This window comes from Adiantum capillus-veneris, chromosome 12 (genome assembly GCF_014529385.1).
Source record: "Adiantum capillus-veneris isolate H3 chromosome 12, ASM1452938v2, whole genome shotgun sequence".
Lineage (NCBI taxonomy): Eukaryota > Viridiplantae > Streptophyta > Polypodiopsida > Polypodiales > Pteridaceae > Adiantum > Adiantum capillus-veneris.
This window is the reverse complement of record NC_140942.1, coordinates 152,220,953-152,365,131: the sequence shown is the minus strand read 5'-3', so window position 1 is coordinate 152,365,131 and position 144,179 is coordinate 152,220,953. Positions and strand designations below refer to the sequence as shown.

At 42.7% G+C, this 144,179-nt stretch overlaps 1 long non-coding RNA gene and 2 pseudogenes across 1 annotated transcript; 1 reads left to right on the top strand and 2 right to left on the bottom strand.

Annotated features, from left to right (window-relative positions):
- Positions 1–39,427: 39,427 nt before the first annotated feature.
- On the bottom strand, positions 39,428–42,193 carry LOC147446694 (uncharacterized; annotated as a pseudogene).
- Positions 42,194–98,102: 55,909 nt separating this feature from the next.
- Positions 98,103–118,644, top strand: LOC147446693 (uncharacterized; annotated as a pseudogene).
- An 8,180-nt stretch (positions 118,645–126,824) lies between these two features.
- LOC147446692 (uncharacterized) lies at positions 126,825–128,248 on the bottom strand. The gene is made up of 2 exons (XR_015189902.1): positions 127,813–128,248; positions 126,825–127,241 (listed from the first exon to the last, which is right to left on the bottom strand). It is a non-coding gene; the product is annotated as an uncharacterized LOC147446692 (long non-coding RNA).
- Positions 128,249–144,179: the final 15,931 nt, after the last annotated feature.

Genomic DNA, 144,179 nt, shown 5'->3' with positions numbered 1-144,179 from the left:
GGCTTCCCTCTCTCATGAGACGCAGCCGTGTGTAGCTGCCCTTGTGTCGACGTCTCACTTGGACTCTCCAATGCGCCCATATGTGGCCGCCCTTGAGAAGACAAGTCCATCTTGAAATCAGCCATTGAATTTGGCCACTACCCATCAGTCATTGGCTTCCGACCAGCGGCCACTGACCAACCGACTGGCCGTTTCTCGGCCACTTTCCTACCGTTGTCCGGCCATAATATTTCGACGTGAAAATTTTGGTTTCTCCTATCCAGCCATAATATTCCGGCTCAAGACTGGCGTGAAAATTTTGGTTCCCAGTGAGTGAATTTTCTTCACGCATGATGGCTTCTTCTCATAACGAGGGCCTTACAAATGGACGTTTTTAATAGAAAAAATTACAAGGGTAAATCAGGCTCCATACTTAACAATCTCCCACTTCAAGACTGATCTCGACACCAAACCTGTGACTGCTTTCATCCTGGCTTATTATTTTTGGATGCTAACTGAAGATGAGAAGAAGCTCAACTTCTCCTTGTTGACCACCTTTGTAAACATGTCTGTAGGATTTTCACTTGTATGCACCTTTCCTAGCTTTAGTTGTTCTTCTTCCAAAATTGTGCGTATGAAGTGATATCTCACCTCAATGTGCTTTGTCCTTGAATGAAAGGCTGAGTTCCTTGCAAGATGGATAGCGCTTTGGCTATCACTGTACAAGACACAATTGTCTTGTTTGAATCCAAACTCTTCTAAAAATCTATGAAGCCACATAATTTCTTTGCTTGCCTCTGTCATTGCTACATACTCTACTTCTGTGGTAGAAAGTGAGACCACTTTCTGCAGCTTTGAAGCCCAGCTTACTGCTCTGCCCAGGGATTTAATATTTCCATAATTACGAAAACTTTTGTGTGATCACAATAAGACATTTACATGATTACACTAAAAATGATCATAAAGAATCTGGTTAAGGGCAACCTGGAAACCCACTAAACTCCCATCGGGCTTTTCCATTTTCCCTGCGGCCCGTTGAGAATACTAAAAATCCAGGTGGGCCCGCATAATTATATATATACGGACCCGATCGGGCCCGCTGGGTGTTATTTCATTGCTTCATCTTCTGAGAGAGAGAGATAGAGAGGGAGAGAGGGGGGGGGGAGCGTCGTGTGGAAGTGTGCTCTGCATCGCAGTGCACGACAGTAGCTGAGTACCTGACCACACGGTCTGGGTATGTGTTATGTGTGTGTACGCATTGTGTGGTAGCGTGCCTTTTGTCGTATTGCACGGTAGTCATAAGGTACCTTACCACACAATGGGAGTGTGTGCGTAAGCTGTTCTACGAAGCAGTGATTACCACGGGGGCATCACCTCGCTGACGCGGGGAAGATGGTGTCCTTGTGGTAAGTATTGGCTTAATGTCTGGGTACTATGTCAATAACGCGGTGAATTTAGTATCCTTATGGTAAGTCAACTTCCCTTCCCCTTTCCCAAAAAACATATGGGCATCGGTCGGTAACGCGACTATATGATGTTCTTATGCAAGCCATTATTTCTCCTTAGATTCAGGCGGCACTCAATCGGTAACGCGGTTAATAGAGTGTCGTTTGTTAGTGTTAAGAAATAAGACATAGCTAAATAGATATTTGAGTAGATTACTTAATGGAGAGAGATAGATTTCACACACAAGAGATTATAGAGTATAGAGAGAGAGAGAGTACACACGATATACGTGGTTCACCCAATCTGGGCTACGTCCACGGGAAAGCAGCTACTCAATGGCTTTAGCACTTCAAAAGAAGAAGTAGTTTACAAAGGGATTAAACCCTTAATAGAGCTCCCGCCTTGCTTCACTCTCACCACCTCACACTCACCTTGTTGCATCAACTTCACACTATGAAATGTGTGTAGAAATGGCCTCCTTTTATAAGCCAAAAGGGCTACCCTCTCTTATGAGAGGCAGCCATGTGTAGACGCCCTTGTGCGAATAAGTCCAAATCGGACCCTCCAATCCGCCCATGTGTGGTCCCCCTTGAGAAGACAAGTCCGCTTTTGAATTCGGCCACCGGCCATTGACTTCCGACCACTGGCCACTGGCCATTGACTACCGGCCAACCAACCGGTTGTTTTCCGACCACTTTCCGGCCGCCGTCCGGCCATAATGTTCCGGCGAAAAGGAATATTCTGGCGAGGGAAAAAAAAGTCTCGGAGGCCTCCACCCCCGAGGCCCCTAAAGTTGCCCCTGATTCTTGGCCGTGAAAATTTTGGTTTTCGGTGAGTGATTTTCCTTCACGCACGATGGCTTCTCCTCATAATGGGGGCTTTACAAATGTGCGCTTTTACCACAGAAAATTACAAGGGTAAATCAGGCTCCATACTAACAATCTCCCACTTGGAGATTGATCTCCAAACCAAACCTGTGACTGCTTTCCATTCTGGCTTCTTATCCTTGAATGCCAATTGAAGATGAGCAAAATCTCAACTTCTCCTTGTTGACCACCTTTGTAAACATGTCTGCAGGATTTTCACTTGTATGCACCTTTCCTAGCTTTAGTTGTCCCTCTTCCAAAAGAGTGCGTATGAAGTGATATCTCACCTCAATGTGCTTTGACCTTGAATGAAAGGCTGAGTTCTTTGCAAGATGGATAGCGCTTTGGCTATCACTGTACAAGACACAATTGTCTTGTTTGAATCCAAGCTCTTCTAAGAATCTATGAAGCCACAGAATTTCTTTGCTTGCCTCCGTCATTGCTACATACTCTACTTCCGTGGTAGAAAGTGAAACCACTTTCTGCAGCTTTGAAGCCCAGCTTACTGCTGTGTCTCCAACCATGAACACATAGCTAGTAGTGCTCCTTTGAGTATCTTTGTCACCTTCCATATCTGCATCATCATACCCTTCTAGAAAAATATCAGTTCCTCCAAAATACAAAGCATTTGTTGTTGTCCCTTTTAGATACCTAAGTATCCACTTCACAGCTTGCCAATGCTCTTTACCTGGGTTTTCCATGAACCTACTCACAACTCCCACTGCATGTGCAATGTCTGGCCTTGTCCAGACCATAGCATACATTAGAGAACCTACCGCTGCAGCATATGGAACTTTAGACATATAGGCTATCTCCTCTTGTGTCTTTGGACACATATCCTTTGTTAGTTTAAAATGACCAGCCAAAGGTGTAGAAACTGGTTTTGCATTTTGCATTGCAAACCTTTCTAGTACCTTCTTGATGTAATCTTCTTGAGATAGCTTTATTGTCTTCTTCGTCCTATCCCTTGATATTTTCATACCAAGTATCCTCTTTGCAACACCTAAATCTTTCATTGAAAAAGATTTAGACAGCTCCTCTTTTAGGTCTTTGATGTCCTACATGTTAGCACTTGCAATCAGCATGTCATCAACATACAACATTAGGATGATGAACTTCCCATCTCCCAAATTCTTCGTGTAGACGCAGTGATCCGAGTTGCATCTTGTGAATCCATGATCCAACATCCATTGATCAAACTTCAAGTACCATTGTCTTGATGCTTGCTTTAAACCATACAAGCTCTTCTTTAATCTGCAAACCATTTTCTCCTTACCTTTTACTTCATACCCCTTTGGTTGAAGCATGTAGATTTCCTCCTCTAAGTCACCGTGAGGGAATGCCGTATTTACATCCATTTGATCGAGATTTAAATCGTGAGCAGCCACAAGGCTTAAGACAAGCCTAATTGAGTTCATTTTTACAACAGGAGAAAATATTTCATTGAAGTCAATACCTTTCTTTTGAGAAAACCCTTTTACCACAAGCCTAGACTTGTACCTTTTCTTCCCACCTTCTTCTTCCTTCAACTTGTACACCCATTTGTTTTGAAGTGCCCGCTTATCTTTAGGCAACTCAACCAACTCCCATGTTTGGTTGCGATGTAGTGAGTCCATCTCCACTTGCATGCTCTTCGTCCATTCTTCTTTGGATTCATGTTGCATAGCTTCTTCGTATGATTCCGGCTCTCCAGAATCTGAGATCAAGAGATGGTTGAAGGAAGGAACAAACCTTTCTGGAGGTCTACTTGTTCTTGTAGATCTTCGGGGAATAGGTTGAGGCTCCTCATTTGGTTGACGTTGTTGCACATTGTCGCCGTTTGCAGTCCTTGAGTCTTCACCGTCCTCAAGCTCCATGTACTCATCACCTGTTTCTTTTGTTTGTTTTCTTTCCAAGTAATCTTTGTACATATTTTGTTCGTTAAAAATTACATCCCTACTCCTTAAGATTTTACCATCTTTAGGATTCCATAGGCGATACCCAAATTCACCTTCTCCATAGCCAATGAAGAAACACTTTTTGGACTTTGCATCTAACTGTACCTTTGCCGACAATCTATGTGCATGAAAGCCTCACATCCAAACACTTTGAGAAATGCATAATTCACCGGTTTACCTGTCCATGCCTCTTCTGGAAATCCCCCACCCAATGCCGTTGAGCGTGATCGGTTGATTAAGTACACAGATGTACTTACAGCTTCCGCCCAAAGCTCAAGCGGTAGGCCTGTATGTAGCCTCATGCTTCGTGCTCGCTCCATGATTGTCCTGTTCATCCTTTCCGAAATACCATTTTGTTGAGGTGTCCTTGGGGTTGTCCTTTGCCTCCGAATGCCATTGCTAGCACAAAAGCTTTCAAAAGCTTGGCTGCAATATTCGCCTCCATTGTCGGATCTGAGGCATTTAACCTTGGTACCTGTTTCATTCTCCACAAAGGCTTTCCACCTTTGAAATATGGAAAATACATAGGATTTATTCTTCATGACATAAACCCATGTTTTTCTAGTCGCATCGTCTATGAATGTTACATAGTACAATGAGCCACCAAGTGATGGTGTACTTGCTGGATCCCAAACATCAGAATGAACCAACTCAAGTTTTTTTATATTTCTTTCATTTCCTGATTTTTGAAATTTTACCCTCTTTTGTTTACCATAAACACAATCTTCACAGAACTCTAAGTCCACTTCTTTCAAACCTGGTAGAAGCTTCTTTGTTTGAAGGATTTGCATTCCTTTGGCACTCATATGCCCAAGCCGGTAGTGCCACACTGCACTGTCAACTTCTGTAGTTGCTGCACAAGCTGAAGGTTGCATGCTAACATTACACAAGTAAAGTGTACCGACCTTTTCTCCCTTGGCAACCACCAAATATCCCTTTGAGATCTTCCACCATTTGTCTCCGGTTTGTCTGAAATAGTATGAGAGTGTTAGTGTCATTTGCAACCATGAATGACTATTTGATATGCTATTTTTCTATTGCCTAGTGAAAATATGACACCAGATCAAAAGAAAATTATTATGTGTGCCATTCGTAAAGAATGTATTTTGGCAATCTTATCATGTGTAGATGGTCACATACAGCAGATTAGTAAAAGCGATGTCTTCATCAAAGACCTCACTATCGCTATATGGGAGAACACAGAGCGCAGGCTGCGAGGTGAAGGCCAATACGAGTTGTTGATTTCAAAAAGTATTCGAGAATTTGACTCCCACCACAAGGTTAGGACAGTGTTGGGCAATATGAAAGTATGTTGCAGAGACTTAAAGGAAGATGTCCCACCTGCCTCCAACATGTCAAAATTAGAGCTCTGGGATAAATTGTGGGAAAAACAGAAGGTAAATATGAATCGTGTGAAAGCGCATGACCAAGCAGCCTTACCCAAGAGATTGAAGATGGCCCAAGATGCACAAGCAGCTTTGGGAGGTCGATCCAATGCTAGCGGCACCGGCGCAATCATGCGCACGGCTTTGAATTCCAAGTGCGCTCATCTTGTTGGCATCCCTCACAAAACCTTGGTAGAAGGTATGAGGGTTGGAGTAGGGTCCTTTGGATTGTGCACATTGTACACCATCAAAGGCATCTCTTTTTTTCTAGACCACATTACATATGTGGAAAAATGTTACAAGGGAGGGAGTGAGGCAAAATTTGATAGCTTTCGGAAAGAGCAAGGAATGAAAAATGCTTCACCCCTTTATTGTAAGGTGCATTGGCTTTACTATTGAAGATCCTTGGATCACAATATTCCCATACTACGTCAATGGGGGTACCGTGGGCAACATGATGTGCCACTTACCATTCGCTCACGGATTGTTTAGACGACACATGCACACGCTACAACATGGCTGGAGGTCATTTCCTGCAGCAAATCTTCATGTACAAGAGATAGACACGGCACGGATCAAAGTAGTGATCGAGCAGATGTTAGCCATTTGTCGCTCCTTAATCAATGGCGTTGCGCCCATCCACTCGACCGGGATAGTGCACAATTACCTGCACCCGTTCAACATAATGTTGGACTTTACTCGTGCCAATAAACCCCGCGTTGGCATCATTGATTGGGGGATAATGCTTAGAACGCCAGTTAAGCGTGCAACAATTAATTATCCGCATCCAAGCGCACTCGAACTCTACAGTTTTGGAGGCATAGAGAGCAAGGAATGCCGAAATGGCTAAGCGACCGTGGATTGCTCCAAAACTATATGATCCACGGTGCACAGATCATGCACAAAAGTGAGCAACATTTATGCATTGGGATATCTATTCGACATGCTGCCAGATTTTTGGAGTGCATCCAGAAAAGTTTATTTTCTAGAAAAAGTTTTTCACCACCCGGACGAAGATGTTATAAGGGCTATTCGGAATAAAGTAGATTGTTGGATGAAGTTAAAAGAGTGGGAGCAAACAAGAAATGCTTCTGACGTGTTGATATTTTTCAAAGAGCAATTAAAGATAGACCCTAACCCTGTCCAACGTCCCCTTGTTGAACTTGCACCATCATTTTATCCGATCTAAACATTTTTATGAGCTACATATCTTGTCCAGGGTATTCTATTTTTTATTGAAGTTTATTATCTTGGGTATTCTATTTTTTATTGAAGTGTATTATCTGGTTTGAAGTGGTTCACCTAATTGAGTGAATTATCTTTAGTCATTTCAAATTTGTCATGTTGAGTGTTGGTATTTTAAATTTGCCTTGTGGTTCAATTAGTAGCACTAGTTGTGGTTTGATTTAGTGGATTCTGATGTCTAATGTAGTGGACGAGAAGTTACTATCTTGTGCATCTGTGAGACTGTTCAATCGTGAGAATATATATTTGCCAATGATATTGAATATTTTTCTATATGTTAACTACAGCTTCAAGAGAAAATGGCCAATGAAGAACAAGATATTGACACATCATCAGTGCCCGATGATCAAGAACGAGCGGCTGTTAATGCATTTCAGTGCATGAAATCTCTAGCACACGGTATGTCGGCACAACAAGCGACGCACACTGCTCGGTCGACGACTCTCAAAATGGGTAAATCCAAACCATATGCAATGGAAAGAGATCAATAAAGAAGTGACGAAGGACATGATCAAGACAATATAGCCATCTGAGGATGCAAAGATCAAGAAAGGAAGGTGGAAGGTTTTGAAGTGCAACCATGATGCGATCAAAGAAAACACTGAGGGATTTACTTTGAATTTTGTTGCCATCCCATGCACAATGCAGATTGTGCGCTATATTTTGCAAATTTGTTATATCTTCACTTTGTGCAACAGGGACCAGTAGACTTTTCGTCAAAGGAGACAATTGTTGCTACTCATGATATAAGGGAGAGTTGTGTCACTTTCACCCAAGATGAGTTGGCATTGATAGTGGAAGGTGCCGACCTACAGTTAAAGGGAGAGAAGGATATTTACATGGCATAGTTGGTAGAGAAAGATGCAAAAATAACACGGCTTTCTATAGCCACCTAGACCCCAACCCTCACAAGTCCAGATGGAGAAAAGCATTCATCGCTTAAGCCAGGACGTTCAAAATTTGACACAGTGAGTGAATCCAACACTTGTACAAGGGACACACATCAACCACCTTGTCCTGCATCCAGATTTGGTCCCCTCGTCTACTTCAGATGCATCCTCTTCTTCCCAATGTCCAATTTGCTACAAGAATTATGATGGATGGAGTGGATATTATACATTGACATGCGGTCATTATTATCATTTCGTTTGTCTTATTTGTTTAATGCAAAATAGTAGCCAATGTGCAATCTGTTCACAAGATATTAAACAAGGAATATATATTATGTTTGGCATGGTAAATGAGTATAAATTCAATCAATCCCGTCAAGATACCCCTAGCATAATTAGAAATCTGTTTGGTGAACAACATGCTACTGCAGAGCAACACAATTGAGATCGACAAACTATGTATAATCAAGAAATATGAAGCATTGTATATGATCAAAACACATTTGAATACAAGGTCTTTTACAATGGATTTTGACACGATCTTCATTCTACTCTCAAGCTATATTGAATCTATAAATTTATTATCTGGTTCTAAGTCTGAGTGTTGTGGTTCTCCTTGTATTTCAACCTCCACATCTATTATCAAATTCTCTTCTATTTCTTCTATAGTGCATTAGGATATACCAACATTGAACTCTTCTTGTCTTCGTTTTGACAATCATACAACCAGGTTGGCATTTCCTCCTCGTAGCCAACACTTTTGATGTGATTCAATATCTTTTCGTTGCAAAACATATACACTAATTTTTCCGCTCTGTTTGCCAATAGTCTGTTGCGAATAGTGTTGTGAACATACTTGTACATACTCCAGTTTCTCTCTGAACTTAAGTTTGCTACACATTGTGACAGTACTTTAATTGCAAGGGGACGTAAGGTAGAGAAATGCTCTCCACAATTCATCATCCACCACTTCCATGCAGGTTGCTCTTTTGCCATTACCTGTACAAAATCATTCGCAAAAGGACCCTCTTTTAATCTAAATGCACTCATTACTTTGATGCAATCAATTTGGTCTTTGACGTTGGAGCAGAACCTGTTGATCAGGTGATAGAAATCGCTTACCACCTCTGTATTGGACATCAGATCTAAATTCCAATCCTCTGGATCGAGCATGTAAGCAACACTATGGAGTGGACTATGAGCACTCTTCCACCTTGCATGAAAATACTTGGCCAAAATTTTTTGTTGTTTTCTAGAGAATGGTAGTCGCCACTCCTTCTCTACTATAGACTCTTTCAGCTCTTCAGGATTTTCAAGGCTCTGTTGGACTGACCACCATGTCATCCACACTTTGCCCAAGTTTTTGGCGTCCTTTGATCAAGATTGTGGATCGCGAACATGACGGACATCATGACATGGTATGCATCCATTACACTCCTCCACCAAGCAGCCTTGCTTACATTGCCACGTAGAAATGTAATTTTATCTTTCACTTTTTCTTTCTGCTCAAGCTGTCATTCATCAAAAGCCGCACAATTGAATGTGTCAATCACAACGCATTTATTGCGGAGAAGTGATTCCAAGGTATAAAAGTGTGTGCAAAACCGAGTTTTGGTAGGAAGCTTCAACATCACTAACATGCACATCCTATACAAATCGAGCACTCTTTGTCATTTCAAGATAAATTTCACAACCTGCTGTAGTGTTCTTTAACTGGGTTTTCCATGAACCTACTTACAACTCCCACTACATCTGCAATGTCTGGCCTTATCCAGACCATAGCATACATAAGAGAACCTACCACTGCAGCATATGGAACGTTAGACATATATGCTATATCCTCTTGTGTCTTTGGACACATATCCTTGATTAGTTTAAAGTGACCAACCAAAGGTGTGGAAATCGTTTTTGCATTTTGCATTGCAAACCTTTCTAGTAGCTTCTTGATGTAATCCTCTTGAGATAGCTTTATTGTCTTCGTCATATTGTCCCTTGATATCTTCATACCAAGTATCTTCTTTGCAGTACATAAATCTTTCATTGAAAAGGAGTTAGACAACTCCTATTTTAGGTCTTGATGTCTTGTATGTTAGCACTTGCAATCAACATGTCATCAACATACAACATTAGGATGATGAACTTTCCATCTCCCAAATTCTTTGTGTAGACGTAATGATCTGAGTTGCATCTTGTGAATCCATGATCCAACATCCATCAATCCAAACTTCAAGTACCGTTGTCTTGATGCTTGTTAAAAACCATACAAGCTCTTCTTTAATTTGCAAACCATTTTCTCCTTACCTTTTACTTCATACCCCTTTGGTTGAATCATGTAAATTTACTCCTCTAAGTCACCGTGAGGGAATGTCAAATTTACATCCATTTGCTCAAGATTTAAATCATGAGGAGCCACAAGGCTTAAGACAAGCTTAATTGAGGTCATTTTTACAATAGGAGAAAATATTTCATTGAAGTCGATACCTTTATTTTAAGAAAACCCTTTTACCACAAGCCTAAACTTGTACCTTTTCTTCTCACCTTCTTCTTCCTTTAGCTTATACACCCATTTGTTCTGCAGTTCTCGCTTACCTTTAGGAAACTCAACCAATTCTCATGTTTGGTTGCGATGTAATGAGTCCATCTCCACTTGCATGCTCTTCATCGATTCTTCTTTGGATTTGTGATGCATAGCTTCTTTGTATGACTCCGGCTCTTCAGAATCTAAGATCAAAAGATGGTTGAAGGAAGGAACAAACCTTTCTGGAGGTCTACTCGCTCTTGTAGATCTTTGGGGAATAGGTTGAGGCTCCTCATTTGGTGACATTGTTGCACATTGTCACCGTTTGTAGTCCTTGAGTCTTCACCATCCTCAAGCTCCATATACTCACCACTTGTTTCTTTTGTTTGTTCTCTTTCCAAGTAATCTTTAAACTTTTTTTTTTGGTTAAAAATTACATCCCTACACCTAAAGAATTTACCATCTTCAGGATCCTAGAGGACAAGAGTACAATGTGAGCTATTAAGGTTAGAGGTTTAACTAGAGAGAGAGAGAGAGAGAGAGAGAGAGAGAGAGAGAGAGAGAGAGAGAGAGAGAGCCCTCACATTGTACTCCTGTCCTCTACATCCTTTGTCACTAACATAAAGAAGTGGTTTGGGAGATGGGATGCATTACACTTGCTACATGATGCTTCAATTGACTCTCAAGTGAATGAAGCTTTTCTACAACGCCAATGTATTACGGCTTGGGAGAAATCCGGTGGGTCACGCTTCATACATTACACCACCTATATTGCCCCCAACTACAAAACCATGTTCTTCGCTAAGAGAGGAAACCGTACTCACACTTACATGCTTGAGCCTATTCCCTTGTCTGCGATACGCACTATCGCAGCAATTCGGCTTAGCTCCCATTTCCTTCGATGCGAGATAGGGCGTTGGGGCAATGGAGAAGAGTCAAATCGATTGTGCACATTATGCTCACTGCAAGTTCGAGAGTCTGAGTACCACACACTACTAGAATGCTCAGCTTTTGATCACATCCGAACTTGCTTCTCTCACATTTTCAGCCATAACTTAGACCTACACACTTTCCTCTCCCAGCCAAAGTGTGGGCTCTCCATTGCGACTCTCATCACTACAATTTTGGAGCATCGAGAGTCACTCATCAGCCATACACATACTACATCACATGTAACTTTGGTCCCATAGGTCATATTTGACCTCCGAGGACGATAATAAAATCTATCTATCTATCTCTCTCTCTCTCTCTCTCTCTCTCTCTCTCTCTCTCTCTCTCTCTCTCTCTCTCTCTCTCACACACACACACACACACACACACACACACACAAGCACAAAAACTAGGATCACAATGTGCATAGATGGTTTTTCCCACTCTTAAAGCCTCTCCATGTGTTCATGTGATCCTAGTTTTTCTGCTTGAGAGAGAGAGAGAGAGATAGATAGATAGATTTTATTATCGTCCTCGGAGGTCAAATATGACCTATGGGACCAAAGTTACATGTGATGTAGTATGTGTATGGCTGATGAGTGACTCTCGATGCTCCAAAATTGTAGTGATGAGAGTCGCAATGGAGAGCCCACACTTTGGCTGGGAGAGGAAAGTGTGTAGATCTAAGTTATGGCTGAAAATGTGAGAGAAGCAAGTTCGGATGTGATCAAAAGCTGAGCACTCTAGTAGTGTGTGGTACTCAGACTCTCGAACTTGCAGTGAGCATAAAGTGCACAATCGATTTGACTCTTCTCCATTGCCCCAACGCCCTATCTCGCATCGAAGGAAATGGGAGCTAAGCCGAATTGCTGCGATAGAGTGTATCGCGGACAAGGGAATAGGCTCAAGCATGTAAGTGTGAGTACGGTTTCCTCTCTCAGCGAAGAACATGGTTTTGTAGTTGGGGGAAATATAGGTGGTGTAATGTATGAAGCGTGACCCACCGGATTTCTCCCAAGCCGTAATACATTGGCGTTGTAAAAAAGCTTCATTCACTTGAGAGTCAATTGAAGCATCATGTAGCAAGTGTAATGCATCCCATCTCCCAAACCACTTCTTTATGTCTTGCATCCATCCCGTGCTCAAGATCTTGCTTTTATGCATCTTTTGAACTTTTTTGCTTGCTTCCCATGCAATTGTAGGAAGTCGATGTGAGGGGTTTTGACGCATCTTTATCATGTACTCCACAACCCTTTCCATGCCATAACCTCAATTGGAAGAGATCCCGACTCAAGAAGTAGGAGCATATATGGTGTTTGTGTCTTAACTTGGAGAAAGTTTGTAAGAAAACGCTTTTGGACATTCTCAAACTCTTTCCAAGTAGACTTTGAGATGCTCCCACCCCACACTTCAACTCCATAAAGAAGAACCGGTGTCACCAATGCATCAAAAAGATACTTCTTGAGAACCCAACACTTGATGTTTCCCGCATTACACATGTTCTCAAATGCATAATATGCTCTCTTTCCCGCTTCCAAACGACGCATAGCACATTCATGCCACTTGTGATTGGATGGAACCTCAAGGCCAAGGTACTTAAAGCTCTCAACAACTTCAAGTGTCTAGTTGTTATACACAATGCATGGCTTCTCCTTATGGTTGGTTTTCACAAGCATAACCTTTGTTTTGGATTCATTTACAATCAGCCCACTATGCAAGCAAAAGTTCTCAAGGACAACCATAAGCTTTTGTGCATCTTCTAAAGTGTGTGCTAGAAGCACTACATCATCCGCATACAACAAAAGCATGATTACCACATTGCAAATAGTGACCTCTTCAATGCCTTCTTCTTGCATAAAGTCAAGTACCATTTGTTCCAATTGATCGATGCATAGACCAAAGAGAGTTGGTGACAATGGACATCCTTGTTTAACCCCAATAGTGCTTACAAAAATTTCTGAAATTTCTCTTCCCATGCGCAATTGACAAATCACCTTCTCATAGATTCGAGAAACCGCAAGCATAAACTCACTTGGCACTTGGAGTTCTTCCATCCTTCCCCACAAATTGTTACGTGGAATCATATCAAATAGAGAGAGAAATAGAGAGAGAGAAATAGAGAGAGAGAGAGAGAGAGAGAGAGAGAGAGAGAGAGACCTCCCATTGTACTCATGTCTTGTACATCATTTGGGGGCTAGGACTTTGAACATGTCTTTTCATCTACAGTATACAACCACTTTATGAATTGAGAGAGAGAGAGAGAGAGAGAGAGAGGGTGAGAGAAATAGAGAGAGAGAGAGAGAATATTGAAATGTTTGGTAGAATGGTACACAAAGACAACTCTGCCCACTATCAAAGCCTCTTGGCGCACCGTAATCATATTTTGGTGCTTGAGAGAGAGAGAGAGAGAGAGAGAGAGAGAGAGAGAGAGAGAGAGATAGATTTTATTATTGTCCTCGGAGGTCAAATATGACCTATGGGACCAAAGTTACATGTGATGTAGTATTTGTATGACTGATGAGTGACTCTCGATGCTCCAAAATTGTAGTGATGAGAGTCGCAATGGAGAACCCACACTTTGGCTGGGAGAGGAAAGTGTGTAGGTCTAAGTTATGGCTGAAAATGTGAGAGAAGCAAGTTCGGATGTGATCAAAAGCTGAGCACTCTAGTAGTGTGTGGTACTCAGACTCTCGAACTTGCAGTGAGCATAATGTGCACAATAGATTTTACTCTTCTCCATTGCCCCAACGCCCTATCTCGCATCGAAGGAAATGGGAGCTAAGCCGAATTGCTGCGATAGTGCGTATCGCGGACAAGGGAATAGGCTCAAGCATGTAAGTGTGAGTACGGTTTCCTCTCTCAGCGAAGAACATGGTTTTGTAGTTGGGGGCAATATAGGTGGTGTAATGTATGAAGCGTGACCCACCGGATTTCTCCCAAGCCGTAATACATTGGCGTTGTAAAAAAGCTTCATTCACTTGAGAGTCAATTGAAGCATCATGTAGCAAGTGTAATGCATCCCATCTCCCAAACCACTTCTTTATGTCTTGCATCCATCCCGTGCTCAAGATCTTGCTTTTATGCCTCTTTTGAACTTTTTTTCTTGCTTCCCATGCAATTGTAGGAAGTCGATGTGAGGGGTTTTGACGCATCTTTATCATGTACTCCACAACCCTTTCCATGCCCATAACCTCAATTGGAAGAGATCCCGACTCAAGAAGTAGGAGCATATATGGTGTTTGTGTCTTAACTTGGAGAAAGTTTGTAAGAAAACGCTTTTGGACATTCTCAAACTCTTTCCAAGTAGACTTTGAGATGCTCCCGCCCCACACTTCAACTCCATAAAGAAGAACCGGTGTCACCAATGCATCAAAAAGATACTTCTTGAGAACCCAACACTTGATGTTTCCCGCATTACACATGTTCTCAAATGCATAATATGCTCTCTTTCCCGCTTCCAAACGACGCATAGCACATTCATGCCACTTGTGATTGGATGGAACCTCAAGGCCAAGGTACTTAAAGCTCTCAACAACTTCAAGTGTCTCGTTGTTGTACACAATGCATGGCTTCTCCTTATGGTTGGTTTTCACAAGCATAACCTTTGTTTTGGATTCATTTACAATCAGCCCACTATGCAAGCAAAAGTTCTCAAGGACAACCATAAGCTTTTGTGCATCTTCTAAAGTGTGTGCTAGAAGCACTACATCATCCGCATACAACAAAAGCATGATTACCGCATTGCAAATAGTGACCTCTTCAATGCCTTCTTCTTGCATAAAGTCAAGTACCATTTGTTCCAATTGATCGATGCATAGACCAAAGAGAGTTGGTGACAATGGACATCCTTGTTTAACCCCAATAGTGCTTACAAAAATTTCTGAAATTTCTCTTCCCATGCGCAATTGACAAATCACCTTCTCATAGATTCGAGAAACCGCAAGCATAAACTCACTTGGCACTTGGAGTTCTTCCATCCTTCCCCACAAATTGTTACGTGGAATCATATCAAAGGCTTTCTTAAAGTCTACAAAACAACAATACAATCGCTTGCCTTTCAACCGACTTTCCTCCATGAGAACACGAAGAGTGACAAGATGATCAATGGTGCTATGGCATCGACGAAAACCCGCTTGTCCCTTTGCACGCTTGTCATTCTCTTCAGCCCAATCACTCAATTTCATCTCCATTATGCACCCAAACAACTTTGCCATAAGAGACCCAATCATTATAGTCCGGTAGTTGCTTACATTCTTTACATCCCCTCCTTTATGCAAAGGCTTAACCCAATTAGTACTCCAATCATAAGGCATACCATGTTGAAGTGCAAGGTTGAACATATCACACATCCACTCATGGGTAAAATCTCCCGTCCATTTGATCATCTCCGGCTTGATACCTTGAAGATCTCCCGCTTTGCGAGTGGCCAACTTTTCAAGCCCACCGCATACATCCTCAATAGTAAAAAAAGATGGCATACATGGGAGTGAACCATAAAATGGCATTTTTTCAGAATTTTCTTGCTCATATAATTGCCTACAATGTGTGTACATATCCACTAGACTCAAGTTACCAAAATTCTCAACCCGCTTGCCTCTCAAGTTTCTCCAAAATCTTCCACATGCATGTGCCTTTTCTTGGACTTGAAATTCTTGTTGCTTTACTTCCCATCTTCTTCTCTTCTTTTGAATCAATGCCTTGTATGTATGCAAATGACTTTGATAGTTGTCTTTGTCCATAGTTGCATCAAGCTTTATCAAGGACTTTCGAGCATCTTGACATTCTTTATCAAACCACCTTTTGCGTGATCTATCTTTGTTGATACCATGGAGATGCTTTATGGCAAAGCATTCTTCCGCACAAGAAAAAATAGCTTTCTTGAAAGCTTCCCATTTAGTTTCCAATGGTGCATCACATTGAAGCTTTGTCATCCATAATTTTTGCTCAACCATTTCAATGTACATTGGTGCCCGTTTGAAATCCATACATAGTGATAACTTCTCTTTCCTTTGGCTGAGATTATCATGCTTAGTTGCTTCTCCACATGAAAGGTCAATACATAAGGTGCGATGGTCGGATTCCGGGGTCCATTGACCAAACATAAAACTCTTTCTGCGATACATGATGGCTTCAGAGAGTAGCATATAGTCAATCACACTATCCCCATTATGTATTCTACATGTAAATCCATTGGTTCCACTCCACAAAGATACACCATTGGCAATGAGCATACCCGTGCTATTACACATGTGTAAAAGTAACTTTCCATAGTGATCCGGCTCTTTCTCATCCATTGAAGTACGATCATACAAGTGAACTTCCTCCAACTCCCTTGAAATGTATGGCATATCAAATTGTTGAGTATCATGTTGCAATGTTCTTGTGCGAGCATTCATATCCCCAAATACAATAACATCACCTTCACCTTTGAAATAAGCAATGTCCTCTTCCAAATCAGAAAATGGTTGATCTCTATCCATATAAGCATAAAAGGGAGAATCATGATGAGGAATGTAGCAACCGGCTACAAAAATGGGTGCTCTTTTTGGTGTCATAATTTTCAGCCATACATAACGTTTGTACTTGTCATCTTTCACAATTGATACAAAATCTTCCAATCCTTTCTTAACCATACATGCTAACCCTCCTTGTCCTCTTCGTTGCTTGAGATTCTTTGACCACATCAATGAATGTACATTGTAATCCTCCAAGCCGTTAATCCTTTGTGTATCATGCTCCCAAGTTTCAACAAGAAGTACAACATCGGCTTTGCTTGTTAGTTCATCAATGCCAACCCCCGCATTCCATGGGTATCCATTACAATTCCAAAAGCATATTTTCAATTGTAACTCGGTCTCATAGGTCACGCATCCCTATTTTCTTGAGAGACTTGCCTCCTCCTTGGGCACATTTTCTTCATGAGAGATCTCCTTGTTTTTATTATTCTTTTCCTCATATGCCTTGTGACGCATATTTTGTTGCTTAATAGTGCGATCTTCACATACAAAACAATTTTAATTCCTCAAATAGATCCAACTATTATCAAGGATAATCTTTCGCTTGGTCTCATCTGGCATGGTGCATACAATTGGCCGTTCTCCCGAGCGAGGAGCTCCTTGCTTCCCCACTCTATGTGCTCCATAGACCATAACTCCGGACATGCCAAAGTGGCTTTTGAAGAAATCTTCAATAACAATGGCAAGAGAAGGAGGTGTCTCTAACTTCTCTTCGGGAATTCCACGAATAACAATGTTCTTGGAACGTCGCTCCCGTTCCTTCCACTCCTCCACATCCACATTCTCAACATTCTTTGTTTGAACCATAACTTGCATGAGTGAGGAATTAGAAACCACATTGCTACCACATACATCAGCCCAAGACTTGTTTGTGCATACATTTTTCATGTCGCATACATCCCGGCTCATAGTGTCAAATTTCTCCTCTTTCAATACATGGTCATGCTCTACTTTGCTCATCCGCTCCTTCAAAGCATTCAAGTCCACAAGAGAGCGTTTACATTCCTTGACTTCCTCTTCAAGTTGCATCAAACGTGTTGTTTGCATCTCAAGTGTCCTCTTGAGATTCTCATTCTCAACCACAAGTACCCTTAGTGTGCCATTCTCCATTGCAAGTGCTCGTAAGTCTTCGCCTTGTTTGTTTACGGTCTCTTGCAATGATACCAAGTACGCCATGATCATGGTTTCCGATGTCGTTGGTTGGGTGGTTGTGTTGCTATCTCCACACTTAGGAGATTTTGGATCATTTTCCACAATGGTTGTGGACCTTGTTGAAGAAGAAGAACCCTTGCAAGTGCCGGAAGACATTGTATGTAAAATAGGAGATGAGAATCAATTTTGTTGAACCTGTTCACTTCGGAAATGCTGCTACAGAAATGTCTTCCATAACTTTGAAAATTTCTGTCTTTACATCAATGCGTACAGGACTTCGTGCTCTTCGATTGAGGCTATAGATCACCCAAATCGGAGTTCGGATGAAGAAGTTATGATCAAAAGAGCGGACTGCTGTCTACTAGGTCAAAAAACGGCTGTACTGAGAGATAGATAGATAGATAGATAGTTCTATTATCGTCCTGGGAGGTCAAATATGACCTATGGGACCAAATGAACATGTCACGTGGTGTGAGTGGAGTTCATAAGTGACTCTCGATGCTCAAAAATGGCTGAAATGAGCGTCGCAATAGAGAGTCCACATCGTGGTTGGGAGAGGAAGGTATGTAGGGAGAGCTCATGGCTGAATATATGGGAAAAAGAGGATCTAATGTGGTCAAAAGCTGAGCACTCAAGTAGTGTGTGGTACTCACTCTCTCGCACTTGACGAGGGCATAAGGTGCAAAGTCGATGACACTCCTCGCCAGTGCCCCAACGTCCTGTCTCGCAGCGTAGAGAATGGGAGCTAAGACGAATGGAGGCAATGGTGCGGATCGCACTCAACGAGATGGGCTCAAGGATGTAGGAATGGGTTCGGTTACCTCGTTCCGAGAAGAAGAGAGATTTGTAGTTTGGGGCAACGTGTGTGGTGTAATGGCTGAAGCGAGAACCTCCGGATTTCTCCCAAGCCATGATACATTGGCGTTGTAAGAAGGCCTCATTAACTTGGGAGTCGATCGACGCATCCTTGACCAAGTGACATGCATCCCATCTTCCAAACCATTTCTTGATATCAAGCATCCACCCCGAACTTAGTATTTTGCTCTTGCATGTCTTTTGAACCTTTTGACTTGCTTCATATGCGATTCTAGGAAGTCGATGCAAAGGGCTACGTTGTGTCTTACGCATGTACTCCACAACCCTTTCCATGCCCAAGACCTCAATGGGAAGCGATCCGGACTCAAGAAGTAAGAGCATGTAGGGTGTTTGTGTCTTGACTTGGAGAAAGTTGGTGAGAAAACGCTTTTGGACATTCTCAAACTCTTTCCAAGTAGACTTCCCGATGCTTCCACCCCACACCTCCACTCCATAAAGAAGCACCGGTGTCACCAATGTGTCAAAGAGGTACTTTTTGAGAGCCCAACACTTGATCTCTCCTGCATTGCACATGTTCTCAAATGCATAATAAGCCCTCTTTCCGGCTTCCAAGCGACGCATTGCACAATCCTTCCATTTATGATTGGATGGAACCTCAAGGCCAAGGTACTTGAAGAGAGAGAGAGAGAGAGAGAGAGAGAGAGAGAGAGAGAGAGAGAGAGAGAGAGAGAGAGAGAGATAGATAGAGAGAGAGAGAATATTGAGATGTTTGGTAGAACAACACACGGAGATGGCTATATCCACTCTCAAAGCCTCTTGGTGCACCTATTTTTGTGCTTTAGAGTTAGAGAGAGAGAGAGAGAGAGAGAGAGAGAGAGAGAGAGAGAGAGAGAGAGAGAGAGAGAGAGATACAAAGATTCTACTCTTTCAGGACAATGGCAAGAACAAAGAAGACTATTGTTGAGTTAAGGGCTAAATTGAAACAAGAAGAAGATGTAGCCAATAAACATGCTACTATCTTCTTGAGAGAGTGGTGGGTGGGCAGGAAAAATTGACAGGCCCTCTATACAGATGTTTAAGATTCTCAAGAAAAAGCAAACGAGAGAGTCCTCCCCACTATTTGTGGCATCCGATGGCTCTATCCAAAATGAAAACAAAAATCTTGAATTTGCTACATCTCATTTTGAGAAATTGTTCAATCCTAATAAGGCGATCTCCCCCCAAGTGATGTAAGCAGGGGAGGAAATTCGGAAGTACAGGCTTAAAGTAGTTCCAGAAGAAGCCAGTATCCGAGTTGATTTCCTCTTCTCGATTTTTGAAATTAATACAGCAATCGATTCTCTGGACCCAAATAAATCCCCTGGGTTAGATGGCCTGCCCTCTGAATTCTTTCAGGTGTTTAAAGAAATTCTTGCCACTTGTCTCTTAAAGATATGGGAAGAAACAGTTTGGTTCCGGGCACTCCCATATTCTATCAACATGGGGATCATCAAACTTCATCACAAGAAAGGTGCCATGGAAAGACCTGTCTATTTGGCGACCTCTTACTATGCTCAACGCATGTTATAAGATTTTTGCCAAAGTGGTTTTTCTCCGAATCACCCCCATCTTAATGAAATGGATTTGTACAGAACAGAAAGACTTTATTAAAGGGAGGAGGATCATTGAGGCGGTCATAGCTCTTTGGGAAGGAGTTGATCATTCAAAAGACTTGGGAATTGATTATGTATTTGTAAAAATATACTTTGACAAAGCCTATGACCACCTTGAATGGTCTTTTATCCTGCTTATCCTAGAAAACATGGGATTTGGTAAGGGGCTGATCCGGTTTGTAACCACACTTTGTGGTCATGCTAGAGCTAGAGTCTCCCTCAATGGAGCTATGTCAGAGTTCTTTGAGCTTAATAGTTCAATTAGACAGGGTTGCCCCTTGACCCCTATTCTGCTTGTAATAAGTGCGAATGGCCTAAGCTACCTGGTCAAAGGAAAGATGGTGGAGGGTGTCATCAAAGGTATCCCACTACCAAATAGGGTCAACCAACAATGTCTATCACAGTTCGCTAATGACACAAATGCCTTGTTGTGTAACAAGGATAATTCACTACAGATGTTTTGATATGCTATGGAAAACTTTTGCTCTGCTTCTGGGTCAAGAATCAACCACAGCAAGACAGGAGTCCGAGCCTCTCGGACTCCTCTCCCTGAGTGGCTTCTTAATCAAGGGTGCTCACTGATTATTGATGGCGAAATCTTTAGATTGTTGGGTATCCCATTTGGATTCAAGGTCTCCCTTAGACAAAGGTGGGATTGGGGGCTAGAATGGTTCAAGGCCAAGCTAGACCGATGGAAATGCTTTCAGGTCTCACTGGCTAGCTGAGTGATAGTAATCAATCGCTTTATCAATGCTTATTTCTTGTTCTTTCTCAGTTGCTGGTGTCCTCTCGACTCTCATCTTGGCATTATTAATAAATACTATAGGAGCTTCCGCTGGGGGGGAGATCCGTTTAAGAAAGAAACAGCTAAAGTTAGGTGGGAAATCTGTTGTCTACCAGTAGATAAAGGGGGTTGGGATATAAAAAATGTCAACAATTGGGTGAGTAAAATTGCAGTCAAACTACTCATCCGAGCACTAGAGGACACTAACCAAGAATGGTCCCTTCTCCTGTTCTTCAGAAGACTCAAAAAAATCTCTCTGGAGAACTTGAAGCAATGGAAGAACCTGAATTGGGTCATTATCTTCTTTGGGCCCTTCCCCATTAAGAAAAAAGGGTTTCTAACCTCTCTATCGGGAGCTTGGAATAGGTCTCGAGTAAATCTGTGAGTATTTTGGCTTACCAACAAGGCTATTGATGTTCGTCAATATGACTCCATTTGGTGGCCTCTTGCCCCCCTAACCCCAAATACTAATAATCAAATAAGGATGGGACTTTGATGTCACATGAAAGGAATATCCACTTGGGGAGTTCTGTGGAACGCTCAACTTCATAAGTGGAAATTAGCTAAGGAATTGTTGCTCCAATTTCCTCTCCAGCCATGAGAACTAAAGCTCATACTCTCCAGAATGGAATATTTCCCACGTCTAAGTTATGGAAGTTGTTCCTCAATGAATCAATCCCTCTTAATGCCTTTGGATGGAAAGGAGGGTATAAGTTGCATCACCCGCAGATGAGATACAATGAAATAAGCCCTCCGCTATATATCACTCTAAACAGGTGCTAGAATATCAGTCTAGACAGAAGACAATGGATGTTCAAGTTTAAGAAATTGTGGGATAAGTCAACCAAACCTAAGAAATCAGTCCTTCTATGGTTCATCCTCCATAAAGCCCTTTGGATTAGCGAGAAAAGTTCAAATGCAGAGTTATCTTTTGGAATCTGCTTTTGATGGAGATCAGTGGTAGAATTTATTTGTCACTTATTTATATATGGTCCCCAATTTGATGTCATTTTGTTCCCTATTAGAACTGTCCTTAAAAAGCTGTTCTCTTGGAGACAACTTCTTCTAGGAAATCCATAGGCATCCTGGCCTGCTACTGGAACCATACCAGGGCTGAATTCTTGTGGATCATTTGGAAACTGAGAAACGTCTATTCTATGTATTTAATGAGTCTTATCAGGCTCCCAACCTGATATCTCTCTTCATTAGAAAAAATATTAAGCCCAAAAGGGTCTTGTAAGGGTCCCTAATTTTAAGGGATTAAAACTGAAAATGTGTGTGATTTAGGAGACAAGGCCATTGAATGAGGGTATTCTCCTAGGCTTTTTTTTAGGCTGTCATAGGCTTTTTGTAGGTCGAAATAGAGGCTACGGAGGGAGGATAATATATTCTCTCTCTACCCAAAAGAGTGGTGGTCCTTATGACAATAACCACCCTCCCCCCCTTTTTGCCACATCATCAAGGGCGTCCATAACCTCAGCCCAAAAAAACACTTTTTTCAACAAAAAAAAAACCTCACTTTTACTCAAAACTTCTCCCCAACCTATATGTATACTCAAAAATCAAATTTCTCTCTCAAAATCTCTCTGTTAAACCTGCTAAATATCAAACTTCCCACGTTTTTTTAATTTCCCTCCAAAATCACTCCCCTCTCTCTTACTCCTCTCCCTCTCTCTTCTCTCTCCTACTTTTTATCACACACTCTTCCTCCTTCCCTCTCCTTGTTGCAGTTTCACTCCATAGCTTTGCTGTAGCTCTCCCCCCCATAGCTCTCCACTCCATAGCCCTCTTCTCCACTCCATAGCTCTCCTGCAACTCTCCATCCCATAGCTCTCTTGCAGCTCTCCATCCCATAGCTCTCCACTCCATATCTCTTTTTCATCTCTCCATCCCAAAGCTCTCCACTCAATAGCTCTCCTCTCCACTCCATAGCTCTCTGTAGATCTCCACTCCATGGCCCTCTTCTCCACTCCATAGCTCTCCTGCAGCTCTCCATCCCAAAGCTCTCCACTCCATATCTCTCCTCTCCACTATGTAGCTCTCCTCTAGATATCCACTCCATAGCCCTCTTCTCCACTCCATAGCTCTCCTGCAGCTCTCCATCCCATAGCTCTCTTGCAGCTCTCCATCCCAAAGCTCTCCACTCCATAGCTCTCCTCTCCATTCTGTAGATCTCTTGCAGATCTCTACTCCATAGCCCTCTTCTCCACTCCATAGCTCTCATGAAGGTCTCCATCCCATAGCTCTCCTACAGCTATCCATCCCAAAGTTCTTTTCTCCACTCCGAGCTCTTCTGCAGCTCTCCATCCCATAGCTCTTCACTCCATAGCTCACCTCTCCCCTTTGTGGCTCTGCTGTTGCAACTCTTGACTCTTTCTTGGGGCCAACGTCATTCCCCTTTCCATGGAGCTAGGCGACATTACAAACCTCCCATCCACAGCAAGATCGTCAAAAACAAAACGCGTGCTTATCTGGTTGTCAAAAGAGCTTGCACCCTCCAAGCGTTATGAATTACATACAGCACAACAATGCCGCAGTGCAGGTCACACAGATCAGGACTTTTGGGAGGATGGTTGCCTCTACCCCAATGACCCTTTGGTTAATGTGTATCCACATTCAATAGTAGGTAGAGGGGAGCCAGATCTCCTTGGCTACTGCAAGCGGTTGTCCACTATCAGAGCTTGTAGTGTGCAATGATGGATGCATTAACACCAAGTTATCATTCATAAAAATTCTAGTCTGCAACAGATATCATTCATGTGGAGAAAGAAGCACAAACTCTTTAGCAACATGTGGAAGAGAAGGATGGTAAGATTGTAATGCTTGAGGGTACCATATTGAGTTTGAAAGAGACACCTTTATGTGCAAGGGAGCATAAGAGGATCTTCTCATCCATAGAGACCCTTGCTCCCAAAGGTGGTTCTTGGATGAGAAGAGTTATAGCTACAAGGTGCATTGTTTAATACCCTATCACATTTCCTACATGTATGAAGTCGCTTTTGTGGTGATTGTTTTGTTTTTTATTCTTCTTGCAGGAATTTCACCCAAGAGACATGTGGTAGCCAAAGCCAAGAGGATCCCATTTATTTGCTTACTAGTTTCCTTAAGAAGTTAGATGTCATAGCACTCATGCACACACCAAAAGGAAAACATATCTATTTTGTTGTAACCAAGGAGGTGATGTGTAAGTTTCCTAATCTCGTAAGTGATGTTGATTTTCAAAAGGAATACGATGAAGTTGGAGTTAGTACAAAGGGTTACACTGCACTACATGGCCTCTTCAAGAACGCATTGAGGGAACAAGGAGTTATTGAGAATGTATTCCAGTGCCACGCAAGTGAAACTTGCTAGAGGGACCTCCAATGAAGATGTTTTCTCATGTCTAGGTCACTATTGCACATAGAGGAGACTATACCCTCATCTTTCTTTGTACAATCTCCACAAAGTGCTAAGAAAGCTACCAATGCAAGGAATCATGCCAATAATATTGACAAGGGATTTCCTTACCTTATGTCAAATAATATTTTGTCCATTTGAAGAGGCTTCAACAAGCAATGGTTGTCTTTTATGCACTACCTTCTAATGGTGAGGAAAGAATCATGTGACGTTTCGCTTTCATTGTTGTTGTATGACCTTCACTTTTTGCCTTTCTTCTCTTGCAGTGTTTGGAACTAAGTTGGTGTTTGTTTTCAAGCTTGACGCATGCCAAATTGTGAAGCAATGAAGGCTAGAGAGGATAAGTGTCATATTTTTATTGTTAAGACCTCAAGAATACGAGTCTAGCAATGATAATTTTGTCATAGAGGATGCAGACCCACCCTCCAAGCGTTGCCACAAAACAAAGTTTTACAGCAAGATGGGCAAGAGGCGCTACATAGGCAACCTCACAGAGTGCGCCGTTTGAGCAGAGCCTTTGTTGATATTCGACAATATTAAAAGTGTGTGGACCTTCTCATCCGAAGGGCTCCTTTTGCACGGACATGCAAGGAGATTGTGCAAAGCTACAACACTAAGTTACCCCTGCAGCCCATCGGCCTCGAACGACTCAAGAAGTCACAGAGGCATACTTGGTGGGCTTATTTGAGGATACCAACTTGTGTGCCAAGCATGCAACTATAATGCAAAAAGATTTGGCACTAGCCCGTCAGATACGAGCGGACTTGTAGATAGTAATAAGTACAACAACACCTTTTTGCAATGGATATGTAATGACTTCAAATTTGGAAATATAATGATGCTCACTCATTTGGGAATGTCTCGCTTCTTATGTCATTTAAGCTCTTTGTATTTAATTTGTGTTCAATAATTTTTTATAAGTCTAATGTACATTGTCGGGTGGTTCTTGCACACCATGCCATTGAACACGAAGGGGGAGACGGGGAGGGGGGGAGTTGTGGATGAGTATTTTGTTGGCTAGTGCTACAAAACCTTCACAACATGCTTCAAGTGCCATTTGTTGAATGCACACATAATATCTATTTTGGCCAAAATTGATGTCTTGTGGACAAGGGTTTTTAATAGTGTTTCGGCCAAAACAAGCATATCTGGTGCCTTCCAGATGTCAATCAAAGGAATTTTGGTTGTCTCTCAGTCTTCGGTAGGTACAAAAGGTTGGGAAGGCACTAGTAGCAAAAAACCGTCAATGATTACTTTGATGGGTCTTATTTTCCTTTTGAAATACACACATATCATCTGTCAGGCCCAAACTCGCTGCCTTGTGGACAGGGACCTTCAGCACCACCGTGGAAAGAACAGATGATATGTGTGTATCTCAACAGGAAAATAAGACCTAGCAAAGTAATCACTGATGGTTTTTTTGCTACTAGTGCCTTCCCAACCTTTTGTACATGTGGAAGACTGAGAGACAACCAAAATGCCTTTGATTGACATCTAGAAGGGTCCAGATATGCTTCTTTAAGCCCAAATAGTGTTAAAAACCCTTGTCCACAAGACATCAATTTTGGGCAAAACAAGTCCAAAATTGGTGCCTTGTGGATAGTGTTTTTGTGCAATTTTTGGGACAAATCCAGCACAACATTAGCATTAAGAATACCATTTGAAAGCTAATGACACTTTGTGGCAATTACTTGCCTTTATACTGACCCCTTCGTCTGGCAAGTTGGGACCCTCGACATCATCACAGTAGATAGAGATTGACCCACAAAGCACTTGCACAATCATAGTTTTTAAATTGACTAATGAACACCATGTCTCTATACCAAATAAAGATTCAAAGCACCTAATAAAACTCACAGTAAACTTGTCCATTCAGAACTAGAAAATTAAATTTCACTGAAATCCATGTATTTACACCAACTTGTAAGTCAAGATAGGAAAGTACATGTGGAACTGATATTATATTGACATATGAAATTACAAAAGGGGCTCATTACTTAGGAGGCATTGTGCAACTTCCTTGCGTCTTGCTTCAGCATTAGGTAAAATGGAAGTTGGGAATGAGACCGCTACGGCTTGTGGGTCTTCCACTCCTAAGGCTTGATTGATAGCTACACCGGCTAAGACGTTGCCACAAAAATCTATGCCAAAAGTGGCCATTGCAAGGGATTTGTTTACAAGAAAAACTATTTGCATAGTATGAGGTATAGTAGGCAAGCACAAGAGCTTGTTGACAGCCTTCAAGACCCACAAAGAAAAATTTCCATCAAGGGAGACATCCTTGTGGATAATGCATATGTCGCCCATGGGTAGTTTGCTGATGTAGTTTACAAGCGTTGTTTCTGGGCCAAAAACATTGTTGTCTCCACCTTGCAAGCTGCCCACACCTCCATGTCCAAAAGATCCTACAAAAGTTCGTGTTAGGAAAATACATTGGGATGGTCAATTACACAAGGAAGACAATTACCGCATGCTGCCTATCGTTGTCGTCCATAGTTGGTGTGAGGTAAAGGTTGAGGGTCAATCTCCTCTCATCGATAATGTTTGGGGCATCAAAGTCAAGTGACTCAACATGAAGAGGTTGTTGATTTTCCACAAGCTTGGCTTGGGTTGCCAAGAACTCGTCCTCCATGACGTTTGCCTTCTCTGCAACTGCAATATTTAAAGTGACCAAGGCAACTGTGTCATCGACTGCGATCACTAACTTGCATAGTTTTAGAGACATCATTTGGAATTGTAATATGAATGTCAAATGTCACAAGATTGCCTTCAAGGCTTTGTAGTCTTACACATCCACCACTTGTAGTAGAAGCGTATATACAAAGTTGTGCAAACTTTTAAGTACCGTATCCAAAGCCCCTAGCTTGTGAGATCAATAACTTGCACAGTTTTTTAGTATTGTAATATGAATGTCAAATGTCACAAGATTCCCTGCAAGGCTTTGTAAGGTATCCATTTCCCTGTCTTACACATCCACAACTCTAGGTGGAAGCGTATAAACAAAGTTGTGCAAACTTTTAAGTACTATATCCCAATACCTGAAGCCCCTCGCTTGCATCAATATCTATCTTCCTGATGCATACCCTCTATAAATCCCCATTTCTCTCCTAACAAGGGTTGTAATGCTTCAAAAGACATATTCTTGCATATAAATATAGTGGGTGTGACATTGAATGACAGGGCCTTAAATAAATGCTCAAAAACATGCATGAGACAATATCGACCTAGACCTACAAACCTAAAAGCCTTCTCAAACTTCAACAAGGAAAGAATGTAAAAAACCATCTTCTTCTTTATGGATAAGATGGATGACAAAGATCAGGTTGCAGCCACTCCATGCTAAGAAGTGATCGCATGTCAATTCCGTTGATCTTACCATAACAATGCTCTAAGGTGGGCAAGTGTGTGTGTGTGTGTGTGTGTGTGTGTGTGTGTGTGTGTGTGTGTGTAGAAGAACATTCTGCTTTGCAATAGCATTGATGGTTGCACACTGAGAAGCATCATGACACCAATTTCAACATAAAAATCTTGAAAATTTCTAGAGAGACTTCTTAATTGTTGTTGCTCACCAAGTTTGATGGAAATATATCTACATAGACATCAAATGGCCCAAAATAAACATACTAGCATACGTGAACACATAGGTCAACTCAATGCATATGTCTATTGCAACAACAAAGAGAAGCAACTTACAGTTAGGTGAAAAAAGTTGGATTAGTGAACCCCAAATGCATATTAGGCATTGAATACACATGTTGAATAGCAACCACCGTCCCATTGATCCTATGGTCTTTGAACCCAAGCAGCCTCCCTTTCCAATGTTGATCCAAGTTGTCACAATCTTGAACATGATGAGTCCTGGTGGCTGCAGGTTGCATGAAAACCCAAGCTACTTTGTGGAACACTTGAGTCACCCACTCCCCATTAGAATCTCTGGTGTTGTACAAGACAACCCTTTCTACCTCACCTTTTGGCTTTCTTTGAGTAGTAGAGTTTGACATTGCTACAGAGGGAAAGGGGCTACAATAAGAGGGTGTGATGGTGGTTTTGAATGAGCTAGAGATGAAGGAAGAAGTAAATGTTTTTGGAGAGAGGGGGATGCAAAGGATTAAACCTTCAATGGAGAACCTTCAAGTGCAATAATGCAGCCATGGCAAGGAGACAAGAGGTGGTTGATAGAGTTTTTGTAGGTGCTCCAGCCATGGGAAGCTTGGAGATGATGGTCTAAGAAGATGTACCTGAAATGGTAAAAGAGGGTTAGAGAACTTTACCCCAATGTTGGAGCCATAGCCATGGATAGCTTGTAGATGATGGGCTATGAAGCGGTAGAAGAAAGGGTAGAAGAGGTGCTTGGTAAAGTCTCCACAAGTGCTGCAGGCATGGAGATCTTGGGGAGAGAGGATAGTGGAGGTGTAGATGAAAATTGGAAAGCACGTAGAGAGAGAGAGAGAGAGAGAAAGAGATTAGATTGTGAGCAGCTATGGAAAGCTTCCATATGTGTTGCAACCATAGCCATGGATAGCTTGTAGATGATGGGCTATGAAGTGGTAGAAGAAAAGGTAAAAGAGATGCTTGGTAAAGTCTCCACAAGTGCTGTAGCCATGGAGATCTTGGGGAGAGAGGACACTGGAGGTGTAGATGAAAATAGGAAAGCACATAGAGAGAGAGTGTGTGTTTAAATCCTGAGCAGCTATGTAAAGCTTCCATATGTGTTGCAGCTATGGAAAGCTTCCATATCTACTGTAGCTATGGAAAGCTTGAAGAGAGAGAGAGAGATAGATAGATAGATAGATTTAATTATCGTCCACGGAGGTGACATATGACCCATGGGACTAAAACAAAAACATTACATTTGTGTTTTCGGGGTGGAAGCGTTAGATACATATCAGTTAGGGACTGAGGGTCCATCAGGGGTAAAGGAAAAGGAAAGGATACAAGACAAAAAACAAAACCTAGGGGGCGTCCAGGCACAGGGGGAGCTGGCTTGGGAGTTCGAAACTCTTGAATGATGGCTTTATCGCCACGATAGACTGCGCATTTACCTTGTTTACGAGCTTCATGCATCTTTTTGAGCTGGCCTTCTTTGTGCCTGGGTTGGTTTGTAGTCAATTCCTCGGCAATCCAAAGGTTTTTCCCTTTCAGGTGATACGATTGGCACAACAACCTCGTCCGTTCTTCTGTTTTCTTGAAAGTGAGGATGCACTGTCCAAGAGGCACATGCCTATGTGTGCGTTGATCCAAGAGACAGTGTCCGACTCGATGTTGATTGGTTGAAGAATGTTGTTGAGCTTGACGATGGATTCTTCGAGGGAATCCTCCTCGGTGCACCATGGTGAGGAGAGTCCTCCAATCCTAATTTTGAGGGCAATGGATTCTTGTATCCGACATTCTTGTAAGGCTGCTTGTATGTCGTTCTCAATCTTCTTATGTGATGCCTTATTGGCTTCTTTCTGAGTTGTCTTGACAGTCTCGATGAGAGAAGCTTCAACTTCGAGTTTCTTTGCGAGAAAAGTTTCACTCTCCGTTGCTTTTGTATCCTCGAGCTTACACAAACGTTTTTTCAGTTCATCATTCTCCAAAGCAAGTTCTTGGATCTGAGTCTCTAGGGCCGTGATCCGTGCGTCTTGGCGAGCGGCGAGATCTTTCCTGGGCGCAGCTGCCATAGCAAGAAAACTCTTGCGTGTGTCAGAGGTCGGTGTGTTGAAAGAAGTCATGATTGAGAAATCTTCGATCTGCTGTGCGAGATCCTTTGTCTGTGGGTAAGCCTACTGTGGGAACCTGCTCTTGTGACTTTTGACAGTGACCTTAGTGTAAAAAAATAAAATATGATGAGCTCTATTCAGAAAGCCGCTCAAGCCTACTCACTGAGGTCAAGAGGGTCGGGTCGGGATGTCGAGGGGGCTGACTGCGCACCCTGCACTGGGTAGGTCGGGAGGTCGAGAGCTCGGGCTGGCTGACTACGCCGTTGGCGCCTGTTGTCTGAGGATGAAGGGGCAAGGTCGGCGGTCGAGCTGAGGCAAGGGGTGGGGGGGGCAAGGCTCAGGTCTTAACGCCCTCCCAAGGGCTACCCTCGCCCAAGGGGGGACATGGTGACACAGGGCAGAGGTTACGCTGAGGTTACACTAGGGCACAGAGAGAGAGAGAGAGAGAGAGAGAGAGAGAGAGAGAGAGAGAGAGAGAGAGAGAGAGAGAGAGAGGAGCATAAGGAGGAGGAGGAGGTAGAATGGAGGGTAATGGTTGAGAAATGCATATTTGGGTGAAAGAAAATAGATTTTTTACCATGTATTTGTTTAGGGGAGCTTTTGAGGAGTGAAAAGTGAGGTTTAGAGATTTTTTTTTTTTTGAAATTTTAGGGTTACTTTATGGCCACTCATGAAAATGGAGGGAACCCCCCCCTTCCCCTTTTCTCTCTCTTTCTAGGGGACAAAGCTATAATGAGGGGAACATATAGGCCCCCATGCCCCCTCCTACCCTACTTTGTTGAGGCTATAGTTGTGGCCACCACCCTCTTCCTCTTGGTCCATGCTTAATCACCCCTTAAGCTAAAGAGCCCATTTGGGGTTCATATTTTTCCTAATGTTGTGGATTTCAATATGTAGGTTTTCAAACTGAAAATCAATGAAGTCAACATCTACAATCTGAGGAACATGATTATCAAAGATGCGGCGAAAGCGCACATGGAAATGGATGATGAGGATCTTGAGCTTCACATCAACAAGAGAAAATTTTTAGAAATAAAGAATTTGTTGGCTGTTAATCGGGAAACTTTGGAGGACGCTTATGAGGCGGTCTCCAAAGTTGGATACTTCATGGAAAAGATCCAGGGCATGATAAATGCTTTAAAGGTGTAAACTTTGTTGTAGCTAGTCGGCACTACAGTCGGGTCATGTTTTGTAATGAGGGAGAGTCTCCCTGGGTATGGACTGAGAGTCATGTAAGATGTGATGGCACTGCTCTAATTTTGTCTTCTCTCTTCTTTTGTTAATATAAAGTTCACTGCTTTTCTGGAAAAAAAAAGCATGGGATACTTTGTTTAACAAATTAAAATCAAGTCCACAACCAGTTATAGTTTAACAGAGAATCAAACAGTTAAAGCCAAAGGTAGCTAGATTAAATGCTTACATATAAAAACCATGTATAACTCATTCAAGTTATATATTAATGAACCAACCACCTACAGTAAAGCTGGGTTTCTTCGATCTGTACTCTAATTAAGCCCATCTATTCTTGCAAGCATGGCATTAGAGACTAAGCAACACTAAAACTAGGTTTCTTCTTGCACTATTAAGTTCAAAATCGGAAGCGTAGTGTACATGCCCGGGGAGGTCACCTAATAAAAAATGTAACCTATCACGTGAGTTCTTAAAACTTACAGAAATATATATACATAAGGGCAATATTTTTTCAAATTTGAAAAAAACTTACAGATTTTAAAAGAAAAGGGTACATTATATTCTTACTAAAATTCACAGATAAGGGGTTTTACAAACATGTCTTGAACGCACGTGATATGGTAGTTTTACACATAGTGAACCCCCCGAGTGTACATGATGAACCTTTGATAGTGGGATTAAATGCACCTAGTCAATTCAGAGAACTCCGCAAGGGCTTAATGCCTACAGTTGGAGGATTGCGACAGGCTATGCTAGTTCACGACACCTTCTTCAAGATGTCAAATTGAAGCCTCCACAGTTGATTTGGGCAACTTTCTCACGATGGACCAGACAAGCGTTTAGTGACAACTGCTATTGCGGATGAATCCATGTGAGGTGTGTGGGACAACGTCTACGTTGTTTCTGTTTAGGTACTCTTGATGGCAGCATGGCTGCTATACCGTCTCAAATGGAACAAGTTGAGAGAGGGATGCAAGCATTGGCAGCTCCTTCACATGAGCTGGGATGAGCTGAGAGACAGAGGGAGTGCTGCATCAGGCGTTGGCAGCTCCTACGCATCTGGAACGAGAGAGAGAGAGAGAGAGAGAGAGAGAGAGAGAGAGAGAGAGAGAGAGAGAGAGAGAGAGAGAGAGCAGTAAGTGATGGCGTCATGGGTGCTAGTGTACCTCCTCACCTACTATGATAGCTCCATGCAATGGCGACGTGGCTATATATGCCGCAGTTGTTGAGAGATAGATAGACTTTATTATCATCCTCAGAGGTCAAATATGACCTATGGGACCAAAGTTACATGTGATGTAGTATGTGTATGGCTGATGAGTGACTCGATGCTCCAAAATTGTGTTGATGAGAGTCACAATGGTGAGACCACACTGTGGCTAGGAGAGAAAAGTGTGTAGGTCTAAGTCATGGCTGAAAATGTGAGAAGCAAGTTCGGATGTGACCGAAAGCTGAGCACTCTAGTAGTGTGTGGTACTCAGATTCCACTTGTTGTGAGCATAATATGCACAGTCAATTTGACTCTTCTCCATTTCCCCAATGTCCTATCTCGCATTGAAGGAAATGGGAGCTAAGCCAAATGGCTGTGATCGTGTGTATCACTGACCAAGGATAGACTCAAGCATGTAAGTGTGAGTACAACTTCCTCGTTCAGCGAAGAACATGGTTTTGTAGTTGGGGGCAATATGGGTGGTGTAATGTATGAAGCATGACCCACCGGATTTCTTCCAAGCCGTTATACATTGACATTGTAGAAAAGCTTCACTAGTGCATTCCATCTCCCAAACCACTTCTTTATGTTTTGCATCCATCCGGTGCTCAAGATCTTGCTTTTATGCATGTTTTGAGCTTTTTTTCTTGCTTCCCATGCAATTATAGGAAGTCAATGTGAGGGGTTTTGATGTATCTTTATCATGTACTCCACAATCCTTTCCATGCCCATAACCTCAATTGGAAGAGATCCCGACTCAAGAAGTAGGAGCATATACGGTGTTTGTGTCATAACTTGGAGAGAGTTTGTAAGAAAACGATTCTCAAACTCTTTCCAAGTAGATTTTGAGATGCTCCCGCCCCACACTTCAACTCCATAAAAAAGAACCGGTGTCACCAATGCATCAAAAGGGTACTTCTTGAGAACCCAACACTTGATGTTTCCCGCATTACACATGTTCTCAAATGCATAATATGCTCTCTTTCGCTTCCAAATGATGCATAGCACATTCATGCCACTTGTGATTTGACGAAACCTCAAGGCCAAGGTACTTAAAAGATCTTAACAACTTCAAGTGTCTCATTGTTGTACACAATGCATGGCTTCTCCTTATGTTTGGTTTTCACAAGCATAACCTTTGTTTTGGATTCCTTCACAATCAGCCCACTATGCAAGCAAAAGTTTTTAAGAACAACCATAAGCTTTTGGGCATCTTCTAAAGTGTGTGCTAGAAGCACTACATCATCTTCATACAACAAAAGCGCGCGCGCGTGAGAGAGAGAGAGAGAGAGAGAGAGAGAGAGAGAGAGAGAGAGAGAGAGAGAGAACTTCAAGTGTCTCATTGTTGTACACAATGTATGGCTTCTCCTTATGGTTGGTTTTCACAAGCATACCCTTTGTTTTGGATTCCTTCACAATCAGCCCACTATGCAAGCAAAAGTTTTGAAGAACAACCATAAGCTTTTGTGCATCTTCTAAAGTGTGTGATAGAAGCACTACATCATCCGCATACAACAAAAGCGCACGCATGAGAGAGAGAGAGAGAGAGAAGATGAACATGGTAGCAGCTAGCACCATGTGGACTCACAAAAAAGCGTGTCTCAGCTTAATATCATGTCGTTTTCAATTTTAAAAATGTATGTTGAGGGCAATGGGAAAAGGAAAATATATGCCTCAAAATAGAAAAAATAGTCTGAAATTTTGAAAAAATAACCCAATTTTTGAAATCTCGTCTTGACAAATTCAAGGAAAGGAATTTTGTATGTTTGGGAAAAAGATTTTCCATGCCCTAGATAATTCCTCTTTGAGACTGCCAATAGACCCCACACTTCAAAATTTCCCGAAATACCCTTGTCCCAATTTAGGTGCCAATTTAGGAGTGCCCCGCCCTAATTGTTTTTGTAAATGGAATTCTACTTTTTTAGAGCATTTTGTCCTCTTTAAAATGGATAGAGTAGCAAATACCTCTTGACCTGATATGTATGAGGTATTTCGTGCATGAGGGAGTCAACCCCCGCAAGTACATGACTACAACCTTTTGCACAGATTAGCGCACAGATCAGTGAAACATCAATCTATAACATCATCAGTACTTATAAACATTATCTGCTCACTTATTTACTCCTTATGTACTTTGGATGACTCGAGATCCCGACATTGAATTAGAAGAAGAAATAGTCATATCAGACTATGTGGCCAAATGCTATCGTACGTCACATATATTGAACATATATAGCAGATACCTATTGATCTATATATATATATATATATATATATACTTTATAGTCTTTTGTGAAATATATGGCAAATCAAACGATTAATTATCTATAACTTGATATTCTACGTGTATATACCAAGTTGTATATATACATAGACATTGTTCATCTATACACGAGGTATCATAATTGTTGTAGGTTATTGTTTGTATCCTATCTCGCTATCCAACTAGACCATACATGCAGTACTATCATTATTCTCATGCACTATATTTATAGATCACATATTGTAGTGTGCTCACTACAAGACACTTAGAGAGAGAGACTGGACCAAACTAAGCTTGCCCTCAACAAGTGAGGCAGCTCCTTATATTGAGCACTCGAAAGGTTACATGCCAAAAACAATAGAAGTGTCCTCCCACACTAGGTGGTCGGACACACGACCACACACCACACCTCCCCTCTTAGGGAGAAAAAGATGGACATCTTTTTTACAATTTTGGTTGGAGAAGGGACTCGACAAAAGAGGGATCAACTCCAATGCCTCATCTGGGGGGAGTGATCATACAACGGCTTCGGGGCTAAGGGACTGAGCTTGGGGGCTGGACTCGTCATCATGCCAATCATCATCAAGGCATGGAACTCGAACATCTCGCTTATGCAAACATCAGGTCGCTATCCCAATGAAATGGACAAGATGAGGAAGGACTGACTGAGGATTAGGTGCGAAATTTTTTGCGACATACATCATCTCCATAAAGGGGTTCGGTGTGATCGAGTAAGACAAAGACTAGGAAAAACCTACTACAAAGAAAGAGACCTTAAAACTTAAACTGAATCATGGAGATCGATTACTACTTTTGCAAATGAACAGACTAGGCACCTCTGCACCAAAGATGCAGCAACTCCTATGTCTGTGAAAAACCCCTGAATATGATTCTGGATTTTGTACTTCTTCTAGAACTCGACCTACGTGAGCTGTGGGAAATTTACACCAGCGTTGAACTCTTTCTAAAAGCAAGACTTGATTAGAACAAAGCAGCATGCAGTAAACACCACGGAGAGTGCAGCGAATGCCAATGAGGAAAATTTGCAGTTATTTTATCGGGCATGCAATTGAGGCTTGGGCAGCACCTCGAACTGCTCAAGAAGTGCTTCTTGGACTTTGTTATCGAAAGAAAAGCCCACAAAAAACAAGCTGTAAGCTTCCTGTGATTGACGATGCAAGCCTAGGACTGATCAGCTGCTAAATGTGCCATTGCCATGGCTCCTTCTCCACAAGGAGCAGCTCTCGTTTCGTGATCGTTTTTGGCAGCGACCTCCACAAGCTTCCTTGTCGCGTCTAGGATTGGGACTCATTTCTTTGAAGAAAAGAAGATGGCCTAGCAGCGATGAGAGTAGTTGTGCAAGTATTTTTGCTTGCTAGCTAGCTGACGTGCGCATGAACGCGCATGCACGAAAACTCCAGATTGGGCTGTCGTTAACTGAGGCGTATGGGTGTGAGCAGGTGCTGATGTGATAGTGTATTGCCAACTCAAAGTGAGATTGAGATGATCATACAAGATGACAACCAGCCAAGACTGTGGTAGGGCTTCAAGAAGGTGTTTTGACAAGCTCCAATGATAATGAACGAGAAATAGTCAAGGAACCAGAATGCAGTAGAAACTGTAGCAGGGGCAATGAATCATGGGCAACCTATGACAACTGAAGAAACATCAGAAAAGCTTAGAACAAGAGAAAAGATTACATAGGATCTTGTAGCAGTCGATGGAGGGGCACTAGCGTGACAAGAGGTGTTGTGTATGCAAGAGCGGCGACAAGGGCCGCTATAGCGACGTGTGTGGAGCAGAAGGTAAATGGCAGGCTGGCACGATACAGGTCGGCATAAAATTTTGGCTGCGGCTGAAAAGGTGAGCACTAGCAAAGGGCACTAAGTTTCTCTCTCTCGCTACCCTGTGTCAAGCAATAACTCCATGCTTGCATGCAAAAAGCAAGAACTGAAATCAAGAATTGCCTCTTAACTGCCCGCCGTCTCCACCAATGTAGTGTGCTCACTACAAGACACTTAGAGAGAGAGACTGGACCAAACTAAGCTTGCCCTCAACGAGTGAGGCAGCTCCTTATATTGAGCACTGGAAAGGTTACATGCCAAGAGCAACAGAAGTGTCCTCCCACACTAGGTGGTCGGACACATGACCACACACCACAATATATCATAAAGATCTTACCATAATTATTATCGTGCGTTATTATATATCACTCATTAGCTTAGTATATGTCTAATTTATATCCTATCAAGTGGATATGAGAAACATGCATATTATCCATCCCAAAAAGAGGTAGCATAGCTCTACTTTATATCCTAATTTGTTATCCAACAAGACTGTAGGTATTGTAATTATTATCGCGTATTATTTATATCATATTCATGGTTATTAATGTGGCTCATCATCTCTCTGAGTGTTCCATTATTGTAACTCTTCTCCTCCCCTTTGTAAATTCTTTTAGCACCCAACTTGGTGCTTCCATTCAATAGAAGAGAGCTAGAGATAATATCAAAAAGTTAGTTCTATAGACAGATAGATATTATAGCTAGTTATGATGATACCTTGATATACATTTTGACCTAATTTATAGTTTTTGTTTTAAATGCATCTTGATCCCAATATGTACGTAACACCTTCTGAAGGGTATCATTGTAGTCCACATATATTATATATATAAATATGTAGCACAAACCTCCTTTTTAAGATCTATCCTTTTTTATTTATAAAGCCTCCCTATCGTAGACTAATGTGATACCATAGGGTAACCCTTAGTTAATACCACAAGAATCAAATGGTCAAATACCTCACATGGTGCACATATGTAGTTTAAATATGAACATACCTCTTCATACATATATTTGTTTAATTTATAGGTTTGTCTTCATTAGAGAATTAATACATGCATGGAGAGAATAAGGATTTTTGAACTAGACAAGGGGATTACACTTGTTATAGTGCATACTTTCATTAATATCGTAAACTATTCATTTAATAACATCTAGGGCCAAAACCTGTTAGGTGTTTCCAGCATTCTACTAGGTGCTATTCTCCTACTTTCATGGAGTTAGATAATGGTCATATCACTATCCAAATAATCATACTTTCAATGTTATCAACCTAAGTTTAGTTGTACTCCACATTTCAGTATGAAGGACTTATCTATTTTCACACTAAATGGTGTCAAGATCTCATCTCCCATGCATCACACATGTCATAGAGACTCCTCAAAGAGGTATACCTTTGTCGTAGTACATGGGCGGCTCCGCACGAGGCGGGGTTCTACCCCCACCACTTGTTAGCTTTTTGCCACATATCTTAACTACTGCCACCACACACATACTCTATGTCGAGATGAGGTGAGCGTAGCAAGCTTCTTTTCCAACTATGTCAACTTTTGGAGAGTTGAGACTCCCAAGCTTCGTTTGCTGACGATAGTGGGCTGGTGGTTCTACCCCCTGCCGTGAGGATCCTCCCTATTTCAAGCAAGAAAACCTACAAATTCAAGAGAATTTGGGTCTCTTAGAGCTACATCTCTATCCGCCCGAATGCTCACCCTATAGCACAAGTGTTTGCAACAAGTTGGGCTAGGGTATTGAGAACAGGGGTGGCACCCTTGCATGCGGATGTCCCCAATGTTCGAGAAAGGTCTACCTCAGCAAACGGTTGAAAATCAATATTAGCCAATTGCAAACCAAGGTAGAGGGAAGAAAAATTGGTAAGATATACAAGTAAATAGTTCAAAAATCTTGCAACTTTAGAAAGTCTACTAGTGTTTCCAGATTACATCTTGGCAAAGAGCCGTCTATGAAAGAATACTTTCCCAAACACTAGTAGCTCTTGCAAGTCATGGGCGGGATGTAGCTCTAATTTTTCCTTTAAAAAATGGCCCAAAATGTGAATTCTTACATGCAAGAGTCGCGTCCCTCTCCAACAATTTTTGGGAAATTATGTCTCAGCTTAATATCGTGTCGTTTTCAATTGTAAAAATGCCGGTTGAAGGCAAGGGGGAAAGGAGAAATTCCGTCCCAAAATAGTGAATAGTGTAAAAACCCAGTAAATAACCTAATTTTTAAATATTTTCGCTTGGAAAATTCAAGGAAAGGAATTTTGTATGTTTGGAAAAATGTTTTTTCCCAAACTCTGCGAGTCTTCAGGCTCTGATCCTCATCTACTCTATTATTCCAGGTGAAGCGGTGCGAGTTGGTCCATGTTGGTTGGCGGCAAGCTCTAGCATGTTGCAAGTTGAACTAGGGCTTGGGAAAATCTAAAATCTCAACAAGTAAAATATCTCCTTTACCTAATCGGAACCGGCTTCATTGAATTTGAAGAAGCTGAATCCTTTTCAAAACAAGATGAATCGGATTTTTTCCTTTTCAATAAATTTTCAAAGATTTTTGTTGTGAACAAGAAGCCGACTTCTAAATTAAAACTGAGTTTTAACACACCCATAATCCACTATTGTGTTTACTCATGACTACAACTCAACGTTTAATACTAGTTTATAGAGTTAAACATCCAACCAGAAGATTGACAAAGCTTAAAAACTCTATCAAGGAGTTACAATCAACACAACAATAAAGAACAAAGATAACATGTCGCAATTAATCAAACACTTTTGAGCCAATCCAAGATGTCTATAGTGACTGGCAACAATCGACTTTGATAGAATGCTGCAAAATTGTAAATTTAAAACATAGAGATATCCGTAAGAATAATAAGATGTACATTTATTTCCATGCTTGAAAAAGCTTGAATTTGACCTTTTTGGTAGAAAATTGAGATTCATATTTGTCGTTCCTCAAACCGCAAAAGAATTTGCAAAGGGACATTTATAAAAGCACAAAGTATAACTAATTGGCATAAACGAGAGAGTAGGGGGATTGAACCCCATTACAATCAATGATGATAGCTATGCCAAGCTCTCTTGGGGGAGGAGAGGAGTAAACACTCTCAGCCACGACCAATGGCAAATTGTATTTACTCCTCTTTCCCCTTTCAGGATTAGTAAGGTAGATGAAAAATAAATAATCAAAAGTAACAAATAAAAATAGTAGATAGCCATACCTTGTTTACTGTAGAATCAAGCTACATATACCTTGTGACGTGAACAAATGTCAATGCACCTTAGCATCCCATAACATGGTGCTCTTCTCCAACTCTGTTTTAGTCAACTTTGAAGGACCTTCTATGTTGATCTTCAAAAGTACATCCAAGGATTGTAACTGCATACTGTTTTATAATTTTGTCTTAATCCTTGTTTGTGCGCTAAATCCTCTCTCACACATAGCATTAGAATAGCATTTCACTAAAGAAATCTGGCAAAATGGTCAAAATATTAGGATACAAGTCTCTCTATGATGCATTGCAAGTGATTGCATCTGTAACATCTGGCAGACTAAAACGTACCCGACTAATGGAAGCCTGTTGCTTGAAACTACCAAATTCCTTGATAAAATCAACCTCATCAATCAAAGAAGCAGAATTTATAATCTCTAAAGACTTCATTTTACCATAAAAGGAAGCTATTTATTTTACCTCTGACTTACCATAATCTCATAGAGCTTTCTCTAATATTGGATGATGTGTTGGAACTAAAATACCTAGCTTGCCGAAAATGGAATTGTCAGCAAATCATTCTTGAAGAGGCGCAATAACCTTCTTTTAAAAAGAAAACTCAAACTCTAAAGCACGCATTAGATCCATGCCAAAGACATCTCTCTAAATCTCAATATCAAAAAAAAAATTGCCACGAATAGCTCCTCACAAGTAAAACAAAAAACCTTTGTATGGTCCGTATTCTCGCAAAAATGTATAACCACTCGCATCAAGAATAAGTTAATTCTCATCAACATGAGGAGGATCAATGTAATACTGCTGAATTAAATTGATCTCTTTTTGAATGATCATAGACACGATAGTAACATTTACAAATTCTTTTTGAAATAACTTACTGACTATAGACATACCTTTCAGAATGTCTGCTAAAAAAAATAGACAATAAATATTTTCAAACTTAGACAAATCAGCAAAAAGAGTTGGAGCTTTTTCTTTTGTCTCCAATAGAATGGCATCAAGAGAAGAACATACCTTGCCTATTGCGGATGCACGACTTAGGCACCTGACATCAAATGTGTGCTCTAATCTTAAGATCAGGCATGCCAAATCCTTTTGAGTAATCCTTAACTCGTCAAGCCTCTTGTTAGAGTGATTGAAATGTGTGGCAATCGAATCAACAAGCTTCTCTAATGTTATTGCAATCTCAAAATTCTTTTGCAATAGAAGACATAGCCAAAGCTGTTCTTTGAGAAACACAATGAATAGATGTTAGAAAATGGATTTACATGTTTTTTTAAAAGCGTTGAAACACCATTCTCTCACCTTGTCATGGTTGAACACCCATCAGAACCAAACGTGGTTAGCTTTGAAAGATCAAAATTATTTCTTTTCAGCTCATCAAGAATGGCATTAAAGATAGACCTGGTAGTTCCATCACTTACACAAACTATGCCATAAAGCTATAGATGGGAATAGTACAATCATCAACGAGGTAGGACAAATAGATAATCAAGTGTCCATGCTTACTAATATCATTAGACTCATCAATCAAGACACCAAAGAAAGGACTTTGAGACACTTTTTTCAAAGTAGAGTTCACGAGACACCTTACCAATACAATGAACCATCTCGGCACAAGCCTTGTCTTCATTGTACAAGGATGTGGAATATGGCACTCGACAATCTTGCAAAAGAGAAATCATGTCAATAAATCCAAAAAATGCATAATTTTTCTTTGCCATATGATAGGCAACCCTAAAGAGAGTAAAGAGAGCCTCGTCTTTGAAGTTATCTGTCCTCTTCATGTTGTTTTAAATGCTTTCCTTTCCTTTTAAGAGGAAAGCATCCATTGCATTCACATGACATTCAGTTCGACAATGAGCTTTCAAGTTACTAACCTTAAAATTAATTGAACCATCTCTTGAATAGGCACTATGGTAATGAAGATATTTTAGAAAAAACTTATAATAAAATTTAGCTTCTTCTTCATTGTATACAAGCCAATCAAGCTTTTGTAGATAGTCATCTTGGAAAGCAGTACGCACCTCAATCCTTCTTTCCAATTCTAACCATTCTGCTAAAGACAATAAATAAATTTCACCAGTAGAAACTGTCTTTGGTAAGAAGATGAATCTCCTTTTGTTTTCTTGGAATTTATCTTAGAAGGTTCAAGCCCTACCCATTGAAGAAGCGTACCTTGTCGTTTCTTATTACCTTTTCCACCCCCTTTATTACCCTTTCCAAAATTATTGAAATCCATTTAAAACAGACTATAAAAACCATATCCACACACAAAAAAAGTTTAGGTTTACAAATGCCTAAATCTTTAAGCATGAGGGTTTTCAACTCCATGAAAGTAATATGTAGCATGCGGAAAATGCAGGGACATATTTACCAGATTTGATTTATCATCATCAAGACTCAAGGTGGACTTCCCAAGAACAAGTTGCAGCCCGCGAGCAACGGCAAGCTTTGTATTGCTTGCTACTCAAGACTCGAGTTTTTGTTTGTTCTTTTGAAGCTTGGAAAGGCAGTGCGGACTCTACACGTTGTTGGAAACAAGCAAACTGAAACACCTCTATAGCGATGTCACCCAAGAGCGTTGAAAGAGCACAAAAAGAACACCAAAAGCTTTGGGAAAATCCTTTGAAACACCACTAGTCCAACAAGAGTAGTCCCCTTGGGAATTTACTGGTCGTCGCCCACCCAAGAGACTATGTCACATAGGAGCAAAACACTGCCAAAGCATGGATTTACAGCACACGCCAATCAATTCATATGAATACAAGAGCCTCTCCTTTCAAAATCAAACATCACAAACCCACAACTTCAACATCAATTCCACAATTCATAGATACATGCCCTCCGAATCTGTCTACCCACAATTTGCCACTAGGCTGCCATAGCCATAACACTGCAGAGAACTAGTCGTAACCTGATGAGCACAACTCCAATTGGGGCACTTTAAATCTTGAGAGAAAGCTTGAAAAATGACTAGCGAGAAATCTGAAGATGACTAAAATTGATTCCATACGTCCCCATGAGCAAAATTGACGCGAACAGAGAGCTGTCCCAGCACGACTACACGTAGAGAAGGCTAGTTGGGGCAAAAAAACTGCATCCAAGAGCACCAAGGAGACAGAACGAGCTAAAACCTGCAAATTTATGATCTTTGGCTGAAATTTTTTTAGTTTTTACATGAGTTTAAGTTATATACAAGGCTCGCTTCAAAAAACTCACTCACGGGCACTTACAGTAGCCCGACAACTGTCACTAGACTAGCGACTTGCAGTGCATGTACATGTGCTTGCTAAAGAAAGATAAAAAACCCACAAAAAGAAATCCCACACACCCTTTTGATATTGGGAGTCATGTCCATATGTACAAATTTACAAAAAACGGGGTGTCAGAAATGCGCCCAACATAGTTTGCCACACCGCAGCCTGCTAGATCATTCATGATCAACAGCACAAAAGAGATCCTGTAAACCACATGAGAGAGTCTTCACTTCATCTCCATCATTAGAAACATGATCAGAAAATTATTCAAAAGAAGGCTCATCCTCAATCACAGCCATCAACCTTGCAGTATATTTCTTCAACCTGTAGCCATTCACACGTGCTTTATGTGGGGTACCATCCAAGTCAGGAAGCTGATATGTGCCATTTGGAAACCTTTTTAAGACCAAGAAAAGACCTTGCCACTTGATTTGAAATTTCTTTTGAAAAGTTCTATCAAGATTACTATTGTAATGAAGCACCATGTCACCCTTCTTGATGTCCTTGTTCTTTACCTTCTCATTTGCCTTTGCTTGATTCTTCTTCAAGACCTGCTCATAATGCTCAAAAGCTAACACCCTATCCAATTGTACACATTGAAAATATAAAAGTCTTTCCTTGAATGTATCCTTGGGCTCTTCGTCAAGCTTTAGCATCATCTTCAAGGATGGTATCTCCACCTCAATAGGAAGTAAAGCCTCTTTGCCAAAAACTAGATGGAAGGGAGAAAAATCAGTACCTGATTTGATGGCAGTCCTATAAGCCCATAGAGCACAAGGTAGCTCTAAATCCCAAGTCTTCACATTGTTTCTTGTCATCTTTGTAAGCATCCTTATGAGCTCTCCATTAAACCTTTCATTCATGCCATTGCATTGGGGATAATATGGAGTAGTAAACCTGCGATGCACATGAAGCTTTTCACATAGATAATCCACCAACTCTCCCCTGAAACCTGGACCCTTGTCAGAAAGCAACTCCAATGGCATGCCAAATTTGCAGCAAATATCTTCATATATGAATAAGGAAACATCTTTACTCGTGATGTGCTTAACAGCTTTGGCTTCGGCCCACCTGGATAGATAGTCAACAGCAGTAAGTATGTAACATTTGCCTCTAGCTGTCATAGGTAGAGGACCTATTGCATCAATACCCCACTTCTCAAACACATCATAAGCCACAATGGTGCCTCTAATTTTTGATTTGAGAACCCTATTTTTCATACTTTGACACTCTTTACAAGACTTGCACCAATGATGAACATCACGTTGAACACTTGGCCACACATAACCCTCCTGCAAGACTTTATGCAAAGTGATCTTTGAAGCAAAGTGACCACCACAAGAACCCTCATGATTCTCCTCTAAAATTTTGTAAATTTCCTCTTTCCAAGGCACTTTTCTCATCACAAGATCAGCCCCCTTCATATACAAGGCATCACCAAGTAGCACATACCTTTTGGCACGACGTAGGAAGGCGTACTTTTTTGGCTTTTCCAACTCTGATGGAAGCATACCTGTTTGTAGAAACTCTTCCTCCTTCTCTAAAGCTTCCCTTCCCAAATAAAGAGGAGAATCAGCCCTTATCACATACAATTGCCCAATTGAAGCTTGCGCTGCACCATGTGCTTCTTCATTTTGAGACCTGTCCACATGCCTTAAACTCCAAGCTTCAAAATGCTTAAGCAAATTCTTCACTTGAAAACACATATTTTTCAGCCTTGGATTCTTACTTTGCCACACCCCAAGTACTTGCTTAACCACCAAAAGAGCATCACCTCTTACCCTCACACGACGGATGCCAAGCTCAAGACAAAGGTTGAGACCTTTCTCCAAAGTAGCATACTCCGCTTCATTGTTGCTTTGTGCGGTAAGCTTCAAAATCCTTTTAGTTACCAAAGCACCTTGAGGATCATAAACTACCACACCTTTTGAAGCTTCACCATCCGCTTTCCTGTAAGAGCCATTAAAAAACAATAGATAGGCATTGTCTATGTCAGGAGCTTCCATGTGTTGCTTCTTCACTGCATCCTCCTTAAGAAGAAGAGGGCTTTCCTTATAGGTAAGCAAATCAGAAAATGTAACCCTTGTACTCTCCTCAACAAGAAAAGAGAATTGGAATTCCTGTAGCTCCACAATCCACTTCATGAGCCTCTTTGACAAAGTAGGGCTATTCACCAATTGAGGTAGAAGAGTGTAGCTAGTGAGGAATGTGAATGGTTTAGGGAGAAGGTAGTGCCTAAACCTTCTACATGCATAAATCACGCTTACCATAATGAGCTCCACCTCAGTATAGCCTCTTTCCACCTCTAGCTTCACCCTGCTAGCACAATAGATAGGCTTCATGTAGTGAGAATTGTTACCTCGTTGAAGAAGCATAGCTCCAATAGCATCCTCACCTATTGATGGATTCACATAAAACTCCTTATCCCAATTAGGAGCTTGCATAGCAGGAAGAGAACCAAGAACCTCTTTGATACCTTGGAAAACCTCTTCACATTCATTTGTCCATTGTAGAGGATCCAACCTTGCTACTTGTTGTAGAGGATAAAGAAGTTGAGAGGACAAAGGAATGAACCTTGCCATATACTTCACCTTTTGAATAAAAGTAGAAAGTTGCTTTGTATCTTTAGGTGATGGGAGGAACACCAAAGCCTTCACTTTGTCAGGATCTGCTTCAATCCCATTCTCTGAGATCATATGCCCCAAAAACTTCACTCTTGGTTGAGCAAGATGACACTTCTTTGGGTTGAGTTGACCTCCACTTTCATCATATTGCTTCAATGCCATCCCAAGCTTTGCACAATGATCCTTTCTAGAGCTATAAACACAAAATTCATCAATAAGATCCTTCACAAACTTGCCAAGAAAGGGAGAGAACACCTTGTTGACGCGCTTTTGATACCACGCACAGCCATTCATAAGACCAAAAGGAAGCACACAATAACAAAACCATCCCCATGGTGTGATAAATGTGGTCTTCTTTCGATCTTCTAAAGTCAAGGTGAGCTGAAAATATCCAGAGAATCCATCACATACGCTATACCTCTCATGTCCTGCAATAGAATCAAGTATGTCATCTATGAAAGGAAGAGGGTATGGATCCCTCTTCATGGCTGCGTTTAGAGGCTTAAAATCAACACATATCCTCCACTTTCCATCCTTCTTGGGTGTGACAACAACAGGACTCACCCATTCTACAGTGCTCACAGGACATATGAAACCTGCTTCAAGAAGCTTGTCTACCTCTTCCTTTAAAACATTAAGTTGTACATGTCCCATTCTCCTTAGCTTTTGGCGTACGGGCTGAGCTCCTTCCTTGATTGGAATGTGGATTTCATCTCCCTTAAAGCCTCTAATTTCCTCATAAGAAGTGATGAATAAATGGGGAAATTGTTGTATCATATGTAGGTACTCACTCTTCTCATGACTAGTCAAGTCGGGAGACAACATACCTTGTATCAGCTCCTGTTTGACATTAGGTTGAACTTTGGGTTGCATCAACTCTTCAATTTGCTCATAAGGACCAGAGATATCCTCATTCTCCATAAGGCCAAGAAATATTTGTTTCTCATCATGCTCTTCTTCAAGAAACCAGGAGGAAACATCTAGATCACTATCGCTGCTATCTTCCACTTCACTGCCCTCATCCCCATTGTCTTCTTCTTCACTTGAGTACTCTTCTTCATCACTTTTCTCATCAAAATCATCATCCAAAGATTGCTTGCTAGCCATGTCAAACCTCTTCTTATCACCCCTTCTATTGTAGAGAGTGATGGTACCATGTCCCCAATCCTGTATAGCTTTGGTTGCCTATAACCATGGTCTTCCAAGGATGAGAGGGAAAGCACCAATACCCACGGGCATAACATGGCAATTGACCAGCACTTTAACATCAAATACATCCACCTCCAAGTCCTTTACAACTCCCAAGCACCTCACCCTTGATTGGTTGGCAAGCTTTATGCGAAAACCTGAATTCTGCACCATGTTGAGTCCCAATTTTGATACACAAGCTTGAGTAATAACACATACCTGTGCACCTCCATCAATATAAGCCTCTCCAATGCACTTCCTCTTATGCCATGCATCCATAGTAGGGCATATATCAGGTAGCTCATTCAAAGATAGGACTCTCACTGACCCCCTTGTAGTCTCCTTCTTGATGGGATTGACTACGTGCTTTCATTGCCTCTTTAATTTGGGACACATCTCCATGAGTTGCCCAAAGGTAACATCAGCCTTTCTACCCACCAAATCAGCCCTTAAACTATAATTTGGTTGCCCTTCTCCCAAAGGAAATTCGGATGCATTGTAATGTTTCCTGGGCTTTCTCTTCTTCTTCTCTTTACCTGTGCCTGTTTCAACCTGTTTCCCTCTTTTATGGTTGGGACTTGCATCACTCATGTCATGATCTCTTGTAACCCTCTTACCTACAGGCATGACCATAGCTCCCAAATCATCCTCTTTCTTCTCCAAACGGATTATGCTTACCACTTTTGTTTTTCCCTTCTCTTCTGCTGTCAATCCACTTGGTCCTGCTTCCCCTTTAGTCTCAATACCATAATCTTGAGCTTGAGAAGAAATTTGTGGAGGAAGAGGAAACATGTCGCCACCCATTCTCTTTGGCTTGTCACATTGAGGGCTTTTATGACCCCATTCACCACAATTGTAGCATTGAAACATATCCCCTCTTCCAGCCATGCCTCTTCCTCTACCACCTGTATAACCCTCATTGCTTCCATAACCACGTCCATATCCATAACTCTGACCTCTTCCACCTCCCATCATATGCACACTAAGATTCTTCATAAGACCTACAACCTCTTGCATCTCCTTGCGAAATGCATTCACATCATGAGAAGCTTGTTGATCATAACTTGGCTCCCTGATGAGGACCCTTGGTTGCTCTACCGCTTTCACTTCAAGCTTTGGCTCGACATTGATTCCAAGTTGATGAAGACGCTCTGCTTTCCACTCTTTATTCTTTGCAATTTCAACTGCCTCCTCAAAGGTCCTTGGCTGCTTAAGCTCTACCTTCAAGCGTAGGTTACTCCTCAAGCTTGCATGAAACCTGTTCTTCTTCAACATGGCTGGAGGAATTTCAGCCCCCAAAGATGTACACCACTTTGCCCATAACGCATTGAATGCCTTGACAAAGTCTTCTATGGTTTGGCCTTCATCTTGTACTAAGCCTTGAATAGACTACCATACCTTTTGTGGGTCTTCCACCTGTTGAAAGTGTGTAAGAAAAGCATGCCTTACTATTTCATAAGTCATAACTTGAGGAGTTTGGGCTGATTGTAGATCCTTTTCGTAGCCTTCCAACCATTCCCTAGCATCTCCCTTCAAACAGAAGTAGAAAATTCGTAGCACCAACGCTGGGTCTTGCTTGTCAGCAAGAAGGCAAGCAAACTCCATTCTCTCAATGAAATCTTTGGAAATTTCATTTGATTTCCCACTAAACTCTGGAAAATTAAACGCCATGTCTTCAAAACCTGTAAACTGAAGGTAACTTGAAGCGATTCCTCGGTGGCGGGCACAAAAACACTGTTGGGAAACAAGCAAACTGAAACACCTCTATAGCGATGTCACCCAAGAGCGTTGAAAGAGCACAAAAAGAACACCAAAAGCTTTGGGAAAATACTTTGAAACACCACTAGTCCAACAAGAGTAGTCCCTTTGGGAATTTACTGGTCGTCGCCCACCCAAGAGACTATGTCACATAGGAGCAAAACCTTGCCAAAGCATGGATTTACAGCACACGCCGACCAATGCATATGAAGACAAGAGCCTCTCCTTTCACAATCAAACATCACAAACCCACAAATTCAACATCAATTCCACAATTCATAGATACATGCCCTCCGAATCTGTCTACCCACAATTTGCCACTAGGCTGCCATAGCCATAACCCTGCAGAGAACTAGTCGTAACCTAATGAGCACAACTCCAATTGGGGCACTTTAAAGCTTGAGAGAAATCTTGAAAAATGACTGGAGATAAAGCTGAAGATGACTAAAATTGATTCCATACACCCCCATGAGCAAAATTGACGCGAACAGAGAGCTGTCCCAGCACGACTACACGTAGAGAAGGCTAGTCGGGGCAAAAAAACTGCATCCAAGAGCACCAAGGAGACAGAACGAGCTAAAACCTGCAAATTTATGATCTTTGGCTGAACTTTTTTTAGTTTTTACATGAGTTTAAGTTATATACAAGGCTTGCTTCAAAAAACTCACTCACGGGCACTTACAGTAGCCCGACAGCTGTCACTAGACTAGCGAATTGCAGTGCATGTACATGTGCTTGCTAAAGAAAGCTAAAAAACCCACAAAAAGAAAGCCCACACGCCCTTTTGACATCGGGCGTCATGTTCATATGTACAAATTTACAAAAAACTGGGTGTCAAAAATGCGCCCAACAACGTATGTATGATGCCTTGCAAGTACACACCCTTCTGACTTTTGGCGTACCCTATTCTTGTCCGATGTTAATTAATAGAAGCCTTGATTCTCTTGACTCTAAAATCTTTTCCTCATAGTAAGTCTTGGTTCTTAAAGGCTCAAACTTCAAAGGCTCAAGTTTCAACCCTCTAGCCTCGAGCCTCAATGCTCACAAAAAAATAAGTAGATGTGCAACTTAAGCCTCAGCCCTAAACTTTTAAGGCTATGCGTTCAACTCTTGAGGCTCTAGAATCTGCGTCCCCAACTTCCAAGCCTCAACTTTCAAGCCAAAAGCGGATTCAAAAGCCATCTAGACTTTGGAGTCTACAAACTGCATCCGGGTCCTGGCATCGTGTGAGGCTTGAGCACTGAAGTCTGAGGGGGGGGGGGGGGGGGGGGGGGGGGGGGGGGGGGGGGGGGGGGGGGTGCGTGAGAGAGAGCGAGAAAAGTCCTCAAAGCCTCGAATATCGAGAGCAGAGAGTCACTCAATTGAGATTATTTGTTTAGGCATTTTAGAACTTTAGGGTACAACTAGGTACATAGTACAAATCAACTTGGGTTCGAATTTCGTTTTCTGAACTTCGAAGTGCGAAGCCTCATCCTAAAGGACAATTGTGTATAATATATATATAAATAATAAAAGCTTCTTCAACATAGAGGGAGCTTAAGTTTTTCCTTTGGCAACTAAAATGAACAAGCCTGGAGCCTCTTGGGCTAAAATTTGAGAAAGTTCACTGAGCCTCCTCCCATGACTTTGAGACGGCTCCATGGCAATTTGAGCAAGGTTTGGATAAAGCGAACATATCTTATCTCTCAACTTCAACACCATTGCTTCTCTCTCTCTCTCTCTCTCTCTCTCTCTCTCTCTCTCTCTCTCTCTCTCTCTCTCTCCATTGTGACTCAATTGTCTTACACTCTGGAGCATCATAATGGAGAAACAACATGGACAAGTTGGCATGAAATCTCTTAACTATTTCAGCCTGCAAAACCTGTCAGGACAACGGCAAGGCCGGACTAGACAAGGGCAAGGCCGGGCTAGGTAGTGTGGAAAGGGAGTCCAACTAGGGAAAAGGGCTAGGAGCCATACTATATAGTGGGTGGTTGGGAGGTGGACTCCTAGGTTCTAGTTCCCCTTGTCTAACATTGTTATCAAGAGCAAGGTTTCTAATTTTGGGAAGGCAAAGCCGTGGTGTTGGAGAGCCACACAACTTCTTGCATGATTTTGCATGTCGGGGTCACTGAGGCCGTGGAGCTCACCCCTTGTGAGGAGGACGACGAAGCCGACGGCATGGGCAACATCGCTTGCGAGGGGAAGGGGTCGAAAAGCGGCCTACACAAAATTGCACCCTCTCGGGCTTGACGGCATCGCACGACCCCGCTGACCACTTCACGGGCCTATAGCGCAGGCGCCCTCGACCACCATACAAGGCGGGGTGAGCAAACGCTCCCCCATCGCGCTGTTTGCGGGCCGCCATAGCCGGTGAGCACTTGTTTTTTTCACACCCGGTGGGGGCCCAACCCATTTAGGGTTAGTGGCCACACGTTTTTTCACCAACCAAGGGACGGTACCCACAGTGGGGTACCCCCCCTCCCTCTTGTGAAGCTTTGGGCGAAGCTAGGAAATCCGACAGAGCCAAGCAAGAGCAAGGCCGGGAAAAATAAAGGCAAGGTGCTATTTTTTGTTGCGTATCTTGCATATTCTTGTTTCGTACCTTCATTCAAGTCATCGACAAGTTATCCAAAATACACCAACCAAGTGCAGTACGGGTGCTCAAGGCAAACACACCTACACTATTGAATTGTTTTCTTGAAAGCCGGAGGAAGAATGCATTCTCAGCGGCAATTGGAGCATGAACGAAATTAGCAAGGCTAATTACCGGTATCAACGGGATTCTTTATCGGTATTTATCAGTTGCGGTACATCAGGTATTTTTCTTGCTATTCCTTGCACTACACTGTGTCGCCATGGATTCAGATATCAATATGACTTATGATTTTGAGCAAAATACACCTGATCCTGCCCATGATGGCTCGCGACTGGATGCTCTCACGAAGAGTGCCCGCGACGCTATGGCAGGTGACGACACCTATGAATTGCTCGACATTCAAGAATTTTGTGCACTTCAGACACGCATATCAGTCATGGAAGGAAATTTTAAATCTTTAAATGAAAACATCACTAAATTATCCGCGTTAGTGATCCAATTAATGCAACAACAGTCCAAGGGTCCTGCTGACATGCACATGCATGAGCACGTTGCTACACAGGGGCAAGGCCCTTCTAATCCGGGACAAGGTCCAACTGCTGATACTTTGCACACTCTCACTGCAAAAGAGGTGGATGAGTTGTTGAAAAACACCAAACCACTGACTTTTAAGGGAGAAGACCGTGATCGCAATAAGGATGCGGTGAATATCTTTCTCAGCAAGTGGGATGGAATTCACGCCTTACGACGTACTCCAGACGCAGACAGAGCACTGCAAACGAGCTTAACTCTGGAAGGCAAGGCCTACAAATGGTGGATGTCTCTCAAGGAGAAGAATATCATACCATAGTGTTGGGCAACTTTTGAAGCTATGCTTCGCAAAGAATTTTTGCGTACAAATGAGGCAGATCTAAATTGGATGGCTTGGGACACGTGTTCCATGCGCCAATACCCATCATTACTTGAATATATATCTCACTATCGGGATGTTATCCTCAAGTTGGAAGGCTTAGATAACTTTCACCAAGGACGGGGATTTATACGTGGTCTGACACCAGAACTTAAGAAGCACGTCAAGACCCAAGACCCTAAAACACTTGAGGAATCCATAGTGAAAGCACATATTCACGATGATCCAGATGAAAAGAAATCACACCATACTCACGTGCCTGCTAATACACATGGTAATACACGCACACAGTATGGGCACAATAAAAGGAAATTTCGGACCACATGTGTTAGTACGTATATACGAATCGATGCAAGGGCACAAGGTGTGCATCTTGGTAGATGAGGGTGCTACTCACAATTTTATTAATTATGGATTGGTGAAAAAACTCAAATTGCCTCAAACTCCGATTACCCACCGCTACAAGGTAGCAGAGGGTTTATCCAACCCAATTCTTCACCATCGGCTTCTCCAATCCTATTAGTGAAGAAAAAAGATGGCAGTGTGTGCATGTGTGAAGACTATCGTGGCTTAAATGCGGTTACGATTAAGAACAAGTACCCATTGCCACGAGTCGATGAGTTGTTCGACAAACTCACTCATGCTCGTATTTTTACGAAAATAGACTTGCGGTCAGGTTATCACCAAGTCCGTATTTGACTTACTAATATACCCAAAACTGTATTCCGAACAAGGTTTGGACACTACGAGTTCTTGGTGATGCCCTTTGGGTTAACCAATGCGCCCGCAACATTCATGACACTCATGGATAGTGTCTTGAAGCGTACTTGGGAAAATTTGTCATCGTTTTTCTAGATGACATTCTAGTCTACAGTGCTTTTGAACAAGAACACTTACAACATCTGAGGTAGGTGTAGAACACTTACAACATTTGAGGTAGGTGTTCGAATTGTTACAAACAAATAAATTATATGCCAAGGAAATCAAGTGTGATCTTTTTAAAGAAGAAATTCACTATCCGGGGCATGTTATTTCAGCTAATGGGCTATATATGGATCAATCCAAAGTGGATACAATCTGGCAATGGCCTTCTCCTAAAAATTTGGAAGAGTTACATAATTTTTTAGGATTTGCAGGTTTTTACCGAAGGTTCGTTAAAAACTATGCTAATATTGTTGTTCCCATGACGGATCAACTGAAAGGCAAAGGCAAAGCTTTTCAGTGGGGACCCGCTCAACAGCACAGTTTCGATACCTCAAGGATGCATTAGCTACACCTCCCATACTAGCTATTGTAGATCCTTTGAAACCATTTGTTTTGGAAACGGATGTCAGTGACCGTGCTATTGTAGCAGTCCTATTACAAGACGGGCGACCAATTGCATTTGAAAGCAAGAAGCTTGATGCAGCTCAGTAGAACTACTCTGCTTATGAGCGCAAACTCTATGCAATAGTGTCTGCCTTAAAAACATGGTGGCATTATTTGTATGGTGCTCAGTTTGAGATTCTGTTTGACCATGAAAGCATCAAATGGTTTACACAACAAACAGATTTGAAGGGTTGGAAAGCCAGGTGGACCGAGATTCTTTAGGAATATGACGCCAAGCTCCGGTATCGTAAAGGACAATACAATGTGGTGGTCGACGCTCTAAGTCGTATGCCGAAGATCAATTCTCTCTTGTTCACGAAACTTCGTAGTGAATTTTTGGATTCTCTCAAAGGCAAATATGAGCATGATGGAGCATATTCCAAAGTGTGGAGCCATGTACAAATGAGGGATCCTTCTCACTCCAATGATGGTAGTGTAACGTTAACCTCCACACCTAGTTCTCCTCTATCGAGTGATGAACTACATCGATGGAAGCATTTCACCATTGACAATGGGTACCTACTCCATAAGGGGAGAGTTTGTGTACCGACGGACATAGACATTCGACGCCAATTTCTTTATGAATGTCATGATAGTTCAAGTGCAGGGCACCCGGGTATTAAAAAAACTTACGCTCTTGTACGACGACAGTTTTACTGGCCAGGTTTACTGGCTAGGTTTACATGGCTTTGTTCAAGCTTATGTCTTGCATTGCCAAAAATGTCAAGTTAACAAAGCAGAGCGCCTGAAGGCAGGAGGAATCTTACATCCTTTGGAGATTCCCAATGGAAAATGATAAAGTATCTCTATGGACTTTATTGTGGGTTTACCAACCACTGTACGAGGTCATGAATCGGTATGGGTGGTCGTAGACCGGTTGACTAAACTATGTAAGTTTATTCCAACCAAATCAACGGTTAAGACTCCAAAACTAGCCAGGTTATTTGTGGACAATCTATACAAGTTGTATGGTTTGCCAAGTAACATTGTCAATGATCGTGATCCCAAGTTTAACAATCATTTTTGGAGGGCTGTGTTCAAATGATGGGGTACACAACTAACCCTCAGTACAGCCGATCATCCAGAAACAGATGGTCAAACTAAACGAGTTAACCAACTGCTAGAGGATATGCTAAGAGCATACGTCAGCAAAAAACAGTCAGACTGGGAAGAATACTTACATACTCTCAAGTTTGCCTATAATAGTGCTAAGCATGTCAAAAGTGGATTTATTCCTTTCATGCTCATGTATGGGTTTCAACCTAGGTCACCTGTTATGGTGGGGTTGGCAACCGAAAAGCTCCAACAGATTAAGGATTTTCTCCAAGACCACATGGATATGCTGAAACTTGCTCGTCAGAATGTCGGACAAGCGCAGGATTAGTATAAGAAGTACGCTGATGAGAAATGTCGGCAAGTTACCTTCGAGGAAGGGGAGGAAGTATTTTTACATGTGCCAGAACATTCAGAAAGTCTAAAAACTGGGCGAACACCTAAATTATCTCCCCGATATTGTGGGCCTTTCAAAATACTCAAGCGAGCAGGTGATTGTACCTACAAATTATTGCTACCTACACATTCTCGTATTGATCTAGTGTTTCATGTAATCCATTTACGTAAGCGGTTACATGGGGACGACAATGTCATTGACCAACAAATTTTGGTTGATTTCGTTGAACCTCCTACCTTATCGCATGAACTTGAACGTATTCTTGACTATCATGAGTTACGTACGCGTCACCATGTACGTAAGCGGTTACATGGGGACGACAATGTCATTGACCAACAAATTTTGGTTGATTTCGTTGAACCTCCTACCTTATCGCATGAACCTGAACGTATTCTTGACTATCATGAGTTACGTACGCGTCACCATGTACGTCAACAAGCCTTAATCAAGTGGAAAGATCGATTTGAGGAAGGTGCCACTTGGGAAAACATTAGTGTTCTTAAGAAGAAGTTCCCCACTTTTGTTTTCGAGACGAAAACTCTTCTTTAAGGGGGGAGTAATGTCAGGACAACGGCAAGGCCGGACTAGACAAAGGCAAGGCCGGGCTAGGTAGTGTGGAAAGGGAGTCCAACTGGGGCAAAGGGCTAGGAGCCATGCTATATAGTGGGTGGTTGGGAGGTGGACTCCTAGGTCCTAGTTCCCCTTGTCTAACAGAACCGTCCCTTTCCCTCCAAATGCACGCACACACACAAACACACATGCTGCTACAACCTTAATTCGAGGACCATGCTCACAACCCGCCACATCTTCTTCGGTTTGTGGCTTCATGTATTTCCCGCAGTCTTCTTTCGTAATGCAATAGCTTGGCTATGTACAAAACAATGCGCATGCTTGAACAAGATTCTGAGTTGGAGACCTCACTCAGCCTACACTTCTACGTTAAAATCTACTGCTAAGATATAGCATGTTCTCCAAGTCCACCTGCATCCCCTCATTCCACTTGCTCCAGCTAGCAAGGTCATCTCCACCTTTGAGAACCCCAACGAGGTCCAACGTGCACTCAGGTCGAGGGCCATCTCATCTCCAGCTTCGAGACTTCCAACTAGCTCATATGTGTAGTCAATTCGAGGAATACCTAGTAGCAACAAGAAGAAAAGACCAACTGCTCTAATGTGCTCACAGCGGCTTAAAGGGGCTATTCTACAAGTTCCATTATTTGGAAGGCTTAGCTCACAACGTCATTGTTGAGGACAAATATGGGTTCTGAAGGGCATGTACTATGTGATCTCAAGTGTATCCTTTAGCAAAGACTTAATCTTTAGTATTCTTTCTTTAATCGTTTCAATTTTGATCGTAGCTTTGAAGTGTGAGCTTCGACACTAACTGCAAGGTGATGGCATGGGACACCCTATTGGTGGTTAATTTTGTGCAAAGATTTTGTGGTACACCTCAAAATTCAGAAGCTATTTTTGCCAATGGTATTAATGGCAAACTTTTCTTCTACATGACTAGTGAAGGTTGGAGTGAGATAGGCATAAAGAGTGTCTCCCATAGACATGCTTTGGTGGGTTGGTCCAAGAGGGTATTAGAGGGTGGTCACACAGTTGTTCCTAAGAGTCAAACACCACCGCTCCTCCATTCTTTCAAGAATATGAGCATATCCTCACAACTAAAACTCTCAAATACAACACCCAACCTCAAGGCAAACCTACTTTACCTTAGGTAGTTAATGGCTCTATCACAAGCTATGTAGGGATACCTACAAAGGATGCATGCCCAATGACGTATGATAGGATATTCTATCCTAGTATGGTAAAAGATATGTACGCCACCATTGGGAAACCCTTTCTAGTGAAACATTATCGAGAAGCATGGGCATCTTTTAACAAGGGCGTGTTCAAAATTAGAGAGTTGACAAGCATTTTTGCGAGCAAGACAAAGAGAATTTTTTCTCTACCAATCTCTGCAATAGTCATGAAAAGTCGAATCAAATGCTCAATTTTATCAAAGAAAATATGGAGCACGTTCCACCTCTCCACTTTGGAGAACTTGGAGAATTGCCATGGAAAATTGAAGATGTGTACATGAAGGTCTTGGAACATAGGAACTACATGAGAAAGTGTGGAAAGGAGTGGTGAATGCAAAGAGAAGTAGATGTTATGCACAAGTTGACAACATTGATGGAAGTCTTGGTCACAATCACACCAATTCGCAAACGATATTACCAATATGTAAATTATGTATCTTGTAAGTATTCTTGTACATATCTCTTGTTCTAATCTCTCTCTCTCTCTCTCTCTCTCTCTCTCTCTCTCCCCACTGTGACTCAATTGTCTTACACTCTGGAGCATCATAATGGAGAAACAACATGGACAAGTTGGCACGACATCTCTGAACTATTTCAGCCTATAGAACCATCCCTTTCCCTCTAAACGCGCGTGCACACACACACACACATGCTGCTACAACCTTAATTGGAGGACCATGCTCACTACCCTCCACATCTTCTTCGGTTTGTGGCTTCATGTATTTCCCGCAGTCTTCTTTCGTAATGCAATAGCTTGGCTATGTACAAAACAATGCGCATGCTTGAACAAGATTCTGAATTAGAGACCTCACTCAGCCTACACTTCTACGTTAAAATCTACTGCTAAGATATATCATGTTCTCCAAGTCCACTTGCATCCCCTCATTCCACTTGCTCCAGCTAGCAAGGTCATCTCCACCTTTGAGAACCCCAACGAGGTCCTACGTGCACTCAGGTCGAGGGCCATCTCATCTCCAGCTTTGAGACTTCCAACTAGCTCGTATGTGTAGTCAATTCGAGGAAGACCTAGTAGCAACAAGAAGAAAAGACCAACTGCTCTAATGTGCTCACATCGGCTTAAAGGGGCCATTCTACAAGTTCCATTATTTGGACGGCTTAGCTCACAATGTCATTTTTTAGGACAAATATGGCTTCTAAAGGGTATGTACTATGTGATCTCAAGTGTATCCTTTAGCAAAGACTTAATCTTTAGTATTCTTTATTAATCATTTCAATTTTGATTGTAGCTTTGAAGATGTGAGCTTTGACACTAACTGCAAGGTGATGGCATGGGACACCCTATTGGTGGTTAATTTTGTGCAAAGATTTTGTGGTACACCTCAAACTTCAGAAGCTATTTTTGCCAATGGTGTTATTGGAAAACTTTTCTTCTACATGACTAGTGAAGGTTGGAGTGAGATAGGCATAAAGAGTGTCTCCCATAGACATGCTTTGGTGGATTGGTCCAAGAGGGTATTAGAGGGTGGTCACACAGTTGTTCCTAAGAGTCAAACATCACCGCTCCTTCATTCTTCTGAGAATATGAGATATCCTCACAAGTAAAACTCTCAAATACAACACCCAACCTCAAGACAAACCTACTTTACCTTAGGTAGTTAATGGCTCTATCACAAGTTATATAGGGATACCTACAAAGGATGCATGCCCAATAACGTATGATATGATATGATATTCTATCCTAGTAAGGTAAAACATATGACGCCACCATTGGGAAACCCTTTCTAGTGAAACATTATCGGGAAGCATGGGCATCTTTTAACAAGGGCATGGTCAAAATTAGAGAGTTGACAAGTGTTTTTGCGACCAAGACAAAGAGAATGTTTCCTCTACCAATCTCTGCAATAGTCGTGAAAAGTCGAATCAAATGCTCGATTTTATCAAAGAAAATATGGAGCACGTTCCACCTCTCCACATTTGGAGAACTTGGAGAATTGCCATGGAAAATTGAAGATGTGTACATGAAGGTCTTGGAACATAGGAACTACATGAGAAAGTGTGGAAAAGGAGTGGTCGATGCAAAGAGAAGTAGATGTTATGCACAAGTTGACAACATTGATGGAAGTCTTGGTCACAATCACACCAATTCCCAAACGATATTACCAATATGTAAATGATGTATCTTGTAAGTATTCTTGTACATCTCTCTTGTTCTAATCTCTCTCTCTCTCTCTCTCTCTCATTCATTCTAGAACGAGTTGGTCATGGATGATATACCTTCTATTGAGTCTACCCAAGGTTGTGCTATGAGCAATGGATCAACTACATTGCTCAAAGAAGAGACTCCTTGAACTGTATTCTATACGGGACTTGTCCAAGGGGTCATCACGCTCGACGATACGGATGAGGTAATTTTTTTGAAAAATGAGTATTCAAGTCTTGTAGTATATACATATCTTTTGAAACAAATATGTATGGATGCTTTTTAGGAGGCTTGGCTACAAGGAGAAGTACAAGCAAGCTATGAAATTCTCCACCCTTGTGTTGATAAAGGTTCCTTGAATGGTTCTCAAGATCATCATAGAAGTCAAGCTCAGCTAGTAAGTTTTAAAGAGCTTACAATTCTAGGAAGCTTAAACTTTTAATTTATTTTTGTGATATGTTTACACCCTTGACTCATACTTGTCTATGGTGAAAGCAATTTTCTATCAACAATATTGCAAATGTCGACTCACAAGAACAGCACTGCACTAAAGAGATCCTTGAAAATTCCACAATGAAGCATTCTTCTAGCAAAGATAATCAAGATCCAAAAGATTTGGAACATGTTTTTACTATGAGTTGATTTGATGACATTTTCTCATCCTATCTTAATACATTGTGCATTAGATGTGAGATAGCATGTGTGTATGGACTCTAATTTTCTTTGTTTATTGAATTCAGAAAGTCCAAGGGCTTGTTAAATAATAGTGTTAGTAGATTTTAATAATAGGGTTTGCTCACATGCTAGTAGATTTTAATATCATTTATCTTCTCTTATAGGAAAAGGTTTCTTTTATCTTTGTTTCACATGTTTGTGTTTGTAAAGTGCAAGTCTATGTTTATGTCATTATTGTAATGGTAAAATAGGAAAAAGCCATCTTGGTCACGCTTAAAGTGGACTAAAATTTTCTTCTTCTTTTCCATCTCGTTTTATTTTCTTGGGGATATACACTTTCTCTAAACGTTACAAGAGCTCCCATCATAATCATAGTGAGTATTGCTTACCATTTTTTCATCTCATAGAAATCTAATTGCTTTTATTTTAATTCTTAGGATATTGTTGCATCATTTTCAAATGAAGTAGAGCGGCCATTGAACAAAAGAACAATCGTCAATGTATCCATTTCTTATGATATACAATATGCTTGTGACTATCAAGTAACTTTCGAGGATATTATGGGTCAAGATTCGAACAATTTACAAGACAAGTGGATTAATAAAAAAGTTAGACTCTCTCTCTCTCTCTCTCTCTCCCCCCTTCCCCCCCCCCCCCCCCCCAAAAAAAAAAAAAAACATTCTTTAGGCTTATATTTATATGGCAGTAATTGGTTGTAAAATGTTGTTCGGAAACCATAATTCCCTCTCATCAAGAGACTTATTAGGGTCTAATGAGAAAAGTGAAGATACCATTGTGCAATGCTTGTAAATTGATTCATGTCAACAAAATGATTGATGACATTGAATCAAATAGCTTTGCAAGTAAACTCTACTTTTGTTTGCCTCATCCACTACAACATCCTCTTTCTCTCTCTTTCTCTCTCCTCTACTTAATTTGTGTGAGTTGTAGGAAAATGCAATAAATACAAAGAAGAAGACATTAAAATTTTCAAGCCTATCTTCAATGATGGTAATCATTGGGCTCTTCATCCCCTTCCAAGGTCAAAAACACCAAAAGACTCTCTCTCTCTCTCTCTCTCTCTCTCTCTCACTCATACACACACCCACTTTACCTACATACACACACACACACACACACACACACACCCCACACACACACACACACAACTCGAGCCTCTCAAGCTCGCTCACATAGCCTCTCTCTCTTCCTCTTTTTGAATCAGCTATAGTAAGAGCATTGTCTCTCTCATGCACACACATACACACGCACACCCTCTCAAGCTCACTTACACCCCCCCCCCCCCCCCCCCCCTCTCTCTCTCTCTCTCTCTCTCTCTCTATGTGTGTGTGTGTGTGTGTGTGTGTGTGTGTGTGTGTGTGTGTGTGTGAGATACACACACAATGGCATAAGGGGAACTACTAGGTGAGACCGCTTGCGTAATTACTTATAAGTAAACTCCTACAAACCTTAGTTCAAATCCAATAAGGACACTTCGTGATGGATGTATATGGCTTTTGAATTAAAAGGTACCATATGGCAGTACCATGTGTGTAGACCACCCCACTACCTTGCATGACACCATTACCCTCTTCTACTAACCCCATCACCCCACTTACCCAAAATGGAAGAAGAAATTACATGTCCCTCAACTATGGACCCCCCAACCCTATGTTATTTAAGAGCAGCTATGTGGAATCCTTTGAGCCTAAGAGTTGAGGATATTCTCCTTGGTCCTTGCACAGCCATATGCTCTTCAACCATGTCCAATAAGGTCCCCAATATCCTCAAACCTTTTTCTATGTGGACATCTATAACATGTGCATTGATCTTTTGACACCTACAATCCATAAACTAAAAACTAATCTTATGGATGCAAGTAATAGGATCAAGGCTTGCATAGTTGGGTATTTTGGATAACTTGCAAGGGTAAAAATTTACATTTTCATAGTAGCGTTATTGTACTAAAAAAACTTCTTATTAAAAGCAACACTTTTTCCTAAAATTTTGTACAGAGACTTAATTAATGTAGTCTTTTGATGTTTCACTGTGGCATGCAAGCAATTGTGCAAACATGGGATGTAGCAATACAACCCTTGGGTTATGGAGATAAGCTTCCAATTGTCCCTAGCCTTATCCAAGGGCTTTGCTTATTCATTAAGGACCCAATTTTTCACAACATTATCATCCAACATGATCTACACAACTGGATAAGCACTGTGAGCTTATGCTACTAGCCGTACTAGATATACTAGCATGTCTCAGGTTGTATGTTGTGGCTAAAGAAAACCCATTGCTGTTATTGCTAGATTATAGGGTTTGATTGCTAATATCAATACCATCCTTGATGAAGACACAAAACAGTAGAAGGAGTGCAAAGAACACTCCCCATCTGTCACGTGCAAATTTATGAAATTTCATGGGAGAAAATTGAGGAATGAACCTTTAATGAGGCAAAGAAGAATAATCATGTTACAAGGTGCCTCGAAATTCGCCTTAACACCCCCTATGAACCCTACAAGCAGCCTAATTCTCTAAGAACTTGATGCACATGAAGTTGAAGTAATTAAGCAAGTGTTTTCTATTAATGGAGCCTTCATGGAGAACATTACTCCACCCAAGGATACCTACACTGACCCTTTCATACCTTATCGACTACTTGAACTCGTGCTTTAGGACATGAACCAAAGTGTATGGGAATTTGGTAATTTTTCCTTACTAGCACCAATAAATGAAGGATTTTGGCTTACTATACTAAAGGAAAAGGATAAAGAAGCTGCCAAGCTTGGGCCAAATCAACTCCTAATGACTAGTTCATCTAATATCATGGAGCACTTCTTGATGGGCTGCCCCTTCACTATGTCCATATTTGAGACTCAAAGGTGCTCACAATATTTAGGCTATGTAATGGGGATCAAAGGAATGATCTCACTCACTAGCCAAGATCAATACTACTAATCATCCATGGAACATACATAAGCCTTTCATCAAATGTCTTTGTGACGTCATGGGTGAGCCTTGTAAGGATGGGAATGTCCTACGGTTCAACCATTCCTTATGGCTCATGATACATAAAGTACATGCTTTTTTTCCAAGTAATCCTTGAAAAGTCAACACTCAAATTTCTCAAGTGGGTTACAAAGGGGAAAGAGGCTATTAAAGCCCTCCTAATCCACATGATGTCTAGAGAAGGGCTCAAGGTCTACATCAAACATGTTGGTCTCTTCCACCAGCAACCACCAAACTCACTTGGGGGGGAATTGGAATTATTCCTAGCAAAGGAGGTATTCCCTAAAGGGCAGGAAGGCAAAGGAGGAAAATGGGCTAGAGTAGATTCACACATCCAAGGGAGAAGTACTAAACCTAGGAATCAAAATCCCAGGTATTTAACTCAACCTACCACCCTTGCATGGACTCCCATTTCCTTTCCCTCTGAATAATTGGGAAGCTACTCCACAATCAACCGCAACTCGCTGACCTCCAACAAGACTCCCCCCTCAACCTCTAACCTGAATGCAACTCTATAAAATCTACCTAACACCCATAGTAGATCTGCTTATACACCATCTTGTGCTCAATCATATAAGAATCTCTTATATTTCTAGTTGCAAGAAATTAATGTTGAGGATGAAATGGAGAGAAGGAGGTTAACCCAGCACATACAACAACCCCTTTAATATACCACTTGAAATACATAAATGTCTATTTAGATGTTATCTCTTTAAGAATCTTCCTTAGTGTTTTTGTATATAGTCTAAGTACTAAGAATGCTGGCAAGCTAGACCAAATCTATTTTGGATGGTCTTTCATAGAATCTAAAAAGATAAAGTATGTAATGCAAAGTCGGTATTTTGTCTTGAGGAATGACACATATTTTTTGTAGACGACAAATCATGGGTTTCTCAAACTAAGTGCAACATGTACTGACTTAAGATCTTTATCATTTTGATCCATATATTCAGAAAGTTTTAAATAAAATCTCAAATCTACCGTAGCCTTTATGTATTTGGTGAGGAATTATGGACTCTATTCTTCACCTTAATAACTAAAAAGGTAATTGTAATAAATCATGCCATGGATATTGTTATAAAGATTTTTTGGGACTTTTGCCATACTAACCTACCAAGGCAAAAATCTATCAAATTGATTCAAAGTCTAAACGAAGAGAGAAACTAGATCACGAGAAATTTTTTTGTTCATTAGGTAGAGGATGGGGTATAGGAGGGCCTCTTTATTTTCCATGAGACATGATTGTCCACTTACTAGTAGAGAAAAGGAAACTATATGTGTGTGTGGGTGATTGAGGATTGAATGAGGGCAAGAGTGTGAATGGTTGAGGTCTAGTGATTGTGAGTATATGTGTGTAAGAAATAAACATCAAAAGACTACATAATTTTGTGTACGTATTTCAAGAAAAAGTGATGCTTTTAATAAGAAGTATTTTTAGTATAATAAGACAAGTATGAAAATGTAAACTTTTAGCCTTGCAATTTACCTTAAAAACCCGACTATACAAGCTTTGATCATGTTACATGCATCCATAATAAACTAAGAGAGCTCAGATTAGTTTCCAATTTATGGATTGCAGGTGTCAAAAGATCAATGCACATGTTATAGATGTCCACATAGAAAAAGGTTTGAGGATATTGGGGACCTAATTGGCCATGGTTTGGAGAGCGTATGTTTATGTAGGGACCAAGGAGAATGTCCTCCACTCTTAGGCTTAGAGGATTCTACAAAGTTTCTCCTAAATAGCATAGGGTTGGTGGGTCCATGGTTGAGGGGCAGTTCTTCTATTGTGGGCAAGTGGGGTGATGGTGTTAAAAGAAGAGGGTAATGGCACCACACAAGGTAGTGGGGTGGTCTAGACACATGGTACCTTTTAATTCCAAAGCTATATACACCCATGATGAAGTGACCTTATTGGATTTTAACCAGGTTTTGTAGGAGTTTACTTATAAGTAATTAAGCAAGCGGTTCCACCTAGTAGTTCCTCTTATGCCATTGTGTCTCAGAAAAGTGGCCCTCCTTCCTTCTCGAACTGAAATGTTGGTAGGAGGTCCCAGAGGTGGCACTAGGCCCCCAAAGGGACCTAGGGCCCACCTTTGAGCATATGTAAAATTGATGAGGTATCATGGATCTCTGATTGATAGTTGAGTAAGTATCCCTCTACTAGCCTCTATAGTCTGATTCTTTCAAAACTATTGGCACAAAAACTTGTACTATCCTTTTAATGTCTTGGGTTGTATTCTATTGTGAAGAATTGGAGAAGAGGGTTATTTTGATTTGGGATAGTACTACTTTGTGGGCCCATCTCGATGGTGTGTTAATGCATCTATGGATGTACTTGGAGACTTATGTTGAAGAAGTGTTGTCTTTGTCAACTTTGCTTCTTCTATTTTGCCATCTATAATCTCAAGTTGCATTCTCAAGAATCTGGTTTTATTCCTTATTCCATCCTTGAAATATGTTGCATTGTGATCTATGGCTAAACAAGGAGGGTAAATCGGGTATTCTTGGAGAAAAAAGGAATGTTCATGGTTGTTGACTCATAATATATCAGCAAAGTACTTGAACGTTATTTGAAGTAATGTGAGCCTGTGTCTAATTGTGGGATCTTGTAATCTCACTGAGATGTATTCATACTCTAAGAAATGTAAGTGTAGATTGGACCATACCGGTGAGCCAGCCAGCCCCATGGGAATGCCATTGACTTGTCTATAGGTTTTTCCATTACATTGGACAATGATATCATCTATAACCTAGGAATTGATTAAAATGGCATGTTGTTTAGTAATGGAAATTCCTTTCTTATATTCCATGCTGGACCAACTTTCAAGGACACAGCCAATTGGGAACTTCTTGAATGATATGTATTGGGCAACAAAAAAACCTCAAACCCCTCATAGTCATAGTTTACAACATAGCCAAAATCAAGCGTTGGCAATTTGATTTTATGTATTTCTAAATGCAGTGTGTTGTCATCGATGGTCAATGTCACCCTACAAAGCTAGATGTTTACCTTTATTACAATCTTTTTTCTCAAATCCATGTCCCATTTGATGTTGACAAGGTTTACTTAATCCACCGGGTACAACTCTCTCCTACCCCTCATTTGAAGGGCATAAGCATGACTTTTACCTAGAGGACATTTTGATCTCGTTGGAGAGGGGGGAAAGGGGAACACACCCAGAACACAACAAAAATGCTAGGCATATGAGATGAGTTGGGCTATTCTAGTTTTTAGTCCAATGAATCCTTCATGGGTGATATTCTCATAGCATTTTTTAATCTCAACTGAAAAGATGGTAGTAGATTCTATGGGTAGCTTTATATTCCAGAGGGGTTACTATGTATAAACTGTGTATATTGTGTGCATTCAAGGACTATTTTTAAAACTCTTTATCTTTGAATTTTTGACAAATAAAATACACCCTTTCCCTATTCAATCTGTAATTTTTTTCCCCAATTTCATTTTATGGTACCCTTCTATATGTGAAAATGTGAGAAAAATAAGAATAAATAACCCCTTCTTTTGCACTTATGTGATAGTCACATAATTATTAAGTGCCCCCTTAGAGGGTTTACAACTACATCATATAATAAGTTTACAATCCACCTAGATTGGATTTTTATATTGTGGAATAGGAGAGCTTTTGGTTTAAATAGAAGGCTCTCATCTTGAGAAAAGAGATGTCTATTTTTAGGATGTAAGCTAATAGTAAGGATGACTCAAAAAAGTAACAATTAGCTCCATTAATTATCCACCTAAAGGATTGCTTGTGGGGTTTACATGTTGCCAGTAGGTAGGGGAGTGGAAATGTATTAATATTGTGAAATGATTCACATGCAAGGTATATTTTCTCGAGGTCTCTCACTTGGGTTTCCTTATGGGAGATAAATTCTACCTCTGCTAGCCTGAGCTTAGCTTGCCATAACATATATGCTTTGCATACTAGAACATGGTTATTGGGTGCTTTGTCTAAGCATGTACATAAGGAAGAGAATGGGGTATAGGAGGGCCTCTTTATTTGAAAATTCAAAGGATTCAAACCTCTAGTATTAAGAACTTAATCAAAGGATAGATTTTGAATTCAAACAGGCAAAACAACTAGTTTATTTGAATTCAAAATTTCCCCCCAAAATGAAATTTAACGTTTGATGTGAAAAACCATATCATATGACATATTGATGGAAAGAGATCATCAAGTAGATTACCAATCTATAATCTCCACTCAAATCGGAGATCATATGTAGGAGTTGTGGAAGGCCAAAAATCATAAAGTTGTTCACCCCCTTTTTGGGGGGAAAGTGCATCATTTGACCACTCTTATACTTCTCTTACACACCTACCAATCTTTCACACATGGCATGCATCTATTTGTCAAAATGTTATACAAAGCTTGATGAGAAATAGAGAGACAACACAAAACTTGACCTTGTTGCCAATACACAAATTGTCTTATGGTCACGGGAGCCCTCTCACCGAGCACCCTCTTACAATTGACCTTTTAGGCAAACAATTCAACAAGCCCTCAAACCACCAAGCATGAAATGGCACAACAAACTTCAAGGACAATATACCTTCAACCACCTGATGAGCCAACTTATCAAGTCAATTTGGAGAGAAGAGTCGTAGTTGTAGCATACAATTGCACCCAAAACTATGAATCTTATTTATGGACAAGAGTAGGCTACAAGTGTGATTGCAGAGTATAGTATCACTCCACTCCTCTAGATGGCATAACTAACTTCAAGCTTCTCCATGCACCTATGTGTAATGATGGAATAGAGCACTCACGATGCACACACTCTACACAACTAGGCTTGAAGAGTGGTGTGTTATGCGTTGAGAATGGTGTGGTGTAGTGTGATCATGTGATGATTTACAAGGGACAGAAGGGCTCTATTTATAGGGTTTAGAAGCCCCGATTTGGATTAGGCCTAATCAAGTTTATTTGAAGGAATAAAAGATTATGCATATTTTTATTTTTTTTAATGAGGGTGGGTCTATCTTGTCCTTTGAGTCACATGGATGTGGGCTCAAGGGAAGAGAATTATTGAGAACGAAAGGAGAGAGGATGGAGTGAATAATTTGGGAGTGCCTACTCTAGTAGAGGGTGCATTTACAATAAGGTTAGTGGTTAGTAGTTAGCAATTATCACTAAAAAATATTTACAAAATCATTCACCAAATGGTGAGATATATGATGAGAAAGTTAGAGAAGGGATGAGCTTGTAAAGAGAGGTTGAAGCTTTGGAGAAGTTGACATTCATCTCTTTACAGCACCGGAAGAAGAAGCAGTTAGCATGGCGAAGCAGCGCGTGTCGATGAAGCTATGTTATTTCAAACCTTGGAAAATTCATGATAAAAGCCTTCATTTGCAGAGATTATCTTTGGATTTTTGCTGATTTTTTGAAGTTTTTTACAAAGTTGAAGAGAGTATGGTAATATGGACATATATGTAGAGAGAAAGGGGGACACCTAGGGTGTAGAAATGGAGGATGAAGGCTATGGAGGTGTGAGAGATGTGGCAATGGTGAAGAGAGTGAATTAGGACATGGGAGTTGCAGGTTTGGGAGTGGGAAGGAGAGGAAGGAGTGTGTGTGAAAGAGGAAAATGATAAAGTGGAAGAGGGAGTGTGGCTGCATAGCATGGGCAAACTGGGGTCCACCAATAAAATCATAGCTCACAGCTCGTAGCTCAAAAAAATATGAGGTGAAATTTCAGCTCACGAGCTACAACTTTTGTTTGTATCACCTTTCCAAATTCGGGGAGCATGTGATCTTTAAAAATTCAGCAAAGCCGACTGTTTTTTCCACTGCACAAGGTCCTTGTGAGGTCCTTCTTTGGATGATTCTTTTGAATACCTCCAAGAGTGAGCTCCCCATGATGCATGCATGCATGCCGCATACCCTTGACCTTATTTGGTAGGTCTATAATTGAAGATATTGTTGAGATCATGATATAAGTGAATAGTACAACTAAGAAAATCAAATATTTAGGGGTCTAAAAAAATATGTACATGTCAAATATAAATAATATAGGTGGAAAAAATATAAAGGGGTCAAAATAAATCTCTCATTATAAGTCTACCATAAAAAGATGAATATTTTTTGTGTTCTAATTTATGAGAGTAAAAGAGAATAGATGTAGGAAGGAAAAATCACAATAGTGAAAAAATATACACATAAATAAAACTAGTTTTTTTGGATTTTTGTTGAGATGGAGTTACACCAAAAATAAGAGAAGCTTGTATGAAATTATTTTTATATGGAATAAAGAGTATGCAAAATGGTAAGAAAAAATATGTTACTGGTGAGTCAATGTACATAGCATAAATAACACACCATAGGTAGAAATATTTAAATAAATACCAAAATAATTATGAAAAATCCTTTTATTTAGGCCCTATATATAATGAAATATTTACACACAAATGGGCCATAATTTACTTATATTTTTTCTATATATTTTATTTTTTTTGGCTCATCTAGCTAATTAAGGGTTTTTAAGAAGATATGGGAAAAGTCCGCTAACTCACACACACCTATATACAGTGAAATGGTAGGGATAGCCACAGTGTTTGGATGGTTTTGGTAGGGTGGGTTAACTCACTATGGAAATTACGGAGAGCCGAAAAACGGCTATCATTAGCCCTCCCCCAGGATGATGGTATATTCATGTACCATCATAGAGCATCTTTTCCAAAGATAGTGCTTCAGAGTCCTTGACTAGGTCTTAATTGTTTGGCCCCTCAGAATTTTGGTTTGAGTTACACTCATGCTTCACGTAACAATACTTACATGAGACAGCTGCCCTTTGACAGATCTTTGGTAGATCCTTTGGTAGAAGGCGACTCAAATAGGGCTTCAAGCGATAACCATTTACCTTCCTAGAGTGCTCTTTCCCATTCAAGTCCATAAGTTGATAGTAACTTAAATTGAAATCCTTCTTAAATATGTATGGCCCCTACCATCTAGTTTCAAATTTTGCATCAAAACGATTATTGAGTCGATTGTCATACCTTAGCACAAGATCTCCTTCATTGATGCCTTTGTCCTTTAGTTTCTTGTCGAGGTTCTCCTTCGCCTGCGTAGCTTTCCTCTTGTAGCACTCGTATGCTGCTTCTCTTTTCCACTCAAGCTCAGCTAGGGTAAGAAATTGATCCATCCATGCTTCTTGATCATCTTGTGTTGCTTTGCCATGAAGTCGCATTGTTGGAATGTTGAGCTCAATTGGTTGTAAAGCCTCTTGACCATAGACTAAGTGAAATGGTGTGAACTCCGTGGCTTCCCTATATGTGGTTCGATACGCCCACAAGGCACCATCCAAGAAGTCATCCCACAACTTTGTCTTGTTTCTCACCATCTTTCTAATGATGCCTGCAATGACACCATTAGCTTTTTCTACCAGACCATTGGATTGGGGATAGTAGGGTGTACTATGACGATGTAGAATGTGAAGTTCTTCACAGACCTCTGTGAGCAAGACCTTTCTAAACCCTGGACCATTATCAGAAACAATCTCCAAAGGTGTGCCAAATCTACAATAAATGTGAGTGTAGAAAAATTTGCTCACTGTCCTCTCAGTTACCTTTGCCACACTTTGTGCTTCCACCCACCTAGTCATGTAGTCTATGGCCACCAAGATATACAATTTTCCATTTTTAGTCCTGGGCAATGGACCCATAGCATCAATGCCCCATTTTTCAAATGGACCATTTGCAAGGACTAGCTGACGTGGACCATGTAACAGACGCTTGTTTCCATTAATATGACAATTGTGGCAGCTTTTACACCAATGTTGAACATCAATGTGCAAGCTTGGCCAAACATATCTGGCAAGCAAAATCTTTTTTGCAGTGAGTTCCTGTGCAAAATGACCACCACATGCTTCCTCGTGCAAACCTTTTAGAATGGCTGGGATTTCCTCAATAGTTGGTACTCTTCTGCACACTTGATCCTTCCCTCTTTGATAGAGGGATCCTTCTAAGAAGAGATACGCGCTTGCCTTTTTTATGAGTCTCCTCTTCTGAGCCTTCGTGAAGTCTTGTGGAAACTCACCCTCCAAAATGTAGCTAATAATGGGAATCAATGACTCCAATCCCTGGTATCTCGGTTGCTTGACAGTTGCTGCCACCATGATGACTTGCACTTCTTTCTCAACACATGTAACTGCTTGTTGTGCAAGTAAATCGGCATCTTCATTCTGTTTCCTAGGAATATAATATAGTTGCACTTCTTCAAATTGATTAAACAATCTACGAATGGCATGAAATTTTGTCCTTAAGCTTTCATTCTTGCATGCCCAAATGCCTAAAATTTGCTTCACAATGAGAAGTGCATCCCCTTTTACCATGAGACGTTGTATACCTTGGCCAATGCATATCTTTAAACCATGAAGTAGTGTGTCGTATTCTGCTTCATTGTTGCTAGCTGAACCTGGTAGATTGACCTTCTCTTTCATGACCACTTCTCCACTTGGGTTGAGCAATACTAGCCCTCCCCCTGCTTTTTCTGTGGCTCGTCGAAAAGCTCCATCAAAGAACAAGGTAAAAGCATAAGGAATACTTTTAGGTGGTAGCAATGGTAGGGTCTTTACTTCAGGCACCTTAATCTCCTTCTCATGTACCCTATAAGTAAGGATCCCTACCAATTGTGCACGCACACTATCTTCTACCTTGAAAGAGTATTGGAACTCTTGCAATTTCATAATCCACTTTGAGATCCTAGTGCTAAGATTCATTTGAGATGACACCCAAGGAAACAAATTTTCTGCAGTGAGAATTACAAAAGGTTTTGGTAGCAAGTAGGATCTAAACTTTCTCACCGCAAACATGAGAGAAAGCATCATGAGTTCTGCCTCCGTGTAGCCTCTCTCCAAAGCATTCATGACCGTACTAGCAAATTAGATGGGTCGCATCCTGGTACTGTGGGGATCTTGTTGTAATAAAACTGCACCAATCGCTTCCTTTCCAACACTAGAGCTAACAAAGAATGTGTACTCCCAACAAGGAGGCATGAGTGTTGGTAGCTCTGACAAAATGACTTTAATATTATAAAAATACTCTTCAAGATCATCAGACCATGCAAATTCTACTTGTTGTGTCAACTTTTGCAAAGGGTGAAGTAACTCCGAGGCTAAGTGAATGAAGCGTGACATATACTTCACCTTTTGAATGAATGAGATGACCTCTTTGAGATTCTTGGGTGATGGGAGCTCAATAAGAGCCTTTGCCTTTGAAGGATCCACCTCAATGCCTTTATAGGAAACCTTGTGACCAAGCAAGATCATTTCATCCTCACCTATGTGACACTTGTCGGGGTTGAGTTGACCTCCCATGTCGTAGAGCTTCTTTAAACCTTCTTCTACCCTTTGTAAATGCAATGATTTTGAGCTATAAATGCAAAAATCATCAATAAAAACCCTAATGGACTTTCCAAAGAATGCTTGAAACACCATGTTCATGAAGCGTTGGAAAGTTGAAGGAGCATTTGTCAAGCCAAATGGCATGACTCTAAAAGCATAACAACCCCAAGGAGTGATGAAGGTTGTTTTCAATTGATCTTCCAATGCGATACCTATTTGAAAGTAACCCGAGTAGCCATCACTTAGAGGCCGCTCTTCTTGTTGCCCGCCCCGGACCGCCTCAAATTGGTGCCCCCATTGAGGACAGCTTGTGTATATTTTGTGAAGGCTCAACCTTTAGCATAATCAAGTATCTTGCATGAATCACGAGAATTTGTATGATCCTTTCATTCCGATTGCAAGGCAAAAGGTACACATAATTGTTAGTACTAAGTTGCAATTTCAACGAGTAATTCGTAGAATTTTAGGTTCTCTTAGGTTAGCCGAAATAAACGCTTCGGTAAATCCTTTTATTTTGCCTCTCATTATGTACGATCTTAGTTTCAATGTATATATCTTTGTTCTATTTTAGGCATTAGGTTATGTATAGAGCATGGATAATGGCCCAGAAATTTTCCCTTTTTACTTCACACCACATATTAGGATAAACATTGCAATTAGTAGAAAAATCCATTTTCAACAACGTATGGTGTTCATGTTTGGTCCCCAAAGAGTAGGAGAAATTCTCGCATCACCAAACCCTGTCATCCTGCCTCTTATTGATTATCATAGGTCATTTGATGTGAATATTTTTATTTTGTTGTAGAATAGATTGCAAATTAGAAAACATTATTGTGTAAATTTTTTTAAGAAAGAAAAACAAAAATGTGTTGTCACTTTGAAACCGATTCAATGGAGGCCCAACGCCAAATGTCCGGATATCCTCTTTTCTTTGGAGAGCCTGGAGAGGATGCAGAATTATTTTTAGCAAATTTCAAGATGTCTTGTCGTATCAAGAGGATAGTAACTGATCAAGAACGTGTATAGATGTTTGAGGTGGTCCTTAGGAAAGATGCTAGCACTTGGTTTGACTCTTTGCCTGAGGAAGTTAAAGGGAATTACACGGAAGTTGTGAATCATTTCAAGAGATACTTCTTTGATCCCCAAAACACTCAAAAGATATGGCAAGACATTGTTTCTCATAAGCAAAAAGACTTAGATGACTACTACTTGTACAAGCAAGAGTTTCTACGTCTTTGGGATGTATGGGTGAGAAATGTTGCTAACCCTGGTGATGGTGCAAAGTTCCTAAAGAAGGAGAGGTTCATAGCCGGACTCTTTCCTGACCTTAAGATAAAAGTTGAGGCCGGTGCACCTGCTACCTTTGAAGCAACTGAAACTAGGGCTGCTGAGAAATATAGGAAACTCAAGTGCTTAAGGGGGGAGGTTCCAATAGAAGGTCTTAGACCCAAAGGTAAGTCACAAGCATCAACATCTAGGGAGCTTCCTGAGGTAACGGTGGAAGTGATTGAGAAGTTAAATGAATCTTTAAGCAGCTTGTCAATTCACCTTGCACAAGCTGTAGGTCCAAATGGACAAGCAAAGAAGTCTGAAGAGCGAGATTCACGACCTAGGAGAGTCTTGCAATGTTGGAATTGCGGTGAGTATGGACATGGGATGTATAATTGTCCTTGGCTCCGTGGGGAGCCAGGGAGACCTAACTTGAATTACCCAGTGATGAATGCAGGAGAAGGAACTAGTCAGCAACCACGGCTTCTACAAAGGCCAAATGGAGCAAGACCACCTCCACAAGGAGTGGAAGGAGTTCCACCTTTGCCAGACCCAAATGTGCATGTAGTAGAGGTGACAAACTCAAATGAGGTTGACATGGAAGCAAATGGCATTAAGCGTGGCCGAGGAAAAGGTAAAGAGAAAGAAGGAGTCACATCACAAAGTGATCATGGACGAGAAAAGAAGGCAAAGGAGACCAAGGAAGCTAAGAGGACTCGACGTCGTATCAATCTCCAAGACTTCCCTCTTGGACATGGTATGGCTCCATACAACCTATTGGAAGACATGAGAGGTAAGGGTCCTGATATCTCATGGCCTCAGTTTCTTGCATTATGCCAACAAGTTAGGAGGGATTTAAAAAAGGCACTTAGCACTAGGAGAAAGATAAAAGAGAGTGTGCCTATTGTAAAAATTGCACATGCATATACCATCATCCTGGGGGAGGGCTAATGATAGCCGTTTTTCGGCTTTCCATAATTGCCATAGTAAGCTACCTCACCCTATCAAATCACTCAAACATTTTGGTTATCCCTACCATTTCACTGTACATAGGCGTGTGTGAGTTAGGGGACTTTTCCCATATCTTCTTAAAAACCCTTAATTAGCTAGTCACTGGGCTAGTTGAACCAAAAAAATAAATAAATAAATAAAATAAAAAATATTATGGCCCATTTGTGTATAAATATTTCATTGTATATAGAGCCTAAATAAAAGGATTTTTCATAATTATTTTGGTATTTATTTAAATATTTCTACCTATAGTGTGTTATTTATGCTATAGGGTGTAGAAATGGAGAATGAAGGCTATGGAGGTGTGAGAGATGTGGCAATGGTGAAGAGGGTGAATTAGGACATGGGAGTTGCAGGTTTGGGAGTGGGAAGGAGAGAGAGGAGTGTGTGTGAAAGAGGAAAATGATAAAGTGGAAGAGAGAGTGTGGCTGCATAGCATGGGCAAACTGGGGTCCACCAATAAAATCATAGCTCACAGCTCGTAGCTCAAAAAAACATTAAAAAATTTGAGGTGAAATTTCAACTCACGAGCTACAACTTTTGTTTGTATCACCTTTCCAAATTCGGGGAGCATGTAATCTTTAAAAATTCAGCAAAACCGACTGTTTTTTCCACTGCACAAGGTCCTTGTGAGGTCCTTCTTTGGATGATTCTTTTGAATACCTCCAAGAGTGAGCTCCCCATGGTGCATGCATGCATGCCACATATCCTTGACCTTATTTGGTAGGTCTATAATTGAAGATATTGTTGAGATCATGATATAAGTGAATAGTACAACTAAAAAAATCAAATATTTAGGGGTCTAAAACAATATGTACATATCAAATATAAATAATATAGGTGGAAAAAATATAAAGGGGTCAAAATAAATCTCTCTCATTATAAGTCTACCATAAAAAGATGAATATTTTTGGTGTTCTAATTTATGAGAGTAAAAGAGAATAGATGTAGGAAGGAAAAATCACAATAGTGAAAAAATATACACATAAATAAAACTAATTTTTTTGGATTTTTGTTGGGATGGAGTTACACCAAAAATAAGAGAAGCTTGCATGAAATTATTTTTATATGGAATAAAGAGTATGCAAAATGGTAAGAAAAAATATGTTAATGGTGAGTCAATGTACATAGCATAAATAACACACCATAGGTAGAAATATTTAAATAAATACCAAAATAATTATGAAAAATCCTTTTATTTAGGCCCTATGTACAATGAAATATTTACACACAAATGGGCCATAATTTACTTATATTTTTTCTATATATTTTATTTTTTTGGCTCAACTAGCCTAGCGACTAGCTAATTAAGGGTTTTTAAGAAGATATGGGAAAAGTCCCCTAACTCACACACACCTATATACAGTGAAATGGTAGGGATAGCCACAGTGTTTGGATGATTTTGGTAGGGTGGGTTAACTCACTATGGAAATTACGGAGAGTCGAAAAACGGCTATCAATACCAATGTAACATTTAATGGTCTAGTAACTTGTGTGTAGCGGAAAATAGTATGAACAAGTGAGCATTTCATTAGAATAGCTTTCTAATGAGAATAACAAGAGTGCTTGGGTGGGGAGAGCAACAAAAAGCATAACACCTAGTTAGATAGCATGCACAATACTTCAAAAGAGAGAGAAATTAAGCAATTGACAACAGTTGAGGACCGGATTTGCATGGAGCCGGTCCCCCCTCCAAAAGGCTTTGTATTATGGTAATGTCATAATAATCAATATCTAATTATCCTAAATGATTTTCTCCTGTTAAATTGGTCATTTAATATGGGAAAGTGCCAGGGGAGAAAAAGCTAGAATATTGGTTAAGCTAGCAGACTGGCCATAATAGGGATCCAAAGGAGGGAAAATAGGGATCCAAAGGGAGGGCCATCTGCAAAAGAGCAATGTGCAACAATGGACTTAAAAGACCCTAAGGTTCAACCCATTAAGACTTCCAAAATGCTAAGGTTCCAAAATTCAAAGGTTGTGTCCAAAGGTCAAACATTAGGGGAATTGGATGCTTTGTGTGTGTCACAAAAAATCTTCATAATCCCTACATAGGAGGGGGCGAGCCTTGCAAGTAGGGGATGAGAGAGAAACTCACACACACACACACTCACAAGCTTCATTTGTACACAAGAGGAAAGAGGGACACATGTCAGCTCCCTAGCCCAGATGCCCACAAGGTGTACTCAAATCCTATTGGATGGCCTTGGAGGTGGATCAATGAGAATTAGGCTAGAGTAAATCTAGTTTAATTAATTAAAAAACGCTTAATAAAAGAACCAATAAGAATTAAGCTCTCTAAAAGTCTACTGGGCAGTCTCCCAAGGGGACCAATGAGCATTCAGCAGCCCAATGGCTTGCCTGATTCCTATTGGCCAGGAGGCGAAGGGGTCCAATGAGAGTTTAGTTGGATTAAATAATTACCTAAAGCTCTCACAAAAAGGGGAAAGGGGGACACATGTCAGAAGGCTATCACTTATGCTGCTTAATTTCCATTGGTTGAGGCTGGGAGGTCCAATAGGGATGTAGCATGAGTAATTAGCAAGGGGGGTCGACCAAGAGAGAGAGGGGGCTGACTTTTGTAAGGCATTATCACACACACACACACACACTCACACAATCTCATGTGTGAAGCAAAGAAGACTCTCTCTCCTTCTCAAGCTTTAATGGAAAGCTTACCACCTACTCCAAGCTTGTGAGAAGGGAGGCCTATACCAACAACTCTTGGCTTTGTGATGCAAATCCAACCAAGAGCCAAGCTTCAATGCATGCTCATCTCCTCTACCATGCTAATTACTAAGCTAAGCTATGCTTATGAGTGATTATGTGAGGAGATGTACATCTTTCTCGTAAGAATACTCCTTCTTCCTCTCAATCTACTCTCATACCCCACTAGCTCTCACATCTTCGAAGGTGTGTGAGGTCTTGGGTCTGAGACCGTGAGGGAGTTGATGTTGTGTTTGATAAGTTTTTTTCTTAGTGCATGAAGTTTCAATCTTCATTGCACTAGCTAGTATTGAAGGAACACAAAGAATTGTATTGTAAAATGTCTCTCTTGATGGGAGAAACCGTAATACAAAGCCTTTTGGAGGGGGGGGGCTGGCTCCATGCAAATCTGGTTCTCAACTGTTGTCAATTGCTTAATTTCTCTCTCTTTTGAAGTATTGTGCATGCTATCTAACTATGTGTTATGCTTTTTGTTGCTCTCTCCACCCAAGCACTCTTGTTATTCTCATTAAAAAGCTATTCTAATGAAATGCTAACTCTGTTCATGCTATTTTCGGATACAACAAGTTACTAGACCATTAAATGTTACACATGAGATACCAGGATCAGAGATGCCTTGGATTATACTTACTAGAGATTCGCAAACACAGGGAGGAACTCTTGAAGAGGGGCACAACGAGAGAGATCCAACAACAATGAAAAATTATAGATTTCTTTCATTCTCACGGACAGAGGAGTTTGAGCATCCCCAACAACATAACAACACTAGAGGCACCAGAGGCATACTGCTTGATCGGGCGATAGAGTTGACGGCGGTCCCGTCGGCCATAGATGAGGTGGCCCTCTCGACATCGACGCAGATTGCGACAGTGGATCAATACCATACTTGCATGACATAGGAGCCATCCCGACAAAGTGCCTACCTTGGAGGACATTGAATCTCTATAGCCTTCTGGATACTGATGTATATGTATATGATGCCTCGATTGTCAGAGAGCTCCATTGTATCAACTCACCCTTTTCATTCCCTTTGTATCAGCTTTCACCCTACCCCTACCCACTATTTTCTTTTCAGTTCTTTGTACTTTTTGTACCCAGACTTGGTATTAGATTCACCAAATGTAACGGTTTGGTCTCATAGGTCATTTTGCCCTTTTGAAGACGTGCACCCTTGCACCTTGAGCACCGTGTTTATTGGTGAGAGGATACGTTTGGAGTGTATGAAGACCGTGTGTCTTGACCATGTACAAAATGGGGAGAGGTGTCAAGTTTTTTTTTTTCATTTTCATGTTCTCTCAGCCTTCTATTTTTGATTGTTTATTGATTCCCTTCTTGATACATGGTCTTGCATATGTGTTATGGTTGTTTGTACAAGTGATGCACCCCGCTAGGCATCTCTAGCATGTCTCATTTTTCTCATGATCAATGGCACACTGGGCTCAATTGCAACACGTCCACATCCCTACCCACATTGAGTAGGTTCTTGAGCAGTCATCACATTCGGCACGCTCAATGTCTATGGTGATTCTTGTTATGTCTATTGCATCCTAGCCGCATTCCAACATGGGTGGTTCCCCTACCTTCTGTTCTCCATGATCAGGTCCTTGTGCATCATGATGAGGTCCTTGTGCATCGTTTGTTCTCCTTGATGAGGGTCTTGTGCAAGGACTTGCTGGGCACAGACCTTTGCAACGCTTTTCAGTACATCTCGCACATAGGAGAGATGCTTGACAGCATGAGTGAGGCTTGATCTACCTCAGTTTCAAGGAGGGAGGCTCCTTGGATGAGATTTGGCAGTGGCGGCCCATCACCATCCTCAACTCAGCCTACAAAATTCTAGCCAAGGCTCTGAGTTTGAGAATTCAACCACTTCTAGAGAGCATTATACATGGGACCTAGACATGTTTTGTCAAGGAGCGTAGTATCCTTGACAGCATCTTCACTTTTTGGGAGGCATTTGCTCTCGCGCGCCTTCGAGGTGCGGATCTGGTGATACTTCTCGATTTTGAGAAGGCCTACGACATAGTTGACTGGGACTTCTAGGTGGGTACTCTACGTAGGATGGGCTTCTCAAATGCTTGGATCAGAGGTGTGTCAGCTCTATATAGATGTGCACACGGTCAAGTGCTTTTGGCAGGAGGTAGAGGAGATCGTTTCATGCTCACACGCTCAGTCAGACAAAGCTGCCCTCTAGTCCCCTTCCTCTTTTTTTTCTATGCTGAGGTGATGAGCAGATTCTTGGTTTTACAGCAGGTTGGTTTACGTGGCTTGGCACTCCCTATTCGGGGCAATGAGCTACTTGATGCTGATTTTAAAGACGACTCAACTTTGTACTTGGAGGGCCAGGAGACCAACCTGCACAGGTGTGAGCAGGCTCTAGAGACATTTTGTTGTGCATCAAGCGCACTGATCAATTGGAGGAAGACAGTGGCTTTGTGGGTTGGCAATGCTCCTACGCCTAATTGGCTCCCTGGTGAGGATTTTAGATGGATTCCCCTAGGGACTACAGTTCGTTACTTTTGGGCGTCAAGTTGGCCCGGACTTGTCTCCTGAGCAGCAGATTGCTCCTCTCCTCCAGTCCATCAGAAAGATTGCATGGATTACCAAAATCCATCATATCCGATAGAGATCCGAAGTTTACAAGACATTTCTCGACCTCCTATTCAAGTCTCTTGGCACCAATCTATTGTTCAGTTCAGCTTACCATCCGCAAACAGATGGGCAAACAGAAAGAGTAAACCAAATTCTGGAAGAGATGCTTCGACATTACATTTAGACTCGAGTAGCATCTTGGGAAGATTATTTGCCACTCATGGAGTTTTCTTATAATAATTCTCCTCATTCGGTAACTCGAATAACACCATTTCAAGCAGGGTATGAACATACTCCTCTTGTGCCTACGAACTTTGTTCTTCAACACAAAGCAGCGTTAGCAGATCAATTGGTTCAAGAAATGCAAAGTCCTTCTACAGATTCGAGATAAATTGGTTCATATTCAACAAAGTTATCAGAAGCAGGCAAATAAGCATCGTCGATATGCAGAATTTAAAGAAGGTAACTTGCTTTTATTGTATGTAGTACCTCATCGCTATAAAACAGTGAAGTCAGTCTTCCCAAAATTGCGACCTCGCTTCTATGGACCTTTCAAGATCATCAAGAAGAATTCAGTTGTCAGCTATAAGTTGGAACTTCCGTCTTCATGGGGAAAAATTCATCCAACTTTTTACATTTCTTCGCTCAAACAGTACATTCAAGGAGATTTGCATGTTGCAGACTTATCTTCCTATGTGCCAGAAATTTAAGATGAACACGTTATTCTTGTCCCGGAAAAGATTCTCAATGTTCGCCAAAAAGAAACAAGACAAAAGATCATAACTGAGTTTCTTGTTAAGTGGATGGACTTGGATTAGTCAGATTCTACTTGGCAAACTGATGAAATGCAACAATACCCTCACCTCCTTCAAGAATTCTTCGACAAGCGGCAGACTTTCATTTGACACACGAGTTTTATTTAAAGAGGGAGGGAATGTCACGTTTGTGACTTAGTTACAACATTACATACTTACTCATTGATGCATATATGCGAAGTGCCATGCCAAGCAAAACCCCTACGCTTAGATGGTCATGACCCTTCGTCCAAGAGACGTGCCTCTTCGCCAAAAGCCACACTCCTTCGACGACTGGTCACATCCCTTTGCTCTACGCGTGCGACTCTTCGCCCAACGGTTGCAGCTCTTCGCCGAAAGGATGTGTCTTTGCGTCTAAAGTCATGTCTCTTTATCAGGAGGCGTGTCTTTTCATTTGTCTCTTCGTCTCCTATATAAGGAGCCCTTGTATCACACTTTGAATCAATCAAACACAGAGTCTTCTGAGTCTTTTTTCTGAGTTCAGTTCAAGTTTCTTAAGTCTTAATCATGAGTTTAAGTACTTAATAAAGGATTAGCACCTAGAATCCTCACAGCTCAACCCCGTCCTTCCCTTCCTTCCTCCACTGTCAGCCCTGCCTTTACCCTCGCCTCTTGCTCTGCCCGCCTGGTTCTTCAGCTCGCTTGGTCGTCGCCGCCTTATCTTCGTTCAACCCTACCCCCCTTTGTTTCTTGTTTCCCCGTTTTTCTCTACTTCCCTTCCTCCCCAGCCTAGGGTGTGCCAGATGGCAGAGCTTATTCTTTTAACTTAGAGGCCCGCAGAAAGATTTCCAATTTGTCAATAATACCTCGAGAAGCTAACAACTCTATTAGGTTCAATTAAGGATTTGTTGTAGTGTATCCTCAACCTTGCAGAGGAGCTTCTCAGAATTATTCCTTTGGGCAGAGGTTTGTTTATTATGATTTCTATCTCCGAAGCAAGTGCTCACTCTCTCGCAACTCGTTGCCCTCTCTCTGTTCAGAACTGGATTCTATTTGATGAAGCGACCTCGTATCTCATAGTAAACTGGGCAATGGCATACATAGTGCAACTCTGTCTCAGCCTTCGTATGACATAAGCGACATGTTCTGGCCTCTGCTGACACTCCAATGTATCTCTCAGTCTCCACCCGAAGTTGGTGTGAAGATGTGCGTATTTGACCAATAGCACATTGTATCCCGTGAGATAAGAGGGTGTCCATGTATCTGGGCCTCACCACAAAATCATCCTCAGTGAGCTGGAGAAGATCCTCCCTATAGAAAGCCATCTTCGTGCCCAACTCCTGTGTCTGCTAAATCCAAGTCCTCCTGGTATCTAGCTGAGTCATGTCCTGGCAAATGAGCCTGGTGATCTCGAACTGTGTAAGAGTCAGAGAGGGGCATCCAATGAGTACTGGAAGGGGATAGTCTATCCATGCTGAATCCATGTAGCTCAAACCATAATGTCATCTCTCCATACCAGCGTGTCATGTCTCCCTACAAAGCTAATTGTCAAGAGGACTCAAGTGCTAAAACTACAACAAAACAAGAGCATATGAGGTCCAAGGTCAACCCCTAGGTGTCATGCAAGAGTGATGATTTTTTTTTTTTAAAGTTAATTTTAAGGTTTTTACAACTTCAAAAACGTCAAATATGTTTGACCCAAATATACTCCAAAAATACTATACATTTCCATGTGTCTGCAAAGTGAAACATATGCAAAAATTTCAATCTATGGTTTGTACCTGTTGTGCGCTCCTCATATCTAGCAGCACAACCGGCACCATAAAGAGTTGCCGCGCGGACATGAAATTTGCAATGGGCTAGGTAGAAAAACGACATCGCTTCACCCGCTATGCATTGTTAGTTATGACAAACATTGGCTTCTGGTTTCTTGACTGCATTGGAAGTAAATTATCACATCTGCTTCACCCAACAATCCCAATCCATACTCGCTATTCGATAGATAGTTTCTTAAATCTTGTGCCCAAGCTTCTACTTACTGCATGTCTTGAGGTGGAATAAACTAAACAGGTATCTCGATGCCATTGCATTACAGCAGGGCTGCATTTCCTACCACCCTCATAAATTCTGCGTAAATTTGACTGGTAACATATAACAAACCTCGACAAGTGTCCCACTCCATAAACGCTACTTCATTTGGCAGTAGAAGATTCCGTATCAGATCGATTACTACATACATATCCAATTCATATAGTCTGTTCGGATTTCTAAACAAAGGAAGAGTGCGACGCGGTTGTGCCTGCAACGTACAAACAAACAATCTCTCTCTCTCTCTCTCTCTCTCTCTCTCTCTCTTGCGTGTGCATGCAATACGTACCATCATCTGCTCGCGTCTTGAGTATTCGCAGTTGTGTTGCATGCTAGGAAACCTGCGAGACACGCAGTGTGTCGCGCGCTAGACAACCTGCGAGACACAATTATTTGACGTAGTAGACAACATATCTATCTCTCTCTCTCGTTCGTTTTGAGCCTTCAAGTTCTCTATATAGATGTCTAACATGCACAATCGACCATGAACATATGAACATAGTTGTGCGCCCTTCTCTCCTTATCTTCCATAAAATGGTATCAACTAGTCCAAAGGGGCTATCCCTTCAAGGCGGCTGATGAGAGCTATGAAGAATAGACCAATGAGATGAGGAATATTTTCGAGTCCCAAGTAGATTTTCCCAATACTAAGACGGAAGAAGAACTGAGATCTAGCCCAACGGTGAATGAAAGCATGTTGTCTCTCCTGATCACTGCGGAAGGGTGACAAGAAATCCTCTCATTGGGAGTGTAGAGTATGAATAAGATCCATCCAAACCCGAGAAAGGGTTTCCCATATGGGAATGGCGGGCACATAAGTCAAAACATGAAGGCAGCGAGCCTTCCAAAGGTGCCATAAAGTGACATTGACCACTACAAAAAAGACCTCATCTCTGTGTTGTGCCTCACCATACCCTGCAGTAGCTGAAGCACACAAAGAACACCACGGCCGTAACCTGGGTCAGTAAACATGAAGACTAGATCAGAATCTTACCCATCAAAGAATAAATGAGATCTTAGATCCGATAGCAACCACACAATTGAGTCCCAAGTCAAGAATCCATGGTGCACACCAGTTCATTTAAGCAAGCATGCAATGGCTATCTAAGTCATGTGAGCAATCGGATAAGTCCACACACAGCGAGCAGGCGACTTTCGCATCGGAGGGGAACAGCGAATGCAAGAGGAGTATAAGTGATACAGGTTACTGGAATACCCCTTTTATGAGGCAGGACTAGATGCCTTTGTTGCTATGTTGGCAGTCTTTTGGGTCATTGTGATCTCTGCTTGATGAGCCTATACTCAAATGACACCCTTTGAGGAGTGATAATCAAAACTAGTGGCCTCTACACCAAGCCATCCTCGGGGAAGTGCTCTAAGGGCCGCATGGAGCTCCTCTAGCTGGAGAGGTAGCTCAAGCCTCTGACGCATCTCCTCAGTCACAAGATAAGGCATCTGTGCCCAAACTTGTTCTTTACATGCATCCTGATGCCCTACTGACAACAAGTCGGTGGGTAAAAGTCAATAGCAATTGCACGCATATCCTCTGGAACAACTGACCCGTCAGGTCTCCTCAACTGGCTAACATTGGTGTGCGCATGACAAGGTCCCACCACCACAAAGAATGACCCAATCACTCTGTCACCAGGTACCTGGGTCCTCTGAGATGCTTGTCGATGGAAAGAAAACTCATGACGCCTCTCCTCTATGTTGGCAAGCTCCTGGCGAGCCTGCTGCAACTGCTCCTCCAACCAAGGACTGTCTGGGTGCTGCTCCTGCATCCTTTGCAAGGAAGCAATGCCCCGACAGAGATGCTGCTCCTCCTCCCTCGTTGCAGCTAGGCAGACTGTAGACTCCTCGAGAAAGAAATGACTAAGCTAAGAAAGTCCAGAGACCACTGTGCGAGCAGGAGAGTCTTGCGTGTCAAAGCCCTTTGTCCAAAGAGCCACCACTCGCTCCTTGAGCTCTGAGTCCAACAAGATCCTCTCAGGGATGCGTAGCATCGTGCTTCCCTTGCTCTGTCTATCTGTCACCATGAGGATCACTGGTACATGGTCCGAAAAAGATGTCCTAGCCAAGATGCAAAATGACCCACCCAAGTCACATATGTGGTCACTAGAAAGAGCAAGTCGGATGGTGGGCTCTGCAAGGTCGGGCGAGGGGGCTTCTTGAGAGTCCCTCTGGGGTGGAGCATGAGCCTCCATCTGTGTCTGCTCTTGTGATGGAAAGGGGCCAAGTGAAGACAACCCTCTGAGAAACTTCGACGGGTAATGTCATAGAAACGTCACTGTCGAGGCGAAGTAAAGTGACGCCTTGGGGGGGGGGGGGGAGGGGGCGCAATGAAGGTGGGCGAGTAGGGGAAAAGACGAGCAATGGATAGCGTTGGCCAAGAGGGAGGCGGCGGGATGAGGGGCAATGGGCAACAGCGGGAGGGTTGTGGGAGGCAGAGCGGGGGTTAGCGACTGAGAGGGGATGCAATGCAAGGGGGTTGGAAGGGGATGGGCAGGGCAACGAGCGAGTTGGTGGGTGGGTAGCGCGAGGGGATGAAGACGAGCGAGCACAGCAGACAGTGAGCTCTTCCATCTGAAGTTCTCCGTACTCGAATCTTTATCGTCACTGTCGAGGCGAAGTAGAGTGAGGCCTTGGGGGGGGGGGGGAGGGGGGGAGGGGGGGAGGAATGGTGCACAATGAAGGCGGGCGAGCAGGGGAAAAGACGAGCAGCGGATAGCGTTGGCCAGGAGGGAGGCGACGGGCTGAGGAGCGGCGGGATGAGGGGCAACGGGCAACAGCGGGAGGGTTGGGGGAGGCAGAGCGGGGGGCAGCGACTGAGAGGGGATGCAGTGCGGGGGGGTTTGAAGGGGATGGGCAGGGCAGCGAGCGAGCTGGCGGGTGGGCAGCGCGAGGGGATGAAGGCGAGCGAGCACAGTAGGCAGTGAGCTCTTCCGTCTGAAGTTCTCCGTACTCGAATCTTTATCCTCTCATAATTTTGCACAGATTAGTTCTTTCTCTACCTTGAGCTGCAAAACCAAGGCACTTCTAAAGCTTTGATACCAATGTAACGTGCAACGGAAGTCTTTGACTCAGCAAGTGTGCCTTGCATAGACTCAAGGTTCCTTTTAGATCTTTTACTGGATGTAAGGTGCAGTGGAAGTGAATATTGAACTTTGCTCAAGATAAGTGCTCCGAACTGTGCTCAAGGGTTCCTTTTACTTACGGAAGGGAGAGCCTTCCGTTCCTTCAGTGAGAGAGTGCAAATGGTCACAAACAAAGTGGATAAACAGTGTGAATGAAGGTGCATGAGTCTAAGAGATAGAGAGAGAAGAGAATACGACACCAGAAAGTTCTCAAACCCTCCTCCAAGGGCCCTTCTCTCGATGGCAAGAGAAGTCTATTCCATTGATTGCACAATCTGGTACAAGATGCTGATGCAAGTCTAAGTGATGCTATGTCGAGGTCGACGGTGGTACCGACGATGACGAGACTAGGGCTGAAAACTGAATGCTTTGAAATGCCTTGTGAATCTGCAAGTGTCGATGGTGACGGGGTTGATCTGCTTCTGCAAAACGCTGTCCTTGCTGTCTACAAAAACGCTATCTCTGCTGGTCCAAAAACGTTGGACATGCTGGTTCAAAACGCTGGTCATGCTGGTTCAAAAACGCTGGTCATGCTGGTCTAAAAACACCGGTTCTGCTGGTCTAAAAACACTGGATTTGCTGCCTTGAAATTGCTGTAGCAGGAGGCTGAAAATCGCTGGTTTGAGAGGCTTCTTGGCGATGGGAACGGCTGCTGAAAATGCTGATGTGGGGCCTTCAAAAACGTTGGGCTTCTTGCTGAAAAACGCCAGGCTTTGTAGGTTCTTGCTTGAGAAGTTTCCTGTTGAGCAAGTGCTCCTGTTTCCTCTTCTGCTGTGGAATGTTAGTGCTAGGTTTGCTTATATATCATCTTATGCAAATCGCCCTACCCAGTTCCCAACAAAAGTCACTTAAAAATAATAAGTCCAAAATGTCAAAAATAGGGAAAATAGGTTCTGTGCACTGGAAAATGCTCCTGATGGATTTTGATGGTAATGCTGATGATCATGCTGTGTGCAACCAGAGGATATGCATCTACAGTGTCTGGACATGCACGGTCTGCGAACAGACTCACAAAGTGCCAGATCACTTCCTATTCTAGACTGACTTGACTGAATTGAACCCTAGTCATGTTGAAGCTTGTCCACGGACACATAGGGTTGGATGTGTCACGTGACACTGGAAGAATGTAGAGAGAGAAGAGAGAGTAGATAAGTGCAAGAAGGTACTGAGAGAGAGAGAGAGAGAGAGAGAGAGAACATACACCAAATGGGGTCCCAAACCCCCTCCAAGGCCCCCCACGGCGGAAACAGCCAGAATCAACGGCTTCCGAGACAAAGCATCTGCCACCACATTCTTCTATCCCTGCACATGGACAATCTGGAAGTGAAACTGTGACAAGATGTTTGCCCACCGCATTTGCTTTTCCGAAAGCTGCTGCTGTGACAAGAAGTAGCGCAAACTCTGATGGTCTGTAAAGACAGTAAAATCCGCTCCGAGTAGGTAATGCCGCCACTGAGTAAGAGCATGGATAACCGCCAAAAGCTCTTTCTCATATATATGTGTTGTCATCTCCTGCCTAGAGAACAATCGGCTCTCATAAGCAATGACATGGCCTTCTTGCATCAAAATCGCACACAGACTACGACCACAAGCATCACAATATACTTCAAATGACTTCTGCAAGTCTGGCAAAGTCAAAATTGGTCCCTTAGTCAATTTCTCTTTCAAGGTCCGAAAGGCAGTCACCTCTGCGGATCCCCACGAGAAAGAGACTCCTTTCTGTGTCAAGATATGCAAAGGGGAAGCAACCTCTGCAAACTTTCATATGAACCGCCTGTAGTACGAACACAGTCCCAAGAAGCTTCTAACTTCATGGACATTCTTCAAATCGGGCCAATCACGGATAGTCTCTATCTTGGCCGGGTCCACTTGCACTCCAGCTACTGAGACAATGTGTCCCAAAAAGTGTGTCTCTGGTAGGAAAAATTCAACTTTTCTTTGCATTAATCACTAACTTGTGATCTCGTAATGCCTGAAAGACCTGAAGCAGATGATCTCTGTGTTCTGCCTCATTCTTAGAGAAAACAATGATGTCGTCAAAGAAAGTGCCAACAAATAGTTTGTACTCTTGAAAAATCTTGTCCATCATCCGGTTAATTGTCGCAGGAGCATTGGTTAAGCCAAAAGACATCACCAAAAACTCAAATAACCCAAAAGTAGTCCGAAAGGCTGTCTTGTAAACGTCTCCCGGCGCGATTCAGATCTGATGATATCCACTCTTTGTAAGGATTCTAGGTACTAATCCTTAATTAAGTACTTAAACTCATGATGAAGACTTAAGAAACTGAACTGTACTCGAGACAAGACTTAGAAGACTCTGTATTTGATTGATTGATTGTGTGATACAAGGGCTCCTTATATAGGAGACGAAGAGACATAAATGAAAAGACACGTCTCTTGGTGAAGAGACACGACTTTAGACGTAAAGACACATCCTTTCGACGAAGAGCTGTAACCATTGGGCGAAGAGTCGCACCCGTAGAGCGAAGGGGTGTGACCAGTCGTCGAAGGAGTGTGGCTTTTGGCGAAGAGATACGTCCTTTGGGCGAAGGGGTGTGACCATCCAAGTGCAGGGGTCCTCCTTGGCATGGCACTTCGTGTATCTGCAACTAGGAGTAGATGTATTGCTGTTAACATAGTCACAATCGTGACATTCCCGCCCATTTAAAATGAGAGCCCGTGTCAAAGAAATGACTTCTGATGTATAGAACTCTGGAAAAGCATTGAATCTTCAAAAATCTTCAATCTTTGAGTTATCGGAAACCTTTGTCTTGAACCTTTGCTTCTTGCGAAACCTTTTTGCTTTGACTGCTAAGTCCCATATCATTGCATTTTTCAAAGACTTTTTAGAGGAATCTGGTTTAATCAGGTTAACTGCAACAAGAGGTTGATCTTCAATATCTTGCATGTGATGTAAGCCTTTTGGTTCAAAATCTTCCAATAACTGTGAAATATTTGGGGAAGAGGAAATCTTCTCAAGGTACTCTTCAGATGGGGTAACTTCAACTTTATGAATCATTGGAGAGGATTTTGGCTTGAGACTGTAATCATCTTCCAATAATAAATCCCAAAATTCTTCAGAATCATCTTTTGGAACTGTAACTTCATGACTTGTAATTGGCATATCATCATCCAGTAAAGAATCAAAGAAAGCATAGTCGTCTTCAGACTCGGAATCTGCAACTATATCTTTATCTTTGTCTTCATCAATTGATTCAGGAGATGTTAATGAATTCAAAAATTCATCAATAATAATATCTGCATCTGCATCGGAAATTATTTTCTCTTCATAATCCAATGTATCATGTCGCTTGACTAGTACACGTGAGGCTTCAATCACTCTTTCCGCATGAAAAAGCCCGTGTAAAGTCAATTCACGTCCATCTTTGAACAAATTGATAGTATGTCCTCGAAAGCTAATTGCTGGATCATATTGGAATAACCAATGCTGACCAAGAATCATGTCGTAATAAGATAAAGGCATGACTTCGAAATCCAATTGATCTGCATAAGTTTGAATCTCAAACTGCAACTGTCGAACTGTCTGATCACAAGTTAAAATCGATCCATCTGCTAATTCCACATCATATAAGTGAGATGTCTTCTGAGTTGGTAAGCCAAGCTGTTGAACTATCTGAGTGCTGACGAAATTATTCAAGCATCCGCTGTCCACCAAAATATTAATGGAGCGACCATTGAGTAGTCCAAGAAGGCTCAAAACTTGCTTTGAGAGAGGCTCCAAAACTGAAGAATTGCACTGAGCATGCTTCATAAGAATACTTGTATCCTCTGAGACACGAAGCGTATTGACCATAGATTTTCCTTTATCCTTAACAGATTCTGGTTGTTCAAAATTCGATGATGTTTCCGCGTTGGAATTTCTTTTCGAATTAGACGGATTTGGTCTCTTTGGACATTGATACCATCTATGGTCACCACTGCAAATTGTACATAATCCTTCCTTCTTTGAAGTCGAAGATCCATTTGACGAAGAGCCTTGCTGAGTATTGGAATGCCGATCTTGAGAAAAATCACGTCCTTTACCACGATCAAGTGGAGGAACATGTGAAGAAGATCTGCTTTCAGATTGTCGATCTTGAGAATAGAACCTTGAAGTTGAATAAGGTTGCGTTGCTTGCTGTCTGAACTGAGACTGATGTTGTTGACTTTGGCTATAGTTGTCTCTGCGATAAGCGAGCGCTATTTGAAGATCTGTTACCAGGGAGAAAATTCCATGTAGGGCGCCGATTATCGCCAAGACGCTCCACATAGGCAATTGCATCATCCAAAGTGGTAGGGTTGTATTTGTGCACATCGTCCTTCAGGTTGGGTTCGAGTCCGTCGATAAAGCTGTGAAGTTTATCAAAGGGACTAAGAGTCTCTATCTCCAGAGTTAGCCTTTGGAACTCTGTGATGTACGTGGCCAAGGAACCTGTCTGGCTTAGGCGGCGAAGAGAGGACTGGGCATGAAAATCCGCATTGGCAGGTTTAAACGCCTTGCGAATAGCACGCCGGAATTTATCCCAAGAAGGTGTGTGTTTACCATCAGCAACTCGTCGTTGCCACCAAAGAAATGCTGTGTCTTTGAGCAGAGAACTAGCAAGTGCAACTTTTTTACTCTCGACCAAGTCTGTGTTCGATAAGTAAATCTCCATTTTGAACAGCCATTGGTCCAACACGCGCTTGTCGCGGCGACCAGTGTATGGTGCCGGCAATTTAACATCAAGCTTCTTCTTTTGTGCAGCATTAAAAATTTTGTAAAGTAATTGAAGTTCGCGATTGTCTACCTCTTCAGTTGGATTTGGTTCGTTTGGTTCGTCCACTGAAGCTTAGGAAGAAGGTGTCGAATCAACATGTGTAGTCCGAGAAGCAACAGGTCGACTTCGAGAAGTGTTTTCCGTGTGCATCTCATCCAAGCGAGTGTGAAGTGATGCAAGGCTTATGGAAAGTGTGGCCATCTGCTCCTTGATAAGAGTAAGGGCATCGTCAGAATGACTACCTCCATCCTGGGAATTTGGCATGGTTACGCCTCAAAAGGAACTCGAACAGGTTTTGGGATGAGTGGAAAATGTGTCGGGAATAATTTTGCGCTCTAGAATCGGGGAATCGAGAATAATTATCACTTCCGGCTCTGAGTAGAAAAATTCATCCGTAAAATTTTGTCGAGAAATTTTGTCTGACAAAGTTATACAACTGCTCTCATCTGCGAAAGGTACTGCGCGCAGTGTGTGCACAAGGCCATCGCGGGTGGGTTTTCTCTTTGTTTTTTAAGTTAGTTTATTTGGGGTTTTTTTTATTAAGTGAGTGAGTTCACATTGGTTTTAAAAATTTGAGTAACTTGGGCGGCCACTTAATGAGTAAAATTGAGGCCATGTGGAATAATGTAAAATTGACTTGCTATATTGCCCAGCGTAAAAGAAAGACCAGCCAGCACGTTTAAAACCAGCCAAACCAGCCAGCGTAAGAATAACAGGGGCTAGCGTGAAGAATTCTGCCGCTTGGAGAATTTAAGCCAGCGAAGAGTTTTCAGTGCGAAAAGCAGCCAACGATTCAGGAAATTTTCAGCCCTTCTTTCAAACCCACGCAACGATGCAGGGAAAGGGTGCGATTTGGGGAAAGGAAGGGGTGCGTCTCAAGTGAAGGGGCCTTTCTTGGTGCCCTCTCGTGAAGAGGTGTTGTCCTTTCACATGAAGAGGTGCTAATACACGGGAGGTGCGAAGGAGTGCAATCCGATGAAGGGGTACGCAGGGTTCTCCGGGTATGCCACGCACACACATCTGTGTTCTGTCCTGTATCCTTTATGTATATAATTGGAACATAATAAATTTAAGTTACCTCATACGCGTAGTAGAAGTACACCATCTTTCCTCTGCGGCCATACAACACACGAGGTGAGTGTCACGGGTAGGGTCGGCAACGGCGAGACTAGGTAGACGCCAAGTCCAAAGGCCCGGGAAAAAAATTAGCTTTGATACCACTGTAAGGATTCTAGGTACTAAACCTTAATCAAGTACTTAAACTCATGATTAAGACTTAAGAAACTGAACTGTACTCGAGACAAGACTTAGAAGACTCTGTGTTTGATTGATTGATTGTGTGATACAAGGGCTCCTTATATAGGAGACGAAGAGACATAAATGAAAAGACACGTCTCTTAGTGAAGAGACGACTTTAGACGTAAAGACACATCCTTTCGGCGAAGAGCTGCAACCATGGGGCGAAGAGTCGCACTCGTAGAGCGAAGGGATGTGACCATTCGTCGAAGGAGTGTGACTTTTGGCGAAGAGATACGTCCTTTGGGCGAAGGGGTGTGACCATCCAAGCGCAGGGGTCCTCCTTGGCATGGCACTTCGCGTATCTGCAACTAGGAGTAGATGTATTGCTGTTAACATAGTCACAATCGTGACACTCTTCAAGTCAATCCTGCTAAAGCACGAGGATCCCTGTAACCTGTCGAGTATATCATCGATCCTAGGAATCGGAAATCTGTTCTTGATGGTGATTTTGTTGAGAGCTCTATAATCGATGCACATCCTCCAAGATCTGTCTTTCTTCAAAACCAACAACACTGGAGAGCAATACGGTGAAGTACTAGGTTAGACAAGACCCTTTTCCAAGAGGTCTTTCACTTGGTTCATACTCTCTTGATTCTGTGCTCGGCTCACACGGTAAGGTGGCCGGTTCGGTGGCGTGCTTCTAGGTATCAGATCAATGGTTTGATCTTCAGGCCCTCTAAAAAGCAATCCGCATGAGTGTGGAGAAAAATCTTGGCGTTCTTTTGATCAGGTCAAAAACATATTCAACCTTTATCCATCATTCAGTTCTCAACTTCTCTCCCAAAAGAATGAGTAAGAAACTGAAGTTCATCAAGTACAATCTCTAAGCCCTTCATTTATCAAAGTCACTTTCTCGACCTCGTAGTCAACCACGGCGTAGTTCTTGTGGTACCAAGGGATCCTGAGTAGAACGTCACTCGCGTGCCCTGAACACCCTTGTCATTGCAAACGAAGCTTGCCAATGCCCGGTGTAATGGCAACATCTCATTCGGGTGCGAGTCGAACTACCTCCGCCTGTGGCTTGAGTCTGTCGGGCGTAATTTCCAAATCGAGCCGCCAATTCCAAGCGAAAAGAAGTTGGCCTTGGCTCCTTCAAAAGAGCTTCCTGATCCTTCACTTTGCCCCAAAAAGCGGCAAAGTTTGTACTTTCATTCATTAGATTCGGTGCAGGTCCCACGCCATGTGGTACCAGTTCTGCTTTTCTATCTGCCTTTTCTGCCACGTTCCTCAACTGCTCTCGAACTCTCAGGCCTGTCGTCGTCTGTATCATTCTGTTCTTTCTGAGCATTTTTAGGGCACTTCGCGGAGATATGTCCCTGTTCCCCTCTCTGATGAAGCGAGCTCTCTCCTCAGGAATAAGCTTGGGTCGTGCATCCTTTTTCTTTGGGTTGCTCTTTTTCTTTCTACTTTCATTCCCAGAAGTCTGTTCCGCTCGTTATGTCATGGCCTCATCTGTGGGGTAGGTCAGACTGCCAAAATGAATGGCAAAGCCCCGCTTCGCATGACTCATCAACTCTTGAATAGAAGCTGACTTCTGTTCCAAGCAGTGATCTCGGATCTCTGTAGGTAGAACCAAGGTGAACCGCTCAATCTGTTCTTTGAACGAGATCTTCTTGAATGAAGAGGCGGGTAGAAAAGAGCTCCAGAATCTTTCACAATAAGCATTGATTGTATCTTTCTTGGTCATCCGAAGATGGTTCCAAGCAGCTCGTATATCTCGTTCATATTCTTGCGTCAACCAAGAAGAAATAAAAAGCTTTTTAAATTTCAGCCATTTAACTGACGCAGTCTTGTTTAAAAGAAGCATGGACCACCAAGTACGCGCATTCCCCTTAAGGTAAGAGGTAGCTCTCCGAATCTTTGAGTGCTCTAAATAGCGTTCTCTCGCGAAAGCAATGTCAAAATGCTGTATAAAAGACAAAGCCTTCGAAGCATCTGAGTATCCTGAAAAAGTATCAAACTTGATCGAGTGGCCACCTTCCTTAAACTCTCGGACTTTCTTGCTTTTATCTTCGAGAAAGTCATACTGGTTGGCTTTGTAAAAATTCTTCTTGTTCGCATAGAAGTTTCCATCATCAGAATCTGAGCTGTCTGTAGACGAGTCCTTGTAGAACTGTTAGTCTCTGGGCGAGATTTAGCCTTCTTTGCCTTTTCTTGCCCTTTCCGAAGCTTTGTTTCTTGCTTTGCTTTTTACCTTTTCTGTCTTCTTAACTCGAATCTGAAGAGCTAGAAGAACCGTCAGAAGAAGAAAAAGAAGAAGAAGAACTAGGTACTCCTTCAAATCGAACACGCTTCTTCTGTTTCTTTGCCTTGTCGAAAGTTGACCGACGACCCAAATATCCCGCGAAGTCAGTGCTTTTCTTTTGCTTTTTGCCGTGCTTTTTGGCTTTCTTTTGCGCGTCAAAAAGTTGGGTGATTCGTGCATCAACCACCTCTTCTAATTCCTTCTCTGAATATTTATTGGGAGCAGAAGGTTTCTTGAGAGTGGGTTTCAAGAGTGGTGTAGTGGTTTTCTGCCACTGCACATGCACTTCCTGAAAAGAAGTCTCGCTCATATATTTTGCCAATTTCGGATCCTTCGCAATATTGAGCATCATCTTTGTTGCATCGCCGATCAATTGACGACGCTTCATCTCTCTTTGCTCCGCCTGAGTAGGCCGAGGCGGGCCATACTCTCTGTTAGAATCTTCGTTGTGATCCCTGCCCGCATCTCCAGATGCAGAGGGAGTCGACTGATCCTTGCGTGAAGCCATAGGTGCCGTGGAAAAATAAAAAAATAAAAAAATGGGGATTGGATTTCCCGTAGAAGAGAAATCGGCCGTGCTCTGATACCACTGTAACAGACTTGGACACTCCAAGGCAAGAATCAATCGCGACAGCACCAAATAACCATTTCAAAACACCTCACAGATCACAATAGATTTGCACTAGCCCGGCGGAGTTCCGTGCCTAGAGATATTGGCCCCAAAGACTGGCGCCCCTTTCGGTATTTCTTTTTGTATTAATCAATCCAAAGTACAAGAGAGTGGCTCGGGATTCACTCTCAGACTCTGCGTCCAGATGCTCTGAGAAGTGAGGGCCCGAGCCACTTATTTAAAGGTTTACAAGGGATGCCAAAAGCAGAGCCCCAAAAGCTTGAAAGCAGAAGCCTGAAAGCAAAAGCTCTTTTTCCTCTCTCACAGAGAGCTTCTGAAAGCAAAAGCAAATTCTCTCTCTTTCTCAATGAGAGCAAAAGCTGAGATTTGCGTCGCTCAAAAATATCCAAAAAAAAAATGAAAATAAATTTGTTTGGCAGGAATTTTAGGGTTTTTGGCAGAAATTAAGGTTTTTGTTGTCCGCCACATCATCACTTTGTGACAGGGGGAAGATATAGTAGAGATCCATCCTCATCTGCACTCTGGACGTCGAGAAAGTAAGACTCAAATCCTTTGCTGTAGTCTCCGTTGATACTGTGTAGCTACTCTCCTCAATCGCTTTCGTCTAGATCTCCCTAGCTCCAATGCTTGGTCTATGAGAATGTGAGTAGTGGTAGTATGAGTGCGGGGCAAAGCTCTGCAATGGTGGCTGCTCCTCTGGGTGTCCAATATCTAGTGTAAAGAAATCTGTAATCTGTCTCTGGGATTCTCTCTCTCGAGCTCTCCTCAGTAAAGTGTCTCTATGCCTGTGCAACTCAAGTAGATACAGTCCAAGACATCTCTGATCCTCATAACTCATGACCCTAGATAGAGGCCCAAAACCCTCTCTGAATAGACAATGAAAACGGCCTCGTATCTTATAGTACACTGTGCAATGGCATATGTAATGTAACTCTATCTCTGGCTCCATAGTTACATGGGACGGCGGGTCGGGGTCGGGAACGGGGTCGGGACGGCAAAAGTCAAGAAACGGGGACGGGGGTCGGAACGGCAAAAAAAAGAGAGAGTTTTTTTGGCATTTTTTGACCTACACACATGCCACACACATAGAGCATCACTTTAACCATAAATTTACACTAAATAGACCAAAGAACACGAGTCATATAGGCTGAAATGTGCTAATAAAACATCGATGATCGATGGATACAAAATGAGAAGTGCATGCCACAAGGGCTCAAGAGTCAAAAAGAATAAAGGACTTAGGACAAGCCTAAGGCCTTTAGGATAACAAAAAGTACAAAGGGCTATGTAGTAGGTAGAGTCGTAGACTCAAGAGTCTAGACTCGAGAGTCGAGTGATCAATATTTTGGGAAATTTTGAAGTGTGGGGTCTATTGGCAACCCATTGGCAGACTCAAAGAGGAATCGAGGGTGTGGGAAATCTTTTTCCCAAACATACAATTTTTTTTTCCTTGAATTTGTCAAGACGAGATTTCAACAATTGGGTAATTTTTCCAAATTTTTACACTATTTTTCTCTATTTTGGGACCCTCAACCGGCATTTTTGAAATTGAAAACGGCATGATATTAAGGCCGGGTTCACAGTGCGCGGAGGCAACAAACAAGTGCGCGTAGGCAGCCAATCTGTTTCTTCCATGTCAGATGGGCCGTTCACAGTGCGCAGGGGAAACCTTGCCTCCCAGCTGCCAGCACATGGAAGAAACTCTCTCGTTTTCTTCTGACCCCTCTCCCGGCCCCGTCACCCAAACGACTTCCACCTTGCACGTGTGCCTGACATCTGATCCGTAAGCATTCAATCCAGCTACCTTTGGCTTTACCTGTTTGATTCTCTAAACTATAATTGGTTTTGGACTTGATTTTAATTTGTTAAACAAAGTATCCCATGCTTCTAAAATAGTGGCTCACTGACAATTTGATAGAAGCACGAGCTTTTTGTGCACCTTGCTCGGGACTATAGAAAAAACTATCAAGGCCTCTTCAGGACTGTTGCATGTTGTAAAAGATGTATTTTTGCATTACAGAGAGTTTTGCTAACTGGTTATTGTCGTGACGATGGCGCAGATGGCTGCAATATCGGAGGTGATGTCGATGATGCTCGTAGCTGGTGTAATTGTCGACGATCTATACTGGCCGATCATGCAATTAGTTCAGGCCGCTTGCAACGACAACAACATGAGCTCTGGCTCGGTGGAGTGTTAATTTGGAGAACTCTGCGGATTTTGTGGTGGCAAACTGTAGCCCTACCACACGCTTGCAAGCCTTTTGGAAAAAATTCAACAAAGCCTTTCCTACACAGGATGTGCAACGGGGGCTAATTGGCTCGCCTGCCATTGTCGACCTCATTGCATCTGAGCCTCACGCTAACCCTATTCATTTCAATCTCACTTGGGACTTTTTCTCAATGCGCCAGTGCGCCGGCGTAGCCACGGCGCCACCCTCCGCATGGTGGCATCCTCGCTCCTCTAGTATAAATCTCTCGCACTACTTCCCCACCTTCTTGAATCTCTCATAGTTATATGCAAACAATACTAAACACCATCTTCTTGCTCTTCAATTGCAGCAATAGCAAGAATACAACCAGCCTTGATGGTAACTTGCGGTGCTTGCAGGGGAATTAGTGAAATATAGCGGGAGCTCAGTGTGTCAGATGTACGAACGTACATGCTCCCCTAACTTGACAGCCATGTTTGGTGTACCTTCTATAAATTTCCATCAGTAAGATTGGGTTGGTGATGAACTGACTGCCGCGAAGGACTCTACCTATTTCTCTGAAGGTCTTGCTGAACTTTCTCTACAATCAATCTTGGATAATATGTATTTGTGGTTAGTAGCAACAATCGGTGAGATCGAATTGCACGAGTCGAGCAGTGGCTCCCAGGAGTGAAGCAGCTTCTACTCTTCAATTCTGTTCTCCAATGATTTCATGGAGTCGAGGCATGACATGTAGGTCTATGTTAAGTACTCTTAACGACACTAAGAATGAAAGTCATTTGTAGAGACTATTGTTAAGCTCTAGCTATAGTTCTCATGGATTGGTAGTGATGCGTGTCTTATTTGAGGGTTTAGGCTCTGGCTGTGAAGGCAATGAGAGAGATGTCTTGCTAAGCTCTTGGCAAAGGAGAGCATGATTGGGATGGAAGTCTGAATGATTTTAATACCAAGTGACTTCTCTGAAATACTGAAGCTCTTCAAAGACAAAGGTATGGTCATCCTTTTGCAATGGAAACTATGTCTTGGTAGCGAAAGTCATCCCTATCAATCGCAAGTCTTTCCACCTAGCAAAGAGGATGCTGATAGAGACACCTCCATGTGTGTTTGCATTGATGGAGTCTAATCAAGACATCGTCAGCGGGATTGCCTTATATGTTGTGAAAGATATTCAAAGTGCAGCAAAAGGAGAAAGGAGATGATCGATGCCATTTTTATTTGATAAATCAATTGAGATGTCTCTATAAAAGTGAAGAATATTGTCATTATCAAAATCCAATATGTGATGGATTCCCATTGAGCTTCCATAAAGCTTCAAGACGATGTGATGCATGCCTTATTTGAGGGTTTAGGATCTGTTTGTGAAGGCAAGGAGAGATGTCTTATTTGAGGGTTTAGACTCTGTTTGTGAAGACTAGGAGAGATGTCTTATTGGGATGTAAGTCTTAATGATTTTAATACACTAAGTACCTTCTCTAAACTAGTGAAGTTCTACAAATGTGAAATCGTACCTGCGCTCGCTATTGCTGCTCGCTCCTCCCTGTAGCGCCATCGCTAAACCCCCCTGCCCCTGCCCCTGCCCCCGCTAGTCCCCGCTGCCCCCTCGCTGTCCCGCCTACCCCCCGGCTGCCCCAGCTCGCCCCCTATTTCGCGCTGCCCTTCAGCCCGCTCGCTGCCTCCGTTTCGTGCCCCCCCCCCCCGCCCCCCCACATTCTCCCCGCCCGCTGCCGCTTGGGCACCCGCACATCCCCGCCTATTCCCCCCTCCCGGCTTCCTTCCTTTTTCCCCGAAGCCTCCTGCAAATTGGTTCTTACAGCACTGTCTTTTTTGGGCAGTGCTCGGCACACTCATTTGTAGTTTCTCTCCGTCGCCCGTTCTTTCGCCACAGCAGTAGACACAGTTGGAAGCTCTAGCTCCGCCACAGAGGGACTTGTCCGAAGCCCCCTCGCCTGACCCCACTGAGCCCACCATTTGACTTGCTCTTTCGCCGACAGAGCAAGTGAGCCTAGCCGCAGAGGTAGAGCAATTGCAGGCGACTTCTGTCATCTGCAAGATTCTCAGCACCCGACCCAGCAGAGGAGAGCTGCGTGACCTTCTCCAAGCCCGCCTTCTCGCAAAGGTGGGCAAGATCTTGGACGTACAGATACTCGGACGAGGTTACTATCAGATCGATTTTGAGACCTCCGAGATGGCGTCCAAGGTCATTGCCATGAGTCCACTGACCATCCGAGCAACACGTGCCCACTTTTGACAGTGGAGACATGGTTTCGACCCTGCTTCGGATGTTCTAGTAGAGGAAGCAGACATCCCCATCTCTGTCTGTTTGCGGAGGAAGTAATTACTACTTTTATCCAGGATCGGCTCAGCCATTGGGACTGTCCTGGAGACACCTCACACGGCAGCTTCAGTAGCTGCCAAGGCGGCTGGCATTCCCTCAGTTCGCGTTTTGGTAAGAGATACTCATATGCTCCCGAAGGTTATTCTTCTGCCTCGGGTGAGTGGGGGATGGTTTACACAGAGTGTGGAGTATTCGGGCCTCCTGAACCAGTGATTCATTTGCCGATAGATGGGCCATCTAGCGAAGGCCTGTCCACGGAGGAGGCCTCGACCTACACCACAGCCTCAGCCCAAGCCTGCAAGGGCTAGCCAGCAGACATAGACAGAGACACATCACACACAGGCAGAGCCACCCTCTGAACTTGGGGCTCTAGCGAAGGAGGGATGGCAACAGGCCCGTGGTAGACGATGACAGGGGCCACAGCGTCAGCCTGACACTTAGAGTGGTCCTCAGGCGCCTACTCAGCAGCAGTGGGTTCCCACGGGGAACCGTTTTGGTCCTCTTGAGCAGGATGAGGTCTCTGCTCCAGCCTCCACCCCAGCTTCACCTTCGACAGCCCCTCCCCCCCCAGAGTTCCCCTCCTCTTCCTCATCGTTGCCCTGGCTTCCTCTTCCCCCCGCCCCTCTTCACCACCGCTCCCCCCCGCTCCTTCCCCCCCCCCCCCCCCCCCTTCTACTTCAGTTCCACAGTCGACCCAGGGGGCAGGGCCTTCTCTAGTTGCTAGGAGATCTCTTGGCAGCGCTTTTGCCACGAGTCGCTTAGCGAGAGAGGGACAACCTTTCTTGCATCCCCCTCTGCAGATACAGACATCTTCCTTACAGCTATCCCTCGTGGTCTGACGAGCATTGACATCCGGTGCTGATGGGACTTCTTCGACTACGGCTTCACTCGTTTTCTCGGCGACCCCTTAGCAGACCATGAGGCAGCCTACTTCAAGGTCCATGTTTTGTTCCTTGCCGCTAGGGGGACAGAGGCCTTGGACTCAACAGTTGGCTTCTCCTTCCCCCTTTGCGGCGGCAACGACCAGACAGAGTGGACTCTCAACTCAGTGTTGGGATGGTTGCACACACAGGTCCTAGAGTTCTCTCACCACATGGGAGAACTAGGAGTTACAGACATGCTCCAGACTTTGTGGCCATTGGCCAAGTTTGTGGTGACACCTCCAGAATCAGTAGGATCTAGACACATTGTGGTTTACTTCTTTTCCGATACACAGTGCTTGTCATGCTATGTATACATTCATGAGGACTCCTGGACAGAGGAGATTGCTTTACGTACGGCTCGCTCTACTTGGGCTTGGGGTAGGCACTCTTTGCAGTCACGCCCATCTAGAGGACGCTCGGATGTGGATTACTCCCCATCCAAGCCAGCCTCGAAGATAGCCCGTCTACCTGCTATGGCAGCATCTGTTCTCTCTCGCTCCCCATAAGGATCGTCTCATGGAACATGCAGGGACTAGGTCGGCCCCAGTTTCAGCGTTAGCGGGCCCAACTGCGTCAGGAGCTTCAGCGTTGCTTTGTGGGAGGAGAGATTGATCTCCTTATGCTTCAGGAGCACCATCTGTGTGAGAGCCGCATTAGACGTTGTGGTCAGCTCTTTCGTGGACGATATGATACTTTTTGGTAGCTGCTTTTGGACATAGAGGCATCCAGGGTAGGATATGTATGACTATTGCAGACATAGAGGCATCCAGGGTGGGATATGTATGACTATTGCAGACTCTTTGCAGTAGGCCATTGTGAGCAGAGGGATTATTGTGTCAGGTAGGGCTCAGTGGATTACTATGCACGTTCTGGGTGGCCTAGTGGGTTTCCGGAACATCTATGCGCCCAATGTGGCGAGTGCTCGTGCAGTGTTTTGGTCATAGATAGTTGAGTCTTTGCCGCAGGTAGAACACTAGTGCATAGGAGGGGACTTCAACATGGTGGAGGACCCTTCTGACAGGATTGGTGGTAGCCATGCTACTGTGCATGGAGTTGAGCTGGTAGCTTGGGAGAGGTTTTGTATGACTCTGAGGGTTTCGGATGTTTGGCAGCACTCTGGTTTTGTGAGGCCCCCATACAGCCTTGCCTTCTCTCGATCGGACCGCAGAGTGGGAGGAGTGAATCTATTGCGGATAGATTGCTTCTACACTAGTGACCACTTCAGTGACTTGGGAGGGACAGTGGGCATCCTGGCAGGGACCTCCTTCTCGAACCATGCACCAGTGATCCTCACAGTGGAAGAGGAGTGGGAGCACGATGCTTCGCATCGCAGAGAGGGTCTTGTTGGAATCAGCACTTAGAGAGCGGGTGGAGGCTCTCTGGATAGAGGGCTTGGATAGGTAGGATTCTCCTGCTGACAGAGTGGCCTCAGGCCTAGCTCAGATTAGCCTCTTTTTTCTCCAGGAGTCTCTGGCTCGCTGGGCTGCAAAGCGAGAGAGGAGGAGTAGCGTCTCAGACGGGGCATTGCTTCGTTACAAAGGATGCAGGAGCAGCATCCAGACAGTCCATGGTTGGAGGAGCAGTTACATCAGGCTCGACAGGAGCTTGCTAGCACAAAGGAGAGGCGACATGAGTTTGCTTTCCACCGACAGGTATCTCAATGGACCCAGGTGGGTGACAGAGTGACTGGTGCTTTCTTTGAGGCAGTGGGACCTCGACACTCGCATGCCAAGGTCAGTCAGTTGAGGAGGCCCGACGGGTCAGGTACTTCTGAGCCGGAGGATATGCGTGCAGTTGCTACTGACTTCTACCGTGAGTTACTGTCTACAGAGTCCTAGTCAAAGCGTTAGGATACATGCAGGGAGCAGGTTTGGGCACAGATGCATTGTCTTGTGACTGAGGAGATGCGTCAGAGGCTTGAGCTACCACTTCAGCTTGAGGAGCTGCACACGGCTCTTAGGGGCCTCTCCCGTGGTAGCTGTCCAGGTGAGGATTGGTTGCCTCCCAGTTTTTTCTTGGAGTACTGGGACCTGCTTGGCCCAGATCTCTGTAGTGCTTTATAGTACATTTTGCACACAGGAGTGATGTCTGACAGCATGAGTGAGGGCCTGATCTACCTCATTCCCAAGGAGGGTGGCTCCTTGGATGAGATTCAACAGTGGCGTCCCATCAGCATTCTCAACTCAGCCTACAAAACTTTGGCTAAGGCTCTGAGTTTGAGGATTCATCCACTTCTAGAGAGCCTTATACATGGGACTCAAACAGGTTTTGTCAAGAAACGCAGTATTCTTGACAACATCTTTACTTTTTGGGAGGCTTCTGCACTAGCACGGCTCCGTGGTGAGGACCTTGTGTTTCTTCTTCTCGATTTTGAGAAGGCATACGACAGAGTTGACAAGGACTTTCTAGAGGGCACTCTTCGCATGATGGGCTTCTCAAATGCTTGGATCAGAGGGGTGTCAGCTTTGTACAGACAAGCTCATAGTCAGGTACTCTTGGCAAGAGGTAGAGGTGATCGCTTCATGCTTACACGCTCGATCAGACAGGGCTGTCCTCTTGCCCCCTTCCGCTTTCTGTTCTATGTGGAGGCGATGAGCAGGTTTTTGGTGTCGTAGCAGGTTGTTCTACGGGGCTTAGCACTCCCTATTCGGGGAGATGAGCTACTGGACGCTGAGTTTGCTGACGACTCAGCCTTGTACTTAGATGGCCAGGAGGCCAATCTTCATAGGTGTGAGCAGGCTCTGGAGACCTTCTGTTGTGCATCGGGCGCACTGATCAACTGGAGAAAGACAGTGGCTTTCTCGGTTGGTAGTGCTCTTGTGCCTGATTGGATGCCAGGAGAGGATTTTAGGTGGATCCCCCCAGGGACTGCAGTTCGGTACTTGGGCTGTCAGGTTGGTTTGGACTTGTCTCCCAAGAAGCAGATTGCTCCCCTTCTCCTGTCTATCAGGAGAAAGTTGTTACATTGGAGCTCAACACGACTTTCTTTGGCTGGCAGAGTAGTAGTTGCCAACCAGGTGTTGTTGGCGACAATGTGGTACATCACTTCTTGCTGGATCTTCTCGAGTTCTTGTATCAGCCAGGTAGAGAGGCTAATCAGGAACTTCCTTTGGTCAAGACGTGACACTCAGATAGCCCGAGCCAAAGTGGCTTGGCAGGTCGTCACTCTTCCTTGTTCACAGGGAGGGCTTGGGATCATTGATCCATCACAGCAAAGCAGAGCCCTTCTTGGGAATTTCATCGTCAGAGGACTTCTTCCAAGTGAGGAGCCCTGGAAGGAGTTCTTGCTACATTGGCTTCGTGCTAGGGCGCCTCAGGCAGGAGGCCCTTGGCAACCTTCGACCAGAGAGTTGGTTTGAGCAGCGTGGACTCGAGCAGAGACAGCCTACGTGCACGGAGGAGCGCCTACAACAGCCCCTCGTCTGGAACCCCATGGTTAGCACTCAGAGAGGCCACCTTGTTGGTAGTCGGCCTCATGTTTCCTGGGGTCCCATAGCAACGGTTCCAACGTGCTCTTTAGGTGACTGGCTAGAGTTCACAGTTTGTCAGAGGAGGTGCAGGGTGTCCAGCTACAGGGCATGAGAGGGATGCAGAGCTTGTGCTAGGACATCTCAGAGTCAATTCCAGTTGAGTGGTTCACGCCTCTCGAGCCAGTAGCACCCTGGTGGATGGGAGCCTTCACACAACTAGAGGTTTTCATCTCAATCAGGGCCTGCTCAGAGACTGTTCCAGCTCTTTTCTTCGAGCTTCAGGGTGGGGGATGTCTTCAACAAGTTGCAATAGAGGCCCCGCAGGTGGTAGAGTGCTGTTTTCAGAGGATCCGAGTAGTGGGCATCTGTGGGAGGACTTGTGTCATAGATCCTGACCCAGCAGCTCTTGAGACTGGACACTGGAGGATGTGGGCTTGGGAGTGTTGTCCACTGGCACAAGTACACTGGGATCCTGGTGAGTGGCTATGGAGGGATCCCTTCTCTTCTACAGACCACCCAGGAGTCCCGTTCTTTTAGTACATTGTTCGATTGGGACGTCATATACTAGCAGCACAGAGAGAGGCCCGCCCCGTTGCAACACCTCATTGGCAAGAGGAGGGTCTCACAGCTGAGTTCTTGGCAGAATTTTGGGAGAGGTTGTGGGACTCCAGACAGTCGAGGCGAGTCACCTTGTTTCAGTGGTGGCTGGTCGCACACAGACCTACAACAATTGGAAGCTGGCTAGTGCATAGTGGTCTCTCCGCCGCATATGCAACTTGTGACCATCTTGTGGGAGAGTCAGCGTCACTGTCTTTGGGACTGTCCCTCAGCCCAGCAGATGTGGCTACAAGGTCTTCGGCTGATGCCTTCTCTCTCCACGGCTCGACAATACACTTGGGGAGCAGCGGCTTGGTCCACCCTCACGGGCCCGACACTTTAGTTTGAGCTATCTTCCACGAGCAGGATGATAGTGATGCAGGAGGGGCGGCCTACACTTCAGCCTGCTATACAAATCTTACTCCACATGAGTGGTGCAGTGAGACAGAGGAGTGTTGGGAGCTCATCGGTGACCTGACACTGTCATGGCTAGGGACTTGCTACGCGCCGTGTGCGAGCCACAAAGGCTCCTAGCACACAGTCATACAACAGACAAGCTCACAAGGAAGAATGGTGTGTCACTCACCTTCCTGCGTAGTTGCGAATGAAGGATTCCCGCGCCGCGAAGAAGAGGGAGACGCCGCTACGCCGCGCTCAACCGCCTCGCCGCCGTCGTGCCGCCGCAATGCTCGATCACACACACACTCTCACACTCTCTCTCACACGTACACACACACACACACAAGGAGATGGTGAAGGAGAAGGTGGAGATGGAGCAAGAGCGGCTTCTATTGCACAATGAGAGAATGAGTAAAAATTAGGTTTAGTGGCTTTTATATGAGCTCACTTTATTCACACTTGGGTGCCCATACTTAGCCAACTAACTCCTTGAATATTCCAGTTAGAGTGCGCCTGTCATCGGCGATCACCCTTACCCTGTTCCTATTGGTCCGACAAGCCCGGTACCTGACTCTAAATAATACAACGTTTATAGATCATAGGGTGTCCGTGTGCCGTGAGGGTTAACATGCCCCCCTTCCTGATGTAGATTCCATCCTCAGAAGCTATCCAGTTGAAGCTCGTTCGTCGAGATGGAAGAGCAGTTGACATGGATGTGTGTAGCCTTCTTCAATCACTGCAAAATCAAACAACATTGCCACAGTAATTTCATTCTCATATACAATTAAAAATCATATGCAATTTTAGACAGACAAATTGATTGGTAACAGAATTTTAGACAATTTGTCAACAATAAACATTAAATTGCAATATAATCAAATGCAGAAACAGATGTAAAGGTAAAAAATTAAACAAGTCCGGGGTCGCTAATTTAACGGTCAAAAGGCACTAGAGCTCGACTATTAATACCATGGGTAACTTCTCAATTTTCTCTGGTCAATTAAGTTGTTTAATCGCGAGAGCCAAGTATTTGATGTTCGAGGGTTGACTAAAGGCTATACCTAGAAGACCTTGTAGTTAAGCTACGATAAAAGGAATTTCTCATGAAATCATCGCCTGACTGATTACCTTTTCTTTGACCCCCCAAAGTCTTGTTAAATTGATTCAATTTTGATGTGTGTGCTTATTTTGTATGCCTTGGGTTTTTTGCTTTTCAAGGAAAAGCGCCCACACTGGAACCTCTAGGGCTCTAGTACCATAGGCGATACATGTGAGTGAAGTACCAATTTAAGCAGGGATTTCTCTTCCAGCTTCAAATTTTACATTGTGGCACTTTGATTTTTTGTTTGTTCATTTTCAGCATTTTAATTTTGTAACTTTGGGGGGTCATATAACACTGTTACCCTCCCCAGGCTCATCACATTAGTAAACTCCCTTTATAATACTTAAGCTAAAGGTTAATAGGGTTAAGCCCACTAGAAAGCCCTAGTACATTTCACACAATGCTGCCTAAATCGGATTAAGAACCTAAGTAACCATTGCGTATTAGGAAGGCATTCCCCATGGTATTAAGAGAAGATTTCTAATACCTAGCTTGGTCAAACTAGCTTAGTCGGACTGCTTGATTTTTAAACCTAGACAAGTGATTATGACAAAACATTACATTGAATTAAATGTTTGATACTAAGCAAATGCGCCGAATATTATGCTACCAATCACAATCAAAGCAGACAAACATGGATGCAAAAAGATAAGGGCAATGCTAAAGGACATAAAACACCTGTTTGTGTTGATGGTCGTACTTGATTTGAAGTGTGAACGAGAGAAAGGTTCCATGTAGGTCCAAATCCTATCAATAGCAACACGCTCCTGTACACACTAGGAAACAAAAGGAATACCTCCAGGAGGCACATTAGTGGGAAAAGGTACCAACACTTATTGAACACAACAAAAAACATAAGGAACCCTAACCTAATTATTTGCACTCCTCCTAAAGAGTCAAGTGAATAGGATATTGTACTCCTCCTAAAGAGTCAAGTGAATAGGATATTGTAGAGGTTGGGGGGAAACCCTAAGGCTAAACCCCTATCCCCCTAACCTAATTATTTGCACTCCTGCTAAAGAGTCAAGTGAATAGGATATTGTAGAGGTTGGGAGGAAACCCTAAGGCTAAACCCCTATCCTCGTCGTCGAGATAAACAAAGTCATCATCCATGAGACCATATGTGCCATCCGTGTAGTCATGTAAATTTTCTTCTTCATCATAGGTGTCCATGTTTACTAAGAAGGTCATTAGACGCCTATAGTCATCTTGGTCAAAAGGGTAGGCTTGTGCAATGGGAGAAACGCTCTCTACTAAGTATGGATCAGACGTGGTCAAGAGACGTATCAGCCATTCTAACTCCTCAAAATTCCTCTCACATGCTAGCGTACCTATCAAATCCCATTCACATACAAGCATTGGAAAGACCATGTGAAAAATTTGTGAAAAGTAACGAGGGTACCTCTCACCCAAGGCAGGAGTGGATGACTCAAGCGTACTAGCCATATCTGTACACGCAAATAGATGACGGCTAGAGTGCAAATATTACAAGGGTCGTGTTCTTGTGCATAATTTGTTTTTATTATTTTGCGTTATGGCTCTTGCTCTTTTACTTTTTTATCTTGTTTTTGTGAGTATAAGGCTTTATATATACATTCCCTAAGATTGGAGATTGAGAGGTCAGGGAGGAAGGTTGAGAGGGAAGCAAGTGAATGACGGATGTCAGCAAACACTCCCCCCTTCCTTGGGTAGATCATACTTTTTGGAATGATGTCGTCACCTTTTGAAACCAATTGTTCCAAGTTGTTATGGGTAAAGGCTTTAACCAATAGTTTTCGATCACCCTATGTGTTTCATCTAGTTGCAAGGGTGGTAAGATACTCTCCCATGATTTTATTTGCAACATTATTGGAGGTGGTGAATCTACAACGGGAGGTGCAAACTCTTTCTTGCTTGTATGGATATGTACAATGGTAGGTGGAGGTTGTGTCGAAGCTTCTATTTCCGTATAGGAACTACATGAAGAGCAAGAAGCTTCATTTGCTTTTCCTGTTCCTGAGCTAGGTGGAACAAATCGTTCTTTCTTTGGTACCCAAACTAGCTCTGGAGCAGGTGTGTCGCATTCCGTGATTTTTTCCTTTCCACGATTTTCAATTTGTTTTGGAGCCACAGGATTGGGTTTACATGGGCCAGGTGACAGGTAAGAGTACAATTTACGTTTGGGCACCCAGATTTGATCATTTCCTTTATAGTATCCTTGGGCTTTTAATAGTCGTTTAGGAATCCAGTGCCACGTTTTCTTACATTTCTTGGAGCTAGTGGGACGTTTCTTACGAGGCTTCCGTTTTTTAGCATCAGCCATGGTTACTAAAGAAGCTTTAGGGACCCACTTGTATACTTTCTTTGTTATATTAGGATGGTTCTTGTGTGTCTCAAGCTTTCTTTCAACTACATCAGTTGAAGATCTAGAGAGTTGGGCTATGGGAACGTATGGTTCAACCTCCTGGACATGCAATGTCTTGGGTTTTATTTCCTTAGGCAATATCTCAGGGACTATGGCTTGAGTGGTAGGGATAAGAGTTGGTTTTTGCGTTGTGACACCCCCAGTCCCCCAATCAATAGTGCATTTGGTGGCTATCATCCACGTGCGTCCTAGGTTTATATTACCCTCCATAGTTCCAGTAGGCATGACCAAAAAGTCTTGGGCTACAATTCCATTGTCATAACTGACAGAAGTGTGCCAGATTCCAAAAACCGTAGTTTTTTTCTTGTTGACACCCTTGACTTGGATAATACTCTCAGATAGAGGTGGCTTCCCTAACTGACACCACACCCCATAGGATATCAGATTATATTTAGCACCCGTGTCCAATAAGGCGTTATATAGCACTTTTCCATAGGCACTATTTTTTGACACCCCATAGGATAAAGATTATATTTAGCACTCGTGTCCAATAAGGCGTTATATAGCACTTTTCTATAGGCACTATTTAACTCAATCAGTGCGATGAGCTTCTATCGTCTTGGTTAAACTAGAGATTAGAGTCTTGTTGGTGCTCTCGGCTTGTCCATTAGCTTGCGGGTAATAAGGTGTAGACTTATGGTGGGATATCATAAAGGTCGTGGTAAGCTCTCTTATTACCTCATTTATAAAATGGGTAGCATTATCACTAACAATTTTAAAAGGGCAACCAAATCTTGTGATAATGTTCTCAAAAAGAAACTTAGCTGTTGTCCTCGCGTCAGATTTTTGTGAAGCCTTAGCTTCAGCCCACTTTGTTACATAGTCCGTAGCAACTAGAATATATCGAGATTGAGTGTTGCGAGCTGCAGGACTAATTGGACCTACAAAGTCTAAGCCCTATTTTTCAAATGGTTGGGTTACTTTAATAGGATGTAAGGGCATTCTGTCTTTGCGCTGTGTGGTCTTGTAACGTTGGCACTCATCACACCCTTTTGTAAAAAGTGATGCATCCTTAAATAAAGTTGGCCACCAATAGCCTGATTGCAGCACCTTTCTAGCAGTCAGGTCTCCTGAAAAATGTCCTCCTGCTATGCCCATATGTGCTTCTTGCAAGATATACAAATATTCATCCTCGCGGGCACAACGCCTAAGAATATCGTCCTTGCCTAGTCTATACAGAGTTCCGGCAATCAAACAATAGGGTTCACATTCTTTTACTAGCCTTCGAGCGACATCCTTACGAAGTTCCTTGGGTGGAAAACCATTAACTAAAAAGTTAACAATGTTCTCACTCCATTCAGCTATAGTCTCAACTATGAATAGGGAAGTATTGAGTAATTCATCATCAACTCCTGTAGGGGCCTCACCATTGGGTATGCGAGACAAATGATCAGCCATGACGTGCCTTTTACCGGATCTCACTACAATCGTGAAATCAAACTCCAGAAGAATTAACAACCATCGTGTGATTCTTCCTGTGGATCATGGCTTGTTTACCAGATACAGCAACCCTTGATGATCCACATAAAATACAAACTTGTTTGCCAGAAGGTAGTAGCGAAATTTCTTTACTGCATAAACCATTGCTAAACCTTCTCGCTCTGTAGTGGTGTAGTTCCTTTCAGCATCGTTCAATTGACGGCTTGCAAAGCTAATGGGATAGTCCAATTTATGTTCTCCTGGTTGAGTGAGAACACACCCAATAGCAAAGTTTGATGCATCAATATGCACATGGAAAATGACATCCAAGTTAGGTGTCCTTAAAATCGGAGCACTTGCTAGTGTTTTCTTCAATTGTTCATAGGCCTAGTCACACTCTTCAGTCCATTTAAATTCAATGAGAATCTTGTACAAAGGACGTGCTATCTCAGCGAAAAATAAAATAAACCGTCGATAATAACCCACGTGTCCCATGAACCTTTGAACTCGCTTGTAATTGGTTGGTGGTGGTAACTTTAGAATCACTTTAATTTTGCTCTCATCGGTTGAGATACCATTCTTAGATACTATATGCCCTAAAATAACTCCATGCTTGACCCAAAATTGGCATTTGAACGGGTTCAATGAGATACGATATAACCTACACTTTTCAAACACCTTCCGCAAACATGATAGATGTTCTTTCCAAGAAGAGTAAACACAAAGGTCGTCTAAGAAAGCTTCACAAAACTCTCTCAATTATTCTTTAAAAGCAGTGTTTATTAATCGTTGGAATGTAGCAAGGGCATTTGTCAAGCCAAAAGCCATCACACGAAATGCAAACACGCCAAATTCTGTGATGAAGGCAGTTTTAGCTTGGTCCTCTAGCGCTATCGTGATTTGGTTGTAGCCTGAGTACCCATCTAGAAAGCTATAAGCTTCCTTGCCTGCAACTCTTTCGAGTACATGTTCGGAATATGGTAGGGGGTAATGGTCTCTTCTAGTAGCTGCATTAACTTTTTTGAGGTCCACGCACACCCTGAGTTTCCCATTCTTTTTTGGCACGATAACTATTGGAGACACCCATTCAGAGTGTTCAATAGGATATATGAACCCACATTTGATAAGCTTTTCTAGTTCTTCTTGAATGATCTTTGCGTACTTAGGATTCATCGGGTAGGGTCTTTGTTGTACGGGCTTCGCAGTGCTAATCATAGGGATTGTATGTTGGACCACAGAAGGTGGAACACCTTTCATATCATGGTATGTCCAAGCGAATATGTCCTTGAATTCCTTGAGAAGCTCTTTGAGGACCGCCTCTTCAACTTCTGTGAGGTCTTGGGCAATAAAAACAGGTTTTGATTCTTCACCAGGGTTGGCTAATTCTATTTCTTTAACTATTGTCAGACCATCATAGATTCCAGTATTCCCATCGATAGGTATTCTTTGGGCTTTTGTGTACACAACCTTTGCTTCCCCTGTGGTGTAAGATTTGAAATGTTCTGGTGCAGGATGCAAGTCTGTGGATTCTGGTTGTGCTTTGGTCTGTGCTTCCATTTCTGCTTTCTTGTGTTGTCGAGCTAACTCTTGGTTTTGACGCCTCCTTGCAGTGCGGCTCAACTTTGGCTTGTCTATGATCTCTAATTGGGCTATGTCATGGGGTCGTGGTCTACACCACATAAAATTTTGGAGATATTCACCCCAATCGTCTACCAATTTTCGATGAGCATCACATGCTCCTATATAACTGAGCCATTCTGCTGAGGATCTCTTCTTTTTTATCCTAGCACGTACATTGGCTCGATATCGACGCCTCTTAAAGTTTTTCTTTTTCTTATTTGAGACCTGCTTTTGATTTGCATTTAGATCTGGCTCACTAAAGGAGTCCTCGTTGGTGTCCTCTTCACTCTCGGAGGAGCTATCATCGGTTGATGTGCTCGGTCCTTCCGAATGTTTTGACTCTGAACTTGCTCCACTCTCTAATTCATGAGATTCAGAATCCGTTTCACTCTGGGAGTCCGTGTCTGAGTCGTGTTGGTCAAAGTCTTCTATTGAGCTATCGGTGTCACTGTCAGATTGGTCTACAATTGCCTTGCCCTTAGAAGATGCATGTGTGGCACTTATCATGTTCAGAGGTGCAATTTGTGGTACCTCTTCCCCCTCTGGTGTGACCCAAGTGGTTCCTCTATTTCCCCAGGTATCTATGGTTGCAGCTAGGTGTACCCAGTCCACGTTGTCTGATTCCGTCATACCCGGTAACACATCCATGTAAGGAGAATCTTGGCCAATGTCTGTATCCTTCTTACAAGTGTAACAATATTGTAGTGGGGCCGAGTGAACTGTGGTGTCAGAGCGATGATCAATAATGGTTTTACTCCCCAAGGGGTGTACCTTACCAGTCACCAAATCCACTCTAAGGACAGAGTCTTGGAATTGCAAATAGACATGATTTTTAGACCAATCATGAACCATTTGTGCTTCCCTCATGAATGGTCGTCCTAAAATCATTTCATATGACATAAGGTGTTTAGAGAAATCCATTACAATGAACGTATGTCGTACCTTGTGTCCTAGAACTTTGATCTTAAGATCCTTGAGCATCCCCATAGGTTTGGCTATGGTACCATTTTCCATCTTTACCACAATGTTAGTAACACTGAGGCGGGGTTTTCCCATGGATTCCCAACAATCTTTTGTAACGATGCTAACTCCCGCACCACCATCAAGAATTCCCTTTATAATTAATCCCTTGGTAGTGATGGGTAGGGTCGCATTAGACTCGTCGCCTTCAAAATACTGCCCTAATTCGTTAATGGGTACCTCGATCACAGACTCGTGTCCATCTAAGTCAAGTGATTGCACATGATTTTACTCATCAATCATAATCGAGTCAGGCCTATTTGGTTGCGCAAACTGCGGTAATCCCGTTTGTAGCTCTCCGTTAAGGAATGCTCGAAGTGCAAAGAATAACTCAGGATCTCCATACAGCTTTGCTATGATCGTGGTTCGGACCTCAGAAGACATGAAGTCCACTAGTTTGGCAACATTCATTGGCATTTTGCAGGGTGTAGGTCCTTGACTAGGAACTGGTGAGGATGGAATCTCATATTCCTCAATGGGATCAGGTATTCCTTCGTTAAACATCCTTTCCAACAAGAAAGGTGTATGCTCACTTTCTGATGTCCCGTCCTCACTCCCTTCTTGGATGATACTAGGTATGGCTAACGGTCTATGGTTCATGTGGGGTGGATGAACTTGCGTGGGAAACACCGTGTCATGAATTTTGACATGCATGGGTTCTGGTTCTAGTTTCCTTTGAGTCTCCTCCACTAAACCTCTTAGATGTTTCACCTGTTCAATCTCGTCTACTAGGTTTGGGTACGTCCCAATCTTCTTTTTACGATTCTTCCCTTTTTGCCCTTGCGGTTTATCTTGGGGGTCTTGGATTGGATTTGGAAACACTTGTGGTGTTTTCAGAGGCTCTTTATGGTTTTCTCTTATTCGGTTTTCATTTGGTTCCATGTTACGGTTTTCTTTGTCGGTCTTTCCCTTTGTGGTATTGGTTCTAGTCTCCATTGTCTCGATTGAATCTGAATCATCCTAGAGGTCATTCATATACACGGGGTCATCTCCTGTTCCTATGTTTGTTTTGGAACTTGGCTTTGAATTTCCCGTATTCTGCGACCTCTTCCTTCGTGTCTTCTTTTTCTTTGCTTGGATAACTGACGCGGTATCTCTCTCTTCGAGGATATGGCCTGGCCCTTCAAGCATGGACCGTGTAATCGCATAAGCGGGTGCGACGGGTGGTATTGGCGATGTCACACTAGCAATTTCGACCAAATTTAGGGGTGTGATTTTAGGCGCATTTGGGTTATAGGGGCATTGGGCAATCAAGTGATCTATGCCACAACGATTACATGTGAGTATTGGCGTTGCAGACGTGCTCCCTTGATTCATTTGCATCTGTGCAGCAGTCTTTTGTAGCCTAATAGGGCACTCCGCTGCCCGATGTGGTCCACCACACTCGTAGCATTGAAGAGGTGGCCTCCTAGCTTGGGTGTTGATATTTTGACCTCTGGATGCAAGAGCAGCAGCTTGATAAACCGGCTTGACTTGCCCCCAACAATCTTCCATGTAGTATATAGGACACTCTTCCAATGTATCAAGTCCGTAGGCAATACTAGTGTCTATTTCCTCCTCACAGCCATCTGCATAAGCATTTGATGGCTCGCAACCCACTTGTTTCATAGGGGCGACTCTTGGATGCGGGGGTTGCGGTCCTAGCACAGGAGGTGGTAGCGGTGTAGCTTGTACAACATTTTGAGATCTAGGGACCATGTGTTGCGGTAGTTGCTCAACAGGTGGAGCAGGCATCAATACAGGAGCTCGAGGCGCATCCGTCCAGGCTACAGGTGGTCTATTTGCCATCATACGTTTGATCATTAAACAATCCTTAGCTTGGTGACCATACCTACCACATGCGTTGCAATTTCCATTAAATTTTACTCTAAACGTAGGGCACTCACTAGTGCTATGTGGACCTAAGCAAATGGAACACCATTGTTGCTCCCTTCTTGGATACATGTGACTATTTTGAGGGGGTCGATTATCCTTAAGAGACTCTTGGATTGCCTTGGTGAGGTCTGTCAAGAATGTCTCAAATACCTTTGGCTCATTGGCAATGGGCTTTGCAGTCATGGGTTCATACTCAATGGCTTGTGAGCTAGTGGATCTCGTGTCAGTAGACACCCTCATGCCTGCTATCATCAAGTTGTCCTCTAATTGGATTGCATTGGCAGTGACATCTTCCCAGGTTGTGATACCTCTAATCACTAGTCCATTATAGATTCCTTCATTCCTCAACCCTCGAATGAATCGATCAAGCAGTTGGTTATTGTTGAAGCGCTCATTTACAGGGCAGCGAGAGTTTAAGTGCTTTAGACGACTAATGAAGTCCCTTACTGACTCTCCTTCCTTACGTTCGGTCTTCTGTAGCTGAGATGCTACACCCCAAAGCACACTTTCTCGTATGTACTCCTTTAGAAACAACCTTCGAAGGGTAGGGTAGATTGTTTTCTCGTCCACCCTTAGGGTTCTATACCAATCTCCAGCCTTCCCACTTAATGTCAAGCTTAAGGCATTGCACTTATGTAGTTCGTTGCGTTCCCCTAAGGAATCACATACTTGTTCAAACACTTCAATGTGTTTTCTAGCATCTTCGTCCCCATTGAATTTTTGCGTGAGTTTGGCAATTTGTACTACCTTACTTCTAGGCTCTCTATCAGATGCATGAAGTATATTTTCTGCGATAGATCGACCTATGGTTTGAGCAAACACTGCCAGGTCACCTATGTGAGGAGGCAGGGCCGGTGGAGGTACTCTTGGAATCATATGTGGGAGAGGGACGGGTACCGGTCTTGGCATATGTGTGGATGATGCAGGATATGGAACATAACCGGGCATAGGTCCACTCGGATAAGGGCTAGGGAGCGGCACTCGAGGAGCATAAACAAGTGGTACAATTGGAGGTGTGGGGGCCATGTGTGCATAAGGGGCTAGAGGCACATACGGTCGAGGCCCCATATTAGGTACTACGACACTAGGTAGTGGCACTGCGCTAACCGTAGATGTCATCGGTATATTCTCTGTCAGGCCTATCCCTGGAGTGAGCACTGTGTTTTCCTTAATAGAGGGTTGAGCCAAGTTAGGGAAGCTAAAGTTGTCGCTCGGAGGCTCAGATTGCATAGAGACCCCAGGTGAAATGACGTAAGATGGGTCCATGGGACTCATTAGAGGAGTCTCCATTTGTGATAGAGTAGGTTGTTGAGCCTTGCTCGTATCCAGAAATCTCATGGGGCCAGTTGATAGTATATTTACCCCTCGGTTTTGCCTTTCTGATTGAATAATGCCATGGATAACATTACAGATCATTTTCTTTTGATCTTCGATGCTCGTGGCACTAGAGGTGGATTGCACAATCTCTATCCATCCTACATGGTAGGCGTGGCCAGAGTGTAGATCCGTCAACACCTCAGTGTGGAGGTCGTATGTCCAATGATCATTAATGAACAATCCTTCTAGAGTCGACGTGTTAACGGTTTCTTGTGAGGTAGAAGCAATGTTGCTCCCCGTGGTTTTACTTGTCACCAACGGTACTCTAAAGGGAACTTCTAAAGGAGGCAGCTCAACAGGGCCTTCTTGGTAAGAAGTTGGCAGGATATCCACATGGACACTCTTTGGGGATGTGGGGTCCACGTGCGATGTGAAAGGAGAGTCCACTTCCCCACCCCCTTCGTGTGCTTCATTTGCATCAGGTTCCGAGCGAGTAGCTCTACCTAATGTTTCCATGAAACGGCTAAACATACTAGTACTAGGCTGTGGAGCTTCGGGAGGTGCATGGCCTTCTCTCTCAGTGTTTTGGGTAGGGTATGCTTCCATGATTTCTGAGTCGGAGGAGGAATAACTAGCGGCTATTTTAGTGTCTTGGGTGGTGCTACCTTGTGTCCCCGCTGAGGGTCTAGAGCCTATCGTGGATGGGTAATGGGTGTCCGTATGAACAGAGGCACCCTCAATATGCTCGTGTTCTAGCACCCGCCCAGAGCGTAAGTGCATGTGCTTTTGATACCCTAAGGTGTCAAAAAGCTGCTCTAGGAGGCCTTGTGACTAGTTTTTTGCGTGTTTTTTGTTTGTTTTTTTGCTAGATTTTTTAGAGCGTGTCGTGGAATGGGCCGTGTGATAGCTCGAAACGAGCGTATCGCTAGGAGGGACGCGCTGTGCTTTACAGCCCACCGTTTGGTTCTATTTTGCTCCTGAAAAGCCCGAAACAGTCTTTTCCTAGCTAGGGAACTAGGCTCCAAATAGCAAGTCCTAGTGTGCAATGAAGGAGAGGAGAGTGTAGGACTTATCCCACATTCCTCACTCCCTCCTTGTGAGTCTAGCCTATATATATAGGAGTGAGACTACCCTATATCATAAGACAGAGCCTGGGCCTGGGCTTGGGATTGGGATTGGGATTGGGTCAAATGATCCCGATCTCACTTTTATACAAACCAACCCGTCCGTTTTTATAACCTCCCCCTCACTCACGTTTTTATTTTTCGAAAAAATTATTTTTTAATTTTTTTTAAATTTATTTATTTATTTATTTTGGATATTATTTGGTACGCGTTTTGGTGCGCGTTGACCTCACCTAACTATTTACTGTCTCACCTACCTACTGACTTGCTAATCAGTGGTTCACCTAATTACTAACCTACTTAATTAACTAACTGTGCACAAACCAGAAAACACAGAAAATGCAGAAAATTGAAACTTGACAGAACTGTGCAGTGCAAACCAGAAAATGCAGAAAACGCAGAAACACAAGAAATGCTAACTGTGTAAGCTGAAATCTGAGCTTAATAGAACTAGCAAAACAGAGCTTAACAGAACACAGAAAACTTGGATGCAGTCAACAACATTGTGTCTTTCTCTACTGTTCTTGCATGACAACAATAATCAAACTTAAGCCGCGCCTTTCCTACATAAAATATAGCTTCAATACAATTTACAGGTCGCCATTGGAGCTTCACGCACAGCAGCTCCCCGGCAGCGGCGCCAAAAATGTCACGGCTAGGGACTTGCTACGCGCCGTGTGCGAGCCACAAAGGCTCCTAGCACACAGTCATACAACAGACAAGCTCACAAGGAAGAATGGTGTGTCACTCACCTTCCTGCGTAGTTGCGAATGAAGGATTCCCGCGCCGCGAAGAAGAGGGAGACGCCGCTACGCCGCGCTCAACCGCCTCGCCGCCGTCGTGTCGCCGCAACACTCGATCACACACACACTCTCACACTCTCTCTCACACGTACACACACACACACACACAAGGAGATGGTGAAGGAGAAGGTGGAGATGGAGCAAGAGCGGCTTCTATTGCACAATGAGAGAATGAGTAAAAATTAGGTTTAGTGGCTTTTATATGAGCTCACCCCATTCACACTTGGGCGCCCTTACTTAGCCAACTAACTCCTTGAATATTCCAGTTAGAGTACGCCTGTCATCGGCGATCACCCTTACCCTGTTCCTATTGGTCCGACAAGCCCGGTACCTGACTCTAAATAATACAACGTTTATAGATCATAGGGTGTCCGTGTGCTGTGAGGGTTAACAGACACTCTGGTTGATCTGGCGGGCCCATTGCTTCCGCATCTTTGAGGCTCGCCATGTACCACTAGCAAAGATTGTTCGCGATTTTTGGCTAGAGCTGATTCACACTCTCAGAGGACAATTCGAGGGATTACAGGGTAGCTCCGACCGCATGCAGGAGCGCAGAGAGGCTTTCCTTCCACTTTGGCGTCCTGGGCCTTTCTACACCATGATCCAGGGTGTACTCAGATGGCACTACCGACCACCTGTGTGGCTTTTCCCTACCCCCATTTCTTGATTTAGCCCCATTGTACATATGCTGGTTTTTTCATTGGGAGAGTCTCCCACCATGGTTGTTGTAGCCCTCTCTTGAAGAGGTGGTTGTAGCCCTATGGGCAGTTTCAATAACTAATAGAAGGATCTTTTTCTCAGAAAAAAAAAAAGTTCTACAAAGACAAAGGTATGGTCATCCCTTAGGAATGGAAACTATGTCTTGGCAGCGAAAGTCATCCATATGAATGGCAAGTCTTTCCACCTAGCAAAGAGGATGCAAATAGAGACACCTCCATGTGTGTTTGCATTGATGGAGCCTAATCAAGACATCGTTAGCGGGATTTTCTTATATGTTGTGAAAAATGTTCAAAGTGCAGCAAAAGCAAAAAGGAGACGATTCCATTTTTATACACATCATTGATAGATCAATTGAGATGTCTCTATCAAAGTGAAGAATATTGTCATGATTTCTTAAGCATGTAGAGAGCTCAAGAACGGTGGTTGGGTAAGGATCTCTCTCAACATCTTGACTTCATTCAAGAAGTATGTGACAGAGAGAAGATGCGGATTTATCAGGACTTTTGGAATCCTGATGCTTTTTAGGAGGCTCCAGTTGTTTGTCAAAACGACAAGTGCAAGATGATATATCGAGCATTTCCCAAGTGTTTGTCAAGCAAAGAGCTTCCCAGTAGTTGGAATGAGGATATACAAGCCTACGAGTATGTCTGTGGAAAATGTATAAAAAAAAAATTGGGGGGAGAGAGAGCTTACTAAAAGAGACCCAAGCAATTTTTCTCTTCTTTTGCATTGGAAAGAATTTCAAGCAACATCAACAACTATAAAGATAGTGCAATAGTGGAGGTCACTGTCTTGAATAGAGGGAAACAATCTACTCTTGGTTCTATTCCAGTATTGTTTCTTCCCCTATCAAACAAAGAGTTGGAGACGAAGCATGGAGATATTCTCTCTTGTTTCCTAAAACCCTTGCTTTTGGATTTAAAAAGCTTATTTTTGGATGGTTTCGAAGCTAACTATGCCTATAGTAAAAGTCGTATTCATCAAGGACTTCCAAAATGAAACAACAAATCTACGAGGAATCATAATGATATGCACTAGGGACCATCCATCTCTATGTAAGCTAGGACAATTCAAAGATTGCGGAAAGAGCTTTTGTTGATGGTGTAAAGCACATGCATCACTTGAGCAAGATGCGACTGGGTCAAGATATGTGTATGATAATAACATATTTCAAGCTAGACATCCTCCCGAAGGTCTCCATGTAGAAGAAATGTGGTCAGCAATCAGACGAGCCAAACAATCCCCTACTAAAGAAGGCAAGGAAGATATACTCTGGGATGTAGGTTTGTATGGGCAATCCATTCTTTGGAGACTGTATCACTTATGTGGATTCGACCTGTCTAAAGACTTAGTATATGATACTATGCATGTACTATCTCTAAACTTATTTCAGAAGTACATCAAAAAGCTCATCTCATTTGCTACTACACCAATGAGGCGCGTGACATTTACAATGCTGTTAAAGAGGTTACAGATGCCATTCCAAAGATTATTTTGCATTCAAGGCGATGGCCAAGGAATCTGTTGAAGCACTTTAAAATGTTCAATGTAGAAGAGTGTCAAAAATTTGTATAACCACACATTCTAAATGTAGTGCAAGGAATCACAGAAGAACAACTCTAACTTGGGATGCTTCTTGTTGATATTGCACACTTCTCTTTCAATTTATCTAGAAGAAAAGGATGGTTATCGAGCTATATAAAAACATGTCGCTCTCTACTTTTTGTTAAGTATGAAGCCTAATTTACCCCTATAACTTTTAGTTTTAAAAACACACATTTGCAAGGCCCCCATTATGAGGAGAAGCCATCGTGCGTAAGAAAAATCATTCGTTGGAAAACAATAAATTTACGCCTTGTTGGAATATTCTCTTTGGATGGCGATCGGAAAGTGATCGAAAATCGGTCGATCGGTTGGTCGATCGATTCATCAGTTGACGGAAGTCAATGGTCGGTGGCCGGTGGGCGGAAGTCTTTGGCAAGGGACCAAATTCAGTGGCCGGTGGTCAATCTCTAGGCGGACTTGTCTTCTCAAGGGCAACAACACATGGGCGCATTGGAGAGTCCAACTTGGACTTGTCTACACAAGGGTGGCTACACACACGGTTGCTTCTCATGAGAGAGGGCATCCCTTTTGGCTTATAAAAGGAGGCCTCTTATACACACGAAATTCATTGTGAAGTTGATGAAGCAAGGTGCATGTGAGGTGGTGAGAGTGAAACAAGGTGGGAGTTCGATTAAGGGTATATTTTCTTTGTAACCTACTTATAGTTTGAAGTACTAAAGCCTTTGAATGGCTACTTTCCCGTAGACGTAGCCCACATTGGGTGAACCACGTATATCGTGTATGCTCAAGATTGAGAAGTTCAACGGAAAAAACTATCAACATTGGAAGATGCAGATTGAAGACTATCTCTACCAGAAGGACCTTTATTTGCCACTAGGCGGTCTTGCAAAGAAGCCCGCAATGATGACAGATGAAGCATGGATTGTGCTTGAATGAAAGGCATTAGGAACAATCCGGCTAAGCTTGGCGTCAACAGTGGCCTTCAACGTTTCGGAGGTGAAGACACAGAGGACTTGATGAAGTCTCTTGACGACCTCTACAAGAAACCATCGACATCCATTAATTTATTTTTCATGAAGTGCTTGTTAATTCTAAAAATGGGAGATAATGGTCCAGTTGTAGAACACATAAACGACTTTAACACCATCGTCTCTACTGGATAGTTGGGAGAGACTTGTGATGGCTGTAAGTAACTCTATCTCTGACACAAAGACTCTTAAGTTTGATGATGTTGTGGGTGTTCTCCTAAGCGAGTCTTGAGGGTGGCTGCAATAATGATCCATTACTTTGCCATTCTAACCATGTCTTGCAAGGTGGATACAATGGTTGGTTTTTTCTACGTCCACCATCTATCAATTTTAAATAGTGTTTGTAGGAAAGATAGACCGTAGATCCATCACTTCGCCATTCTAACCAAGTATTGGTAGGTGGGTGCATCCTTGATCTACTACTTGGGCATTCTAACTATGTCTTAAAGTTGGGTGCATTCAAAACTTGGTCATTCTAACACTTGTAATTTTACACAAAGTTTGTGGGATGAGTAGATCCTAGATCCACCACTTTGCCATTCTAACTAAGATTTGGAAAGTGGGTGCATCAAAGATTCACCACTCTATTATTATAACCAAGGATTGAAATGTGAATGCCGCTGTTGGTGTCTTCTAGATCCACCACCTTGCAATTTCAAATAAAGTGTGTGAAATAGGTAGACCTTAGATTCCCCATTGGTTCATTGTCGCCAAGTCCTGGAGGGTGAGTGCATCCAAGATCCAACACTTGGCCAGCCAATGTAGGTGCATCCAACATTTACCACTTACCCATTCTAGCCAAGTCTTTGGAGGTGGCTGCAATGGTGGGTTTCTCTTAGATCCACCACTTTGCAATTTTAAACAAGGTGTGTGTGATAGATAGACCTTAGATCCACCACTTGGCCATTCTAACCAAGTCTTAAAGGTGGATGCATCTAACATCCATCACTTGCCCATTCTAATCAAGTATTGGGAGGTAGATCACCACATTGCAATTTTAAACAAAGTGTGTGTGATATATAGACCTTAGATCCACCACCTGACCATTCTAACCAAGTCTTCAAGGTGGGTGCAATTAAAATCCACTACTTGGCCATTATAATCAAGTCTTGCAAGGTGGATGCAATGGTTGGTTTTCCCTACATCTACCACCTATCAATTTTAGACAAGGTTAGTAGGAAAGATAGCCATAGATCCACCACTTGGCCATCCTAACCAAGTATTGAATGGTGGTTGTGGGAATCCTAACCATGTCTTGAATTTGGGAGCATTCAACGCTTAGCCATCCTAACACTCGGAATTTTTACATAAAGTTTGTGAGATGAGTAGATCCTGAATCTACCACTTGTCCATTCTAACTAAGGTTTGGAAGATAAGTGTATTAAAGATCCAACACTTGGTCATTCTACCAAGGTTTGAAATGTGGATGCAATCATTGATATCTCCTAGATCCATTATCTTGCAATTTCAAATCAAGTGTGTGAAAAAGGTAGATTCTAGATCTATCACTTGGCCATTCTACAAAAGTCCTGGAAGGTGAGTGCATGCAAGAGTCTTCAAGAACCTTAATATATAGTCATTGAACAATAAAGACGAGATTCTTACCTTGTGGTCCTAATCTCCATGCACCTCTAGATCAAGGTATGCGGGGATCGGATCTGGCTAGAGAATGTGAGGTTGTCATGTACTTAGTAGTGTGTAGTTATAACAACTAGAGTGTTTTAATTATTTGTTGCATCATTGGTAGATAAAGTATGGACGATAGGATGATGTGTCCTTGTACGCATTGCAAGCATCAGATCTTTTGAAAACAAAAAATCTACACCCAACACATACGCAATCACGATCTCTTTCCGATTGAGCAATTACAAGATCTGCGTTATCGATCTCATGGTCTAGAGACTGAAGGTCAAACTACGCAAGTAGATATTGCTCCAACTTCATCTCAGAGAAGACAATTTTCAAACGAGCAGCCATCAACTGAGTCCTCCCAACCAATATCTGACGTGGCATTTCAAGAAGTAGAGATGAAATAGATGTTGGACGCGTTCTTTGACATGGATCCCATCATTGAAAACATATGATGCAAAGTCTTGCACGCATGCCGCTTTATAGTGGTGCAAAATTCTCAGTTCTCCGTACCGCGTTGGCAATCCTTAATTTGCAGTCTGTTTACGGTTGGTCTGACGGCCCAGTCACAGAGCTTTTCAGGTAAATACATTGTATCCTAAGCATGATAAAGTGCAAATTACAGTTTAATAATCTGATCAAGGGGCTAACTTGTTCATGTAACGACAGGTTGCTCAATGAGAAAATATTGCCAGAAGGGAATCACATGTCCCCTACCCGTGCAGCCGCTAGAAAGCTTCTTACTAATTTAGGCTTGGATTATCACAAAATACATGTATGTCCTAATGATTGTATACTTTTTTACAATGAGTATGCAAATTTGGAACAGTGTCCCAATTGTGGATCAAGCAGGTACAGGGAGGACACACAAGGAAAATTTATCCCTGCAAAGGTTCTTCCTATCATTCCAAGAATAAAGAACATATTCAGATGCAAGTCCATAGCCGCTTTGATGACATGGCACTCAAATACTAGATCGACAAGATGATGTGATGCGGGTACCTGCTGACTCTCGTGCATGGAAGCACATAGAGGAAAGTTGGCCTAAATTTAAGAACGAGCCTCGATGTATCTGCTTTGGTCTGGCAATGGACGGAGTAAACCCATTCGGATTACGGAGTTCGTCACGGAGCACGTGGCCTATTTGTCTGGTTAATTATAATCTTCAACCATGGCTCGCTATCAAGAAGGGCCATCTGTTGTTGTCATTGATCGTTCCAGGAAAGTACAAAGCAAAGAACATGGACATCTATATGGCACCATTTATAGAAGAGCTCCAAATCTTGTGGACAGGAATGGATGTGGTTGATATGTCCCAACCAATCGGACGATGGAATGTATATGTGCAAGGCATTCTCATGTAAACTATGCACAATTGGCCAGGCTTCGGTGAGTGCTCAGGGAAGTGCCTTTAAAACCCTGTCACACATGTGATTCCTGGTATGCCAACGCTTTTATATTTTAATTTTGTGATGTTTCAGGCTTGAGTTACTCGGGCAATCATGCATGTCCGAAATGTGGTCCTCGACTTGGCTTCCGCCACTCTGAGCATTTGAGCAAGACAATTTACGAAGAGCATGGTAGATTTTTTCCTGAAGGACATGAGCTACGTGGACCAAACATATGCAAACATGACATGCATCCACTGAAAGCGAGCGATTGGAAAAACATGTGGCTGGAAAGGGGAGATTGGATGCCACCTGGAATGAAAAAACTTTCTATTTACCATGAACTTCCGTACTGAAGTGACCTACTGATTAATCATTTGCTCGACCCAATGCACGTCTTCAAGAATGTGGGGGAGATCATATGGAAAATCATCACTGGAAAAAGGGAGAGCAAGGCCCAGAGAGATGACCTGCAAGCTGTGGGTCGAATGCCAGAGATGTGGCCTCGACTTAAACCCAATGGAAAGTTTGCTATACCAAAAGGTCCATGGGTTCTGAGTCGTGCAGAAGAGCAACAAGTGAAGAAGACTATATCTTCATTCGTCTGATTGCGTTTTTTCAACTATTTGTTGCCTCTAATAGATGGATGTTGTGTTCGGACAGTTAGAACTTATGGTATGGTGTGTAAAGCCGCTTAGGTTAGGCTACTCCAAATTGGATTAAGTTAGCAATTAGCCATTTCAATCTGCTTAGGGCTAGCCACCTAGGGTTAACATCTTAGGACGAATGTTTGTTTAGCCACTAATAGATGGCCGTATTTTAGAGTGTTAGGGTGCGCTATGTAAAGTTGCCTACGTTTGACCGCTCCAAATTGGATTAGTTTAGCGTTTTTCCATTTCAATCTGCTTAGGGCTAACCACTTAGGATTCTATGGATTCTGGTTTGGCCACTAATAGATGGCACACCGTGTTCAAACGATGCATTAAGACACACTATGTAAAGCCGCCAAGATAAAGCGGTCTAAAACATATTAGGGTATCGTTAGGCCATTTAGTCTGCTTAGGAATAGCTGCTAAGGGTTATCAGCTTTAGATTAGTGATTTTTGTTTTGTCCGCTAATACATTACTATATTTAGAGTGTTAGGGTAGGCTATGTAAATCCGCTTGGGTTTGGCAACTTTTGATTTGGTCGCTCCAAATCCAATTAGTATTGTAGCGCGTGGCCATTTCAGTCTGCTAATAAGGTTAGAGGGTTATGGTTTAGACATTGGTAGATGGTCGTGTTTGGATGTTTAAAAGTACATAAATTTTAATTGTCCGAACACACGTCCGTCTATAATCTAAACACGAGTTAACTTAACATATAACCTACCCTAACTTTTTACATACAACCTATAACCTAACCTAACCTAACTTGTAACCTAACTTGTTGCCTAAACCTGACATATAATCTAGCTGACCTATCTTATAACCTATAACCTAACTTATAACTTAATTTAACCTTTCATTTAAACCTAACTTAGAACACAACCTAACATGACTTAACGTATAACTTAACATATAACCTATATATACCATAACTTAACATATAACCTAAACTAAACATAACCGAAATGTAAAATCTAAACCTCATCAATCGCATAATTTCAAAAATGATATAATTAAAAACGAAATTTCTTCAAAACAAGATTTTTTCATAAACTAAAACGAAATTTTTTCCTAATTTAAAACAAAATTTCACAACACACCATAATTTCTTTAAGCATTGAAAGTTTAAACCATGAAATTTTCTTTTATCAATATACAAATTAATTTAAATAAACTTAATGTGCATTAAAAAGTTCAAGCACTCACGTGCGGCCTATTTGAGCAAGAAAAAGTGTTATAAACGTCCTTGAACTTGCAAAAACCGTACACATATACACCATGTTAAACTGTAAAAAACGCACACATACACACCATGTTAAACCCTAAACCCTAAACCTATGAGTAAACTTGAAAACAATCTCACCTTAGTGCTATGGAGTAGTCCACGATCAAGATTAGCACCTCCAACAACTTGTTTTGCACCAGATCAATAAGAGGTGAGGAGGAAGAGAGTAAGAGAAAAGGCACAGGAAGAAGAGAAATGCGCAGGAAAAGCCCACGGGTTTGTTTTTTGCAGAATCTGACGATACAAGCATCGGTACAAGCGACAGAACAAGCGTCAAAATATGCAACGAAACAGGCATCGATAGATGCATCAAAACAACGATCGAAAATTTAAAAATGAAAATTTTTAAAAACTGCATCTCCCTCCATGCTTACCTACACATATACCGACACCCCGCCATTGGCGCTGGTAATTTAGCACCGAAATTTAAATGACCTCTTGTAGTGTCTAGATCAATGATACCCAAGTCACCCTCATCCCTCGCAAGGATAATGATAGACCATCTGAGGGCCCAAGTATCATGAGGACCATTTTAACCTCCTCACAAGAAGTTTCTAACCACGCATCTAAGTTGGAAAGGTTCTCCTATTATGGTGAAGACTAGGTCCCCATATCTCCATATAGGTAAGTGTTGGTGTAATGAACGTATCAAATAACCATAATGTGGACCATAATGGGTTTGACATCCTTGGGACTCTTTAAGACATGCTTGTTGTTGTAGCAACACTTGTGTCCACTTTCATTTAGCTACAAGGTATAACATGAACATGTGGACTTAGTAGTATGCTAGTAGCAAGATGGTAGCTACGTCCTAATTTCACAGCCAAAGTGGGACCTTTGTTGGAGATTTTTGAAATAAATTCAAATGGAAGGATGGACTTGTTGAGTAAACCACAGCACTGAAATAATGCAACCCATACCGAAACATCAAGGTGTGTATAAGGCTTGAGATTGCCAATCAGATCCCCACCAAGTATGAAACACGATCACATACACCTGGAACAATATCAGGAACACAAGCCGGATTTCCATACCGAATTCAATATTTCATGAGTGCTGACAAGTATTTTCTTGAAAGAGAAAATCACTTCACACAGGCTTTCATTAGCTATACACATCATAGCCATAGCATAACAAAGACAATATGGTCTATAGGCATTGACAACATCCACCGGTAGTCCATTATCAAAGTAGTTCCTTCATTGCCACTATGCAAAATAAACACATGAAAAGAAAGGGACTATCTTTTGACAACTATGAAAGATGCTACAATAAACCATAGCACTAAAAATAATGCACCATTCTGAAATAACATCAAAGCAAATGACCACATCAGAAGCCACAGACTATCTTTTGAGAACTATAGCGAGGCTACAGTAAATTGTAGCACTAAAAATAATACAACCCCCGCACGGAAACATCAAATGACGACATGAAAAGCAAGAGACCATCTTCAGACTACAGCACTTAAAATAATACAACCCATACCAAAATATCAAGGCATACAATATGCATTATTACGCTATCCATACATCTGCAATTGCCAATCACACTCCAACTAGGCTACTTCTGTTTTTGCCTTTTGCGTTTAGCCTTTTTTCCAAGACTCCTCTTCTTAAGCTCCTCCATCAAAGCTGCAACGCCACCTTCAATATAGGAGAGTGAGAAGTGGACCAGGTGACCAAACTCAAGTTGGAGAGGGAGGCGCTTGTACTTCTGTCCTTGAGGTGACCCCTGACCCCTTGCCAGCTGCAATGAAAGCCTTTGACAGTTTAACGTCAATCTTCAGCAAAATTTCCTTTGTTTTGAACTCCTCCGTGGTTTTGTAACCGAAGGAGAACATCGACATGAGCACGTGAGCTCCTTGATCTCTATCAACCTTAAAAGTTAAATTATAAAAAAAATACATTTGCTGACATAGGCTCCTAGGATTCATCAGAGCTTCCTCACTTCCAAGCAAGTCGGTCTCTACTAGAAGAAAAATAGTCTGAGCAAAGATCACCTGTGCTGACTCCTCTTGATCAAGGGGAAAGAGGGAGAATAGCCTTCCCACCATCTCCATCAAATTCCGCATGTCTAATACCTCTGCCAAGTTGCTAAAAGCATCTACAAAGTCTTCTATTGTGAGAAGGGACTCATCCTCGAGTGCAACATCAACTACATCCTCCTCTGCCTCCTCAACATCAAGATCCTCCTCCTCCTCCTCAACTAAAAGTTCTCCCTTCAGCTCTTGGGAAAGGGCTGCCGCTAAGAGTCTTCCTGCTCTTATGGCTATTCATAAAGAAAATAAAAGATTTGTAAGTCGCAGTGAGGATATCACCTTCTGTCATTGGCCTGACCACGCTCTCCAAAGCGAGCTCCCCTACCTCCTTGCACTTGCTTAAAAGAAACCGTATGCGTTGGGTCAGCCTATTCCCAAGAAGTTCGATTGCATCTGTTGAGGCCATCAAAGAGCTCGTAGCCAAGTACGAATAGCTTTCAAGCTGTTGAACCACGTCCGCATGTGTTGGTTTTGCTCCCTATCCGGTCCCCGTCCAGCCTTAGGTACACTCAAAGAGCCTAACACTTGGAGGCGTAGGCTGTTGTGTACCAGGCTTGGAGAACATGAGATAAAGCTTCATGGAGGGATCCAACATTACATGTTCCCTCAACTCGTGGTGGGGCAACCCATCAAGGAAGCAGACATAGAAAAGATCGGCGGTTGCAAGACCAATAAGTAGAGAGAGAGAAACGTGCACTGCAAGACCTAGAAGTAGAGAGAGAGAGAGAGAGAGAGAGAGAGAGAGAGAAGGCGTGTAATAAGCAGAACTTGGCTGAAACGCAAAAGTGCTTTATTTAGAAGCCACCACGTGGCAATAGATTTACATTTAAAAAACAACATCGATGCAATGAAAAGCTCTAAATTAATAAAAACTGTGCGTGAAAAGCTACCAAGCGAATAAAATAAAAAAGCAGCTTGCGTAAGTAAAATAAAAAAAGCAGTCTGCATTGCTCGATTGCTCTCAGAGGCACTTCGATTTTCTCCACAAGCAGTTCGTAGCCCCCTCGAAGCAGCTCGGAGCTTTGTTTGCAGGTTTGTCACTGGCCACTCTTAGAGAGAGAGAGAGAGAGAGAGAGAGAGAGAGAGAGAGAGAGGGCTATGTTGTATAGTACGTAGGCGATGATGGCTTTGCTCGCGCGTGAGCTGTAACATTTAATGGCCTAATAACTTATGTGTAGCGGAAATTAGCATGAACATAGTGGGCATTTCATTAGAATAGATTCCTAATGAGAACTACAAGAGTGCTTGGGTGGAGAGAGCAACAAAAAGCATAACATCTAGTTAGATAGCATCGACAATACTTTCAAAAGAGAGAGAAATTAAGCTATTGACAACAGTTGAGGACCGGATTTTCATGGAGCCGGTCCCCCCTCCAAAAGGCTTTGTATTATGGTTTCTCCCATCAAGAGAGACATTGTACAATACAATTCTTTGTGTTCCTTCAAGACTAGCTAGTGCAATGAAGATGGAAACTTCATGCACTAAGCAAAACACTTAACAAACACAACTTGAATTATCCCCGTTCTCAGACCCAAGACCTCACACACCTTCGAAGATGGTGAGAGCTAGCAGGGTATGAGAGTAGATTGAGAGGAGAAGGAGTATCTTACGAGAAAGATGTACATCTCCTCACATAATCACTCATATGTAGCATAGCTTAGCTTAGTAATTAGCTTGGTAGAGGAGATGAGCATGCATTGAAGCTTGGCTCTTGGTTGGATTTGCATCCACATGCCAAGAGAGTGTTGATGTAGGCTTCTATCTCACAAGCTTGGAGTAGGTGATGAGTTCTCCATTAAAGCTTGGGAAGAGATAGTCTTCTCTTTCTTCACACATGAGCTTGTGTGAGTGTGTGTGTGATAATGCCTTGCAAAAATCAGCCCCCTCTCTCTCTTGGGCGAGCCCTCTTGCTAATTGCTCTTGCTGAAGCCTCATTGGCCCTCCCCAAGTCAAGCCAATTACAATTAAGCAGCATAAGTGATAGCCTTCTGACATGTGTCCCCCTTTCCCCTTTTGTGAGAGCTTTAGGTAATTAAATAATTAAACTAAACTCTCATTGGACCCCCTTGCCTCCTCGCCAATAGGAATCAGGCAAGCCATGGGGCTCCTGAATGCTCATTGGACCCCTTGGGAGACTGCCCAATAGTCTTCTAGGAGACTTAATTCTCATTGGTTTCTTTTATTAAATGTTTTTAAATTAATTAAACTAAATTTACTCTAGCTTAATTCTCATTGGTCCACTTCAAGGGTCATCCAATAGAAATTGGGCACACCTTGTGGGCATCTGGCCTAGGGAGCTGACATGTGTCCCTCATTCCCTTTGTGTAAAGGGAGCCTGTGTGTGTGTGTGTGGATTTCTCTCTCATCCCCTACCTTTAGGGCTCGCCCCCTCCCATGTAGGGATATGCAAAGACTTTTAGGGCACACACAAAGCATCCAATTTTCCCTAGGGTTGACCTTTGGACACAACCTTTGAATTTTGGAACCTTAGCATTTTGGAAGTCTTAATGGGCTGAACCTTACGGTCTTTTTAGCCCATTGTTGCACATGGCTCTTTTGCAGATGGCCCCCCCTTTGGATCCCTATTTTCCCTCCTTTGGATCCCTACTGTGGCCGGTCTGCTAGCTTAACCAATATTCTAGCTTTTTCTCCCCTGGCCTTCCCCACATTAAATGATCAGTTTAATATGAGAAAATCATTTAGGAGAATTAGATATTGATTATTATGACATTACCTCTCTCTTGAAATCATAGTCGTCCTCGACTATGGTGTAGAGAAGATAAAGCACGTTCATGAGTCCTTTTCTTAGTGGGTAGAGGATCCCTATGTTACCCTACGACATCATTCCACAATGGATGACTAGTCCATTTGGCGCTTGAGAGCCTGAGGCTGCCGCAAGCATGTCTGCACATTAGTCCTATCAGTCTTCCATAGTAGAGTGACAAGCTCTACTTGGTGTTTGGGAGACGTCGTCTCTGCAAACTTGATCTAAGCATGCATACTACTTCATTTTTGTGCACAAATAAAGAAAAAGAGAGTCTTATAAGACAAAAATTTTGTTCATTTTTAACATTTTGTACATTTGCTTACTCTTGGGAAGCATTGTAAGCATTGACAAGGTTTAGGTTATCCTTTAATTGTATGCCTTGCATCCATCTAGCATCTTCAAAAGGATAATTCTTAAACTTAATAAGATATCGTCGGATAGTCTTACCGCCTCTTAGTACCTTGTCTTCATGTCGGAGAATGGACTTGGGCTGCAGCACCTCTTCTTGGTCCTCGATCTCCGGTGGGTCTTCAATAGTTGGTTCTTGAGGTGGCTCTCCTTTGTAAGGCTTTAATAGGCTGACATGAAAAGCATTGTGTATGAGCCAATGATTGGGCAACTTGAGTTGATAGGCCATCTTATTGATTGGTCTAAGAATCTGAAAGGGACCATAGTACCTTTTTGCTAGTTTAGCATAGTACTTTTGGTGACCCGTAGGATTCTTGCCCGTTGTGTGCCTTAATCGAGCCTTGGGAAACTTTAACAAGACCCAATCGTTTTCTTTAAAGGCTTGGGCTCTTCTATGCTTGTCAGCAGCAGTCTTTTGCCTTTGCTGTGAGATAGAGATAGCATCCTTAATCTTTTGGAAAGATTCTTGTAGGTCTCGGCTATACTCATCTGCAGCGAAGATCTTCGCATGTACCTTAAGTAACAAGGGACTTTTTGATCTTCCCTCAATTACCTCGACAGGTGCTTTTCCCGTGGAAGTATGTACAGTGTTATTGTAAGCATACTCCACTAAGGGTAAGTACTTCTCCCATTGGGATCTTTGATCTACTTCCGTTACATAGGCTTTTAGTAGATCGAGAATGGTGATTGGGCTGAAGAGAATGGCAAGCGTGCAAAGGGACAAGCGGGTTTTCGTCGATGCCATAGCACCATTGATCATCTTGTCACTCTTCGTGTTCTCATGGAGGAAAGTCGGTTGAAAGGCAAGTGATTGTATTGTTGTTTTGTGGACTTTAAGAAAGCCTTTGATATGATTCCACGTAACAATTTGTGGAGAAAGATGGAAGAACTCCAAGTGCCAAGTGAGTTTATGCTTAGGGTTTCTCGAATCTATGAGAAGGTGATTTGTCAATTGCGCATGGGAAGAGAAATTTTAGAAATTTTTGTAAGCACTATTGGGGTTAAACAAGGATGTCCATTGTCACCAACTCTCTTTGGTCTATGCATCGATCAATTGGAAAAAATGGTACTTGACTTTATGCAAGAAGAAGGCATTGAAGAGGTCACTATTTGCAATGCGGTAATCATGTTTTTGTTGTATGCGGATGATGTAGTGCTTCTAGCACACACTTTAGAAGATGCACAAAAGCTTATGGTTGTCCTTGAGAACTTTTGCTTGCATAGTGGGCTGATTGTAAATGAATCCAAAACAAAGGTTATGCTTGTGAAAACCAACCATAAGGAGAAGCCCTCGATTGTGTACAACAACGAGACACTTGAAGTTGTTGAGAGATTTAAGTACCTTGGCCTTGAGGTTCCATCCAATCACAAGTGGCATGAATGTGCTATGCGTCGTTTGGAAGCGGGAAAGAGAGCATATTATGCATTTGAGAACATGTGTAATGCGGGAAACATCAAGTGTTGGGTTCTCAAGAAGTATCTTTTTGATGCATTGGTGACACCGGTTCTTCTTTATGGAGTTGAAGTGTGGGGCGGGAGCATCTCAAAGTCTACTTGGAAAGAGTTTGAGAATGTCCAAAAGCGTTTTCTTACAAACTTTCTCCAAGTTAAGACACAAACACCATATATGCTCCTACTTCTTGAGTCGGGATATCTTCCAATTGAGGTTATGGGCATGGAAAGGGTTGTGGAGTACATGATAAAGATGCGTCAAAACCCCTCACATCGACTTCCTACAATTGCATGGGAAGCAAGCAAAAAAGTTCAAAAGACGCATAAAAGCAAGATCTTGAGCACGGGATGGATGCAAGACATAAAGAAGTGGTTTGGGAGATGGGATGCATTACACTTGCTACATGATGCTTCAATTGACTCTCAAGTGAATGAAGCTTTTCTACAACGCCAATGTATTACGGCTTGGGAGAAATCCGGTGGGTCACGCTTCATACATTACGCCACCTATATTGCCCCCAACTACAAAACCATGTTCTTCGCTGAGAGAGGAAACCGTACTCACACTTACATGCTTGAGCCTATTCCCTTGTCCGCGATACGCACTATCGCAGCAATTCGGCTTAGCTCCCATTTCCTTCGATGCGAGATAGGGCGTTGGGGCAATGGAGAAGAGTCAAATCGATTGTGCACATTATGCTCATTGCAAGTTCGAGAGTCTGAGTACCACACACTACTAGAGTGCTCAGCTTTTGATCACATCCGAACTTGCTTCTCTCACATTTTCAGCCATAACTTAGACCTACACACTTTCCTCTCCCAGCCAAAGTGTGGGCTCTCCATTGCGACTCTCATCACTACAATTTTAGAGCATCGAGAGTCACTCATCAGCCATACACATACTACATCACATGTAACTTTGGTCCCATAGGTCATATTTGACCTCTGAGGATGATAATAAAATCTATCTATCTATCTATCTCTCTCTCTCTCTCTCTCTCTCTCTCTCTCTCTCTCTCTCTCTCTCTACCGTTTTTTGACCTAGTAGACAACAGTTCACTCTTTTGATCATAACTTCTTCATTTGAACTCCGATCTAGGTGATATATAGCCTCAATCAAAGAGCACGAAGCCCTCTATTCATTGATATAAAGATATAATTTTTTTTAGCAATGGAAGGCTTTGTTGTAACAACATCTTAGAATTGAAAAAACTGTCAAAACTTTGCGTTTTTGTTGCCGACTTGAAGGCAATGTCGAACAAAACTCGCAAGGGTGGAAAATCCACACTCGCCATGGAGAATGATGCAAAATCTCCAAGGAATTTGCTTGTTCATTCAACCACATCGTCTACAAAAATGGAAGCAATGATCATGGATTACTTGATTGCATTACAAGAAACCGTCAACAAGCAAGGTGAAGAGTTGCACACACTTGCAATGGAGAATGGAACTTTAAGAGTTCTTGTTGTGGAGAATCTCAAGAAGGTTCTTGAAATGCAAACAACACGCTTGGTGCATCTTGAGAATGAAGTTCAAGAATGTAAGCGCTCTCTTGTGGACATGAATGTATTGAAAGAGCGCTTGAGCAAAGTTGAGAGTGATCATGTATTGAAAGAGAAAACGATAGATATTATACGACATGATGTATGTGAGATGAGAAATGCATCCAAATCATGGGCTGATATATGTAAGGATAATGTGGTTTCTACGTCTCCTATCATGCAAGCCGTTGTCCAAGCAAAGAATGTAGAGAATGTGGATACTCAAGAATTACAAGAACGGCAAAAACACTCAAAGAACATCGTCATTAGTGGAATCAAGGAAGAAAGCATGGAAACACCCCAATCTCTTGCGGTTGCTATTGAAGAATTTTTTGCTATATACTTTGGCATGTTTGGAATCATGGCTTATGGTTCACATCGAGTTGAAAAACAAGGAGTCCCTCTCTCAGGAGAAAGACCTATTGTATGTACCATGGCTGATGAGGTAAAGAGAAAGATCATCCTTGACAATAGTTGGATCCACCTCAAAGGAACGGGTTGTAATGTATATGAGGATCGCACTCTTATGCAACAAAATGTACGTCACAAAGCATATGAGAAAAGAACCAAGAAGGTCAAGGTGTCATCTCAAGAAGAAAAGTCACTTGAGAAGGATGCAAGTCCACCCAACAAATAGGGATACATGATCTATGAGACCAACTCACGCTTGTGAATAAGCTTTTGGAATTGTAACGGCTATCCATGGAATGCGGGAATTGGCATTGATGAGCTTACCAATGACTCCGATGTGATACTTCTTGTCAAAACATGGGAGCATGATGCGCAATGAATTCTTGGATTTGACAAATATGATGTGCATTCTTTGATGTGGGCCAAAAATGCAAAGAACGTAGAGGACAAGGAGGCGTAGCATGTGTCATAATAATCAATATCTAATTCTCCTAAATGATTTTCTCATATTAAACTGATCATTTAATGTGGGGAAGGCCAGGGGAGAAAAAGCTAGAATATTGGTTAAGCTAGCAGACCGGCCACAGTAGGGATCCAAAGGAGGGAAAATAGGGATCCAAAGGGGGGGCCATCTGCAAAAGAACCATGTGCAACAATGGGCAAAAAAGACCCTAAGGTCCAGCCCATTAAGACTTCCAAAATGCTAAGGTTCCAAAATTCAAAGGTTGTGTCCAAAGGTCAACCCTAGGGAAAATTGGATGCTTTGTGTGTGCCCTAAAAGTTTTTGCACATCCCTACATGGGAGGGGGCGAGCCCTAAAGGTAGGGGATGAGAGAGAAAGCCACACACACACACACAGAGGCTCCCTTTACACAAAGGGAATGAGGGACACATATCAGCTCCCTAGGCCAGATGCCCACAAGGTGTGCCCAATTTCTATTGGATGACCCTTGAAGTGGACCAATGAAAATTAATCTAGAGTAAATCTAGTTTAATTAATTTAAAAACATTTAATAAAAGAAACCAATGAGAATTAAGTCTCCTAGAAGACTATTGGGCAGTCTCCCAAGGGGTCCAATGAGCATTCAGGATCCCCATGGCTTGCCTGATTCCTATTGGCGAGGAGGCAAGGGGGTCCAATGAGAGTTTAGTTTAATTATTGAATTACCTAAAGATCTCACAAAAGGGGAAAGGGGGACACATGTCAGAAGGCTATCACTTATGTTGCTTAATTGTAATTGGCTTGACTTGGGGAGGGCCAATGAGGCTTCAGGAAGAGCATTTAGCAAGAGGGCTCGCCCAAGAGAGAGAGGGGGCTGATTTTTGCAAGGCATTATCACACACACACACTCACACAAGCTCATGTGTGAAGAAAGAGAAGACTATTTCTTCCCAAGCTTTAATGGAGAACTCATCACCTACTCCAAGCTTGTGAGATAGAAGCCTACATCAACACTCTCTTGGCATATGGATGCAAATCCAACCAAGAGCCAAGCTTCAATGCATGCTCATCTCCTCTACCAAGCTAATTACTAAGCTAAGCTATGCTACATATGAGTGATTATGTGAGGAGATGTACATCTTTCTCGTATGATACTCCTTCTTCCTCTCAATCTACTCTCATACCCTGCTAGCTCTCACCATCTTCGAAGGTGTGTGAGGTCTTGGGTCTGAGAACGGGGATAATTCAAGTTGTGTTTGTTAAGTGTTTTGCTTAGTGCATGAAGTTTCCATCTTCATTGCACTAGCTAGTCTTGAAGGAACACAAAGAATTGTATTGTACAATGTCTCTCTTGATGGGAGAAACCATAATACAAAGCCTTTTGGAGGGGGGACCGGCTCCATGAAAATCCGGTCCTCAACTGTTGTCAATAGCTTAATTGCTCTCTCTTTTGAAAGTATTGTCGATGCTATCTAACTAGGTGTTATGCTTTTTGTTGCTCTCTCCACCCAAGCACTCTTGTAATTCTCATTAGGAATCTATTCTAATGAAATGCCCACTATGTTCATGCTAATTTCCGCTACACATAAGTTATTAGGCCATTAAATGTTATAGCATGTATGATAAAAAAGGGTTTGAAAGATGTTTCCATTGTCAAAGAAGATAAGTATAAATGCTACTTATGGCTGAAAATTAGCCCACCAAATGGTCAAGTCATGTTTGTGGCTGGTTGCTACATTCCTCACTATGACTCCAACTTTTACGCTTGCTTGGATATGGACATAGATTATCCTTTGTTGAACTAGAGGAAGACATTTCTCGTTACAAGAACCATGGTGAAGTCATTGTCTTTGGAGACATGAATGCTCGCACGAATACGTTACAACACGACACACAACAAGTCGACATGCCGCATGTCTCAAAAAGAATGGATGACTCATACATGTATAATCAAAGTTCTAATGATGCCAAAGAATTGGATCACTATGGAAAGTCACTTCTACATATGTGCAATAGTACCGGAATGCTCATTGCAAATGGTGTATCTTCATGGCAAGGCACCAATGACTTTACATGTAGAAAGCACAATGGTGATAGCGTGATTGACTATATTTTGTTTTCGAAAGCCACTCTAGAATGCATACAAAGCTTCACACTTGGTGAATGGAATCCGGAATTGGATCATAGGATGCTATGTATTGACCTCAAGTGTGGTAAAAGACCCGCGCATATAGCCTCCAATCATGATGTGAATCATTTGTACCTACGTCTAGACTTTAAACGAGCACTTATATATGCTGATATGGTGGACCAAATGTAAAGCATGATAGAGCATCAAGAGAGCCCAAAATTAGAATGCAAGTGGAAAGCTTTCAAAGAAGTAATTTCTCTTGTGCACAGGAATGCTTTTTGGTGAAAGACATATCTTGCAAAAGATCTAAGAAAAGTAGCACCAAGAATAAATGGTTTGACATGGAATATAGTCAGGCCCGAAAACACTTGCTAAGGTTGGATGCAAGCAAATACAAGGAAGGTTACTTGGAACATCCACACACATACAAAGCACTTGTTCAAAAAAAGAGGAGAAGGTGGGAAGTCAAAAAACAACTTCTTTTAGCGCAAGATAAATCACATGCATGTGGCAAGTTTTGGCAAAATCTAAAAGGCAAGCGTGTTGAGAGCTTTGGTGACTTGACTCTTGAGGACATGTATACACATTGCAAGAACCTCTACGAGCAACCCAATGTTGATAAGATGGAGTGTTGTAGCTCCCTTCCATTTATGCCCCCCTTCTTTACCATTGAAGATGTATGTTGTGCACTTGAGAAACTTGCTACTCGCAAGGCAGGGGACCTTCAAGGTGTCAAGGCTGAAATGGTTAAATTGACAAGCAAGAAAACACATTATTGGATATGCGATATGTTTAACCTTGCACTTCAACATGGCATGCCTCATGATTGGAGTGAAAATTGGATCAAACCTTTGCACAAAGGAGAAGGTGTAAACAATGTGAACAACTATCACACTATAATGGTTGGTTCTTTGATGGCAAAGTTATTTGGATGTATCATGGAGATGAAGATAAGTGAATGGGCTGAAAATAACGATAAACGTGCGCTAGGCCAAGTAGGTTTTTGAAAGCATCATAGCACTATTGATCACCTTGTCACTCTTTGAGTTCTTATGGAAGCATCTTGATTGAAATGAAAAAAGTTGTATTGTTGCTTTGTGAATTTCAAGAAAGCTCTTGACATGGTACCGTGAGGAAATCTTTGGAGACGTATGCAAAGCCTTCAAGTGCCTAGAGAATTTATGCATGCAATCTTTTGCATCTACCAAAAAGTGATATGTCGACTACGTATGGGAGATGGAATTTTAGAAATTTTTGCAAGCACCATTGGTGTCAAACAAGGATGCCCACTTTCCCCAACCCTCTTTGGGCTACTCATTGATGAATTGGAATGCATGGTTTTTGACTTTATGAAACAAGAAGGCATAGAAGAGGTTAAGATCGGAAACGCGATGATCATACTTTTGCTTCATGCCGATGATGTAGTGCTCTTGGCACATACCTTAGAAGATGCACAAAAGCTTATGAGTGTCTTGGAACGCTTTTGCCTACATAGCGGGCTGATCGTGAATGGATCCAAAACCAAGGTTATGCTTGTAAAGACCCTCAATGATGAAAATCCATGCATTGTATACAGCAATGAGCAACTTGAAGTGGTAGATAGCTTCAAGTACCTTGGCATTGAGGTTCCATCCAATCATAGATGGAAGAATTGCACAATGTGTCGCTTGGAAGCCGTAAAGAGGGCTTATTATGCATTTGAAAACATGTGCAATGATGGAGAGATCAAGTGTTGGGATCTTAAAAATTACCTCTTTGACACATTGGTGACACCGGTGCTTCTTTATGGAGTGGAGGTGTGGGGTGGTAGCATTGGGAAGTCACTTGGAAAGAGTTTGAGAATGTCCAAAAGAATTTTCTCACCAACTTTCTCCAAGTCAAGACAAAAACACCCTACATGCTCTTACTTCTTGAGTTCGGATCGCTTCCCATTGAGGTCTTGGGCATGCAAAGGGTTGTGGAGTACATGCTTAAGACACAACATAGCCCTTTGTATCGACTTCCTAGAATCTCATATGAAGCAAGTCAAAAGGTCCAAAAGACATGTAAGAGCAAAACACTAAGTTTTGGGTGAATGCTTGACATCAAGAAATGGTTTGGAAGATGGAATGCATGTCACTTGGTCAAGGATACATCTATTGACTCTCAAGTTAATGACTCCTTACAACACCAATGTATCACGGCTTGGGAGAAATCTGGAGGTTCTTGCTTCAGTCATTACACATAACACCTTACCCCAAACTAGAAATCTCTCTTCATCTCCGAACGCGGTAACTGAACCCATCCTTGCATCCTTGAGCCCATCCCATTGAGTGCGATCTGCACCATTGCCTCCTTTTGTCTTAGCTCCCATGCTCTACGCTGCAAGACAGGATGTTGGTGCGGCCAAAGTTGGTCTGAGCTGGAAAATGGTCTATGCCATGTAGAGAGGTTGCAGGCAGGTGCAGTGCAGAAGGCTAGGGCAGGTACCAAGGTCCTAGGAAGCCAAAGGGAAGCGGGAATGTATGCTCAAGGCAATTTTTTAGCCTAAAAGAGCTCCAAGTTGCCTCAATTGGGATGGCTGATGAAGGTGTACAAAGTGCTCAGTCAATGCTCGAAATGTAGTGCTCAATGGGTTCTAGATGCCGGTCTAGACGGCTCGTCAAACGGAGCCTCGGTGTGCAACATACTGAAGTACAAAGTTAGAAGGTGTTGCAGATCTCCGACAGGCAAGGCAGCTAAGGACAGGTAGCCGAGGTAGATGCTAGCAGATAGATGCATAGAGCTTGAATTATGGAGCGTGCATGTCTTCTTGGAATGCGAATCGGAGCTCTTGATAGTAAGTTATGGCCATCAAAAATTTTCCGGGGGCCAGGTCTGTACCCACTTGCCTGCATTGAAGAATGTGCCATCTTGAATCTTTTTGGCCTCGCCAAGGTGCTCGAAGATAGTATGCATCATGTGGGGCTAGCACAAATCGATAGCTCGTCAATCGGGTTCTTGGTCAACAAGATACAGTAGGACGAAGTCGGGAGCTAATATCAAGGAAGGAGTTGGCAAGTTTTGTTACCTTTTTTTGCAGCCTCGAATCGCGGGCCCGGGGAATTCAGAGTGCGGTGAGTGCAGTGGATTTCAAAGTCAATGACAAGTTCCGTCGACCGGGCTTTGCGGCTTGGCAGTCTAACATTGGAGCAGTACATGGGTGCATGGGGAAAGAAGGCCCAAGATGGAGGTTTTTTTATTCCCTTTTGGGGGGTTTCTGTGAGCTTGAGGGGCCATGGGACCACTGATTGCCAGGTGGGGGGTTTCTGTGAGCTTGAGGGGACATGGGACCACTGATTGCCAGGTGGACGGGATTGTCCCAGATGCGACAATAGGGACCCCGGCCTCATGGTATAAAGGCCACAACCTGGAGGCCTTGGAGAGTGTATGAAGGAGTGGGGAGATCCCCACCCGTTGGCTATGGCGGAATGCGAGGGCGGCCCTGTCGGGCGCTACGTGCTAGTTTTGTCCAGGAGGGGCGGCGCCGGTGGTGCGTGCCCGCTTGAGGAGGGGATAGCCAGTGGTGGTGGGCGGCTTGCTGGCGGTGCATTCAAGTGATGTGGCATGGCTGTCCTAATGGGGGCCGAGTTCACACAAGCAGCAGCCCCGCCCCGTCTTTTAAAGGAAGACCCCCCCCCCCCCCCCCCCCCCCCCCCCCTCTTCATTAGCGATATCACTAATGATAGGTTAAGGGGCACATCCTGTAGGGGTAAAGAGAGGGCCAGAGTAGTTGGGTCTAATTCCAAGGGGGGTGTCCCGTGGTGGTCAAGTGGGAGGCAGTCCCGAGAGAAAGAAGGAGAGAGGGCCCGAGACCACCAGATATGTAAGGCAAAGCAAAGGGGCCATTTCAAAGCCGGCCAAGAGAGGGCAGTTTGATAGGTGAGCAAAGGCAAGCCAAGACAAAGGGCTAGAAGGAGTCGGACCAAAGCTAGGACAAAGGGGCAGTGTAAGCTAAGCTCCCCAGAAGGGGTAAAAAATGAGGAAAAAAAAAACAAATAAAAAGCCTAGGGGGCAATAGCAACATGGCTAATGTCCCCCCCCCCCCCCCCAAGTGCAAAGAGAGAAAGAGACAGCAAAGAAAAAAGTAAAGCGGTTCCCCCCTTCCTAAAGATGCCAAATCAAGGTACCAGATGGACTAATGAAGAGATAATTTGCAAAGTTGAAACCTCCCCCCTATAAAAGTCAAATTTTAATCAAATCAAGGGCTTTTTGAGTGTCGTTTGAAGCCTGCAAAGTGGAGTTCTCTGACAAGATAATCCCTTTGTAACTTTTTCTTGAAAATGGCCATAGTGATGGCAGTGCAAGCCTGTGTACATGCCTTTTGAAGTGCAATCAAGCCACTGTTGCCCCATCTTGTCGTTGTTTCCCCTTCCCCCCTTCTCTTTCTCCTGCTTTCATGTTTCCTCTCGGTGTCGACAATGTAGATGTGTGTGCCCCCCGGACCGACGGTGTTTTGTGTGAGATAGTGAGACTTAGTGGCTATGTGCGTGTGTAAGGGTGGAGACAGACTGTGGCAGTTGGTGTGCTTTGTGTGGCGAATTTGTGGAGTGTGTGGATAGTGGAAATTGAGCAGGTGGTGGTCTGCTAGTGTAAATTGTGTTTTTGAAGGTGTTTTCCGAGAGGATGGGGTGTTGTGGATACCCTAAGCTATAAAGAGACCCTTATGTTTGTGCCGGGTGTGTTCCCCCATTCCCCCTCTCCATCTTCTGGTGCCCCCACTGAGGACCACACTTATTGCTCCCAGTTGATCGAAAAGAAGCAGTTTTTCACGTTGGAAGTCATGGTGGCAAGAAGTTATGGACTGATTTTCATAGGTGAGGAAGGCCCTCATGAGTGGATGTCAGATTTTGAATTGCATATGCTATCGTTGCGTATGCCGAACGAGGATAATGCAGACTTTTCCTTTGGTGATGCATGGCAAAGCTAAAGTATGGTATGAAGTGTTGGAAGGTAAGCCAAGGCAAGCATGGCCGGCTCTACGGGCGAGGTTTCTTCACGACTTTTGCAAGGAGGCATCCTCAGTTGAGATGGATGCAAAGCTGAAGGCGCTTAAGAAAGATGTAAGTGAAGAATTCAATCTGTTTTCAGGTCATTTTGAAGAGTGCTGGGCAGAACTAGCGACAGCCATGCAATTGGCTAATGGAGACTACTTCAAGCTAGATAAGTTCATGGAGTGTCTGCATCCTAAGGTGAGACAAAAAGTCAATTTCGAGAGTCCAAAGAATTACAATGGTGCGGTAGCGATTTCACGATCAAAGAGTAGAAAGATAAAGAAGAAGATAGAGCAAGGTGTGTCAGGCTACGAGACAACAGCCCCTATTCAACCGCAGATTCCGAGGGAGGCTATGCACGAAGAAAATCGTGGAAATCGAGGTGTAGCTATTGTGCCACAAAATTGGGTACACACGGTACAAGATTTGTCCGAGCAAATGTAGGAGTTGCGGCTCAGTGTTATGGATAGAGGACAACCAAGAGGAGCAAGGGGCAGGGTAAGGCCGCTGCCAGGTAGGTGCTACAATTGTGGAGAAGAGGGGCACTATGCACCTGATTGTCCTCAACCACAAAGAGAGAGAGGAGGTATTTACTTGTTGTTTGGTAGAGGTCGAGGTCAAGGGCAGTTCAATGGTCCAACAAAGCAAGCGATGGAGAATCTTGTGCAGCCAGCTCCACCAAACGGAAGCAAAGTCCGAAGAGTGAATATTATCGGGGTGGATAAGCAGGATGTCAAAGTTTTGGTTAATAAGAGAGCAAGAGTTGAGAGAGAGACAGAGACAGAGCGGGAAACCACAGCTCGTAAAGGCAAAGAGAAGGTGTATGAAGGTAGAGAGCATCCCGAGCCTAGTAAAAGGAGGAGGTGTCGCAAAATCAAACAAGCGGATTTCCAATTAGGGTGTGGCTATCCTGAGTACAATCTGGTAAGTGATGTTCAAAATAAAAAAGAAAACATTAGTTTTGGTCAGCTGTTAGCTTTAAATCCAAATTTAAGGAGGTAGTGGTCCACAAGTGTTATCACCAGGCTACCGAGAGCTAAGGGAAATGTGCAAGCGGTGCAAAACATGGCTTTGAGGGTAGGTAACCCCACTGATGTTGTTTCGGTAATGGATGTTGTTATAGAAAAGAGGATGCACGTCCAAGCCTACATAGACGGTGGAGCGCAGGTTTGCGTCATGATAGAAGCAGCCATTAAAGAGACGGAAGTCAAGGCAGTAGTCAAGTTGAGTGTGTGCATGAGGATGGCTAACCATACTAAGTCTAGATGTCTGGGTGTGTCTTAGGATGTGAAGGTCAAGGTGATGGGCTAGAGTGCCTGATAGACTTTTTTGTGATGAAGGCAGGAGATAATGCTTATCCGATCATTTTGGGTAGGCCTGGTTTTTAAAAATAGGTGCTAAACAGGATTGGGAGAGCAAGGTGTTTACCTTGCCTGACTAAGAGAATGGAAAGTAGATTGGGCTTGATTTGAAGACCAAGGAGAGCAGTTCTCATCCTATGGCAGTTAAAGATGAGGGAAACACGACGAGCTACGAGTACAAAACAGAGAGGGGTTATGATGAAGGCTACACTAGCATAGAGGAAGACGAGTGCGAGGACGACATGCTGAAGATAGATGCAGACTTGTTGGGAGTCACCATAGACGACTCCCCACCTAAAGTAAAAGGTATGCAGCCTCAAGCTCATGGTTTAAGCATAGAGGAGGTTTCGAGCATGTTAAGTGAAGATTTGATCAAAAGTGAAAAGGAGGGTTGTGTTCAACTGTGTGGGTCTTATCCAAACCTGTTTGCAACAGAGTACAAGCATTTGCATGGTGCAAACGGGGTAGAGCACAAGATTGTCCTTAAGGAGGGACATAGGCCTAAAGCACAGAAGCTGAGAAGACTAGGGGAAATCCAAAAGGAGACCCTTTGGTAGGAGATCAATAAGTTGTTGGATGCAGGCATCATATACCCTGTGAAGGAGTCAGAGTGGGTCTCGCCAGTGGTCATAACCCCTAAATAGAATGGGAAATGGAGAGTGTGTGACAACTAAAAGCAACTGAATGCCGTGACCAAGAGGAATTATTATCCATTTCCATTTCAAGACAGAATCCTAAACCAGGTGGCTGGGCACGAGAGATACTCGATTATGGATGGCTTTTCAGGGTACTTTCATATAGTGATTGCACTCGAAGACTAGCTGAAAACCACATTCATACCTCCATGGGGTTGTTTTGCTTACTGTAGGATTCCGTTAGGATTAGTGAATGCATATTCCACCTTCCGAGATTGAATGAACAGGGTATTTGGTCCATACCTGGGCCGATTTATCAGGGTCTTCATGGATGACATAGGCTACTATAGTTCAAGATTGGAGCACCTATCAAAGCTGTAGTTATGATTTCAAAGGCTTGATGAAGAAGGAGGTCAGTTGAACCCCAAGAAGTGCAAGCTAGCTAAAACCTCGAGTGTAGCTATTGGGTCATGTGGTGTTGCAAAA